At 39.6% G+C, this 144,179-nt stretch overlaps 2 protein-coding genes across 2 annotated transcripts; one reads left to right on the top strand and one right to left on the bottom strand.

Annotated features, from left to right (window-relative positions):
• Window positions 1-36,951: 36,951 nt before the first annotated feature.
• Window positions 36,952-74,398, bottom strand: GPALPP1 (GPALPP motifs containing 1). The gene is made up of 9 exons (XM_014789975.2): window positions 74,232-74,398; window positions 64,797-64,929; window positions 63,851-63,952; window positions 61,221-61,329; window positions 54,589-54,720; window positions 53,766-53,930; window positions 49,367-49,465; window positions 41,212-41,430; window positions 36,952-40,249 (listed from the first exon to the last, which is right to left on the bottom strand). Exons 1-8 carry the CDS (start codon window positions 74,344-74,346, stop codon window positions 41,212-41,214), a joined length of 1,074 nt encoding a protein of 357 aa, XP_014645461.1. The 5' UTR covers window positions 74,347-74,398; the 3' UTR covers window positions 36,952-40,249.
• A 118-nt stretch (window positions 74,399-74,516) lies between these two features.
• On the top strand, window positions 74,517-119,918 carry NUFIP1 (nuclear FMR1 interacting protein 1). The gene is made up of 10 exons (XM_004433634.3): window positions 74,517-74,952; window positions 77,027-77,109; window positions 78,482-78,580; window positions 79,340-79,402; window positions 80,060-80,136; window positions 92,927-93,019; window positions 100,943-101,136; window positions 110,313-110,429; window positions 117,319-117,551; window positions 119,619-119,918. Exons 1-10 carry the CDS (start codon window positions 74,541-74,543, stop codon window positions 119,733-119,735), a joined length of 1,488 nt encoding a protein of 495 aa, XP_004433691.1. The 5' UTR covers window positions 74,517-74,540; the 3' UTR covers window positions 119,736-119,918.
• The last annotated feature ends 24,261 nt before the right edge of the window (window positions 119,919-144,179 follow it).

Genomic DNA, 144,179 nt, shown 5'->3' with positions numbered 1-144,179 from the left:
ATTGGGCAACTACCCCGGCGCACATATCTAGTTATGATTGTACCAATACCAAAATATATAATTGGGATTGATATTCTAAAAGGATTGACATTAAATTTGGCTGATGGACAATACCAATTTGCTATTAGAGCTTTGTCTTTTCATATTAATGCTGTAATTGTGGGATGTTTGCATCATAAAGTAAAAATTCCACCTGCCACGCAAGTGATCAATCAAAGACAGTATCGCATCCCTGGAGGACAGCAAGAAATATCTGAGACCATAGAAGATTATTTGGCTGTAAAAGTCCTTCACAGAGTAACTACAGCCTAGAGTAATCCTATCTGGCCTGTTAAAAAAGGTGATGGGACATAGAGAATGACTATAGATTACAGAGAACTAAACAAAGTGACTCCGGCTATTCAAGCGGCCGTCCCTGATTTGATTACTCTTATAGAAAAAGTGCAATGTTATCCAGGCACTTGGTATGCAGTCATAGACTTGGCTAATGCCTTTTTCACCATACCTATACCTAAAAGTGTCCAAGAACAGTTTGCTTTCACGTGGCTGGGACAACAATATACCTTTACTAGACTTCCTCAGGGATATGTGCATAGCCCCACTATCTGCCATCGACAGGTTGCTGAGACCTTGGCAAAGGTACCTGCTTCTGATGATGTCCAAATAGTACATTATATAGATAATATTATGATCCAAAAAAAAAAAAAAAAAAGGTACAACAACAGTTAAAAAAAGTAATGGACATACTTGAGGAGGATGGATGGAAAACTAATCCAGCTAAAATTCAGGGCCCGAGTTCAAATGTCAAATTTTTGGGAGTACTTTGAAATAATGAAAAACAAAAAATTTTACCTAAAGCTAGACAAAAGATATTAGATTTTGCAGCACCTCGTAATAAAAAAAAAGCACAAAAATTTATTAGATTATTTAGATTTTAGAGGACACATATTCCACATTTAAGTCGGCTCCTTGCACCTTTATATAAAGTTACCAAAAAAAAATATAAATTTAAATGGGGAATGGAACAAAAAGAAGCTTTTGAAGCAGCCAAGCATGCTATTCAGACTGCTTTAGATCTATGGCCAATTAAACCGGGACCCATTGAGTTACAGGTAAATGTCATTGATCAATATGCCAGCTAAAGTCTATGGCAAAAACAAGGTGCCCGACGTTATCCTCTGGGATTTTGGAGTCGCAAGCTTCCCTGTTCCAGTAAAAGATATAGTCCTTTTGAAAAACAGTTGTTAGCCTGCTACTGGGCTCTAATAGACTCAGAAAGCCTTACCCTGGGACATGAGGTAATTATGCGACCCCAAATACCCATCATACAATAGATTCATAGCACGCCTGTTACTCATAAAATTGGACAAGCACAAAAATTTAATATTATCAAATGAAAATGATATATTCAAGACCGGGCCAAACCTGGCCCAAAGGGGTTATCTCTATTACATAAACAAGTGTCTCAATATAGCAGTGAACCAACTGTGTCACCTAAGACTGATATAACAAAATCTCCTGTTAAATGGGGTGTCTCATATGATCAATTGACTGAAGAACAACAAAACCATACGTGGTTTACAGATGGTTCTGCCAAAATGATATCAAGCTCACAAAAATAGAAAGCAGTTGCCTATAACCCATCCACCCAACAAACAATTGTCACCACCAGAGATAATATAAATAGCCAATATGCTGAACTCTATGCGGTGTATCAGGCACTTCAACAAAAACAGGGGCAACAATGTCATATATATACTGATTCGTGGACAGTGGCACAAGGTTTGGCAACGTGGATGCCACAATGGAAAAAACATGATTAAAAAATTAATGATAAAAAAATATGGAAAAAAAAATTATAGAAAGACATATGATTATGGTGTCAAAATACAATTGTTACTATATTTCATGTTGATGCTCACAGTTCTTTAATTTCTGCAAAACAAAAACATAATTCTCATGCTAATCAGCTGGTGCAGATTCGTGCAACGCACAACCCAGGCTTAGCACAATGGGTCCACAAAAAGAGTGGACACTTGGGAAAACAAGCTTCATACAGGTGGGCACAACAAAGGAAAATCCTTGTCACCCATGATGATATTGCCACTGCAATACAACAATGTCAGTTATGCCAACAGTTAAATAAACGGAGAGTTCCACACCCCTACCAAGGTCATATCCAAAAGAGATTATTTCCCGCCCATACCTGACAAATAGATTTTATTAGACCATTGCCAAATTCTTGTGGATATACCTATGCCTGCACTGCTGTTGATACATATTCTGGTTATTTATTGGCTATACCAGCTAAAGTGGCCACCCAACAGAGTGCCATAAAATTATTAGATACAATTAAGTTATATTATGGGACACCAAGGCAAATTCAGAGTGACAATGGTTCCCACTTTACAAGTAAGTTGATTCAAACTTATACCAAAGAAAATTATATAAAATAGATTTATCATATACCTTATTACCCCCAAGCTGCAGGCCTCATAGAACAAATAAATAGATTGCTTAAACAACAATTAAAAAAACTTAGTCATGGCTCACTAAAGGGGTGGCACAACCATCTAAGTACTGCTCTAAATATATTAAATAACAGGCCACTAGGCCCTAATGAGACTGCTCTGTCAAGGTTGTTACCAGCAAAGATTACAAAAGTGGCAGCCGCCACCCATGAGTTTATGACCTTAACCTATTGGCCCCTGACTCAGTCTGCTAAACCGCCTTTTCGTGCCACGGCCGAAGCGGCTAGATTAGATTTATCTACTGTTCATTCTATTCAATTGCCCCCTAAGAAGCAGTCTATAGTCCCTACTGGGATAGGGGTACAATTTCCCAAAAATACCTTTGGTTTGTTAAAAGGACGCTCTGGACTGGCAACAAAAGGTATTGATGTACTAGGAGGAGTTATTGATCCAGATTATCAAGGAAAAATAAAATTTATATTATATAATGGTAGTGACACAATACTAACTATAGAGTCTGGGGAACGAGTGGGACAATTATTGGTACTTCCCCTCCTGACTCCAAATGTGTCACAAAGACAACCTCCAAGTAAATTAACTAAAAAAAAAAAATGCAAAGATTTGGGTCTACAGATGGATGGAAACCTAAAACAAAAGTGTGGGTGACACCTCCACCCAATGCGGCTCCACGTGCCGCAAAAGTAGTGGCCCAAGGGCCCACTACAACGCTCATAGTAATGTATCCAAAAAATAAACAATTATATCATGTTCCTAAAAATTCTGTTTCTTTGCGTAAATAGATATTCCTGCTATATTTGCTATGCTGTGCTGCACTTCCATGTCTGCTGCAGACCTACATGCCAACTAATGTCTCCATAGGACAACCTTTGACCCTGCACTGCTGGACCAACTGCTCTACACCAGTGGGACCTATAACCTAGACTATAAATGGCCAAAAAATTTGGTCTCAAAAACATCAAGCAATCTCTCGGTACAAGCCTATATCTGACCAGTCACAGAGAACTGGTTATAATTTCTCTATTACCCTGCCTTCTGCTACCCTCTGTGATGGGGGCTGGTCTGGACTTCTACAAGCTGGTTTGTTATGCCTAAGTGTTACCTTATCTAATATTATCTTTGATGCTGTACATAATTTGCAAGATCAAGTTAATAACATTTCATATTCTAAGGGGTTATTTGATTGGCTACCTTGGGGTTTGGGTCCTTTATTGCGAGATAGTTTTATAATTATTATAGTCATTAGATTTTAGATTCTTAGATGTGCCTTATGTACTTGCGTACAAAGTTCATTGTCTGTACATATAGTGTCTTATGGTTAATGAAAACGGCCACGGCCAAATATGTCTTGACATGAGTACAGCCATGTTTGGCCGCTCCATTGACCTACAGCCACCAGCACAAAAAAAAAATACAAGGCTGCTTTCTGCGTGGTGAAAACTGGCCCTTCTCTCACGGAGGGAGTTGCAAGTTGTAACATTTCAAGGCTCTTGGAGCGTCGTAGCACGAGATGGACTGGCCATCTGTGCCGGGCTGGGACGATAACCAAAGAAAACAATGCACGTACGCAACTACTGGGCTGGGACGTTAGCCAGGGGGCTCAGTGCACGTACGCCACTGATAACCATTTGTGCATGGAAACACTAAATGCTTGCTCTGCAAACTCTATAGTTGCTTACTCTAAAAATTACTAATGGTATAAAAACTACTAAAAACTGAGACCGGGTGAGAGTTCCACCTGTAAAAGGGACACCTTGCCCAGGACGTGTGATCCTTGCCCAGCCGCGTCGATTGACAGGGCTCTCCCGGCAGTGGGGCGTAGATGTTGTAAATAACTGATTTAATGTAAAATAATTGATTTAATATAAAATAATTGATTTAATGTGTTCTCTTTTCAGTCAACCTGGTGTTTCTCTTTCCGGTTGATTTGTGTCATTTCTCTTCAGCCGATGTAGGTGTTTTCCCTTTCCAGTCGGGCTGATTTTTTTCCCTCTTAATATTTGACCTATCTAGATCTGTTTACAGACTATCGCCTTTACTATCCTCTATATAATAAAATATACCTTCAGTCCATTTGTTTAGAGTAAAAAGTGTCTTTTACGTCTCCGATCAAATCCCCAAACCTCTGATAACAGTAATTTGTTACACAGCAACAGAAAACTACTACATGCATGAAAAGAGAGCAATAATAATACAAGAAAGCTGTTGTGTCAGACATGCTGTATTGCATGTGGGGCTGCACCTGTGTCCATGTCAGGAGATTATATGCACAGATAATGTGGAAGATTCTGGAGGATGTTTTTGAGAGTCTGCATTGTTGCAGTTAAGAGCTCAGGCTTTGCAGTCTAAGTGACCAGATTTAAATCTTGACTCCACCTCTTATAAGCTGTTAGATGTCCATAAATTACATACCATCTTGGAATGTTCTGAAAAGTAAATGAAATATACACACCTATTAGAATGGCCAAAATCTGGAACGGTGACAACACCAAATGCTGGTGAGGATGTGGAGCAACAGGAACTCTCATTCACTGCTGAGAGCCATTTTGGAAGACAGTTTGATGGTTTCTTGCAAAACTAAATATACTTTTACTCTACGATCTGGCAATTTTACTCCTTGGTATCTACCCAAAGGAGTTGAAAACTTATGTCCACACAAAAACCTGCACATGGATGTTTATAGCAGCTTTATTCATAATTGCTAAAACTTGGAAACAATCAAGATGTCCTTCAGTAGGTGAATGGATAAACAAACTGTGCTACCTCCAGATAATGGAATATTATTCAGCACTAAAAAGAAATGAGCTATCAAGCTGTGCAAAGACATGGAGGAGTCTTAAGTGTGTATTAGTAAGTAGAAGCAGCCAATCTGAAAAGGCTACATACTGTATGATTCCAACTATCTGACATTCTGGAAAAGGCAAAACTGTGGAGACAGACTCTGCATGATTATGATGTGTCAATGTAGGTTCATCTTTGGTAAAAAAATGTAGCTTTCTGGTAAGTGATGTTGATCATGGAGGAGGCTATGCACGTGGGGAAACATAAGGTATATGGGAAATCCCTGTACCTTCCTCTCAATTTTGTTGTAAAACTAAAACTGCTCTAAAAAAATTGTTTAAAAAAAAAAAGGTAAATGAAATAATGCATACAGAAGGCTTAGATAGTGACCACAAAATGAGTATATATACATATATTTTTTAAAGGAGCATTTAAGTTAAATGCTAAATAATTACTGCTTGCTAGAATTTCCCCTGCTATGATCCACAGAACACTCATCTTGAAAGACAATCTATGATATAAGGGTTCTACAATTTAACTTGTTTGAGAAACCTCACATTCATTTCTTCTTTCAAGTACTGTATTCACAGTGTTCCTTAACAAATTATAGGCCCTGAGAAATCCTGCAGTACAGAAACCCATTTAACTTATTTAACTCATTTATTTATCAAATTTATTTGACAGCAGAATACTTCTGTTAGGAAACATATATTATCATCCAGGAGAACAATTTCTGTGGCCCTTACTTGAAGAAACACAGATACAGACAATTCACTCATTCCTCCCACAAACAGGAGCACACACCACATAGCAGGCACCCTGCTGGGCACTCATAGGAAGAGTCAGGACCACCATTTCTTCACTCTTAGACACCAGCTGGGGAGCCAGACAATCGCAAATGATTATCAACCACATTATTAAAACCGTGAAAAGCGCTATGAAGGAGAAGCGTAAGGAACATGAGAGGATATCATTCAGACTGGGAGAGGGTCCAGGAAGGCCATTTTGACAAAGTGACATTTAAGCTGAAGTTTGAAAGATGAGTAGAAGCCAGTAAGGTAAGGAGTGGGGAGAAGCGTTCTAGGAAGGAGGCTAGCCTTCCGGAGTCTGGAAACAGAGTAAATAAGGAATATTGACCATATTTATTAATTTGGGGAGAAAGATCAAGAATTCAGTTTTGGACATGATTACCTTGAGATGCTGTGACATAATAAAAAATGAATTTGGGGGCCGGCCCGGTGGCGCAAGCAGTTAAGTGCGAGCGCTCCACTGCTGTGGCCCGGGGTTCGCCAGTTCAGATCCCTGGCGCGCATCGACACACCACTTGGCAAGCCATGCTGTGGCGGTGTCCCATATAAAGTAGAGGAAGATGGACACGGATATTAGCCCAGGGCTAGTCTTCCTCAGCAAAAAAAGAGGAAGATTGGCAGATGTTAGCACAGGGCTGATCTCCTCACCAAAAAAAAATAAATAAATAAAATAAAATAAATAAAAAATGAATTTGGTCTCTGCTCCGGGTTCCTGGCACAGTTTCTAAAACCCTGGTAACTTCCTGAGTGATAGGGATGAGAGGAGAGTCTTTTGTTATTCATAATAAGCCCCTGTCAACACACCTGAATTTATGCTAATGAGATGACTCTCAGAGGATGGGGGCTGGTTGCCTGAGAAACCAACTAAGACTAGAGGGTTGGAACTTTCAGCCCCCACCACCTCTACAGAGGGGAGAGAGGCTGGAGATTATCCTAATCACCAGTGACCAATGAATCAATCAATCCTGCCTGTGTAATGAAGCCTCCTTAAAAACCCTAAACAACAGGGTTCAGAGAGCTTCCGGGTTGACGAACATTTGAAGATGCTGGGAGGGATGCTGGCACCATGCACACACCCACCCCAAGTCCCCATAACTTGCCCTATGCCTCTCTTCCATTTGGCTGTTCCTGAGTTGTATCCTTTATAATAAACCAGTAAGTTAAATGTTTCCCTGAGTTCTGTGAGCCATTCTAGCAAATTATCAAACCTGAGGAGGAGATCGTGAGAACCCCTGACTTATGGCTAGTTGGTCAGAAGTACAGGTAGCAATCTGGGACTTGTGATGGGCATCTGAAGTGGGGACAGTTTTGTGGGACTGAGCCCTTAACTTGTGGGATCTGATGCTGACTCCAGGTAGATAATGTCAGAATGGAATTGAATTGTTGGATGCCCAGTAGTGTCCGCAGAGAAGTGGAAAATTGCTTGGTGAGGAAAAAAAACCCATGCATTTTTTGTCAGAAGTGTTGTGAGTATAAAAAAAATTTCTTTTCCTTTTAGATGCCCACAAGATATGTAAGGGGAGATGTAGTAGATAATTGGACATGAGCTAGATAATGGATAATGGAGCTCAGAAAATAGATTGAGGCTATACAGTTAAATTATAATTTGCTTATATTTCAATAAAAATTTACTAAAATTATAGTAACTGGAAAAAGATTACTGCTGGGTATATGAGAAATTAATCACCAAATTTTGTCTGTTCTAACTGGGAGAAAAATATCTGTGTGCCTTTAAATTAGTCTTATTTTTCTTAAAAAGAACAAAGCTTATTCTGGTAATTAACCCTCTTAAAGCCCCCAAGAGTCCCAGCTGGCAGCCATAGTAGTTGTTTCAAAGCCAAAGAGGAAAAGTATTTGTGTCAGCTTAAAAATGGAGTAATTAATTTGGGAAAAATATTTTTCCTTTATTTGCTTCTCAACCTGATGGCTTTGTATGATAAAGGGTGGAATGCTAGGAGTAAATATGAGTACTACAAGGGAAAAAATATGTGAGCTGATGTCTGTGTTGTATGAAGAATGCTCAGGTGTTTAGCAGACATGCTGCAAAGATCAAGATAGTGTCTTAAAACATCTAGAGAATTCTCAATGTAAAACTCCTAGAAAATGATGACATCCACACGAAGCTGTGGGCATCTGAACAATACCAATTAAGAATTGGGACACTAAGGTTATTGCAAGAGGATATGCAGGACAAGTTTTCTTGATGAAAAAGCAATGGTGGGAATATTTTTCGTGGGGAAAGGACATGGGAATGTTGGGGGCTAGCTGCATTGGAGATAAGATGGGACTGACTGCCTGGCCCATATCTTTCATCAAGTACTTCACAGTCATCCTTGAGATCTCAGCTCAAATTCAAGGAAGCCTAACCTGATCACCTGCCGTCCACTTCCCCCCATCCAGGTGAGGCCCTTGCCATAGGCTCTCATAGAACCCAGTCTTTCTTTCGCAGCATGTAATACCACTGCAATTAAATCATTCATTGTGTATAGGAGTAGAGAGCTTAGTCCATAGCTCAGGGGGGCCAGAAATATAATTTAATTAATTTATATTTCAAGATCCCGTTCAATCCTGGTGGTAGAAATATAATTTCAGTCAATTTGGGGATTTCAAAGTGTTCTACAGTTCTGAAGGACTAAGTTTCTATAGTCGGAAAGAGGAAGAGGAGGAAAGGAAGGTGTTGAGGGTGACCACTTTCTCTTTAGTGTTATCTGTCCATGAGGCTATCTGTTAAGATACCTAGAGCCCTATCTGGTTTTATTTCCTTAAGCACTTTGCCTACTGGACAACAGCGGCCAGAGAGATCCTTGGAAAAGCTTTTTACCCTGCCACACCTCCTCTCGAGCAATGAACACAGCCTCACTATTTTGATAGGGAGAAAGCGAGGAGAGGAAAGGAAATAGCAAGAGAGAGAAAACACTGGTTAACATTTTTAACATAGTAGGTCAAACATATATTTACTCTGTCTGGGAACGCGTAGTGGAAGTTATGTGGGAGAAATCATTTGCCAGTCTTTACCAGTTCTATAAGTCTTTTTTTTTTTTTTTTTAAAGATTTTATTTATTTATTTTTTCCCCCCAAAGCCCCAGTAGATAGTTGTGTGTCATAGCTGCACATCCTTCTAGTTGCTGTATGTGGGACGCGGCCTCAGCATGGCCGGAGAAGCAGCGCGTCGGTGGGAGCCCGGGATCCGAACCCGGGTCGCCAGCAGTGGAGCGCGCTCACTTAACCACCAAGCCACGGGGCCGGCCCCTAGTTCTATAAGTCTTGTGTGGAAGCTTAAACCTCTTTCAAAAAAAACTAAAGAAAAATAAAGTCTAAAAATACTATCCAAAAGGTGGAAGCAGCCCAAGTGTCCACTGATGAATGGATAAACAAATATGGTCTATACATACAATAAGACAATATTCAGCCTTAAAAAGGAAATCCTGTCATGTGCTACAGCATGGATGAACCTTGAGGACATTATGCTAGGTGAAATAAACCAGTCACAAAAAGACAAATACTGTATGACTCCACTTACTTGAGGCTACCTAGAGTAGTCAAATTCATAGATACAGAAAGCAGAATGGTGGTTGCCAGGGGCTGGAGGGGAGGGGGAATGGGGTGTTGCTGATTAATGGGTACAGAGTTTCAGTTTTGCAAGGTGAAAAGAGTTATAGAGATGTATGTTGTTGATGGTTACACAACAATGTGTATGTACTTAATGCCACTGAACTTTACACACAAAAGTGGTTAAATCTGGGGACCAGCCCGTTGGTTAAGTTCGCACACTCTGCTTCAGCAGCCTGGGGTTTTCGGGTTCGGATCCTGGGCACCGACCTATGCACCGCTTGTCAAGCCATGCTGTGGCAGGAATCCCACATATAAAGTAGAGGAAGATGGGCATGGATGTTAGCCCAGGGCCAATCTTCCTCAGCAAAAAGAGGAGGATTGGCAACAGATGTTAGCTCAGGGCTAATCTTCCTCAAAAAAAAAAAAAAGGTTAAATCTGCGTTCATTGAGTATAGGCGGCTTTAATAAGAGACACAATACAGTGGCTTAAACAAGTTGTATTTTTTTTTTTTTTTTTGGTGAGGAAGATTCCCCCTGAGCTAACATCTGTTGGAAATCTTCCTCTTTTTTTGCTTGAGGAAGATTAGCCCTGGGCTAAAATCTGTGCCAATCTTCCTCTATTTTGTATGTGGGATGCCTCTACAGCACGGCTGGTGAGTGGAGTAGGTCTGCGCCAGGGATTCAAACCCGCAAACCCCGGGCTGCTGAAGGGGAGTGTGTGGAACTTTAACCACTCCGCCACAGAGCTGCCCCTGTTATGTGTTTTTTATCACAATAAAAAAAATTATCCAAACACATTTATAATTAGTTGTTTAATATCTTCCCCTTCAGCTAGAAGAGAAGCTGTGAGAATGGGATCTGGTCTATCTCATTCACTGCTATAAGCCCACCATCTCTGATAGTGCCTACCACATAGCAGTAACTACATAAATATTTGTCAAGTGAATAGATAATCCTGGGACTGGGATTTGGGGGCAGAGTATGCCTCAGGAAAGCAGTATACCATATAATGAATTACCTAGGAAACATTGGCAGGGGATCGCATAATTTGCTACTGATAATATTCAGTTGCCATAGCACTTGGTTGTTTGTGAACATACATCTTGATTAAATATAGAAAGAGGAAAAATAGGTGTCCCGTTACACACTTGTAGTCACATTCTTAATCAGTTGGTCCCCTCCAGAAGAAGATTTCTTCCCACTGAGCCTTTTAAAAGAACGATGAATTTTATTTAATAATATTTATTGTGTTTTCGAGATTAGCACAAATAACTTACATTTTAGCTTATTAGATTAGATTTAAAATAAATATGTCAGCCTTTTGTTGTAGAAAGTTAAAGAGAGAGAGGATGAAACAGGGAAGTAGGGAAAGAGGAGAATTGTAGGGAGTGAAGGGGAAAGAAAGGATGGCTCTAGGGAAGCAAGCAATTGCAATTGAAGATAACATTTATTAAAATTAAAAATTCATGTGCCTTTTCACCCAGCAAGCCCACACCTGGGAATCTGTCCCACAGAGATAAAACCACTAGTTCATAAAAACACACGTCCATGGATGCTATTGAAGCATTATTGTTGTGACAAAAAGCTGGAAACAAAGCGCAGGGCTGAACAATTTATGGCATACCAACCCCAGGAATTATTATTGAGCCATTAAAAAGACTTAATTAAGTCTAAACCAGTTGACTTGGAGAGATTTCCATGAGGTATTGTTGAATGAGAAAAGAAAGATGCAGAAAAGTGTATATAATATGATCTCACTTTTGCAAAGCAAAAAAATGACAAAAAATCCTCCAAATCTCTATATGCAATTTTGTGAAGATGGAGAAAAATAAGGGCGAAGGCAGACTTGGTTGGTGATCTGGCTTCTGTGTGTGTTGGCGTGGGAATGGCTAGTGTTGGAGGGGAGGAAGGAGAAGAGGAAAGGAAGGAGGAAACCAAGTAGAAAAGAAAAAGAAAAAGCATTGCACCAAAATAGTAAAAGCACATGATTTGCATTTATGTAAAATTATATGTGATATAGAAAAAATTAAGTTAAAAATTATGCAGAAAAAGTTAACTACTTCCTTCCCCAGGTCAAGGGGCTGCTCTTTAGCTGTGATTCCATCATCTCTGAAACATTCATGTTAATGGCAGAGGGATGAGACAGCCTTGAGTGATAGTGACCGCTAGGAGAGATCAAGTCTCTTGATCATGGCTGGTTTTCCTCTCCTAACTGGGATGGGGAAGGGCCTGCTGCCTGGCATGTGGGGAGCCAAATTACTTATTTATAATAATAGAAATTAAGATGGTCCTGAGGACCTTACAAGAGGCTTCCAGAGGTAGAAACGTATGAAAATTGAGGGAGAAGAAAAAGTATGGAAAAAATTCTTTGAGGGCATCATTTTTTATTCACTCTAGGATCTAACATAGATCCAGAAAGTAAGAACCACCTTCATCAAAATGGTCTACTACATGATCTGTGATATATGATGTAAGGTGTGCAATAGACAAGAGGTGGATGGTGTGCAAATACATCATGTTGTGGTGGTTCAAGACTTGGAATCCGGGATCAAGTGGCCCTGGGTTCAAATTTGCATTTACTGGATATAGGCTGCTTTAATAAGAGATACAATACAGTGGCTTAAACAAGAAAATAGTTTAATTCTTTCCCAAGTAATAATCCTGATCGTTAGTTGAGGGCTAGTCTGGTGGCTCTATGGTGATGGGAGCTCTTTTCATCCTGCTGTTCTATCATCCCTTCATCCCTGAAAGGGTGAAGACCATTCGTCAATGTATTTGCTTTCCAGGCTTTTAGAGGGAGAAAAAGGCAAGGGAGGGTGTGCTCCTTTACTTCTAAGGGCTACACTCAGAGGTTGAACCATCCCGTTGGTCATACTCCAGTCATGTGGCCACACCTAGCTGCAAAAGAGGCTGGAAAATGTGGTCTCTGGCTGGTGTGAGCCCAGCTAAAACTTCCATTACTAAAGAAGACAGGGAGCTAGACATTAATCCCCAAATCACACAACTATATCCTTATAAACTGTGAGAAAACCTATGAAGGAATGGTAGAATGAACTCTGAAAGCATAAAAAGGAGCCCTGATCTACTCCAGGGGGTCAGGGAATTGAATTTTTTCCTGAAGAAATGATTTTGAGCAGGGATCTAAAGGAGTTAACTGGATGAAGCCAGGAAGAGGGTTCTAGGAGGAGGGAATAGCACGCACACAGGCCCCAAAATGGGAGGGACAAGGCATGTTTGAGGAATTGAAAAGAAGTTTAATTTAAACAAATACTTAAATCAGTTCTCTTCCCTAGGTAATGAGGCTGGCTAGTGAAACACATTCTAATGTGCGTACCAGCTCTAAAAGACAGCATTTATTTTCTGTCCTTGGAAATATCCCACTGTGGTTTGTCTGACAGCCCAGAGAACGCTGACATTGGCTTGGGAAGGCCTAATTATTCCTCATCTAGGACCTGGGTAAATGAGTAAAGTCTTTGTGTGTGTTGCCTTAGAAGAATTTGGCAAAGTTGTGTTATTACGATTTGTGTTATGTGTTTGTGTTATTTATGATTTTAAGTCACGTTAGGAAATAGTCCCATAATTTTCTATAATATATTGAAATGCAGTAGCTTTGAGAATCATTTGCCTTTTTGCATTAAAGAAACAAATTGGCAGTTGGGTAATGGATCTGCCTTGCCACGTGGGAGGTGAGAGCAACGGCAACTGTTGACTCAGAGACCCATTTCCATACACTGCACATGAAAATCACTTTCATGACTGTGTAGTTTCACCTCCTATTAAAGCCCCGTTAAGTGTGAGTCATTGTAAACTTGAGGTCTTAGAATTTGAGAGAACCCAATATAAAAAAATCGTGAAATCTTTCCGCACTGCTTGCTCTCCTTCTTATTGCAACTGGGTAATTGTTTTTTAAATATTAATATGCTTCTCTCTTTCGCTTTCCCAGGCCATAACCTTCACCTAAGTTGGCTCTAGGCATACATCTGATTTGGAGGAGATGAAAATCTGTTAAGGGAAGAAAGCAGAGAGAAAGACTGGGTTATTTCTGATTTGGGGCATTCAAAACCAGGATTAGGGAGCTAGGCTATTGTCTTGAATATAGATTTTGTACTTTAGCAACATAGCCAGGAACCAGGTCCTGGTATAGTGTAGAAAAGCATAGTTTTAGTTGTAGTATAGAAAAGATACTCCTAAGGAGGGTTGCCAGATAAAATACAGGATGCCCAGTTACATTTGAATTTCAGATAAACAGTGAATACTTTTTTTTTTTTTTTGTGAGGAAGATCAGCCCTAGCTAACATCCAATGCCAATCCTCCTCTTTTTTGCTGAGGAAGATTGGCCCTGGGCTAACATCTGTGCCCATCTTCCTCTACTTTATATGGGACGCTGCCACAGCATGGCTTGCCAAGCCGTGCGTTGGTGCGCGCCCGGGATCCGAACCTGTGAACCCCGGGCCGCCACAGTGGAGCACGTGCACTTAACTGCTGTGCCACCAGGCCGGCCCCAGCAGTGAATACTTTTTTAGTATAAGTGTGTTCCAAATATCGCATGAGACATATACTAAAAAATTATTCGCTATTTATCTGAAATTCAAATGTAACTAGGCATCTTGTGTTTTTATTTACTAAACCTGGCAGTCCCACCCCTAAGGTCTAGGACAGCTGGGCAAGTAGTACTATATAGTATACTACTGTGTAATAGGAGAATAAGATGTGAAGGAAATACAGAGCGTGCTAGTCATACTGGCCATCCAAACTTTGAAGCCCTTTTCTCTATTTGAACAGAGCTTGCACCCACAGAGAATCAGAAAGTACCAGATACTTGCTTCCCAACCACCCTTGAATATAAATGAGGGCACATGCCACTCAGATACATCTGCCCCAACTTTGACTGGTAAGCTAGTATTTGGAAGAAGCAGGTGCAGCACAGCGCCTATTCTGGTGATGGGTGATGACAGTGACCTTGGCAGCATCCAGTGTCCGGTATTGTTGTCAGCGGAGGAACCTGTGGGGTCCAGCGCCCATAGCAACAGCAGTGTTTCTAGGCCTCATCGTGGGCATTGTGCCTGGCTGCAGAGTGTCGGTGCCTGGTTCTGGCCCTCCCAGGGACCCTGCAAGCTACCCAATGTCCTTCTGATGAGTTCCTTTGCTCCTTCACTCCATCCGAGTCAGTTCTGTTCCTTGCACCTAAAAACTAGGAGGGGTAAATGAAATAAAAGCCTTCTCAGGTGTGAGGAATTGTGGAGAGAGGAATCAGAGGAGTGAGAGACATGAGAACAGAGGGCAGAAATGTGCCTGAGGAGATGGAAGATGGATGACTTGGGGAGACAGAGGCCTCCTTAGAGGATGCTCCTGTGCTAGTGTGTGCTCATAGAGCCATTCCGGGAGTTTGCAGCCAGTTCTGATTGCCTGATGGGGTTCGTAAGCACTGGTGTCCATTTGGATTGCACAGTGCTTGTGCTGTACTGGCTTTTAAATATTTTCATTGTATTTTTTATTTTTTAAAATTGTGGTAAAACACATATAACATAAAATTTATCATCTTAATCATTTTAAGTGTACAGTTCAGTAGTATTAAGTATATTCACTTTGTGTAAAACAGATCTCCAGCACTTATAAATCTTGCAAATCTGAAACTCTATACCCACTAAGCCACTGATAACCACCATTTTCCCTTTTGTCTCTGCGAATTTAATTATTCTAGATACCTCATATTTACTGTATTTGTCCTTTTGCATCTGGCTTATTTCACTCAGCATAATACCCTCAAGGTTCATCCATGTTGTAGCACGTGGCAGGATTTCCTTCCGTTTTAAGGCTGAATAATATTCCATTGTATGTGTATACCACATTTTGTTTATTCATTCATCCCTCAATGGACACTTGGGTTGCTTTCACCTCTTGGCTACTGTGAATAGTGCCACTATGAACATAGGAGTGCAGATATCTCTTCGAGGGCTTTTAAATATTTTGAATCACTCTTAGGTGCAACCGTTTCATCTTGGTTAGGCAGAGGGAGTCTCTGTGGTTTAGCTGTCCAAAGCCTCCCTCGACTCAGTGTGGCACAGATAAAATCTCGAGTTTAGCTGAGGAGATTGATAGGGTGGAGAAGAAGTAGTTCTACAGCAAAGACCTGTGCAGGGAAGAGCACCCAAGCCAGGGTTGATCGGGTGTTGCAGAGGGACCCCAGAACTGTGAGGGGCCAGGGCAACAGTGAGAGCTGATAGACCAGGGAGGGCCACTGGGGTGGGTCAAGCTGATTTAGATCAGAATGGGCATGGACTTTCAGCCTCAGATGCCAGCACCCCAGGGGAAAGAGATACTGTGCCAGCTTCTTGAAGTCTCCAACTCTTCCCAGCCATCCTGAGGTGGTAAAAACCATAGTGCTCAACGCTCCTTTGGGAAGAGAAGCAGAGGGCAAGGTGAGCTATCTGAGAGGTGCAATGTTACCTACGTGGATTGTCAAGTTATTGTATTAGATATTTAGTTACTTCTGTTCCTGGCAAAGTTGTGGGCAGGGCAGAGAGGAAGTCTAGATGAGTGAGAGAGGAAATCAAAAAATTATTTTTCCTTCGCCTATTTGAGAAATGATTTGAGTTAACTTTTTGTGACCCTACTATATTTCTCCACTTCTCAACCAACATCATGTGCTCCCATCACATGAGACTGCTCATCACTCCCCCGTACCACGCATGCATTGTAACCAGGGGCCCTCGGGAACCAGTTCAACTGACCCCATCCTATCAACGGAGTAATCAAGAGTGGTTTTTCAGGAACTGAGACATGACTCCTTGTCCACTTCAGGCCTGTTCAGACCACCAACCCATCAACTGGGCCTGTGCAAATGCCCGATAAGGGACCTTTTTGAAGTCAAAAGGCTGAAAATTCCACCTTCAGATCATACCAGCACCACCATTTTATGAACATTTGTCCTACGAAGAGCCATGAAGCTTGACCACGCTTGTGCAGATCATCACTTACCTCATTTCTCTTTACCTCCAATCATCTATCTCCACACTTCAGACAGCCTTGCCCTTCATCCCGTAAATTTTGCCCTAAGCCCTGGATCGGGAAGACAGATCTAAGAGCATGTGCTTTCTGTCTCCTTGCAGACTGATCTAGCAATAAAGCTCTTTTCTTTTCCTAAAAGCTGATGCCGTAATAATTGTTTTTTTAAATGCGCATCAGGTAAGAGAACCCCAATTTTGTGCAGTAACAACATCACAGTCAGGCCCTGGAATACCCTATTGAGTTCCGGGCAAGTAGCTCAGCTGGTGCTGTGTGTCCTGGAGAAAAATCAATGGTTTCCAAGGTGCCTCAGCTTCAAACTCTATGTGCTTCTGTTCATTCTGTTCCCTCGCTGTGTTACTCTCCCTTCTCCACTTGAAAGAACTCATTAGACTGTTAAGAGCCAGACCAAATGCCACAGCTGGGAAGTTCATTGAGACCTGTGCTCCAGTCTGTGTTCCCTCCCTACGCAGAATTAATCACAGCACTTTCCCCCTGTGTTTTGCATTTGATGGTTGTCTGTCTGCCTTGCTGGGCATGAGCACACCGAGGGCACGGAGCACAGGGTTTCATTGTTGTATCCCAGCTCCTGCACAGAACCTGGCCAAGAGCTGGGTCCTAACAAAGGTTAGCTGAACAAATTGAATGAGTGCCCTCCCTTGTCTCCCCCTACATAACCGCCCCAGTCTCAAGTCTAAATTGCCTTGAATTATATTTATCTTTGATCTAAACACTGGTAAGTGTTCACTCCTATCCATTCATTACAGCATTTAGTGAATTTGCTTGCATATAATAGGGACTCATTTGGTGGTTGATTTGACCAGATGTCTCGGTTTAATGCCTTCATTCATAGAATGTCAGAGTTTGAAGAGACCTTAAAAGTCATCTAGTGCAACCTCTCACCTGGCGTGTGAATCGATGAAGTCTGTATGCCAATGGGATTATGTCATAAATGTGGGTATTTATACTATTACCTCCCTCTGACTCTCCGCTGCTACACGGTCAACTCTCCTTGTTCAGTTATCAACAGCATTTGGTGTGCGCTTTCTGATGTTAATAGTGGAAAGTGTTAGCTGTCAAGTAAATTTCTCTGCCATCCTCTAGATAACAACATTAATATCCAATATTTAATAAACGTCTGTTATTGTGAAGACATTTTGCTGGGCACTGGAGGGACAGAAATACCAGAACAAAAAATAAATAGTATTTGCCTTTAAGGAAGTAAGTCTAGGAAGGGAGATAGACCAGTCAAACAATTATAGTACAATAAGATAACTGTTGGATAGGAATATGCAGAAAGCACTGGGGAAGCCAGGCCTGCGAGGAGATGGAGGAGATGGGCCGTGGCAAAGAGGAATCGGAGAATATGGATGAGGAGTTTTCCTGATGGACAAACTGGGGAAGCAGTTCCGGAAAGAAGGGAAGGAATGTGCCATGCAAGGAAGTGTGAGCAGAATGCTTGGGGTCACTACATCTGGTCCAGGATTGTAGCCACAGAGCTAGAAAGGCAGTGGTTATGTCACCGATTAACTGCCCCAAGTAACTTAAAGGGGGTTTCAAAAGCACTTAATAGTTTCTCAGAGTTGTTTTTTAGTTATGTTAAGAGATGCAATCACCAACCGCCCTGAACTCATCTGAACCCCACCCCAAGAGCAATGTCTGTGCAGACGAGCTGAGAAGTGCCCAAGAGTTATCTCTGCTTCATTTTATTTTATTTTTTTTGTGAGGAAGATCGGCCCTGAGCTAACATCTGTCAATCTCCTCTTTTTTTGCTGAGGAAGACTGGCTCTGGGCTAACATCCATGCCCATCTTCCTCCACTTTATATGGGACGCCTACCACAGCATGGCCTAACAAGCGGTGCGTCGGTGCACGCCCGGGATCTGAACCGGTGAACCCGGGGCCGCCTCGGCGAAGTGCACGCACTTAACCGCTTGCACCACCGGGCCGGCCCCTGGCTTCATTTTAATGTTAAGATCTCCACCCCAGGAGGAGCTTGGGCCTTATTACATAACATGCGTTGTATGTGGAAGCATGTTTTCAAACTGCTCCTGCGTGAGCAAATACCCACCTCTGCACATGATGACAAACCTTCCCTTTTGAATATTCATTCCTTACCAAAAATAAAAGGCACTTGTTTTCCCTTGCTCAGGGGCCACGGCTTTGGAAGTGATTCCCCGTGGTCTCTTTATCTGCTGCAACTAAATTTTACTTCGTGTGACAACTACTTTTGGTGAAGACTTTGATTTAAACTCATCAAGAAGCAAACCCACTTTGGTTCAGTAACATTTAGCGAGGCAGAGAGGCAACTGATGAGGCTGCAGAGAGAGGCAGGAGTCAGGTCTTGAACTCTTGTTATGCAAAGGAATTAGTTTTCATTATGTTGGCCAATTGAGGATCTTTGGGGAATTTTGAGCAATGGATTGATATGGATAATAGAAAGACCTTGCTGGTATCATTATGGTTGGAGTTTGAGGCTTAAGGTAGAGGGAGACTGGTAAGGAAGTGATCTTAATACAGACAGTCTCTGACTTAACGATGGTTCGACTTAGGATTTTTCCACTTTACAATGGTGCAAAAGCTATACACATTCAGTAGAAACTGTACTTCAAATTTTGAATTTTGATCTTTTCCAGGGCTAGTGATATGTGGTATGATACTCTCTCGTGATGTTGGGCAGCGGCAGTGGGCCGCAGCTCCCAGTCAACCATGTGATCACGAGGGTAAACTGTTGATCTGCTTACAACCATTCTGCACCCATGTAATCATTCTATTTTTCACTTACAGTACAGTGTTCAATGAATTACATAAGATATTCAACACTTGATTATAAAATAAGCTTTGTATTAATGATTTTGCCCAACTGTAGGCTAATGTAAGTGTTCTGGGCACGTCTAAAGTAGGCTAGGCTAAGCTATGATGTTCAGGAGGTTAGATGTATTAAATGCATTTTTGACTTATGATATTTTCAATTTACAATGGGTTTATTGAGATGTAACCCCATCGTAAGTCAAGGAAGATCTGTATTTTAGGAGAGAAAGGATGAAAGCCTGGACTAAGGCAGTGGTGGGGGATGGAATGAGGAAAAGAGAGAAGAGATATTTCAGATGTACGTGTAAGAGGTCCTGGTTCTATGGGTAAGAGGGAAGGACTGGAGGATGACTTCCAGTTTGAAGACTTGGGCTCCTGAGTGAATGGCAGTGATGAGCTGAGGATGAGGAGCCCACGGACTCTCCAGGTCAAGATGGTTTTTTTTTTTTTTTTAATAATTTTATTTATTTATTTTTCCCCCCAAAGCCCCAGTAGATAGTTGTATGTCATAGCTGCACATACTTCTAGTTGCTGTATGTGGGACGCGGCCTCAGCATGGCCGGAGAAGTGGTGCGTCGGTGTGCGCCCAGGATCCGAACCGGGGCTGCCAATAGCGGAGCGTGAGCACTTAACCACTAAGCCACGGGGCCGGCCCCAAGATGGTTAATAGTCATTTTTATCTACTGCTCTGAAGCTCAGAAGAAAGTTTTGGCTAAAGATACAGATACAACACTGACAGTCCCCAGAGAGAGGAGACACAGGTTAAGGATCTCCAGAGATGCCCAAATGTAAGGAATAGGCAGAGAGGGAGGAACCGGCAAAGGAGACAGACCAGAAAAAGCCAGAGAGTGGAAGAACAGGAGAAGGTTATGCCAAGGTGAAAGTTTTAAAGGGGAGAAAGTGATCAATAGAGTTAAATGCTGCAGAGAGGAGCAGGATCGGGATTTTAAAAGGACCATTTAGTATAGAACTTTGAGAGGCTACTGGGAGTGCAATTACAGTAAAGTGGTGAGTCAGGAAGCCTAAAGACAAAGGTAGAGAACTTTCTAGGAGGTTGGCTATAAAAAGGAGAGAAAGGATGGCAAGCAAAGAGGGTCACTTTTTTTTTTTTTTAAATAAGATAGGACAGACTTGGGCCTACTGACATGCTGAGAGGAAGGTGCCAAATGAGAGGAAGGATTGAGAATCAGGAAAAAAGGGGATAATTGAGGAGCAAGGAACTTGAAGTGGGGGTGGGGTGGGGGATTGAAGGAAGGCTGATCATTTCCTCTGAAATGTCCAGGAAGGCCGTTGGGATGGGTGCTGATGAAGATGTTGGTTAGTAGTGGTGAGCGAACAGGTTTAACAGGAGACATTTGAGGAAGTCCATGCCCCTGGACTCTGTATTCGCAGTGAGCTAGGAAATATAATCATTTGAGAGAGGGTGACTATTGCCCAGTGCTGAGAGGGCAGACTCCAGGGGCGCTGTTGGAGTTCACATTCTCTTCCTGCCATTCACTAGCTTATGACCTTGAGAAATTTACCCAACCGCCATGTGCTTCAGTTTCCTCATCTGTATAATGGAGATGATAATAATCCTCAATGGATTGCTGTAAGAATTAAATGAATTAAAATATGTGAAGTGCTTTGAACAGTGCCTGATGTATAATAAGTACCATATAACAACTGTTATTATTATCATTGTCTCCACTATCATTAATTATCTGCTGAGCCAAAAGGTTTCTGCTACATGGTTGAAGGTTGCAAAGATTTGGACCAGCTGTTGAGTAAAACAGGAGAAGAGACTAAGATGAAAGATTAATGAATGATACTGGGGGATACAGATACAACCAGAGGTAAAACTTTGAAGCAGTGTAAATCTTCACAGCCATGTGAAGCTATCACTGAATCACCTAAAGAGGTAGGTTTTATTTCCCTTTTCCGGATGAGAAAACCTGAGGTTGAGAGAGGGCCGAGGATCGCACACTGCTAAGAGGCAGACACAAGTGATTTGACTCCGGCCATCTGCCTTCAACCACAGTCCTGTACAAAACATACCACAGAGCAGGTCACCAACCAGACTGTCACCAGGCTTTTGAAGCTGTGATTGCAGCGGTGATGATGGGGTTATAATGCGCACAGGGAAAGAACAAGGAAATGGGATAAACAGAATGATCTGACTTTGTGAAGCAATTCTTCTATGACATTGGCTAGTGAAAGTTTCCTTCAAAATGAAAAATGGCTGCTAGTTCACATCTCACTTACTGGAAACAAAGCCAGATTCTGATGGATTCTGGTAAAGAAGATTTTTGATAAAGGGACCCTTTATTCAGGGACTTGTCTCAGCATTAAAATTGATGGGACAGATAACGTATATTATCTAGGTTACATTCATGGTGGGATCCAGCACGGTGCCCGACACACCACGGTGATTAGCACGTGTATGCTGAATGAATGACTGATTAAGTGACAGCTCTGGAGGTGTGGTAAGGTGTGGTAAGGGAGAAAGATTTGGGGATCCTTTAGAAATCAGTCTAACAGAGGAAGTCTTATCAAAAGGCTTTCTCGCTAACATTTTAAAGTATTAGCAATACCCAGAAATTACCTAAATGTCTGTAAAACCGTCATCTAAACAATCAAAATCCCTCAACCGTATTAACTGTCCTAACAGCCATAGCCCTACCAGCTTCTAGACAGTAATGGCCCAGCTGGTTTAGGTGGGTCTCCATGGTTACAGGCATGCTCTAGTTTCCATGGTTACATTTCCCAGTCCCTCACAGGAGTTAGATATATATATTCGAAATTTCAAAGGATTTTCTTCTCTCTCACCAGCCTAACAAAAATCTAGGGTCCGAAGGTCTGGGATGAAAGTCTCAGTGACATCTTGGGAAGAAAAGGGGGAAATAGTAACTATTTACGGCAGTTGTAATCTATCATTGAATGAGGCAGAGAGGATTCAATGGGGGAGATATTGTGGCAGTGGAATGAAATCCCTATGTTATGAGCCTGAGTATTTTGCTTCATTAGCAGAGGAAGAAACCTGGGGTGAGGGAACAATATGCTATTGATTGGATATGGCTCCCAGGGCAGGGGTGGGATGTTGTCCAGAGGTGGAGGGGAATTCGGCTGTGTTAGAGCCCCTTTAAAGTGATCATTCCTCTTTGCCATAACAGCGCTGTAGCCTCCTTGCATTAATTTCCCCCACAGTCCTCATTTCGAATCATCCCTCTTGGCCCATTTTGGCTCAATCAGGCATCTGTTACAAGGCACCAGCCCAGGTCAAGACACTTGGTTGGATCTGGCTTTTCTTGGCAGAGGAAACCCATGTGGAATTCTAGTGCCTCCTTGTGGTATCTCTAACATTTCCAGCTCTACCTCACCCTCGGAAAAAAAAACACGAATTTTTAATGGCTAGTATTTAAGAAGCAAAAATGGTCTTTCTCCATGGACTAATGTATCCATCCATCCATTCCTCCTTCCCTCCCACAAACTTTACTGGGTATCTATTATATTTCAGCTAGACCCTAGAAATAATACTAATAAAAAAGATTGGCTATTGCCTTCACAGAGTTCACAATCTGGGTCTGGGGAGGGGACAAAACAAGTGAACAGCTCCTGATAGTACAAAGAGCTCATGGGAGAGTGACAGAGGGGAAGCTGTGTAAGCTATCAAACTAGAAGACATTTTTGAGGTGGGTGTTCAAAGATCCTGTCCTTTAAGGTTGTAAGATGAAATAATGACAATATTTCATCAAACAGGGGATTCTGTCATCAAAATAAAGTCAAGTATAAAATGTAGTAACACCTATCTTTACCTGGGTCCATATGCTTGCTACCTTCAAAGCAGTACTGCAGGGCCGGCCCCGTGGCTTGGTGGTTGAGTGCGCGCGCTCTGCTGCTGGCAGCCTGGGTTCGGATCCCGGGCGCGCACCGGCACACTGCTTCTCTGGCCATGCTGAAGCCGCGTCCCACATACAGCAACTAGGGGGATGTGCAGCTATGACATGCAACTATCTACTGGGGCTTTGGGGGAAAAATAAATAAATAAAAATTAAATAAAGCAGTACTGCAGTCAGAAGACAGCGCTGGTGGGAACACCTGGGAAGAAGCTGTCGATTTTAGACTAAATGCAGCACAGCACCGTTGGCTGACAGTTATGGGCACCCAGAGCAGAGATGACAGGCACCTCCTAGAAGGACCAGGCTGTTCACTGGGCAGATGATGGGGTGTGTGTGTGAGCAGAGTGGCACAAATAGAGGCTAGGAGGAAGGCACGGACACATCCCCCTCCCTACCAGCAGGGAGGGCTTTGTGAGCTAACCAGAAGAGACGGCACTTTAATCTGAAGGCTAGGGAGTCATTGAAAGTTCTTAAGTAGGATAGTGATATAATCAAATGTGTATATTACAAAGGTCATTTTTATGGCATTGTATTCACACATCCACAAGTTCAAGAATGACTCCCGGGCTCTGGATTGGGTGACCTCATTGATGTTGGTGCCCATTCACAGAAAGAGGGATATACAAGGAGAGGCTGGAACAGGACAGCTACACCTACTGGTTTCTTGTGTGTTCTCCCACAAGTATTCCTTGCTTCGACGAGCACATTTCGATTTAAAGCAAATAATGAATTCTATTTTGGTCATGTATTTGAAGTGCCGGCAGGGATTTGGACTTAATGAAAGCAGGCTGCCTAGAGATTTAGCTTTCAGGGTCATGGGTATCTAGAGGAAAAGCAAAGTCACAGAAGAATGAGCAGAATGAGAAGAGAAGACAACTTTGATGAACATCTGTATTTAAGTGATGGGTAGACAAACAGACACCCATGAATGCGTGTAGTGGACCTGTGGTTCCATACCACTCCTTCTTCTAGAACTGCCCCCATACCATGTTTATCGCAAAAAGTGCCAAGTTATTTTGAATTGACACCCTCAACCCCATCCAGCCTGGTGGGCCCCTAACACAAACGAGAACAAAAATGCCCCTTCCATTCCAGGGACGGTTCGTTGATCCAGGGCTGGGCAGCTGACCCAGGCCAAGCCCGAGTCCTCCCAAGGGGTTATTATTATTTTTTTAGGAGACGAAATATTTTTAAATTTTAATACACAGCTGTAGCATTCATGTGCCCTGGCCTGGGGACAGAGGGGGGTGTACTTAGTTTGCCCGGTCCACAAGGAGCGGGTAAATAGCTGAGTCACCTTTCATTCCCAGCAGAGACCTCAGAAGGCCCAGATCCTGAGCTCCAAACATCAGGATCCAGATATCAGGGCTCATTCTGCTCCAAAGAAGCTCAAACAACCGACTCCCAGGAAGGCAAGCCTTCTGTCCTGTGTATTCTGCCCTCTCTTAAGACACGAAGCCCTCTGTCTGGCTAGGTGGGCAGGTCTGTTGGTGAAGCCCAGGAGAACGTGATCTTCCTTCCATATGTAACAGCTATACCAGGTCTCTGATACCCCATTTTGGAGCAGCCCTGAGGTCACCCCAGAAACTGAGGTCAGTTTCTGGAGGTGTTTCTGATGCATGGGGGGCAGCTGGGGATACAGCTCTAAGCCCTCTGGGAGGGTGGAATTGGGAAGCTTATCATGGAGGAGGTGCTGCCTGAGATCCTCATCTGCCAGCAGCCAAGTTTTCTGCAGCATGTTCCCAAGGCCGCCTCTGCTTCATCTGAGGTCTTTGGGGCCTGGGAGATGAGCCAGTGACATGAGCCACAGCCACAGCATAGAGCACAGAGCACCAGCATGGATGGAATGCACCACTAACTAAGCCCTGGAGAAGAGCTGAAGGAGGGCCAGGTTGTCCTCTCTGGGAATTTTCATGCCAAAATGAAAAAAGAGCCAATCTTCTTGGTGTGGCCGAAGCTGCAAGATGTCAAGTTCAAGGCTGTTAATGGCCATGCTCTCTACGACGTGGAGAAGATCAGCCTGCGGGGACTGTGACTGATGACACAGAAACTTAGAGGGAAGCAAGTTAGAACAGAAAGAGTCTTGAGGGCTTGAGACCCTGATTCCAGTGGCTCCTGAAGCCCAGAGGGATCCTTGCCATTCCTGAACTCTGTGTTCACGTCTTCCTTCCAGCTTCTGAATGACTCAGGGTTTCTCCAACAAAAATCCTCTAGTTTGAATTGGGTTTCTGCCCCCTTGCTAACAAGAGTACTGACTAGTAAAAACTTAGACCAAGCATACCGGTCATACCAAGACAAAGCTAGAGAGTGGGGTTACAGAAGCAAAAGGGTAAGAGTTTCAAGAAGGGAATGATCACTCCAAAAATGTTGCATACCAGTTGAAAAAGACTTTTAGATTTAGCCTCAAAAAGGTCACTGAAAACCTTAATGACAACACTTTTAATGGACTGATTAGGGATGCCAAATTGAAGCAGGTTTGTTTTTATGTTAACATTATGAAAGTTTTATGAGAGTATAGGGCTCATCCACTAAGGATATACTGGTTTCTTTTTTAAAATTATGAATTAAAATTACAAAATTGAAAAGGTACAAAAAAGTATGTAGTGAGGGCCGGCCCTGTGGCTTGGTGGTTAAGTGCGCGCGCTGCAATGCTGGCGGCCCGGGTTCGGATCCCGGGTGCACATTGAGGCGCCACTTCTCCCTCCATCCTGGGGCCGAGTCCCACATGCCGCAACTAGAAGGATGTGCAGCTATGACATACAACTATCTGCTGGGGCTTTGGGGGGAAAAAATAAAATAAATAAAATCTTTAAAAAAAAAAAAAAAAGTATGTAGTGAAAAATAGTATCTCCTTTTAGTACCCCAGTTATTCAGTTTTCCTCCCTAGAGGCCCAGAGGCAATCACTCTCATGGGTTTCTCGATTACATTTACAAAGATATTCTAAGTAACACACACACACACACTCTCTCTTTTTCCTTCCTCCCTCCCTCCCTCCCTGTTTTTTCTTTTGGGTACTTCAGTATTTTCACTTGATATGTCTTGGAGATGGTTCCATATCAGGATATATAGAACTGACATTCTTCTAGACAGCACTGTTGTGTTTCACAGAATGGAGGCAACAATTTTTTTTTTTATAACCAGTCCGCTACTGAGGGGCATTAACCTCTTGCGATTACAAAAAATGTTCAACCAAAAATGACAGGTCATTTTACACTTGTGTGAGTGTATTTGCAGGATAAACTCCTAGCACTGGAATTACAATTGTGTTGTGTGTAATTTTTACGGATATGGACAAATTGCCCTCCAAAGAGGCCACGTCACTTTATAATCCTATCAGCAATGTATGAGAGAATTCATTTCCCACCACTCTTGGTGTTTTAACACTTTTTTTTTTTTTAACTTCTGTTAATCTATTAGGTGAAAAGTGGTTTCTCATTGTAGTTTTAATTTGCATTTCTTTTCTATGGGTAAGGTTGAGTTTTCTTTTCATATACTTAAGAACCAGTTCGTTTCTGTGAATCCTGTGTTTATGTCTTTGCCCACTTATCTATCGCCTTACTGATTTTCTTCTCGTTGAATTTTTCTTATTGACTTTTATCAGCTATTCAAATGCTAAGGAAATCAGGGTTTTGTCTGTGACGTGAGTTGCAGATATTCATTTCTCTTTTGACCGTGCTTTCTATGTGGAATTTTTCCTTAAAATAGTTGGATTTATTGAGTTTTATTTTATTTATTTATTTATTTTTAGGGACATCGTAGTTTTTTTTTTTTTTTTTTTTTTTTATTTATTTTTCCCCCAAAGCCCCAGTAGATAGTTGTATGTCATAGCTGCACATCCTTCTAGTTGCTGTATGTGGGACGCAGCCTCAGCATGGCCGGACAAGCGGTGCGTTGGTGTGCGCCTGGGATCTGAACCCGGGCCGCCAGCAGCGGAGCGTGCGCACTTAACCACTAAGCCACGGAGCGGGCCCCTTGAGCTTTATTTTAGTTGTTATGTTATCCTTAGGCAGTCCTTGCCCATTCTGAGATTATAAAAATAAATTCACCCACATTTTCTTCCATTTTTATGATTTAATTTTTTACATTTAAAAATATTTAATCTGGGGCAGGCCTGGTGGTGTAGTGGTTAAGTTTGCATGCTTGCTTTGGAGGCCTGGGGTTTGCAGGTTCGGATCCTGGGGGCACACCTATGCACCGCTCATCAAGCCATGCTGAGGAAGTGTCCCACATATAAAGTAGAGGAAGATGGGCACAGATGTTAGCCCAGGGCCAGTCTTCCTCAGCAAAAAGAGGAGGATTGGCAACAGATGTTAGCTCAGGGCTAATCTTCCTCACCAAAAAAAAAAAAAAATCTATCTGGAATTAATTTTAATCTACAGTGTGAGACAGACATCCAACCTATTCTTCCCCCACATGTCTACCCAGTAGTCTCAACACCATTTATTGAATAATCTATACACCCCTCGCTACCACTGATTTGAAATGCCTTCTTTATATTGTGTCTGTTTCAGATGAGCTTTAATTCCATTCCTGACCTTATCCTTGAAGGAAGGTTCATTGGTTCACTGTTATTGTTGTTTCATTTTTAAATATAGGGGAGACTTGAGCATGTTTGTATGTGGAGGAAGAAGAGCAAGTGGCGAAGGAGACGTGTGGAGGAGGCATAGGTGGGGCTGTGAAGGGAAACTGGTTGGGACAATTCATGGCAGAACCAAGGAGCTGAGGAGTGTGCCAGCCTCCAGCAAGGGGCTATGTGCTCTGGAGTTTTCAGGCAGGTTTTTTGCATAATGTGAGGTAGCTTCCCTTCTGGCTCAGGTAGCTCTCCCTCCCAGTTTGTCAGTCCCTCTTGGCCTCTCTTCTTCCCCACCCCGTCTGGAATTTGTGTTAATCCCTTGTGTTCCCTTGTGGGCATTCTACTTCTCTTAACACCCCAACCTGGGTCAAGGCTACAACTCATCTTGCCTTCTGCTCATCTCTGTTTAGGTCCCTCTCAGTATTTATTCCAAACCTTCCAGCCTCTGACCCCTGGCCCCCAGCAAATGACCTGTCTCATTTGGGCGGCATGCAGGTTCTCAACTGGAGTCCATGGTTGGGATTCAGAAGGTTGGGAAACTGAAATTATACGTAAAAATTCGAGTAATGTGCATTTTTGAGAGGTGAAACATCCATAGTTTTCATCAGATTCTCAACACCCCAAAAGGTCAAAAAACCTGTACCTCAGCAAACTGAGTATGCCGGGTATAATCTCCCTTAACCTTTTGACCTTTACCTAAAAATGTGCCTACACCCATAACCAGGCTCATTTGCTTTTTTTTTTTTTTTTAAAGATTTTATTTATTCAGTTTTTTCCCCCCAAAGCCCCAGTAGATAGTTGTACGTCATAGGTTCACATCCTTCTAGTTGCTGTACGTGGGACTCGGCCTCGCGTTGGACGGAGAAGTGGTGCCTCGGGGTGCTCCCGGGATCCGAACCCGGGCCGCCAGCATCAGAGCGCGCGCACTTAACCGCTAAGCCACGGAGCCGGCCCGCTCATTTGCTTTTTATCTCCTTTTGAAGGACGTGGGATTCCTCTTGCTGTTTATTCAAGGCCAAACCCCTATACATCATCCTTCAGCTCCAGCCTTTCAGCTAGATTATTTTCTCTTAGTTACCCCACCTCTGCCCTCTACCGCTCCTTCCTATCAAATTGGTCTCCCTCACTCCTAAACATACACATAACAACAGCAACCCCAACACCTGAAGCCCTTTCGCTGCCCTCTCTCTGTTTTGTTCTCAGCTCACCCCTCAGCGGGGCCTGGTGCCTCTCCTCCGGGATCTCATAACGTCCTGTGCCTTCTCTGTCCTGTGCTTGCCGCACCGCGTTATTATAGCCGTTTCTGTGTATCTGTCTCTCCCATCAGGCTGTGAAGTCAAGGACCACATCTTATTTGTTTTTGTATCCCTAGACCAGTGTCTCTCACACTGCGGGAGCTCGAGAAGTATTTGTAGACAGGAATTAATCAATTGAGCTGTTCTTCCCTAGACCTCCTTCTTCTCTATTATGTCTTTTCTTGGTACAGAAACTAGAACAGGAAACAGTTCTCTAGGTAAATACGCCATAGGCTTGTCTAAATGTAGCACAACTTTTTCTTCTTGTATTTCTTTTCTCTCTTGTAGTACCCAATACTCTACCAGCTTTTTTTGGCTACAGCTACACACTGAGTTGGTATAATGACTCCTGAACCCCTTTCTGCTTTATAACTGAGAACTCAAAGCTCATACTCTAATAAGTATAATTTGTATTATTAACGCCTAGATTAATGTCATTACTGCCCACACTGAAGCTCAATTGCTTGCGAGGCAGTGCAAACAAAGCTCATTTATGAAGGAATAGTCAGCTATGTAAGAAAAAAACACCTTTTATTCTCTCAGAATGATACAAGGAGCACTATGGAAAAGATTTGATTGCTAATTTTAAACAACTATTTATTAAAGAACTACCTCCATTTGATAACACTTTAAAAAAATCCATTTCTAACTACTCCACGTCAGCCTTTTTTTAATTGATTCTAGTGTTTTTGTTTTTTCCCCCACATTTATGCCTGCCTGGAATAGATTCCTTTCTTTTGGTGACAATACCTCCAGATTCCTTTAGGGAACCATTATGGCACAGAGACTAGACATCTGCAGAGCACCTGACGAATCTAGTGGCCTACCAGTGCCCTCAGTCAATGATGACGCTTAACTAGAAGTTGCTAACACTAAGCCCTGTCTTGGGCTTGAAGAAGCGAAGGCAAATTTGGTTCCTGTCTTGTTATATTAGTTTCCTAGGGCTGCTGCAAAAAACTACCACAAACTTGGTAGCTTAAAACAACAGAATTTCTCTCTCATGGTTGTGGAGGCCGGAAGTCTGAACTCAAGGTGTCAGCAAGGCCACGCTGCCTCTGAAGGCTCTAGGGGAGAATCCTTCCTTGCCTCTTCTAGCTTCTGGTGGCTTGTAGAGTTCCTTGGCTTGTGGCAGCATCACTCCAATCTCTGCCACCTTCTTCACATGCCTTTCTTCCCGGTGTGTCTTTGCATCTCAAATTTCCCTTTCCTTTCTCGTATAATATAAGGACACCAGTCATTGGATGTAAGGCCCACCCTAAATCCAGGATGGTCTCATCTTGAGATCATTAAATTCTGAGGTTCTGGGTGGACATGTCTTTGGGGGCACTGTCCAGCCCACTACACTTGCCTCTGGCACTCCTCCAGCCCCAGATCTCTAGGTGCTCAGGAAATGAATCTGAGAATCTCCCATTCCCCTTCCTGCTTCCACCTAGTTATGTGATTTGGTGATTGGTGGCCCTGACTTTGCCTAACCTCTCTTGAGGGCTGGTTCAGAGATTGGACACCTTCTATCCAAGACACATGATTAATTGGCAATGTCAGGAAAGCTTCCTTGCTATTGATTGGGTTGAAGCTGGCAATTCTTCATATTTTTTTATTTCCCTTTCTTCTTTTGTCTTGTCTTGTTTGTAAACGGAGAGGCTAAATAAATCATCTTGGATTGTATTGTGATTTATAAATTGCAGCAGAGTGGGGTGAATAAACTGTGACAGCCTCATTTCTCATCTACTTTGTGATAAAAGTACTTCTCGATGTCAGAGGATTTGATGGAAGCAAATAAGTAGGTGACAAGCAGTACTGTCTTATTCGCAGAACCCACCCTAAGTTATCTCTAAAGCACGTCAGTGTGTGCATGCTCCCTCCCTATACCCCTCCACACAAAGACTCATAACGATGAGAACTGGACTAGAAGATACCTGATGAAAAGAGGATTCACATGGCCAGACACTCACGTTGGTAACCCGGGGTGAACTAACAGGTAGGTGGGCGATATCCCATTTTGGTAAACAAAATACTGGCATTCTCATTGGAAAATTGGTGGGAATAAAAAATGAGATGGAGGCTAGAGCAAGCATTGGATGCCTTTGTAGCATGTGTTCCCTTGTTGCCAATTATAGCACTTTCACTTTCTTTTAGAGAACTACCATCCCAAGCTCTCAGTCCATGGGTTTAGACAGGATTTAACTTACTCTTTGGCTCCATAGGCGGGAACGTGAACCAGCCTGGGCTATCGGGTGTTGTGTCTCCTGACCATATGATTGATTCAGTGGTGAACAAGTGACCAGTTGCTGGGACCAATCAGCATCAGTCCTTGGGCATTGGCTGGAACTAGTGGGAAAGAAGCTTTCTTTTCATTGGGTTGCTAAGCTGGTAGGATGTTGCTCTAGAGGTGCTGTTATTTATGTTTGTCACCACCTGGGAAGGCCACCAAACGAAGTCCACACAAAGGAAAGCAGGTTAAGGGGATGAGGACAGAATCCTGATGACATAATTTGGACATCCAGATCCAGTTGTACCTGAAACCAGGGCTACCTTCTGGACTTTTTATTACATAAGTGAATGTATTCTCTTTTTTTGCTTAAGCCAGTTTGAGTTATGTTTCTTTTTTTTTTTTTTTAATATAAGTTTTCAATGCTGCTTTAAATTGAGTAATCTAAGGGTCTGGAATGATGGAAGTTAATAGTTTATTTTTATTTATTTATTTATTTTTGAGGAAGATTGGCCCTGCGCTAACATCTGTTGCCAATCTTCCTCTTCTTTCCTTTTTCTCCCCAAAGCCCCAGTACATAGTTGTGTCTCATAGCTGTAGAGCTGTAGCTCTTCTATATGGGATGCCACCTCAGCATGGCTTGATGAGCAGTGAGTAGGTCTGCGCCCAGGATCCGAACTGGCTAACTCCAGGCCGCCAAAGCAGAACGTGTGAACTTAACAGCTACCCCACCGGGCGGGGCCCTGAGTTAGGTTTCTATCACTTGTTGACAAGAGTGCCAATAAATATGGGAATTTTTCTGAAGTCATAAGAAATGAGTGGGTCTGTCTATAAAAATTGTTTGAATGGACCTATTATCCAGGGGTCTGCAATAATAACAACCATCATTTATTGCTGGATTTTGTGCTAATTTCTTAAATGTGTCATCTCATGTAATCCTCATAACACCCTGTAAAGTGTTATTGCCACCATTTCAAGAGAAATTACAGCTGAGATCGGTTAAGAAACGTTCTCAAGTTTACACAGCTAATGGCAGGGCCAGGATTTGATTCCAGGCTGCTGTCTCCAAAGTTTATGCTCTTAACTAGCACAGCATAACTCCCTTATGGTAGTCAGGGCTCTTAGTTGCAAACAAAATAATGTATCTGGCCAGTGTAAGCAGGCCCGGAAGCTATGTAACCAGAGATATGTCCAACCGCTCTGCAGTGCTTCTCTAGTGAAGCACCAGTATCACCATCACTCCAAACCATGGCATGGGTCTCCAACATGGCGCGTCACACCAGTGATGCTTGGGACTGGGTACCAGAAGTGCCACCTCCACTGCTATTGAAGATCCACCACCTCCACCACCACGCCCACCAGATGATTCTGGGAATGCCTGTTTCTTCACTTTTCTCCCTTTGGAATCCCAGTCCCACATGGTGCATCTGATTGGCAGAGCCCAGGCCACATACCTGTGCTCTAGCAGCAAGGGAGGCTGGGAAATGAGTTCTGCCTTCTATCCTTTGAATCAAGAGGCTCAGTGGCCACAGCATGACAGCAATCTGACTTTGATTCTAGAAATATGAATATGCCATGTTTGGACCAGATCAAGTTTGGGTCTTGTACTTTGGAGTGCATCAGCAGTACCTGGGTAGCTTGCCAAAAATAGATGCCTGGCCCAACCTCAAACCTACAGATAGAATCAAAATCTCTGATAATAAGGCCAGGGCATCTGTATTTTTAATAAGTTCCCAGAGGATTCTGATGAATACAAAAGTTTGGAAAACATTGACTTAGAGGTTTTTGTTGACTAAATTGGTCCACACCATGTTTGTTCAATTATCGTCCCTCATCCCTCTAAACCTAGGTATTACTCAGTTCTGGTAAATGCCCAACAAAAGATGCAGTCCTGGGTGTTGATACGTGCTCACTGGAAAGAACATAAATGTGATTTTTAAAAAGCTCTTTATGATTAGCAGATAAATGGAAAGACTCTGAATCCCATCTTTTCATGTTATTTTCTTAGAAGCATCACAGTATAATGGGTCAACTAACATCTTATAAATTGGTAGGTGAGTTCTAACCTTGTCTTTATTGATAAACTGGTTTGATTGGCAAACATTTTCAACTGTAAGAATCTGTTTTCAAATATGACAATTTTATTAACCAGTATACAAGGCTGTTGGGAAAAAAAGACTAATATAAAAGACCATAAAGTATCCAGTGAAAATGAAGACAAGAATAGCCACAATTTCGAGATTTATTTTCTGGTCAATATCAAATTAATTATGACTGTACCTGTTATAAAAAGTAGCAACCTTAGGTTAATAAATTGCTTTCTTTAAGTGTGTAGTGTGGATGAGGTATTATAGTAGTATGTATTCTTTTTTTTTTGTCAGGAAGATCGGCCCTGAGCTAACATCTGCCAATCCTCCTCTTTTTGCTGAGGAAGACTGGCCCTGAGCTAACATCCATGCCCATCTTCCTCCACTTTATATGGGACTCCGCCACAGCATGGCTTGACAAGTGGTGCATTGGTGCGTGCCCGGGATCCAAACCAGTGAACCCCGGGCTGCTGCAGCGGAGTGCACGCACTTAACCGCTTGTGCCACCGGACCGTCCCCCAGTACTATGTATTCTTAGGTGAGCAAAACGTGTTGCTTTCAGCCATTACCCCAAAAGATAAAAATTACCGTAAGTTATTTACATAGGCAACTCCATTTCTTATTTTGTGCCTGAGGATAAAAGGAGCAAGTCTATTTTCATCTCAGAGCACTGATTGAAGAGAAAACATTAGGACTGAATATCTTACCATATGGCCTGTTTGGCCAACATTACCCCATCCTAAGGAAACCAAATGGAAGCTCTATAAAGGGCTGGACAGTGGAAAGGTGGTCATCAGAGAGACTTGAAAATGAGCTTTGAAATGTTTGTCAATATTCTAGTATAGGTCCTTGAAATCTTTCAGTCTTAAAACAATCATGTACCTTTGCTTTTTGACATTCTTTTATCTGTTACCTCTTATTAGCAAATGCAGAAACCGACACCTAAAAGTAAACTCACTAGCTTTTGAAGTTCTTTAGTTAAAATAATACCTTAGCTGCCAAAGACCTCAGAGTACTTCAGTAACATCAACTGATTAATTCTCCCAAGGAAAACAGTCACAAGGCAGAGACCACCCTTGGAGCTCATCTTCAGCATCCCATTGCACCTCCTCACCCTTTTAATGTTCTGCACTTGCAGGGTGTTCAGTGACCTCAGGGGGCCCCAGACTGCCAAGGACAAGGATCTTGTAACCTAACCATTCCTCCCAGGGACTTTTCCATTTTAAAAAGCGCCTAAGAGAAGGCAGAGTCTAATGAAACTGAATTTCCATTGACAGTAGAATCTTGAGCCCTGTAGCAGCTGGCTGGTAAAAATGTTTGAAGAATGAAAACCTTCCGGCATCAATTCACTTGATAGAAATGATAATCCACTCTTCATAATGCAAATATTATTGGTACTGGTGATTGTAGCTATGCAACATAAAATGATCATGTATTTGAGAATATTTAATACAGCAAAGTGGAACATAAGACAAAGGAGAGGGGACTGTTTATAGGAACATATATAATAAGTGCAGTGATTCTCAAACTGGAGTTGACAAAGAACGACAGGGTATCATTGTGAAAGATGGAGATTTCCCAAGTCTAACCTCAAAGATTCCCACCCCACTCAACAGAGCCCGGTTTGGGAACATGCATTTAAACAAGCTCCCCAGGTGACTCTGATGGAGGAGGTTCAATTACAAATTAAGAAACGGATCTACTGTATTCTCCAGGCCCTAAATGAAAAGGTTTTGCCATGTCCTAGAATTCTAAAGATTAATTGATGTCAACCAATAGACTGGTATCAGTTGAATTCATCTGGTGCTATTCAGCTCTTAAAAAGAATTTATATAATCCTCAATAATTAGGCCGAAGGGGAAGAAGTGAACAATAATTTATAAAAAATTCTGAAAAAAAGAAAAACAAAACAAAACCCAAAACAGCTCTACTTAAATTATTGCAGTTTTGGTGATAAACTATAAGCAGAAATTCAATGTACTAATATTCTGATAACTGATGACTATTATTAGTGGGTTACATACAGGTTTTCAGAGCAACGGCCTAAGGCATAAATTCAGATATGTTTGGGGAATTCTGGAAAGCCAGTAGGGTAGACCTTTGATATTAGGCCCAATCCAGCCAACTCCTATGTGATGTTTATGACTTGGCAAAGAAGTACTCTCCTCTGGGAGGCTCCTTCCACCTTCTAGAACTGGGTTAAAATGCCCTCATATGGGCTTCTGAGTGTCAGTAGCAAGGATCAACCCTGAGCATTTCTCACTCCACACTGCCCATACTGGTGCGGTTCTTTAAACAGCACACAACTAATGCTTTAGGACCTTGGCATATGTGGTCAGTCATTTTCCACTCTGCCAGCTTCTTTTTTATTTTTTAGGTTTCAGCTGAAATGACATCTCTTCAGAGAGAGTTTCCTTATCACCTTACTTAAATAGGATTTCCATCCTCAACTACCTGTTATAGGCTCTCACTACTCTGTTTTCTTTATAGCACCTATTATAATTTGCAATTACTTGATCTTTTTTCCCCCAGTTTTATTGAGAAATAATTGACATACATCACTGTATAAGTTTAAGGAGTACAGCCTGATGGTCTGACTTACATATATTGTGAAATGATTACCACAACAGGTTCAGCTAACATCCAACTTCTCAGATAGATACAACAAAAAGAAAGAAAAGAAAAAAGGAAAATCTTCTCCTTGTGATGAGAACTCTTAGGATTTACTCTCTTTCACAATTTTCCTATGTATCATACAGCAGTGTGAGCTATAGTCATCATGTTGTACATTTACTTGATCTTTTTTACGGAGATCTTTTTCTGCTTTCCCACTAGAATATATGGACATATGATCCCATATGTCCAGATTCCAATCATTTAATGCTTAGCTTTTGTATTGCAAAGTATCTCCTTTAGTCCCTTTCCCAGTTAAGGAAGAGGGAAACCCCCAGTCCTGTCTCCCTAGTAGTTGAGTTTCTAACTCTGACCCTATATAATAAAAAATTAGGACTTAAAAAAAGAGGCTATCCCCGGCCCCCCCCGAATTATAATAGAATATATGCTTTCTGAAAGAATTTGGGAAGTAGAGAAAGCAAAAAAAAAAAAAAAAAAGCTCATAATCAACCAATCCAGAAAAAACCCACCAACTGTTACATAACCCTATGATATGTAGAACAGTGGAACCTTGGTTATGTCCCAGGGCCAGCCCTTCTTGTGCCATGGTACTCTTAAGAGCATTTCCAACTTGACTGCTTGCATTTCTAAATAAGTTGTTAATATTTGCAGTTATACTGGGATAATGAAAATCTGGGAAGCAAGTTGGGGTAAGACCTTTTTTTTTCACAATAACCCAATGATCTGGTTGGTCAGAATAAATCTTTACAGGATATTCTCTTTACCAATATTGCCTGCTTCAGATAAGCTAATAATATTTAAAAAAAAACAAAAGGAAAACACCGCAACTTTTCAGATATAGACAAAACTTTATTTATACATAAAAAAATTACACTTCAGGAATTCTTCTTTTCTAAAAACATCTTTTAGTTGTAAATTTCAAAACGAAAAGATTGAAAGGGGCAGTGGATAGCTTTTTAATTTTGTACATAATATAAACACAGTTAATGTTTCAAGCTGCAAAAAACATACCTCTCCTATAATAGGAAATGCGTGACCTTTGTACCTGCAGACTTAAATCACAAGATGGGATCAAAAGCCAAAGTTAAATCAATACCCTGAAACAGAAGACTTGGTGGTGATGTTCATGGGTCCTATCTCTAACCACTTCCCTCTGTGGTAATTCTTCCTCACAGGTATATAACTCAACAGAGAATTTTTTTCCTAACAATACCCATGATTACCATGGAAAAACAAAAGGAGAAGTGATAAGGGCTCTCGTAAATAGTCTAAAAATTACCTCCCATGATCCCCCTTCTCTGAGTAATAATATTAACATTATCCACCTTATAATAGAAACAAAAAGTGCCATAATGTTTTGGGATCAAATAATTTATGTAATAGCCATTAATCTATTCTGGAGCATGTAAGCCTCACTACCACATAAATCTCAACTCACTTCTAAAAAAAATCATTACTTCAAAGAACCATTAAATGTTCAAGCGATAAATTAAATGTCAAGTGGTTGCTACATCCAAATGAGATTAAAAACTCTTAGAAGACTGTGGCTTTTTTTTTTTTTAAGAGCAGGGCTTAATTTATAATGTTTTGCCCAATACAAAAGGATTTAATTTACCTGATAAAACAGTCTTATTATGGGTGTAGCCACCATCTCTCACCTGTTGTCTCCCCTCCCAATTCTACTTGCTAACGCCATTTATTTACCAGTAATGTGGTTATTATTTGAAGCATCTAAATCTATCTGAGATAACAATTTAGAGAGTTGACAAAATCATAATTTCAGTACAATGAACTTAAATGTCACCTTCAACAGTTCAAGTAACCTTTGAATTTAGTGTTACTCTTTATTCTTTTTCATTTTTAAGTTTCAGAAGAGGTATCAGTTCTACAAAATTTGGCCAAGAGGTGTAGGAAATTAAAAAATTCTTATTAGAAAACGTCAACAATCCCCATTTTCTGCCAGGTGGATAGGAGACTTGATTTAATCAGGCAGTTTGCAGCTTTGGAAGAGGGGAGGGGATGAAACGAAGAACACCTTTTCATTCTGTGCCAATAGCTACTTTGTTCTTTATTGTCAATGTTGTTATATTGGGTTTAGTCTCTCCATGGGGCAAAAACTCCCCAGTCTGGCCTTCCATTTTGTTAAAACTGTCCTCAGGGGGGCAGGAAAGAGCTTCAGACCTGAGGGGCCAGTAAGGTGGTAACTCATGGAAAGGATTAGGCAGGAGAGGCCTTTCTCCCTTTTGCTAAGGTCATGGACACTTCCAGAGGGAGGGAAGAAATAGTAAATATGTTATACAGAAATATCCCTATGCCTTCGAGATGAGAGCAAAGCGAAAATAAGTATCCAAAGATGACATGTTCACCTTAAAAAATACCAAATTTCCCAAAAATATATGTTAAGAATTTACATAAGGATGAGGAACTAGAAAATATTTCTTCCTTCCATCAGGTGAAAAATTATAACAAAATTAAATGAAAGCAACAGATGCTCTTGTACAAAGTTTTGTGTTCAGAAAATATCACCCACTAAAAATGACATCTTGGGACTAGCCTGGTGGTGCAGCGGTTAAGTGTGCCCGCTCCGCTGTGGGGGCCCAGGGTTCGCAGGTTTGGATCCTGGGTGCGCACCGACGCACCGCTTGTTAAGCCATGCTGTGGCAGTGTCCCATATACAGTAGAGGAAGAGGGGTACAGATGTTAGCCCAGGGCCAATCTTCTTTAAGAAACAAGGGGAGCATTAGCATCGGATGTTAGCTCAGCGCTAGTCCTCCTCACAAACAAAACAAAACGTTTTTAGGCAAACGGTAGCTCTGTTCAATTCTGCTTAGACTAGAAGCGTTTTCAATTTGCTTAGGAGAATAATTCATCTTTTTAATAGCAACACTCCTTGAGTAGGCTACTGTTTACATTGATGTTACGGAAAGTATCGTTGCACTGATATGATTAGAAGGAGAGTCATTTGTACCATAGTTTGACTGGACAGTTTACTCAATTTTTATAAGGCCTAAATGAACTAGGACTCAGAATCTTTTTCCATTAAAACCCCGTGCTTCATCAAAACGAGAATACAGATCTAGCAGAACAATTGGGCTTCATCTGTAAGAAAATATAACCCAGAGAATTTGAATTTAGGCTTTAACTATTTAGAATTTCCTGTGTAACATCTTAAGAGGCAGTGCTTAAAGCATTACAAACTCATCAGACTCCCATTAGCGTGGTGACAATAACAGAGTTCCTACTGACATTCCATTTCTATTCAGGGATTATGAGTTTGACTTTTTTAAAAAAGGCTATTCATGATTGATACAAAAGATCTGTCCTCAATAAATTCGCTAAAATCTGTTAGATATAAATGGGTGAAGTAAGATCATCCCAAAGCAAAGCTTAAAGACTTAGAAAGCTTTGGCTGAGATCACAGAGATGCAGTCTTGGACATGACACTGCTAATGGGTGATGGCATATCTTGTCCCTCAGATTGCCTCCCTTAGAAATACTTAGTAAAGTTGGAAAAATCAAAATAGTTTTTCCTTAGCACATGAGATAACACAGAGCTCCCTCTTTCCGGCTTAAAAACAAACAACCAGAAAACCCAAACAACAAATAAAAAGCCCTGAGTGCCCAAACAAGCAAACTGATAACAAAACAGACAAAACCTCCATACCCTCTAGTTTCAAGTAAATGTGTCTTCACCAGCTACAGTTTAGAGGGAAAACCCAAACGATTTCAAATTCATGGATTTACTGCAAGGACCTGACACACTTACTGCATCCCATGAGGAGGTACAGGTTGCGGGAGAGACTCAGTGGATGGTCCTGACCAGATCTTTGAGGGTACTTGTGAGACACCACAAAAGTTAGGGTGTAGGGGGAATTCTCAAAATAATTATTTGAAGAAAAGACCACACTTCCTCAGAAGCCAAAGACACATAAAATTCTATTCTACATGAGAAACACTGATTTTAGGTTTCCACATGACTTTAAACGACGCATGGAATAAGATAAGTCTATGGTTTTTAAGACTAAAGATATCTCTAATCTTAAGAAACTCGAAACAAAGGAATAAAGGTAGACAGACAGACAAAAGAGCATTCTTCAACTTTTCTTCACTGCACAGGGAAATCCCCCTGAAGTAAGAATAAGAAAATTCAGTAAGTTGGAAAATATTTCTAACTTTAACTGTATTTTTCCCTTAAAGCCACATTTCAATATTGATGTAAGTTTTATATAATTAAAAATCATAAAAATTTTAAGAAGCAACCTCAGCTTTTATGTAATTCCTTAATCACCACTACAAACCCTTGTCAGATTGGGCTACGGATGAATGATGTAATGGTTCTGATAACTTACAGAGAAACTTTCAAAGCAGTAAACATTTTCTAATTGTGATCTTGTTTAACATAAAAAGACTACTAGCAAACCTCTTTTCTTCATTCTTGAATAAAGCATGCATATTTACCCAAGCTCAAACCACACTTTCCTCTGCCATTTTTAATAAACTAAACTTTTATTTTAGCATTATTAATAGCCATGCCCTGTTAGGTTATTACAAGGACAAGGCTGCTTTCCCAGTAAACCACATTTTTTATCCCACAGGCTGAATTTTCAAAAATCAGTTTACTTATAAAAAAGAATTACAGGGGCCAGCCCCGTGGCTTAGCGGTTAAGTGTGTGCCCTCCGCTGCTGGCGGCCAGGGTTCGGATCCCAGGTGCGCACTGACGCACCGCTTCTCCGGCCATACTGAGGCGGCATCCCACATATAGCAACTAGAAGGATGTGCAACTATGACATATAACTATCTACCGGGGCTTTGGGGAGAAAAAAGGGAAAAAAAGGAGTAGGATTGGCAACAGATGTTAGCTCAGGGCTGGTCTTCCTCAGCAAAAAAAAAAAGAGGAGGATTAGCATGGATGTTAGCTCAGGGCTGATCTTCCTCACAAAAAAAAAAAAAGAAAGAATTACAGGTTTATAATCTACTTTATTATAAAAGGAAATAGATTTTTGCATACATTTATTTATAGATAACAGAGTATTTAGAAAAGTTCAAGTTTATCAGTATGAAAATATACCTCACTGAAATATACTTACTTATAAAAACATATTGCCTTTGCCATGTGAAAATCTGGTGTTCAGTTCTCTAGATTTCTTGATCAGGGCTTTTTTCTGAGCTTCATCAAACCGATGAACTTTGAGATCTTTATCACGGTCAAATGGTATTCTTTCTTGGGGCTTATTTTTATCTTCAGCAGCCTTATTCTTTAATTTTTTATGATGAATGTCCATAAGAGATTCTGATCTTTTTGATTCCTGGGGAGAGCAAGAGAGCAGAAATAAAAATCTTAGTTTGTATAGATTATTGACAGAATAGGATCAAGGAACAAAATAATTATGTAGTAATGGTGAACATTAAGGAGGGCTATTTACAAAACCCAATAGGTTTTTCCAAATCCAAGACAGCATCTATGAAGAAAATATGTATCAGAGGCAAATTCAATTCAACCACAATGAAGATACCTACTAACTACATGCCACATGATAAAAAAAGAGCAAGACAGAGGGGAAACAAACGTTTAAATAACCATCATGAAAAGCATTGTGTGATGTGTCAAAATTAGAGTCTGAACCAAGAACATGGGTGAGAAGAGAAGAGCAATTAGGTTCTTGCTCGGGAGCCCAGTGGAAGCTTCACAGACGCGATGGTCTGAAGCAAAAACAAGGGCAAACCAGAAAAACAGCAGCACAGAGGTGATGAAATTCAAGACCTGTACAGGATATGCTGGCATATTCCATATGCTAAGAGAATTTTCACTCCTTTTAGTTTTCTGTTCTTTCTCTTACCGCTCCCATTTTCTTTCTTCTTAGCTGCAACAGGTGTTCACATTTTCAAATATATCTAGTAGGATAAGGTCTGAGCAGACAACTGGTTTCACAAATTAGAGATTCATTATAGACCTTTCAGTATTGACTAAAGTAAAAGACCGAATGGCCCTGGATTGAAGAGCAGGGAGTGGATGCAGGAGTAGATGAAGGCAGTACAGACCAGGAGCCTTCCAAGTGGGGTATATGTATCCTGGGGGGCTACACAGAGTAGATTCCATGGGGTGTGAAGGCAAGGATAATTTCAAGGTTATCTACCCACAATTCTCAACTTCTTCATGAAGCCCTTCTTAAAACTGATTTGTTCAATAATCCACCTGGTGAGGATGTCTCCCCTTTCATTATAGCCCCTTCCCACTTAAAGGAGACGTCTTTCAGAATCTTACTATAGAATATTGTCTAGCAGAGCAAGTCTCCAGGGCATCAAACAAAGAAATCTGAAATACTGGTCTGAATGAAGCTTCCTCTAATTGAGGAACTGTAAACCGAGGAGAGCTTCGTGTCCTTTTGTGGCCTAAACATATTTCTCTTAAGAGTGTACTGTCCTTTAGAAATGGGTGTTTGGGCTCTTGTTAGAATGTTCTGAATGCAGATATTACTGAAGAGTGGAACAATGGAAGAAAGGGCAACTTTTGCTTAACAACCACATCTGTTCCAGGCCTTGCCTCCTGTCAAAGAATATACTGGAGAGCAAAGATGTGAAAAGAGCTCAGTGAAAGCAAAATAACCGGGCACTGGTAAGAAATGGTGACCGTGGCAGCATCTTATTCCACCCAGAAGACAAGCTCATGGTACTTACCTACCTACCTACTTTACAACTCAGAAGTGTCATTGGAATGATCATTAACACAACTATTTTTTTTTTTTAAATAATTTTATTTATTTATTTTTTCCCCCAAAGCCCCAGTAGATAGTTGTATGTCATAGCTGCACATCCTTCTAGTTTCTGTATGTGGGACACAGCCTCAGCATGGCCGGAGAAGCAGTGCGTTGGTGCACGCCCGGGATCCAAACCCAGGCCGCCAGCAGCGGAGCACGAGCACTTAACCACTACCGCTAAGCCATGGGGCCAGCCCATAACACAACTATTTGAATGGAAAAATAAAGTCAGACTTTCTGACAGAAAGTAAGTCTGACTTGGCTGATTTGACAATAAGAAGTGACTTTGTCAATCAGGTTATGTGGTAGTTACTTCCTATAAATTGAATGAGCTCAACCTAGAGCTATAAGGTTTTAGCAGAATGTACAAAAGATGCTGTATTAGTAAACATTTATCTAAATTAGCACTATTTCCATTTTCCCAATCCCTCTTATTTCATAAATTAGTCATTTCATAAATCTTGGTCAAGTCTTTTAGAAATAAATTGATTTGCAAGTCAAGTGCTTTCCAATTCTTTCTTTCTTTCTTTTTTTGTGAGGAAGAGAAGCCCTGAGCTAACATCCGATACCAATCCTCCTCTTTTTGCCGAGGAAGATTGGCCCTGGGCTAACATCTGTGCCCATCTTCCTCTACTTTATATGGGACGTGGCCACAGCATGGCTTGACAAGTGGCGTGTCAGTGTGTGCCCGGGACCCGAACCTGCGAACCCTCGGGCTCCCGAAGTGGAGAGCAGGCACTTAATCGCTTGCACCACCAGGCTGGCTACCCAATTCTTTTTTTTTTTGAGGAAGATTAGCCTTGAGCTAACATCTGGTGCCAATCCTCCTCTTTTTTTTGTGGAAGAAAATGGCCCTGGGCTAACATCCATGCCCATCTTCCTCTACTTTATATGGGACACCGCCACAGCATGGCCTGATAAGTGGTGCGTACATCTGTGCCTGGGAATCTGGACCTACAAACCCGGACCTGCGAAACCAGACCTGCCCAAAACGGAGCACACGAACTTAACCGTAGCGCCACTGGGCTGGCCCCTCCAATTCTCGATTTTTAACAAAATTGGAGGTAAAAAAAATTCAAATATTACTAAGAAAAAATAGGCTATTAATACATATAGCATATGGAGAAATAGTTAAGAACTTAAGTTCCGAATTCAGAAAAATCTGGGTAGCAACGATGGTCCTGCTGTTTTCAACACTGGTGACCTCAGGCAAGTAATTTAAGCCTCAATTTCTCAGCTGTAAAATGGTAGTAATAATAGTAATGATTTCCAAATATTTGGATGAGGAATGAGTTAATGATCTACAGAATACAAAGGATTTAGTACCATATTGGGTACATAAGAGTCACTCAATAAATGTTAAGTGTTAGATTTATTAAGCATTTGCTATATTGTAATTCTCACAATATCTCTGTAAATTAAATGTTGTTATTCCCAGTATACAGATTTGGAAAGAGAGAACGAGAAAATAAATGAATGGGACCAACGTGAAAAAGAAAATCAAAGTTGAAAGACAGCTGACCGTTGAGAGATCATTAATAATAACTTTTGTTAATGGATCACTATGAGGTTTAAGTAAATAACTCAGAAATTGTTTATAGAATTGAATGACATCGCTATAACAAACTGTGTTCCATTCTCATCCACTTCTTTATGTAAAACACGGTTTCTTAACCCTTAACTATAAAACTCTTAACTATAGAAACAAACAAACAAAAGAACAAGTTTGATGCTGATTCCTGTCTTATTCAAGCACTAAGTAAGTAACATTCACCCAAAGACCAGGAACTAACTGGAAAAAAAGTCTTTCACTGAGAAGAAATTAAATTTACATTTTACTTTTTATGTTTAATAATTATTTATAAAAATCTGCAATATATTTACATTGTTTTGATCAAATGAAACTACAACTTAATCAAAAGAAGGAAAAAAAGTATAAGCATTTAAAGACTTAGACACAGGAAATTTAAAAAAATCAATTTATGTGCATATTTTTGTTGTAGTCAAATATAACATCAAATATAATCATCAAAAACTTTCAAGCAGAAAAGTGAATTCCATTAAGATAACATTCTGTGGCAGAAGAGAAATGAAATTATAAATTCAAGGATAAAAAAGAAGGAAACTAAATTTCCAACTGTTCAGGAAGCGCTTCTTTATACATATATTTAATGGATAATAACAGATATTGAATTGCTATGGTACTTAGATTCCATTTGAAACATTTAGTAGAGTAATATAATACGCTATAAATTACATCTTTGGTAACTATGGAGACTTACAATGAAAATTTTTAGATGTTAAGTAAAAAGTTTGTTTTAGGGGATACCAAGCGAAAACACTTGACCACTGGTCTCCATCCCTGACTAGCTGAAAAGAAAGACAAAGTAAGAAATACATAGATTTAGTGAATCAAAATTAACAACTGTGGGGGGCCGACCCCGTGGCGTAGTGGCTAAGTGCATGCGCTCTGCTGCTGGCGGCCCAGGTTTGGATCCCAGGCGCGGTGCCATGCTGTGGCAGTGTCCCATATAAAGTGGAGGAAGATGGGTACAGATGTTAGCCCAGGGCCAGTCTTCCTCAGCAAAAAGAGGAGGATTGGCATGGATGTTAGCTCAGGGCTGATCTTCCTCACACACACACAAAAAAATTAGAAACTGTGGGTCTCAGAAACCCATGCATTTAAAAATCACCCAGGTTATCACACAGGTGACCTATCAGATGTGGACCTCACTGTTAGATCATTCTTTCTGGTAGTTTGGTACTAATGGAGAGAAGAGAGGATGAGAACACAAAGGAGAAGCAGAGTAGGATGAATTTTAGGATGGAGAAATATAATGTAATATTAATATAATTATACATGAATGTATAAATGTAAAAAAGCTATACTATAAAAACTCAATCTTCTAGCACCATTTCTTCCCATTTGTCCTCCCTTTCCCTGCTAATGAGAAAATAATAACTCATTAATGAGATAATAATGATGAAGGTAGATAGGGTATCAGGAGTTGGAAGGGGAAAGCTGGAAGATATAAGAAAGGGCTGGAGAGAACAGAGAACAAAGCATGGAGGAGATGTGAGAAAGAAGGAAGTTGCAGAGGCCTTACTCTACCTAGAGCTACTACTGGGGAAAATGATTTATACTGATGAGCAAAACTGTATAAAAGGTAACAAAAAGCAAGTAAAAATGGAGAAATAAAGATGGCAGGTTTCAATTTACTGATCCCCCTATATTGGCAAATTACACATCAATCAAGTCAGAGGAATACATTAAACCAGTGGACTATTATAATCAATTCAAACCATTCAAGTGCTCAGATTTGTTAAGATAAAAGACACAAACTGTGACTTCAGTTGTTTCAGGTGTTCTGTCTGTCTGGTTTAGCATATTTGCACATTGTGACACACATGAAGTACTTAAACCAGAAAAAAATAATAAAAACACCTGGAAGCAGTGAATTCACTAAAATTCATAGCTGAAAGCCAATTCATGTAGAGATCAATTTTGCTAAATGACCAATTTGCTGATTTACCAAATTTAATCATTTAACAAAAGTGTGTGTGTTTTGCAATGATTTATAAAAGCTAGAGCAATTATTTTGAATGGGATGGTTTTTTTAGCAGCTTTTGAAAATTCAAGGTAAGATTCTAGTTGCTTACTTTTTATTTTGTTTTCATGGTAATATTTTCAAGAGTGTTCGATTTATCAAAACTAAGAGTTATAGAGTGGTTTAGTCTTAAGATTATATTAATATTTTGAAAAGTAAATCTCGTAAGTAACCAAAATTTCAGCATAAGAGTAGAACTCTAGTTTTTTGGATGCATTGTAAAGTAAATTGCAGGGCCGGCCCCATGGCTTAGCGGTTAAGTGCGCGCTCCGCTACTGGCAGCCTGGGTTCGGATCCTGGGCGCGCACCGACACACTGCTTCTCTGGCCATGATGAGGCCGTGTCCCACATACAGCAACTAGGAGGATGTGCAACTATGACATACAACTATCTACTGGGGCTTTGGGGAAAAAAAACAAAAACAGAGGAGAAGGATTGGCAATAGATGTTAGCTCAGAGCCGGTCTTCCTCACCAAAAAGAGGAGGATTAGCATGGATGTTAGCTCAGGGCTGATCTTCCTCACACACACACACACACACACAAAACAGTAAATTGCAGACTTCATTTACATGTACACCTAAGTACTTCAGTATGCATCTCATCAACTAGAATTTAATATTTGTTTACAATTTTTTCTTTCAAGGTAAATTGACATACAGTGAAATGCACAAATCTTAAGTGTACATTCATTGAGTTTTACAGTTCAAACCCTATCAAGATCTGGAACATTTCCAACACCCCGGAAAGCTCCATATGCCCCTTCCTAGTCAATGCCCCCACTTCCACTCCAACAACCACTATTCTGATTTTTTCTACCATAGAGTCATTTTGCTTATTTTAGAGCAAATTCATGTAAATGGAATCATGCAGTATGTACTTGCTTGTGTAAGACATCTTTCACTCTGCATGACTTTGAGATTCATCCACGTTGTCACCTTTATTTGCAATTTGTTCCCTTTTATTGCCAAGCAGTATTTCATTGTATATACAGTTTGGTTTTTCTTTCTCTTAATAACAGACACCTGGGCTGTTCACAGAATTCAGCTATTACAAATAAAGCTTCTCTGAACATTCTTGTATAAGATTTTTAAAGCTATTATGAATGAAGCATGTTCAAGTCCTTATTTATCTGGACATGTTTTCATTTGTCTTAAGTAAATACCCAGGGGTGCATCTGCAGGATCAGTGTAGGTGTATGCTTAGTTTTATAAGAAATGCTCATTAACAAGCCCAGCTTGTTAATTTTCAGCTATTGTTGTTTTCTAATATAACGAATTATGGTTATAAATTTTGACTCTAATTAGAACTACTTTTTGGGCTGGCCCCGTGGCTTAGCAGTTAAGTGCGTGTGCTCCGCTCCGCTACTGGCGGCCCTGGTTCTGATCCTGGGCGTGCACCGATGCACCGCTTCTCCGGCCGTGCTGAGGCCACGTCCCACATACAGCAAGTAGATGTGCAACTATGACACACACCTATCTACTGGGGCTTTGGGGTAAAAAAAAGGAGGAGGATTGGCGATAGATGTTAGCTCAGAGCTGGTCTTCCTCAGCAAAAAGAGGTGGGTTAGCACGGATGTTAGCTCAGGGCTGATCTTCCTCACAAAAAAAAAAAAAAGAAAACTGAAACAAAAAAAAAATCTTTAAAAAAAAACCAGAACTACTTTATATTGCACCCCACATATTTTGATATGTTCTATTTTTGTTATCATTCAGTCTAGGCATTTTCTAACTTCCATTATCATGTCTTCTTTGATGTAAAGTATAAATGTTGCAATTTTCTAACTTCTAATTGTATAGGACTTTTAAGTTATTCTGAATTTTAACTTAAATTTCTTGTGGTCAGAGAATATGGTTTGAATGATAGAGATTCTTTCAATTTTGTTAAGACTTGAGTTTTGAGTTGGTCAGTTTTTATAAATATTCCATGTGGGTTGAGCTTTTGGTTAGTTTCCAAAAATGTTTCGTGTGTGCTTTCCTGTTGTGGTGCTGATCTACATAAGTCCAATTAATCATGCTCACTATATATTTTTTTTGCAAGGAAGATCAGCCCTGAGCTAACATTCATGCCAATCCTCCTCTTTTTGTTGAGGAAGACTGGCCCTGGGCTAACATCTGTGCCCATCTTCCTCCACTTTATATGGGACGCCGACACAGCATGACCTAACAAGTGGTGTGACGGTGTGCGCCCGGGATCCAAACCCGGGCCGCCAGCAGCGGAGCATGTGCACTTAACCACTACGCCACGGGGCCGGCCCTATATTTTTAATATTTACGGAAATTTCAGGAACTAATATCTTGGGTAGAGAAGGTAATTTTCCTGAACACCTTTCAGGGGCTGATGAGTTCAGGGATTTACATTGATTCTTTGAGCTGGAACACTCACCAGTCTTTTTTTACGAGTAAAAGAATATAACAAAATAATGATATGCCAAATGAATACTGACTGTTTAGTTTATAAATTTAGGTTGAATCATATCTTAAAAACATTTTTTCTCCCACATTTAAATCTTTACATCAAACATTCCAAATCTGCTAATTATTTACAAATGGAGGAACTGAGGATCTCTAGGAATTAGTATGGCTCTTGTTTTCTGGTCATGTGCTACTGATCTCTAGGAATTAAATTTCTGATCTATGAGTTCAGTAAAATATGAACTGAAAACATTACATGAAATGCATTAAAAAGCCCTACACAAATGGATTTTATATAAATATATATAATACAACAGAGTTGAGTATTTTTCAGGATATAGGTATAGAAAAAGACTGAAGTAAAGAGGAAGACAAATAAAAGAAAGAGAAATAAGAAAGAGAGAAAAAATAAGAGCATTAAAAGATAGAAGAAAATAAAAGGTTATATATCTTAATCTCTTACTTACATTGTATGAGGATACTTGCTCAGCCAATCTCTTTTCTCTTCCTGACAATACATGTTCTTCATCCTTCTTATTGAATGACTTCCTTGCTTCTTGTGTTTCCTGAGGAACAAACACAGATAACACATTGCTGAACCATGTAATTAAGAGAAAATAAAAAAGAAATGCTATTATTTTACTTAGATTGAGCAATAAGAGACTAAAGTAAGCCAGGCTTGTTGAATCTCTTCCCACTAGAAATATTAATTTACTTGATAAGGGATCAGTTAGTGTACTAATCTACTATTTCCCTGAAAACAAGAAAAAAAATTTTATCCAACCAACAACTAGAGGAAATCACCTGTTTATCAAACTCATTTGTGAGTTTGAAAACAATGATGAAATGTAAGACAGGAAATCAGGCTTTAAGAGAAATCCCAGATTTTCTGTTTTCAAAACTAGTAAGATCACTCTTGAGGGAAAAAAATAAAGAAAAAGAAATAAAAACGTTTACAGTTTAGAAAAGAAGAAATAAAACTATCTTTATTCACAGATGACATGACTGTTTATGTAGAAAACTCCAAAGAATTTACAAAAAAACTCTTGGAACTAATAAGCAAGTATAACGAAGCTGCAGGATACGAGATCAATATACAAAATATACCAGCAATAAACAACTGGAATTTGAACTTATAAAAAAAATACCATTTACAACAGTGCACACACAAAAATGAAGTACTCAGGTAAATTTCCAACAAATTTTAATTAGAAAAAAAATATTCTAGAGAATACAGTCCCAACCAGGAATGAGGAAAGCCCACATAAAAATACTTGAAAATCACTGCTCTCAAAGTATATTTTCATACTGTTGCAATTTTCTCAAGAAAACTAAGGAGGACTTCTACAATTTTTATCTTAATTATGTACTAAGACAACATGGTATTTAATCAAGTACGTTAAAAACAGGAATAGCTCATTTCTCATTTTTCCATAAAAACTTTCTGAGAAAACAGATGCTTTTACTTATAAATATTAAGAGAAAAATGTTATGGTAAGGATGGAGATAAAAACCTAACCATTTAATATTAAGAGTTAGTAGACCCAGTCAAGACTGGGGCCTGAGGACATAACAGATCTTAGTCAACTAATTTATGCATAGCACTTCCATTTCTTTCCAAAGAGCAATCTTAATTCTTTTAGGCCATATTGGCTAAAAGAATGTGAAGGTGAGTGTTGGCTAAAAGAATGTGTTGGCTAAAGTGAATGTGAGAACATTAGCGGTATGGAAGATGTATGCTGAGAAATCAAGTCTAAAAAAGTAAGATGAATGGAGAGAACCTATCAAAAAGAAAATTTGGCGAAGATCTACCATGACAAAAAGTAGTCAGGAACTTTACACAAGATCAACACTAGAAAACGAATAGCTCTGAGCCAGCCCTGATGGCCTAGTGGTTAAAGTTCAGCATGCTCCACTTTGGTGGCCCGGGTTCAGTTCCTGGGTGCAGAACCCGTCTGTCAGTAGCCATGCTGTGGCAGCAGCTCACATAGGCGAACTAGAAGGACTTACAACTAGAATATAGAACTATGTACTGGGCCTTTGGGGAGGAAAAAAAAAAAAGAGCGAGAGAGAGAAAGATTGGCAACAGATGTTAGCTCAGGGCGAATCTTTCTCAGCAAAAAAAGAAAAAAAAAAAGAAAGAAAACGAATAGCTCTATGACACTAGATAGTTTGTGCCACAAATATATGTCTGTGATCCTATATGCTGTAATATAATATCACATAAAATTTAAGGAGTATTAATTATCCCTTTACGAGTCTACTATAAATACTGAACAAAACATTTTCAGCATTGAAAAGAATGACCAGATGTAAAGAACTCAGTCACAGGGCCGAGAATCACTTAAGCTCAAACAGTACTGTCTAGTTTCCATTTATTCCATTTTTCTTATATTTTTCTCTTAAGACTCCCTGCATTTCTGGCTGTAGGCTAGACATCTCTTCACCTACAATGAGGAACAGAAGGACAGAAAAAAGCACAAATAAATGTAGGCACAAATAAGTCCATGGAAACAAGGGAATGAATTGTCTTTCTGGAGATAATCCTAAAGGCTAAATTATAAAAATGCCAAAATATTATTTTTATAAAACACCAGTTAAGAAACAGTAGACAGGCATTCCAACACTAGTCATTCCAGGTGTGTGGCTCACTTCTATACCACATCTTTTGATACCTCTTCTGCCCCATGTGTGTTGGTTCACCTCACCTTTCTATTACAACTTGCAGATTTCCTGTAATCTTCAGGACAAAGGAGAACTTACGATTTTGACACATATTCAGGGTACGGTGCTAAACCGATTCTCCACTAAAATGAAAGCTCCTTAAGGAGCTTTTTCACCTTTCTATTACCTGCAACCAAACACAATGCCTGGCAGAGGAGGTGTTCAATTTACAGTTACAGAATGAAAATAGAAATCCCCATAATTCCAGGCACTGATGAATAAGATTAAACAGAGTTAGGGGAGTGAATTAAGTATGGAACTGTTCAAGTCAGAACTGATAAAGCTACAATCATAAGGTGCCAATTAGTCAAGTGTTTAAGATTTGAATGGATATCTTAAGGGAATTAAGACCTTCAGATGGAGTTGGGCTAGCCCCGTGGCTTAGCGGTTAAGTGCGCGTGCTCCGCTGCTGGCGGCCCGGGTTCGGATCCCGGGCGGGCACCGACGCACCGCTTCTCCGGCCATGATGAGGCCACATCCCACATACAGCAACTAGAAAGCTGTGCAACTATGACATACAACTATCTACTGGGGCTTTGGGGGAAAAAAAAATAAAATAAATAAAAATTAAAAAAAAAAAAAAAAACCAGCTTTAAAAAAAAAAAAAAAAAAGCCCTTCGGATGGAGTAAATTTAAGGAGCAGTATTGGGGAAATTGGCTCAATTCTTAACTTACAATGGAATATTTTGTAATAAACAGAAAGATTCAAGAAAAGAAAATCTAAAAATAATGTATTTTACGCATACTTTTTTGGGCTTTTTTTGTAAATTATTTAAAATATTAATGAAAGTGCTTCTTTTTTTTTAATTGAGAGACAACTGACATAACATTGTATTAGTTACAGGTGTACAACACGATGATTCAATATTTGTATATAGTGCAAAACGATCACCACAATAAGTCCAGTTAACATCCATTATCATTCACAGTTAAAAACATTTTTTTTTTCTGATGATGAGAACTTTCAAGATCCACTAGGTACCTTCAAATATGCAATATGGTATTAACTATAGTCACCATGATGAACATTACATCCCCATGACTTATTCATTTTACAGTTGGAAATTTGTACCTTTTGACCCACTTCACCCATTTCACCCAACTCTCCCCCACCTCAGGCAACCACCAATCTGTTCTCTATATCCACAAGCTTTTTGTTTGTTTGTTTGTTTTTAGATTCCACATATGACATCATATAGTACTGAACACTATTATTAAGGAAAGTGCTTCTTGCACTATCTTTCTTTGACAGTAACACAAAGCTTAGTGCACCTGAGATATGGTCATTTTGAGAGAGTCTCTATGTATCACCTAACTTGCTAGGCTAATCTGTGGTTTTGGTTTTTTTCAAGATATTTTAAAAGATACACTTTCATGGAAATAGTATGATGTTGTATAAAGACCAGAGGATTTGGAATTATAGAAAGGTGTAGAATGGAATTATTGTTCATCACTTACCAGCATTGTAATTCCAGAGAAGCTGACCTCAGAAAGGTTACTTTCTCCCCCTATGAAATGCAGTGTATAAACCCATGTCTTTGGGTTTTCTTGAAATTTAAATGAGACAATTTATTGGGAAATAGTAAGCAAATAGTAAGCAATTGGTGTCACTTTCTTCAGGGGGAAATCCATATTTTCCCTTTGGAATCATAATTTTAAAAATAGTTTTTTGTTAGCGCTGTGGAGTCGATTTCGACTCCTAGAGACCCTGAGACTCCTAGAGACCCTCCTAGCAGAACCCTGCCCTGTCTTTTTGTGCCATCCTCTCACCTTCTGGTGCAATATCAGACAATGCTCTGCTGCTGTTGATAGGGTTTCATGGCCTAGTCTGTCTTAGTCTGGAAGCTCTGAGGAAACCTGTCTACCACAGGTGACCCTGCTGGTATCTGAAATACTGGTGGCATAGCTTTCAGCATCACAGCAACATGCAGCCACAACAGTTTGATGAGCAACAGACAGGTGGTGTGGTTCCCCGACCAGGAAATGAACCCAGGCTGCAGTGGTGACAGTGCTGATTCTTAACCACTAGACAACCAGGGCTGGCTTTTCAAAACAGTACCCTTAAATAATTCTGCCTTACATCTTTTCAAAATAGAGCCAACATGGAGAGAAATACACGAACAAACAAACAAACCCTCTCACCTTAGCTTTCCTTTCCCTGTCAGCTGGAGTATCTGTCCAGACTGATCGATCTCCAGATTTGTCATCAGCTCTTCTTTTAAAAGCTCTGGGCCCAAGACCAAAGTCTTTCATTTCCGGGGGAAGCTCAGTCATCCAAGACTCCCTTGTAATTGGTTTAGATAAATCCTTTAAGAGAAATAAAAAGTTAAAGAAAAAAAAGCAGCTTGGAAAGTGTGGGTGTGGGTGTGTATATAAAATACTGTATAAGTGATGATGTTTCTCAATCGAGGCTTTAAGTTAAATAACAGACTTTAAGAGAAAAGATTTATTAGAAAGGATTAACATTTTTGTCATATGTGTTACGAATACTTTCACCTAATCTATTGTTCTTTTGACTTTATCTTTTACCATACAGAAATTTTTAAATAGGCAAATTTGCCAGTCTTTTCCTTTTATAGTTTCTAGGTTACCTAGCTCCTAAGTTTACATACATATATATATATAAATGTCTATTTTTTTTTTTGTGAGGAAGATCAGCCCTGTGCTAACATCTGCCAAGCCTCCTCTTTTTTTTTTTTTTTTTTGCTGAGGAAGACTGGCCCTGGGCTAACATCCGTGCCCACCTTCCTCTACTTTATATGGGATGCCGCCACAGCATGGCTTGCCAAGCAGTGCATCGGTGCGCGCCTGGGATCCGAACCGTCGAACCCCGGGCCGCTGCAGTGGAGCACACGCACTTCACCGCTTGTGCCACCAGGCCGCCCCCCTAAATGTCTATTTTTAAAATCTAGATTTTTAATCTATTTAAGTCTATTACTCAAAGTAAAGTATATTTAAAACTTACATCATCCCCTTTAGTCAGTTTCTCTTTCATTCGCTGGGCCCTTTTCTCAAACTCTGTTGTTACACTGTAGTTCACTGGTCCTTTTGCAGGCATTGGTCCAACAATGTCCTCATCTTCACTGCTATCTGTTCCCTTTTGAAACAAGACATTACCTTCAAACCAAGAGCAGAACTACAGGTTATAGAAAATGATCCTAAATTACTTAAAATTTAACAGAAACTGATTACTTAGAGACAATAAAACGAAAAAGTAACAACATATTGCTGGCTAATCACTGAGCAATGAGAACTTTTTCTCTGCCTTCCTCAAGTGCACCATGCAGAGATGACAAATCCATGGCATGTGGACTGTCCCACCTCTCCTCCTCTGTCCAAGGCAGACCTCATTAAATTATTTCAGCTCTCTTCCTGATGGACACAGATGTGGCCTCACAATTCTTCTCAACATGATATTCCATGTCATTATTACCAATTGGTCAGAGATGACACAAGTTGAAACCATTTTCATTCCTGGTACAGGCAAAGCTCCTTGGAATAAGATGCACACAAGTAAGACATTCTTGGAAGCTGCATCAGCTTTCCTGATTCAGTATGTCCACTAAAATAGAAATGCTGTGCAATATCTCACGAATGCTGACCTGAATAGTTAATTTGGTTCCCAAAGTACTTCGCTTACTCCAAGATATAACAGGATTGTAATAATTGAATTCAATTTGTTCTTAATAAATCATTTTAATAAAGGGTTTTCAAGTAAGACTCTGTGTTAGATGCTATATACACTAGGGTTGAAAGCAGTCCTTGTCCTCAAGGAGAAGACAGATTAAGATGAACAATAATAACATGTCTGTCCTCCAGCTCTGACAGGCAGCTTCTTCCTCTAATTTTTTCAAACTGCCAGGATCAGGAGTTCACTTGTATTGTTTACATTTTCCCCACTAAGTACTCAACAGTAACTTCTATCTGTGGTTTCTTCTCTGAACCCTTACAGCAATTGCTATTGGTATGAACAATTAGATAATTATATATTGTCTAGTGGCTTACTCTAAATCTCATACACAAACACATACACACACACACATGCTCACTCTCTCTGTCTCTCTCTCAATAATTATGGACTTTCATATACAATGCCTGATTGGATCCTCACAACAAAACTGTGAAATGCCATTATTATTCTTGTTTTCTTTTTGAGGAAACCTAGGTTTAGAGAAGTCTATTTTGAAAGGTTAAACAACTTGTCTGAGGTTATAAAACTAGTATCTAAGACTCATATATCCTACTTATACTACAGCAGCCCCTCTATTATTTTCTTTATTTCAACCATTAATGATTTAACGTGAAGTGTGTATAGCTTATCTCTACAACAGCAAACTCTTTGATTTCAAAGACATCTTATAACCCCTTACAAACATAATACCTGGCAACATACATGGGCAGATATAATAGATATAATGAACTTTCAAAAGTATAAGAGACATGATATCAATATAGTACTGAAGTTTAAGATGATGGGATAAGCTAATGATATTTTTACTTCCATCTAAGAGATGGTTTTATAAAGGTAGAATTTCAGCACGACTTGCACATGTTGGTAGGATGATGCCTGAAATTTTCAGAAATCCTCCCACTTAGGATGTTGGGAGACATAAAATAAATAGGTAGATGGAGGAGCACACAGAAAATCAGGCCCAACACACTAAACTGAAAATGAGAAACTGGAATCATAAACCCAAATCCAACTTAGGTAATAAATGTGTCCTAGGTGAGGTAAATTTTTTTTTTTTTAAAAAGGTGAATTATTTTATCCCAAAATACAACAGAAATTACATCCCTACTGATTTATAGTTTGGGCTGCCCTGCAGAGTTAGACCTAGTTTCAAGGCCTCAATTTGCCATTGTATTAGCCCTGTGACCTCAGGCATAGGAACTTTTCTAGGTCTTGTTTTGTCTTTCAGATGGGGATTATAACAACTCCAACTAATAACTACTCTACTACTATTCATCCTCTTTGGAGTCATGCCCTTCTCAGGAAACTGGGACCTTCTCTAACTCTTGGAGAAGAATGTTGATAATTCTAAGCCAATCACTTTGGCCTCATTCCTCTTGCCCAACTGACCGGCTTAGGTATGGGCATATGATTCAATTTTGGCCAAAGAAACGTGAGCAGAATCTATAGGAAACTTGGAAAAGTCTCCCTCCCTCTAAAAAATGGGCACAGGATAGGGACCATTCCCCTTCTCTGTCTGGACGTTGCCACCTGCACGTGAATCTTAGAACTTTGGCAGGCTTCTTGGTATAATGAAGGGGTCAGCCTAAGAGGAATGAACAAATTGTCAATGACAGAGAAGATGGAAAAAACTGGAGCCCTGGGTGATCTCATTAAGCTGGTGAATTAACAAACCCTGGAATGACCCCACCTCTAGACCTCTTATTACATCTGAAACACATTTTCCTTATTTTGGGAATATAGATTTTATATCACCCAAGAAATTACATAAACACCCCATTTGCTAACTAAGTAGGTTAAGACAAAGTTCCATTTTGAGTTGGATTTTCTGTTTGCAGTTAAAAGTATTCTAGCTGACACACCATCCTCTGGGATTGCTGTTTGAATTAAATTAAGTTTATGCAGTCATGCAAGGATAATTAAGTCATGCAAACATAAGTTTTTGTTGTGCATTATGGTGTCTGGTTTGTGGCAAGTGTTCAATAAATGTTAACCATTAGTATTATGATGTATGTCTTAATTTGGGGGTACATGTTGTGAATGAGAGACTAAGAGAAGCCTCTCTTTGAGAAACGAAAATATGAAATCATGGGGTTGGCCCGGTGGCGCAAGCAGTTAAGTGCGCGCACTCCGCTGCGGCGGTCCGGGGTTCGCCAGTTCAGATCCCTGGCGCGCACCAAGGCGCCGCTTGTCAAGCCATGCTGTGGCGGCATCCCACATAAAGCGGAGAAAGATGGGCACGGATATTAGCCCACGGCCAGTCTTCCTCAGCAAAAAGAGGAGGATTGGCAGATGTTAGCTCATGGCCGATCTTCCTCACACACAAAAAAAAGAAAATATGAAATCAGAAAAAGAAGTGTCTTTTGAAAAAGGTTTAGTAAAAGGGAAATTATAAAGCAAGTAATTCAGAACCAAGAGTACTGTAAACAGGTATACTCTGGTGTCATCCCTCCCCCATCCTTATCCCTCACTTTTTTTTTTTTTTTTTCTTTATTTTTCCCCCAAAGCCCCAGTAGATAGTTGTATGTCATAGCTGCACATCCTTCCAGTTGCTGTATGTGGGACGTGGCCCCAGCATGGCCGGAGAAGCAGTGCGTCGGTGTGTGCCCGGGATCCGAACCCGGGCCGCCAACAGCGGAGCGCACGCACTTAACCGCTAAGCCACGGGGCCGGCCCCTACCCCTCACCTTTTGCTAAGAGAAGCTAGAGAATATAGAATAGATACCATCTAGGGAATTACATAAACTATCCATTTGCTAGCGAGGTGGGTTAGGATAAAGTTCCAAGTGTGAATAAAGCTGCACTATGCTACATCTTTAAAAATTTATTGTGAAAAATGTAGTGTCAAGACAAGTACAATGAACACCCATGTATCCTCACCCCAATTCATCAGTTGCTAACATTTTACCACATTTTTCTTTCCCCACCCCCCTGCTCCTCTCTCTGTGAGGCAGATAGACGGACATATACACACACACACAAAAACACACACACACTTTTTTTAAAATCATTTGAAAGTAGGTAACAGACAGCATGAAAAGGCCCTAGGCTAAAGCAAACTTCCTTTCCACTTTCCAAAAGTTTACAGTGGGTTACACTTCTCTAGTACTCTTTTCGCAGACAGGAAGCTCACAGGAAGCTCAATTCACTCTACTCTGCCTAGGGGAGCCGGAAGCTATGGCTCCTGTCCCCATGCCCAGTCCTCTAGGGTTCATACAACTACTATGGTCCCCTGCTGTGTAAACCTGTGTTTACTGCTCTAACTTTGAATTCTCTCAACATTATTAGCACCAGTGGATTTCCCTTCTTTTCTTTGGAGCTTAGCTATATATTAACTTTGTTGCTATTTTCTTTTTCCCCAGCATTCCTCTGTGTTTGTTGCAGGGAGAGCCTACCCTGACCAGTCAGCTTAGTCTTCCATATGGCTGGAAGTCCTTTCTCTGGTAATTTATTCTTGTATTTAACAATCTTGCTAGAAAGGATTCCTTACACTTAGTGTAAATTCTTACTCTCATGGCATCCATAGTGGAGGTAATAATAATAATAATAGCTATTATAAGTTGAATACCTACTGTTCTGATATAATCCTTACAACAACCCTATAAGATAACACCCAGCATGCTACTGATAATAAAACTCAACTCAGCCAGGATCAAAGCTTGAGTGGCTCTTGTCTACCTCTCTCCCCATTCTCTCCACACTAATCGTACTGGACTTCTTTAACCCTCATTTTCTTTCTCTCCGCACTCTTTTGCCTTCAAATAAACTATCTGTATTCTCTGGAACAATCTTTCCTGCCCTCTCTGCTGAGGTATCTCCAACTCATCAATCTTTCAGTTTAGACATTTTCTTAGAGAAAAAGACTTTTTCTCATTTTTTCATATTAGTTTAGAGTCTCCTTGTCATGGTTCCATTATATTTTGTTTCACCTTTGAATCACTCATGTTAGAAATTATTTGTTTAATAAATGTATTCCCTGCTACACTGTAAGTGTGAAGAGGGCAAGGACTGTGTCTAACTTACTCATTCAATAAATACTTTAGAATGGCCACTGGAGATAAGACAAAAATCTCAGTCTTCAGTGGACTCACATTCTAGTGGGGAGAGGTCAACAATAAACAAAAAGAAGCAGTAAAATAAATGGTGTCTTAGGTGATGATAAATGCTATGGAGAAAATTTAAAGGAGGGAAGGGGACAGGAGTAAAGGGACGAGGAGTTAGCAATCTTAAATTAGGAGGTTAGAATGACCGCACTGAGGTGACATTCCAGCAAAAAACAGAAGGTCTGGGAGGGAGACAAGCCACACAGATATCCAGGGGAAGACCATTTTGGAGAGACTTAGGAGGTATGAAGGCTCTGGGGTAAGAGCCTGCCTGGTGTATTTAAGGAGGTATGGCAAGGAGCCCAGGGCGGTCAGATCAAAATAAGAGAGAAAACCAGGGAACTAATGGAGGCCAAATTGTAGAGAACGCTGTAAGGACTCTGGCTTTTATGCAGAGCGAAGAGTAACAATTTGATAGTTTTGAGCGTGAGTGACATGATCTGACTTCGTTTCATCCGGGCCACTCTAGCTGCTGTGTTGAGAAGAGGTAGCAGAGGAATAAGGGCTAAAGCATGAAGACCCACAAAACAGGTGAGATATGATGCTGACTTGGACCAGGGTGGTAGCACAAGTGGCTGGATTCTGGATGTCTTCTGAAGGTAGGAACAACAGAATTTGTTGACAGATCCATTTCTTTCTTTCTTTTCTTTTTTTTTTTTGGTGAAGATTAGCCCTGAGCTAACATCTGTTACCAATCCTCCCCTTTTTGCTGAGGAAGATTGGCCCCAGGCTAACATGTGTGCCCATCTTCCTCCATTTTTTATATGTGGGACGCCTGCCACAGCATGGCTTGATGAGCGGCACACAGGTCCATGCCCGGGATCCGAACCTGTGAACCCCAGGCTGCTGAAGCAGAACCACTACACCACTGGGCCGGCCCGACAGATCCATTTCTGTGACTAGTGCCTGACACATTGTAGTGCTCTATAAATATTGTTGAAAGAAAGAGAAAATGACTCTGAAGTTCATGATCTTAACCACTGCATTATATGGCCTTTAATAACAACCTCAGTGTAACCGTTGAACACTCAGTGGAGATGCACAGGAGTCTCTTGATCATATGAAATCACATATAGGAAGGCACTGTACAAGAACAGACTAAACAGGTGATTTAAAGCCCAAGGTTTGAGCCTTGGCTTTGATAAGTACAAACTGTGCAATCTTGCGTAAGTTACCCAATTTCTCTGTTTTTTAGCATCTGTTAAGATGCAGATCATATCTCTTTCATAAGGCCATGGAGAAGATAAAATATCTATATACGAGGAAAATGCATTACAAATTATAAAGTACTTTACAAATCTCAGCTACTGTTATGGACTACGCCTCTACTAAGAAAATAGCCTTCATATTTGACCCCAAAATCATTTGATGTATTTTTTCATAAAATCACATATCCACCAGTGCCTTCATTATATACAGGCACCAGAGCTGGATAGGAGAGTTAATTTCAAGGTAAAGATCATTATCAAAAAGTTCCTCAGCTTTCTCTCTTCTAGATCAAATCATGATGATTCCTTAAACTTTTCATCATGCTCTATTTTCTAGCACTTTATTTAAAGCTTCCTTTCAAGGATAAGAAGCATGAAAAGATAACACCTTGTCAACATGTAACTGCCTGGTTATTTTTCTAACAGAATCTCAGGTCTACGATAAGCTTTTGATTTCATCTACCTATGTTACAATCTTAAATTAATCTGAAGATGACTGCATCTTCCACTACATTTGAGTCAAATGATTGTAGCTATTACTACATAAAGTTTTGAGTTTGTTACATCTTATTCTTTAAATGAAAATTTTCCAAACCTCAGAGTTGAAATATGATGATACTTGTTGTCCTGGATCACCTCTGCCTTTGTCACTTTTCTGTGTAGATTTAATAAAACCAGGTGGTAACGCAGGACCTATTATAGGCCTGAAAAATAAAAGGTACCTTTATCATTCTCCCTGACTTTAAAAAGCAGTTTTCAAAATAAAAGCTCACAAAAATAATAAGAAGCCAGAAAATAACAAATGCTGAAATGAGAATTTTATCCAACATATTTTTACTCTATAATCTGGTATTTTTCCACTTAGTATCTTTAAAAAATCTAATTTTTGCATTTTAACTTTCTGCTTGTTAGTCAATGATTAGAGACTAAACCAGTAATTCTCAATCTTTGTGGCAGTGGTGTATACCCACTTCCTAAAAGAACTATGTTAAATAATTATTTTTTTTAAAAAAAGTCCTTATTACGGGCTAAAGTCTGTGAAGATCTTTTTCTATTTTGTGCCTCAGCTTTCAGTTTTTGATACTCACTGTCCATTGAAAAATACCTTAGAGGCATTATAATTATAGTCAGAACTATTTAGGTGTAAATTGAGTTCTAAGACATATACAGCACATGCATATTCCAGATGTTACAATTTATGGTTACATGTGACAAGGTGGTATAAAAATCTAGACAATGACCTCACTAATAATCCAGTAATGATGTGGAAGTGTACAAGAATGAAAATAGTTCATTTGAGACCCATAAAAAAGGGAAAGGTGGTGTGCTAACCACATTTCAACCAGTGCACCTTTCTGTTTCCTCAATCCATTTTCTAGGAGAGCAAAATAACGCCCAAGGACAACAGAAGCTAGTAAGCCACACAGCTGGAGTTTGAACCCTGGTCTACTCAATGAATTTCAAGTTCATTTTTTTTCAAGCTGCTCTGTTGCCACATTTGGAGGGAATTATCATCAGTTCAAAAGGGAGAATTGCCTAAAGTCTGCATCTTAAAAAGAGAAAGCCTTGGTTTGTGTAGGGAAAAAATAAAAGAGAAAAGCTACTTTCTTCTTTCTTTCACAAATTCTTCATCCTTTCTTTCATACCAAGGTTTTTTCCAGAGAGGTCACTGTGCCAGTATTACCAACCAACGTGGCACTGAAGGCCTAAGCTGAATTTTCCAGATTGCACTGTGTCCAATTAGAGCCTCACAGACAGGCTTCCTGGCAGGGGAAACACAATGCCGAGAATCAGAAGGCCTGGGTTCTGCTCCTGGCCATTTAATAACCTCTTGTCTTGGTTCATAAAACCTCTTTGAGCCTAAACAATCTTGCATATGAAAAAGAGGGAAGTTTGGCACTGTTAGAAAGATCAAATTAGCTTTGACTTATAAGCTATAAGGAAGTACTGCATGGGCTTTTTCTGAGTACAGTTTTTAGCAGATCTACAAATGCAATTACAGCTCAATTCTCTGGCCTCAGGGAAATTGTCAGGATAAAATTACTAGTACATAAAATCTTAAAATATGGTAAAGGAATATAACCATGGCATGTTATGGCTGTATACAAAGTTTCTGCCTACAATATATGCTACCACCTATTGATTTCATACCTATATTTTATTCTTGCCAAAATAGAATTCTCAAGAAAGAAACTGCTACACACCTAATAATGTATTTTCTTGAAAGGAATGTTATATCCCAGCGGTCAGCAAATTTTCTATAAAGGACTAGACAGGAAATTTTAGGCTTTGAGGGCCACATTTGGGTCTCTGTTGCATACCCATCTTTGTTTTTTTAATGACCCTTTAAAGATCATTCTTAGCTTGGGGGCCATACAGAAACAGGCAGTAGACTGCCTACCCCTGTTATTTCTAAAAGGACCAAAGTTATATCAAAATTAGGAGCTGACAAATGTGATTATAAACTCTGAAGATAAAATGCCTTTTCTACTTGTTCTTGCATATTGGTATATATAGTGTTATGAATTATAAGCAATTTGGTGTGCAATTTCATACTCAGCTTTTTAAAATTTTATAATTCCGAGAAGAAGACAGGAATCAATATTTACTATATGCTCACTCTGTGCCAGGCACCAATAAGATACACACACATAAGTAATATGTATATAAATAAAAATCTCAATCACTACAACAATTCTGTAAGGTACATGTTGTTATCCCATTTTATAGATGATAAATTTGAGGTTCAGAGACGTTAGTCACATTGTCTAATTTGGCATGTAGGGATTTGTTTCTTCTATCAATAAATACTTAAGAAAACGTCTGAATTAGAAGTCAAATAGCAGGATTCTAGCCCCAGGTCTACCACTTACTATGTGTGCAACCTTATCTGTTTATGAAAAGGGGGGAAAAGGATAATGTTCCTCCCAGTCTACTTTACAAAACCCTTTTGTGAGTATCAAAAAGGAGATGTGGCAGTGTTTTATAAACTATAAAAGTCTCATAAACATACAGATAATTATTTTTATTATAGGAATTTTTCATTATAATTATTTTTATTTAAATAATTACTTAAAATTTTATTTAAATAATTATTTTTATTATATGAATTTTGACTGTTATATAAATAAGTTAAAAAACAATTTCAGACAACTTTTTAATGAATTAACAGACACTAGTTGAAATATTTAGAAAAGACTGGCCTGAAATATTACACATTATCACCTTGGAGGAGACTCATCCTGCTTTTTAAATCCAGGGGGAAGGGCTGGTCCAAAAAACCCTTCATCATCATCGTCGTCATCATCTCGATTTCGCCTCTGTTTTCTGAAAACACAGTAGTGCCCTTTATGCATATATGTCAAAATTTTTTTCACAGAGAAATTTTAATTTTTAAAGGAAGCATTAACTTCAACTAGTTATATAAATACTGAAACAATAAATTAATCTTGCCAACTAAGAAAAAATGGACACCACGGTAGATCTTCTACTAATATTTTCCTGAAATTTATTTGTGGCCTGAAATAGTTAGAGATTGGTTACTTCTTTACAGCAGTAATATATCAATTTTCTATAATTTTCTTTGGTGTTAAAGACTTCACTCAATGAAGTTTCAAATAGTCTATTTGCTAGATAATTTTGAGCAAAAAGTTTATGACTTTGGCTTTTAATCTCATTCTTTAAATGAGTTTTACATTGCTATTTCTGTCTTATAATTTTTAAAAGACATCAAAAAAACTTGCTACCCAATAATAAACAAAGATTTGATGTCTTATTTATATGGACCTGTGCTAAGTAAGGCTAGGTTAGAGGGAAATCGTTCATTTACCTAAAAAAAAACATACACTGCATATATAATTTTTAAAAGAAATCCTACGGTATATTTAGAATACTTAGTTACCTTAATAATACCTTAAGGAAAAATTCTTTATAGAAGAATTTTATTGAAATTCTAGGTATCTCCATAGCTATATACTACTAGAATAAATTTCTTTGTAACAGGTATAGTTCATGAGGAAATGCCACATGAAATGATTTCTTCCAGTAATATATAAATGCAGATATGAAGTCCCCTGACTAGCTATGAAGTCCCCTGACTAGCTATCTGTTCCAGCCAATGAATACTAGGTGTGAAGCTTGGTTTATCACTTAATTTAAGTAAGTGACTGACCTTGCAGTTGGACCAGTGTCGTCTTCTTCAGATTCTTGATTTCCTTCTTCATACAAAGAACTACTGTCCTCATCACTGTCTGATGACTCGGAACTACTGCTTTTATAATTAGGGGGCAGAGCTGGTCCTGCAACTAAAGATTTTGTGTGTAATTTTGTCTTTCCAACACCGGGAAGGCAGAAGTCATTTCCTACACAGTATAACTATGAGATTCACAAAAACTTTAATACCCAAACTTATAAATATAACAATAGCATGATATTTCCCTGACATTTTGCAATTTTTGCATTGGTTGCCATTTTGGCTGCTGCAACTGCCAAAACAGTCTCATGATTTTTTTCCTCACAGACAGCACACGGTAGACAATATTTATATCACAGAGCTAACCAAACAATGAATTTGCCATTCCATAATCTAATATATAAAAAATCAAAATTATCCATTCTGGTTTCTAAGAACAACTACTTAAAAAAATATCTTTACTGGCATCATCATACTTCTCAGTTAGTTTTCTTTTCAAGATGATTTTTCAAGCAGAAACACAATTAGAGTCACTCTAAGTTTTACTGCTTACTAGTAGAGGTACAGAGAAGAGAATAAGGCTGCAGTGGGATGGGGACACTGAGATGAAGAGGGGTAAGGGTCTTCGGGGCCCACTCACCAGAGTGACTTGCTCTCATTTTATGTCTCAGCAAAATTACAAATTATTGCATGATGTCTCTGCATGATGTCATGATGTCACAAAGACACAACTATCTACTGTTGACACTGAGCAGTAACGCCAAAATTCTACTGCCGTAGTTCCCAAGCCTGGAAGTTTATCATAATCGGCAAAATACTTTTTTTTTTTAAATTTCATTTATTTATTTTTCCCTCAAAGCCCCGGTAGATAGTCGTAGGTCACAGCTGCACATCCTTCTAGTTGCTGTATATGGGACGCGGCCTCAGCATGGCCGGAGAAGCAGTGCGCCCAGGATCGAACCCGGGCCGCCAGTTGTGGAGCGCGTGCACTTAACCGCTAAGCCGCGGGGCCGGCCCCAGCAAAATACTTTTTAAAAAGGATTCCTGGGTCCTTTCTGCAGAGATTCTGATTCAGTTGGCCTAGAGGAGGGCCTGGAAATATGATTTTCCAAAGAGCTTCCCAGGGATGCTATTCATTCACTATTAACAATAACAAAAACTTAAAAATAATAAAAGAAAAATAACGTCTTGAGTTCTGACATGCTACGCACTGTTTTAAGAGATTTATATGCATTAACCTATTTAATTCTGACAACAACCGTATTAGGGAAGTATTATTATTTCTATCTCACAGTTGAGGAAACTGAGGCGCAGGAAGAAAGTGACTTGTTCAACTTCACACAACAAAATAGTGGGATGTGAACCCAGCAGTCTGATTTCAGAGCCTATACCCTTAACCACTATATTAGACAACATTCAACAGAGTCAGCATCCATCCATCCAACAAATACTTATTGAATAAATATTTTAGAGAAACAACATAAAAAAGAAACAACATAAAAAAGAAACAAATAAAGAAGGTGACTGTGAATACGTGCGAAGGTAATTTTAAAGACAGAGGTCAGGGAAGCCTTCTCTGAGAAAAAGACATTTGTATGGAGACTTAAATGATGAGATGACAATGCCCACGCAACAACCTGAGGGAAGAAAATTCTAGATGGAGGAATAGCTAGTGCAAAAGTCCGATGGCGAGAACAAGCTTGATGTGCTTGAGGGACAAACATGGCCACAGTAAAGTACGCAAAACGACAAGATGAAGCTGGATAGTGTAAAGGGGCCAGACTGTGTGCTCTGGAGCCAGACTCTCTGGCTCTGAATTCCAGCTCAGCCACTTACTAGCTGTGTGACTGAGATGTTATTTAACCTTCCCGTGTTACACTCTAGATTTGTAAAATGAAGGTAATACGAGTTCCAACCTCATAGGGCTGTTGTGAAGATTACATCAGTTAACACATGCAAAGCACCTAACACAATATCTGGCATACAGTAAGCACTCAATAAATGCTAGTATAGGCTATGGTAAGGGGTTTGGATTTTAAACACAACAGGCAGTCACCAGGACGTTTTAAGTCTGGAGAGACATAATCTCAATTACTTAAAAAAAAAAAAATAACTGTCTGCTTGTGGACCGTAGACAGGGGCATCAAGAGAAGTGGAAATGAGTTAGAAAGCTGATCAAAAACAAGTAGTTTGATTTGCAACATACTTTCAAGGAAGGGAAAGAGGACTTGCTAATGGTTTGGATGTGAGAAGTGAAGGCAAAAAAAGGAACTGAGGATGAGTCTTAGGTTTCTGGTCCCATCGGCTAGCCAGGAGAATGGTAGCGCTCTTCTCCACCATGGGCAAGACTAGAAGGGAAACAGGTTTGGGGGAAGAGTCAAGAGCTTGTTTTTCTCATCTTAACTTTAATTTGCCCATTAAAAATGTCAGTGGGGGTACTATCAGTGGCACTTGGGTATACTAGTATAAAGCTCAGGGGAGAAGTTAAGGCCAGTTTTAGAACCACTGGTCTATTTCTGAAAATTTTTTCCAATCCCCCTGTGGCGTATTACTATAGAACAAGTGCTCGATGTACAACAAACTGACTTAAAAATCCAAAGTTTTTTTTTTTGTGAGGAATATCAGCCCTGAGCTAACATCTGTGCCCACCCTCCTCTATTTTGTATGTGGGATGCCACCACAGCATGGCTTCATGAGTGGTGTGTAGGTCCGCGCCCAGGATCCAAACCCGCGAACCCCGGGATGCCAAAGCAGAGCGTGCGAACTTAATCACTATGCCACCGGCCCGGCCCCTTGATGTATTTTTTAATATTCTTCTATATATCATTAAATAAAGGAAGGAATTTTAGAAAATAAATGCTAAACTTGTAATACAGCATGCCTAGAAAAAAACAATCAAGCAGCAAAAAGATGAAAACATTAAGAATAAAGGGGTAGGATTCATATCTCCAACTGCTGTATAAGACTGAAGAATAGATAATGTCTTAGTATGTAAATGTTCCCCAACTATAAAAGGAGATTATATTTGACTTCTGACCCTGATGAATAATGTCTTTACTGATTTCTAGTTTTTACTGATTTCTAGTTTATCTCTTTATGTACTACTAATTCCTAGAGCAAGCATCTTTTAGAATACAGCAAGAAGGGGAGGACCTCACCTTCCATGAATATCTCTTTCTTCAAAATTCTAAGAGTCACAGCTTTAACATGAAGGCACCTGGGGGATTAACATTTCACCTTCATAGTGACTGGCTCTGCCCATCTCCCTCTTGATTCTAAATATTAAAAAGAGAAGACTTTTTTCTCTTTTGCTTCTTTCTTTTCTTATATGTGGGTGCTATCAATGTTATTTATCAATTTGACACTATTGGCTAATTTTCGATTGGTTTGGATTAAGAAGAGATTTTATTATTCTTTTATATAGTTCAAGCGATTAAAAGGCTAAATGTTCTAAATATGTGCTATCCTTGGTATTATAACTAATAGATAAATCTGTCTTGATTTTTTAAAGAAATAAGTGGGATATAAGTTTAAAAAAGAGAATAGTTAAGCAGATGAAGATAAAACTCATCCAAGAAGAACATATAGCCTTTTTTTTTTTAAATGATCACAGGAAAAATAATGTAAAAAAGTGGCATTCAGAACACAGAATTATTTACTTTCCATTCTGGTTTGTGTCAAAAGAAATAACGAGTACATAATATTACAGAATACTAAGAGATGGTAACATAAAAAAGAAAGAGAAGAATATTGAAAGTATAAGGTAGTATAAGCCACATTACAGACTTTCTAATACAATTAAGGACATGCCTGGCTTCACTTTTTTATAGGTATTCTTCTTCAGAACTACATAAATTGTCTCAAAAAATTAGTTTAGGCACTTGTAATGAACTATTCCATCTCTCTCCTAAAGCGGTGCTGCTACACTATCATTATTAAGGTAGCTCTCCCACTATGATGGTAATTTTTTCAAATAGATTACGAATTCCATGAGAATAGGTGTTATGCCTTCTATTTCATTATTTTTCCCTTGATATCTATCACGCAGAATTATGCAGACAAAAAATATACTCAATATAGTATATAAAATCTCATTACAGATCAGGAATTGATTTTGATGATAGGAAACACTAACTTTGAACCCCAATTAAATGAAATGTTATTCCCCCAACAGCAATTTCATTCTTCTCATTAGTAGACTTATACTACAAAAAATATTGTACTCTATTATGTCTTGAATTTCAACAATAAAAATTGATGGAAATTTGTTTTCTCTCTTATTATATAACATACTTCCATAATAATATTGAATTTGCCTATTAACCCGCAAAATCTAAAATACTTATGACTGGTCCTTTACAGGCAAAGCTTGCTGACCCCGTGACAGGATTAAGTCATGGAAACATAATAAGGAGCACCCAACCCAGTCTTTTGCAGGGGGTATGTAGTCACGTCAGAGAATGTTTCCTAGGAAAAGTGATGTTTGGTCTGGGGCTACAAGACGAGACTGAGCTGGGCAAAGTGGGTGGGGACTCGAGGGAGAGTAGTCCGGGCAGAGAGAAAAGTGTCTGCGAAGAACTGCAAGCCTAAGAGCCTAGCTCATGTAGAAAACGGAAATGTGTTCAGGGTGGCTGGAACCAAGAGAGGACAGAAGGGGGATCAAGGTTAAATGTTGCTGTAAGGTGGCGCAAGGTCAGGACTAATGAGGGCCTTGAATTTAGCAAAAAGGTGCTGAGAGACAACCAGTGGGTGGTCTTCATTTATTCCCACAGTGAAACTGGTGAGAGCAGTCTCCATGAACTGGCAAGAACAGAAGCCAGAATCCAGTGGGTTAGGAAGCCAGAATGTAGTAGGTTAAGGATAAAATGGGGAAGATCCAGAGAGAAAGAAGATTAGCTACAGGGGGATGTGGACTAGAGTCTTCATAAAGATGGGAAAGACTTGAATGTTTTGGTTAAATGCTAAAGGCAAAGAGCCCCAAGGACAAGTCAGGGAAAGGATTCAGAGTAAAAATGGAAGGATTGGCCTTAGAAGAAGGTAGTACACCTCTTCAATTGTCATCAAAGGGAAGACAAAAAAGCTGGGCAGAGATTCAGGAAAGTTTTTATGCATAGTGACAGAATATTAAGGAAGTTTTCTTAAGATGGCATCTACTTCTTCAGTGAAGTAGAGGAAGAGATAGTCTAAGAAAGAAAGAGAAGGTCTTACATTTATTTATTTATTTATTTAGTGTGTGTGTGTGAGGAAGATCAGCCCTGAGCTAACAACCGTGCCCATCTTCCTCCACTTTATATGGGACGCCGCCACAGCATGGCCTGACAAGCGGCACGTTGGTGCGCGCCCGGGATCCGAACCCGCGCCGCCAGCAGCGGAGCGCACACACTTAACCACTATGCCACAGGGCGAGCCCTAAAAAGAGAAGGTTTTAAAAAGCCATGGTTGAAATGGGGAAGAGAGCTGCATGGGGAAACCTCTGAGGATTGCTGGGCAGAGCTGAGGACCCAAATAGGGGGGTGTGATAAAATATGAAGTTCACAGCTTTCTAATACAGTATTTTCTTCTTAACCAAGGTATTCTTAAAATAATTTTTCTTTTTTTTGTTAACTTAGGGCCATTATTCAGAGAATCACATAATGTGTATCTTTAGACAATCACAAATTTGAAGCATTGGGGAGAACACTGTTATTTAGATTTTTTTACTTTGGAAATGAGACTCTGAATTCAAGTTTCTTAAAACTAGATGCACAGGCCAATAAGCACACGAAAAGATGCTCAAAATCACTCATTATTGGGGAAATGTAAACTGAAACCACAGTGAGATACCACTTTGCACCCATTAACATGGCTATTATAAAAAAAGAAAACAGAAAGCAATAAGCGTTGGTGAGGATGTAGAGAAACTGGAACTCTTGCGCATTGCTAGTGGGAATGCAGAATGGCAACCACTGTGGAAAACAGTATGGTGGTTCCTCAAAGAACTAAGCAGAGAATAACCATATGATCCAGTAATTCTACTTCTGGGAATATACCCAAAAGAACTGACAGCAGGGACTCAAATAAGATACCTGTACAGGCCTGTTCATTGCAGCATTACTCACAGTAGCCAAGAGGTGGAAGCAATCCATGTGTTCATCAACAGATGAATGGATAAACAAAATGTGGTCTATATGGTATACACATACATGGAATATTATCCAGCCTTAAAAAGGAAATTGCTACACATGCTACAACGTAGATGAAACATGAAGACATTATGCTAAGTGAAATAAGCCAGACACAAAAAGATAAATATTGTACCATTCCATTTATATGGGGGACCTAGAGTAGTCAAATTCATGGAGACAGAAAGTAGAATGGTGGTTACCAAGGGCTGGGGGAAGGAGAGGATGAGGACTTACTGTTTAACAAGTATAGAGTTTCAGTTTTGCAAGAGGAAGAGAGTTCTGGAGATGGATAGTGGTGATGGTTGCACAACAATGTGAATGTACTTAATGATGAATTACACACTTAAAAATGGTTAAGATGAACACTTATGTTCTTTGATTTGACTGAAAATCTATTATCCAGCATGACAGCAGTGCTTGTTATCTTGTGTTGATCAGAAATTCTGATCAACCATTTTAGACATTTTAAAATTAAAAAATACTAGAAAAACACTAAAAAAAATGGTTAAGATGGTAAATGTCATGTTATGTATATTTTACCAGAATGAGAAAGAAAAAAGTGAGATGCATATATATGGTCACCTGATTTATAAGGAAGGTGACATTGCAGTACGGTGAAGGAAAGGTGATGGGTCAACTGGATAGCCACATGGGAAAAAAAATAAATCTTCACCCCTACCTCACACCATACACAAAAATCAATTCCAGATGGACTGCAAATATAAATGTGAAAGCTGACACAATAATCCTTTTAGAAGAAAATAGAGGAAAACAGCTCTGTAACCTTAGAGCAGGCAAAGATTACTTAAATAGAATACAGAAAGCTCTACCCATTAAAGAAGAAAACTTAAAAATCAGAATATATTAAAATTAAAAACTTCTGTTCATCAAAACCTACTAACGAGAGACTGAAAAGGCAACCCACAGAATTAGAGAAGATATTTGCAACACGCACATCTGAAAAATGCCTTGTATCCAGACTATACACAGAATTCTACAAATGAGTAGGAAAAGGCAGACAACTCAGTGGAAAAATGAGCAAAAGACTTGGACATGACACCCATCCAAATGGCCAAAAAACATATGAAAAGACAGTCAACTTCATTTGATACCCGGGAAATACAAATTAAAACTACCATGAGATACTGCTATAAACCACCAGATTAAAAAGACAGAAAAAACTAAGCATTAGTGAAAACATGGAATGACAAGAATTCTCATACATGCTGGTGGGAGTGTAAATTGGTACTATTTTGGAAACTGGCAGTATCTACTAAAGCTGAACATATTCATATGCAATGATCCAACAATTTCAAAAGAAATGCAACGTGTGTTTACCACAAGACATGTACTAGAATGCACAGCAGCACTTTTTTACCAGCCACAAAAGGGTAAATACTCAAAATATGCATCAATAGTAAAATGGATAAATAAACTGCAGAACATTCACACAATGGACTACTAGATAGCAATGACAATAAACAATCTATAATTATATCAACAACAATTCATCAACATAATGCATCTCACAAAATAACACTACGCCAAAATACAAAGCCAAGTACAAAAGAGTTCATATTGTATTTTTCCATTTACATAAAGCACAAAAGCATGCAAAACTAATCTCTGGGGTTATAAGTTAGGATCGTCATTATCCTTTGGTTGAAAACGGGATAGGGAGGCAAATAGTGACTGGAGGATAACGCAAGGCAAACTTCTATGGTGTGATATAGTGAACTTCAACGATATTGGTACTGATAAACTTCTTAAAAGTCCAGATGGAAGAATAATGAGATAAAAGATTTTTGGCAACTGTTTTAGGATCAGCCATCTAGGAGGTTATGCATGGGATGGAATTATAGTAGGGGGGATTATGTGTTAAAAATGACATGCTATGTGCAAGATCCTGTGCTTGATGAAGAGTTAAAGTCATTCAACAGATGTCTACCAAGGATCTTTTATGTGCCAAGCAGGTTGGGCTATAACTCAGTCAAGGTACAGGGGGATGCACAGGGGTACCCAGTGTTAAGTGCTGAGGGTGGGGTGGGGAAAGAATGATCGCACAAAACAAAAGAGAGTGGACAGAGAAAGGAGTACCTGAAGTAAAGGTGGGTAGAATGATGGAAGCAAATCATAATAGAAGTATCTATTTGGGAGTTGGTGGTTGCTTACCTGCAAATCCTGCCTTGGTTTAAAATCAGGGAATATGGTGAACCCAAAACAACATAGGTAGGAACCCAACTAAAAAACTTAGTTAACCCCACTTCTCTTCAACTTCAGTTGAATGGAACCTTCCTTGCTAAAATAAAAGCCTGACTTTTTATCTGCTATAACAGAGATGAGATCCGGAAAGAAAACTCTGGGTGGAAATATGGCCTCCGGGTAGTCAAAGAATGCAAATTAGATTCAGAAATGGGAGAGTTACTCTTTCAACTTTAGTGTCAGTTCCAGTCTACAAATTAGAACAAACAGTAAAGGAGACAGACAGGCATGGAGGAGTCGGAGAAGCATTTATTTAGCAAATACGAAGCGCCTACTAAGTGTTAAGGCTAGAAGACCATAGTGCAACGATGAAGACGTATATGTCGACAAGTTTTATTCAAAAACTTGAAGGATGGGGTAGCATTTCGTCAGGTGTCAAGAAGCGCAGAGTGAGACCAGAAGGAGCCTAGATAACTGAGGAACCACGCAGAAACTCGGACTGGTTTCAGCACTGGGCTGTGTGTTTCAGATGCAATGACAGGATGAAAGGCTAGGGAGGCAGGTCGCGGGCTAGAGAGTAAAGCATCTTCTGCGAGAGCCAAGGGCATTGTACGTCAGAAGGCAAGATGGCACAGAAGTTAGATGCACCGGTTCTAACTCGGGCTCCACCACTTACTACCTGTGTGATCTATCTGGTCAAGAGCCTGGGCCTCAGTGTCCCGGTTTGTAACACGAAAGTAATAATCTTCACCGTATACAGTTGCTAGGAGGATTAAATGACGGTGTATCGATCGTTTAGCACAGCATCCAGCCCATTAAGCGCTAAATGGGACTACATCATCATTATGATTACCAGGCCCAAGCTCTTTTCTGAAGCCCCACGGCCTCCTTCCCACGGCTACGGTTTGGAAAGGAAGGTCATCTCGGTCGGGGCGCGCCCACTCCACACTCCTCCGGCCTCCCAGGCCTCAGACCTCTCTCACAGAGCACCGCCGGGCCAGAGAAGGGGTGGGCGGGCCTGGCGGTCAGGAGACGCGCCGCCGCTTACCCGGGCTCGGGTCCCGTTCTTCGTCCTCCGTTGTCCCGCGGGCCTTGAAGCCGGGCGGCAGCGCGGGCCCGATCAGATCCCTCGCCATCCGCGGTGGCAGACACCGGTCACGCATACGGGTCCAGCCACGCAGAGTCAAATCTACCCAAAAGGCAGCCCGCGAGCTGCCGCAAATGCTGGAAGTTTTTCCGGCGGCGACTAATGACGTAGCAGCCTGTGGTTGGCTGATCCCTGTAATTCGCGGTAACGGAAGTGACGCCTAAGGCTGGTTCCGCACTTGCACGCTAGGGTTCCTACTTGGCGGGTGGCATGGCAGAGCCGTCTAGTGAATTCGTGACTCCCACGGGGTGGTTTCCAAACCCCGAGCTGACCCCAACGTTGGGGCCTCTGAGCGGAAGTACCCCGCTGCCAAACAACTGGATGGTCTGGGCAATGCTGCCGCCGCCACCACCGCCTTCGTCTTCCACCTCTGCGGCCGGATCAGAGCCTTCGTCGGAGGCGCAGCCCCCCATGGAGGCCCAGGCTCTCCCCGAAGCGCCTCCCCCATTGGACACCCAGATTCTTTCTGGGGCGCAGCCCCCCTTCGACGCCAAGTCCCTCCTTGATTCTCAGCCTCAATTCAACGGCCAGCCTTCCTGGAATTTCCAGGCTTCGACATCGTGGTACTGGAAACAGCCTTGTGGTGTTTTTCCTCAGCATCAGAAGTCCAACAACACTCCGGGTAGGCTGTTACTTCTCTCAAGACCGCTCTTTTACTTTCCTCTTCCCCTTCTCTGTCTCGTTTCTCCCTTTTTCCTCTCGCCACTTCTGATTCTGCCCTGCACTTTCACGGTCTGGTCGTTAATGTCTCACCATTTGTCCAAGAGGAGTGTTTTCTCCGCCTGTTCATTCAGTTTAGCAGTTATGTATTGAATTCCAACTATGTAGCAGGAACTGGGAATATAGCAGTGGATAACATATACAAAAATCCTAATCTTTATGGAGCTGAACATTTGGTGTAGAAAGACAGGCACTAAACAAAATAAAGCAGTGTGTAGTAGCAGGCAGTGAGTGCTGTGGAGAGAAAGAAAGCAAGGAAGAGTGATAGGCAGAGCAGTTTTAAATGTCAGTCTCAGTCTTAAGGAAGGTGATATTTAAGCAAAGCCTTCAGAAAAGTGAGGGATCAGAGCCATTCTGGGGGAATAGGGATACAGGCAGAAGGAATGGCAGTGCAGAGGCCTTAAGGCCTGAGCTATAGATAAGAGTGGAATCCAGTGTGGCTAGAGAAGACGGAGCCTGGGATAGAATTGTAGAAGATTGGAGAAGAGGGCAGACCTGTTAGGGCCTTGTAGACTAGGGGCCCTTGACTTGTACTGTTGTGAGATGAGTAGTGCAGGGGAGTGACATGATTTGATTCATGTTTTAAAAGGATTAATGTGGCTCCCAATGGGAATTGACTGAAAGGGAGACCAGTTAGGAAGCTATCGCAATTATCCAAGTGAAAGATATTGGGGACTTGGACCAGGGTGGAGCTCAGGAGGTGATGAGAAGTAGTCAGATTCTAGATATATTTTGAAGGCAGAGTAGGGCCAACATGATTTGCTGAAGGATTGGATGTGGGGTGTGAGATAAAGAGGAGAGACAAGGATAATTTAAAGTTTTTTGCCAAACAAGTGGAAGGATGTAAATGGAGCGGATTTGGAAAGAAGACCAGGAATGAGTTTGGAATATGTTTGTGTCAAGAAGAGATATTGAATAGGCTGTTAGCTATTGGTTTGTACTTTCAAGGGAGATTTGTGGCTTGATCTGTAAACTTGGGTGTCATCAGTGTATAAATCATATTTAAAGCCGTGAGATTGTTCACTTAAAACCATTCTCCAAGTCTGCGTATGATTCAGTTTACGTTAAATTGCATCTAAATCAGTGTTTACTGTGTGCCAAATGCTGAGAATATGAATGTGCCTAAGATAGTCCTAAGTCAGGTGAGATTGGTTCATAAATAAAATCACAATTCAGTGTGACTGGTGATAGAGGCGTATAAAAGGTGACTTAAGAGAGCTGAGGAAATTGGGAAAAGCTCTTGGAAGAAGTGTCTTGGGAGATGTTTAGAATTTAGGAAGAGACACTTTTTAGGTAGAGGCGAAGAAGTGTTGGTACAAGGTGAGTTCTGAAGATGGCAGAGTGGGTAGAGGGAATGGGGAAGAATAGGGTGAGAAAATAAACTAGGATCTCATTGAAGGACTCTAGGAAGCCATTTGCAGATTTTTGAGCAGAGTTATGATGACTGAAGAGGATTATTTTTGTGGTATCAGTGTGCAGGATTTGTTGGAAGAGAGGACTTAGGGAATGGAAGACAATCAGAGAGGCTGCTACAATAATCTAGGGAAAAGATCAGGGCTTCGGCATGGGGTCATGGCAATAAGAAAGGAAAAGAATTTGAGAGAAAATGTATTTCCCAAGGTTATGTGTTCCTGCTGTAAAATTGATGCTGAAAGAACTGTATTAGAGATTTTACTGTTTACATTTCTAGTGTTTAAAAGAACTACAAGGGATTTCATCAGGTTAGCTTGTCCATTCCTTAACTTAGCTACCTAAAGCATCTATGGACATGTAATCTTACCAGTATGCATTAATTTGAAAAGTATTTATTTGGTAGACTAGCCTGAATCTTTGTTAATTTGTTTGAACTACTATTCTTCCTAGAAAGAGTAGTTTACCGGTGTTTTTACTCAAGTAATTGTGACACCTTATAGCAAATAAAATTTTAGATAATTGTGTAGTTGCAAACATTTATGGATCTCTTTTTGCTTTTTTAGTTAAACATCCTTATTTTCCACGAAAATATGATGCAGAGTTCACTGACTTCAACTTCCCTCCCACTAGAAAACAGAAAAAAAAGGTATTTTTAAAGATGTTTTTGAATGTGATACATTGGTCCCTATGTCACTGTTTCATATCTTGTGTTTCTGTCATAACTGTCTCAGTGTTTTGCATCTGTTGTTGACACAGCAGAACCTTACTATAATAGGATCTTTAAGGATCTTACCTGTAAGTACAAACTTCAAGCAAAATCTTTTTGAGAAATAAATGGAGAAATTGTAGAAAAAGGAAACATTGAATCAATTTCAGTATAGTTTCAGGAGTAAATATAATTGGGAATTATGATTACAGATAAATGTAAATGCTATTAAACCTTGATGAAATAAAAGAAAATATATATTACTAGCAGATTGAGAGGGGAGGGATGGAATAAAAAGTCCTTTTTTTTTTCTTTTTTTTGGTGAGGAAGGTTGGCCATGAGCTAAGGTCCATTGCCAAGCTTCGTCTTTTTGCTGAGGAAGATTGGCCCTGAGCTAACATCTGTGCCATCTTCCTTTATTTTGTATATGGGAGGCCACCACAGCGTGGCTTGATGAGCAGTGTGTAGGTCTGCAACTGGGATCTGAACCTGCGAACCTTGGGCTGCCAAAGCGGAGTATGCGAACTTAACCACTATGCCACTGGGCTGGCCCCTTTTTTTCTTTTTCATAATGAGTAACAACTCTGGGTTATGCTTCAGAAACCAGGTCTTAAAATAGGCTTCCTTTATTCTGATGTAGCTTACAAATCTGGTCTTTCAGATTTTAAGGTGTATAAATAATGTCATTAGTTCAGGATAAGTTGAGTAAGGTCTACAGCATAAAATCAGTATTCTTCATTTTGGCATGAAAACTAGGGAGCTAATATTAACAAAATATTGAGCAAGTGTAATGTATTTATTGACATAATCCCAACGTTAAACAATTGGAGACCATTTCTTATATAGTCTATCATTGTAATAATCTTTTTTGTTTTATGTTTAAGCATAAAAATAGCAGATTGAGAATGAAAAATAACTAATCTTGACCTAAATGATTCTTTTTTCTCCCCCTTCTGTGGTTTTAAAAAAGCATATAATGTAGTTATTTTTCCTAAAAGATAATGCTGTTTTAAACCTGAATATTTTTAGATAATTTTGACATATGCTATACTAAGTCTTATTTAGATTACCAATTTGAAATCTACTCACAGTTTATGTTAGCTCTACTCAGATTTAAAAATTATCATGCCTGGTTTTTCCTAATATATTTGCTAAAAATATCCCTTCGCTAGAAATGTATTCAGAAGTTTCTCCCACATACGAGGTTTATGTGAAAAATCAAAGTATGTATTACCAGAAAGATAGGTATATTTTTATTGTTGATTGAATATTTTTCACCAAAAGCCTAACACCTCTTCATTTTTGTTTGCAGAAAAGAAAGGAACCAGTTTTTCACTATTTTTGTGATACCTGTGATCGTGGCTTTAAAAATCAAGAAAAGTATGATAAGCACATGTCTGAACATACGAAAGTAAGTTTTCTTGGCTTTCCTGAAATTTATTTAGGAAAATGGGTATATATGGTAGAAATTCTGAGCTTTGTTTCCTTAAAACTTTATAGTCTTCATGGAAATGTTGTTTGATAACTTGACAAATTGAGACGGTGACCTTGGAATTTGCAGTTTGAGGGTGGGGAGCCCACTGCTTCAGAAAGAGGTAAGATGACAGCAAAGAGGAAGGGAGGTCTGGCAGCTTGTATGCGTGCGCCTCCTCTGCTTTGTAAGAAGGCTGGGCAACACCTCCATTTGCTCTGTGCACCTTTGTGAATTCTTTCCCCTTTAAGGCTACCTTTGACCATTTAACCACACTGTGAAACTTGCCATGTCCCATCACCCTCTAAGGGGGGTCTGGACCTTATTAAGTACTTTGTAAAAATTTTTAACCAGAACGGTCTTAATTTGGAAAGGTTCTTTTTCAGTTTATAGGAATGCCCCTCAGCTTAGGAATTACGAACATTTTACAACATTGCTGATGTCGTGCATTCACTCAAGTGGAGGAGTAAATGATATGTATTACTTTACTACATACTTTGAGAATGTCATTCCTTTTTAAATGCAGCTCTGTTGTGGAGTGATCTTTGTTTTGCTATTGACATAAGTATATAGTGATAACACCACATAGATGGGATAACTATGTAATATGAGTAGAATATGTTTGTATATGTAGTGGTAGGGTAAATTTAATATGGAAAACATTGCATAATCTTTTTTTTCTTTTTTAAACTCCTACAGTGTCCTGAAGCAGATTGCTCTTTTAGTGCACATGAGAAGATTGTCCAGTTCCATTGGAGAAATGTAAGTTCTTGTGTGGTTTTTTTTTTTTAATACATGTTCTTTTTATTTCATTGATCTGTTATCTTCACAGCTCCTCATTTACATAGCCTAATAATAAGTAACATTCATGGAGTACTTTGTACTTTGTAAGGCATTTTTACATCTATTATTCAATTTTATCCTCACAAAACATTATGTAAAGTAGATAAATATTGGCCTAATTTAACAGGTAAAAAAAAATGATTTGCCCGTGGCCTCAGAACTAACTCTTACACTTGAGTTTCTTGACTCCAAATTCTTTGCTTGTTTTACTACATCATGCTGCTTCAAATGGTTTTGTGTATTCATTATTTCTTTAGTTACCTCCCTCAATTTTGGTTAGTAGGTCATTCATTTGTGTAATGTCAGTTGAGAAATGGGTGACATATTTACTTTGTAACCAAAATTATGTTAGTCCTTTTTTTCTTGTTAGTAGCACTGAGGTAAATACATGAGAAATTCTTTTTTTCCTTTAAAGGAGAAGTTGTAATAAAGATGGATAAAACCTGCTTACTTAGTTTTAATATGGTTTCTGCTAATTTATTGTTGGGTAGAGTCTCTCTTATCCCCCATACTACTTGAGATTTAGTCAAAAGCATACAATATGCTTCCTGATGATCAGCAGGCTTTTTCCCCTAGATGCATGCTCCTGGTATGAAGAAAATCAAGTTAGATACTCCGGAGGAGATTGCAAGATGGAGGGAAGAAAGAAGAAAGTGAGTAAAGAGTTCAGAACTAGTGAAATAACTTTCTTTTCCTGTGACAAGGCTGAGTACTTCAAAGTAATGACCATTCTGGCCCTAATGAATAGTTTAAAAAAGGAAATTTAGTCTTTTATAACATTGCAAATATTCAGCTGAAAACGATTAGTCCTAATTTTGTTTTTCTTCAGAATTGGTATATAATGACATTGAGAATATTGTCACTTGATGTGTGAAAAACATACAGTTTTTGTTAGTGTAGTTTTGATTCATTGAATTCCCTTATAATGTTAGTACTAGGGCATACAACTGTAAACTGTATTATATGAGGCTAGTATTGAATGTAATTTTGGGGAGATCATACTTTACAATGGTTTCTTTTGATTACTTTAAAAAATTTGTTGAATGACTGTAGTATGCTAGGCAAAGGGAGTACAGCGGTGATAAGATAGACACATGCTGTCCATAACTAAAAGACCAGGAATCCTTTCCTGTAGTTAAAATCTAAGAGGGGCCAGCCCTGTGGCGTGAGCGGTTAAGTGCGCGCGCTCCCCTGTGGCGGCCTGGGGTTCGCGGGTTTGGATCCCGGGCATGCACCAACGCACCGCTTGGCCGGCCATGCTGTGGCAGCGTCCCATGTAAAGTGGAGGAAGATGGGCATGGATGTTAGCCCACGGCCAGTTTTCCTCAGCAAAAAGAGGAGGATTGGCAGATGTTAGCTCAGGGCCGATCTTCCTCACACACACACAAAAAAACAAAAAAACGTTTCGGCCGGCCCCGTGGTTTAGCGGTTAAGTGCGTGCCCTCTGCTACTGGCGGCCCGGGTTCGGATCCTGGGCGTGCGCTGACGCCCCGCTTCTCTGGCCATGCTGAGGCCGAGTCCCACATACAGCAACTAGAAGGATGTGCAACTATGACATACAGTTATCTACTGGGGCTTTGGGGAAAGAAGAGGAGGAGGATTGGCAATAGATGTTAGCTCAGAGCTGGTCTTCTTCAGCAAAAAGAGGAGGATTAGCATGGATGTTAGCTCAGAGCTGATCTTCCTCACCAAGAAAAAAAAACAAAACTAAGAAACTTGAGACTTACCATGTGACTTGTGGCTTTATACTTATTAGGGAAGAAAGTTAAGTAGATGTCTAGCTAGGATATACTTATGAGAAAATCCCACTAGGACACTATTTTATTGTTTTCTCAGCAAGGACTAGGATACCTCATACTGAAGCAGAAGACTAGGGCAGAACTCTTAGGGGGGTCAGATGTACTTTTAAGTCAAATACTGTTTTTCTGGAATTATAAAATGAAGAGACCCTCAGATGGGAAGAGTTATCCTTAAAGGTCAAGAAAGATTTAAAACTCTTTTGACCAGCGAGTTAAATTTGTACTTCATTCAACTTAGTTTAAGTTTTCGGTTTAAATCTACTTACATATGTAACGTTGTGCCAGGTGTTATACTTTATGTGAAAAAGTTAAGTTACTGCCCTTTAAAACTTTAGAGGTAAATCTGAGGAAAATCAGCATAAACATAAAGATTTATACTGAGAACAAATAAAATTCAGTAAATGTGTGTATCAACACCAGTTATTAATACTGTGTGCAGAGTTGGATGAGAATGAAGGGACAATCAGAGAAATTTAATTTTTAAGCAAGTGGAGTCCAGCCAGTCAATGTGGACTCAGTGGATTTAATAGAATTTCAAGAGTATCTTTGGCTAACAAATGAAAGAATCTAGGCCACCAGGAGTAGGCTATACTAGAATGCCTTTTTCTCTTTATCTCCTGGCAGAATCTCATTTATCTTGTGAGACCTGTCTTAAATGTCACCTGATTTGTCGCTCTCTTCTTACTCTTCATTTCCTCTGTCTCAGTGCTACCAGAGTGCCAGTCTGTAACAAGATAATGAACTTGTACTAGAATGTAAATCTATACATTACTTCCTTCATTGAGAACGTCTTGCTAAGAAAAAAATGTCAGCTGAACTAAATATTTTGCTTAGTGACATAGTTGAAATCACCTCTGGGGTAAGTGTGTGGATTGGCTGCCAGTCACTGGACCAAACTACCCTAAAGCATTTTTCACTACCTCCTTTATGAATACATAGCTTATTAATACAACCACAATAGCATTTGTTGCATTATAACTGGCCTTAGTCTTAGACACCTTTTTTTTTTTTTTTTGGTGAGGAAGATTGGCCCTGAGCTAACATCTGTTGCCAATCTTCCTCCTTTTGCTTGAGGAAGACTGTTGCTGAGCTAACATCTGTGCCAGTCTTCCTTTATTTTATATGTAGGACACTGCCACAGCGTGGCCTGATGAGCAGTGTGTAGGTCTGCGCCCACGATCCAAACCTGTGATCCGAACCCATGAACCCCAGGCCGCTGAAGCGTAGCATGGGAACTTAACCACTACACCACCAGGTGGCCCTGTCTTAGACATCTTTGATTCTGCTACACTTTGCACAGAGCCTGGAATTTAGTATGTGGAGAATAAATATTTGTTGACTGAATTACTGTTAAATGGTGCAGCGCGGGAGGGCTCAGTCTTGGCATTGATTAGAGAACCTTAGCCAATTGCATGGCCCAGCTTAGAAGTCAGAGGAGTTGGGACCATGAAGTGGTTTGACTTAATGAAGAATTTTCTTTTTTTTTTTTTTTTTTTTTTTTTAAAGATTTTATTTATTTATTTTTCCCCCAAAGCCCCAGTACATAGTTGTCTGTCATAGCTGCACATCCTTCTAGTTGCTGTATGTGGGACGCGGCCTCAGCATGGCTGGAGGAGTGGTGCCTCGGTGCGCACCCGGGATCCGAACCCGGGCCGCCGGCAGCAGAGCGCACACACTTAACCGCTAAGCCACGGGGCCGGCCCTAATGAAGAATTTTCAAGCACTGCATGTGAAGCTCCTCCCCTCTCTAGGTGGCTTCTTTACACATACAATTTTTTCTTCTCATGACTCCACTCCCTAAGTATCTGGGTTTTTTGTTTTCTGTTTGTTTTACTTGTTTGTTTTTATCCATTGGCTGTATCTTTTTCTGTTTTGCACAGAGGAATAGTCAAACAAGAATAGTTAACTCCACTTCCTGTCTGATACTTAGTTTTTGAAGAGCTGATGATGACAGTATTGAAGATTATATCCTGCTAGATGGGATGGAAATGGCCTAACTGCTAAGACTCTGGGTTTTTCCCCTGCTACTTGACCCTGACTGTGATCAGTTGGGAGTTAGTGCAGCTCACTGGTGCCATGGTGATGTTTACTAGTCAGCAATGATTATAAAACAATTAAGGAGTTAACTAAGTAAGCTGTTGAATCTCTCAAGTTTTGAGTTCACTTAAGGTAATAGAGAAGGTCTGAAATGAGTTTCTGATTTGCCAACTTTGGTTCTTTTGTCTCTACTGGTTGCTTAATTAGATCATTATATAAACTTTTGAGAAAATTGGAACCACTACTGTTAAATTATGGTTGCCAACTTCAACGATTCTGTTCTACTATGTCTGTAGCTGCTTCACTCTCCCACAGTCCTCTACTCTTTCCTCCTTCTCAGTATATAAGAGGGTGCACCTCATCTAGAGGAGTGGGATATTCCTTGAGAAAGGGAGGTTGAGCTGAACTCAGAGCTAACTAGGAAAAGGTAAGGGAGACAGGGATTAGTGCCCAGAAAGATTTGCATGTTCAGGGATCTTGAGTATAGGTAAGAGATGATAGAAGCTTTTAAAAAATGGCACTTGCGGGGACAGAGAGAACTAGGTAGTTATAGAACATTTGGGAGATTAAAATGGGCACTATCTGGTGACTGAGCAATTCTGAGGTCGAGGAAGAAAGAGGTTTTGAGGAGCCTTCTAAACTCCCTGTGTGAGGCCCTCTGTGAAGAGGGCGCCTGTTACTGAGATGGGGAGTGCTGGAAGAGGAGCTGGTTAGAGGGATTGATTGTGGACGTTGTTGAGTGTGAGGAGGTTCTGAGACATCTGTTTGAAGATATTGCATAGATATTGGGACTCAGACTGGACTTGGCTGGAGGTATTTTTAAATCATGAAACCATAAATGTAGAAGACATTCCCCACAGAGAGAGGGGAGAGTGAAAAGAGAAGATAGCCTAAGACAGAGTAAAAGCCAACAAGACTGCTGAGTGAGAGCCAGAGAGGTAGAGGAAAACTAAGAATATGACATGTCATGGAAGCCAGTAGAGGGGAGAGTTTCAGGAAGGAAGATGTGGTTAGCACTGCAGACTGCTGTGGAAAGGTCAAATAAAACAAGAACAAACTGTGACTGATTTTGCGACATGTAGGGCCTCCTTAATGCAGAGTCCTGCTGATTGCTCCTTTGCCCTTCTTCTTTGAGTTTCCTGCCCTCTGTCTGCACAGCTCTCTGCAGTTCTGACGCCCTCCCTGGTGACTGTAAACTAGACCGGGTGCACTTGCCTTTGCCACCCTGCCCTTGGCATATTAGATGCTCCAGTGGAAGTGTGTGCTTTGAATTCCATTGACTTTTTAAGACTCACAAATTATAATAAGAGTTCATTCAGCACCTTTTTACCTTAAAATTTTTGGTGTCCTTCACCTCCATGCAGTTTTAGCCACTTATTTTCATGGCCACACTCTGGATCTCATCGTCTGGACTTTCTACCCCAGAAATCTTAAAGTTGGGCATACTCGTCTTTGATCATGACTTCCCTTCCATCCAGCTCTCTCATTGTCACCTCTCCCTGGTCTTGGACTAGTTGAGGCGTCCCATCACTTTAAACTCTTAGCCCTGAGCTAACATCCGTGCCCATCTTCCTCCACTTTATGTGGGACACCGGCACAGCGTGGCCTGACAAGCAGTGCGTAGGTGCGTGCCCGGGATCCGAACCCGGACCGCCAGCAGTGGAGCGCGCGCTCTTAACCGCTACGCCGCGGGGCTGGCCCCAGGCTGTTTTCTTTGTATTGTTCTTTTGTTGTGCAAAATTAGATGTTCAGTATGCATATATTTCTTAGTTATATAGATGACGATGTAGAATAAAATTTAAAAATAAATTTGTTAATCTGATTTTATTTTAGCCAGCTAAAATGCTGTGAAAACAGAGCTCCTTAGAACTGGCTGGCGGGATTCTGTAACGTGGGCTTAACATATCTTTTCTGATTATTCCCACGTTACTTGCTTATAGGAGCTCTTTGTCCCAGGCAGAGTTATTTATCATATCCCAAATAGGTCTTTTGACCTTTCAGCCTCAGTTTTGCTCATGCTACTACTGCTTCCAGAAAATCTTATCTTCTCCATCTTTGAAGTTCTGCTCATTGCTTTAACCCAGCTGAAATCTTGCTGCTTTGGACTATTTTTCCTCATCTGCCTAGAGGAATATCTTGTCTTTCTTTGAGTACGGTATCCCCTCTACCTCTTTTGCATAGATACCCCTTATTATGGTCCTATTGATGAACTTCTTTGCATATGTGTCTTTTTTTTAAAATAAATTACAAGCTTTAGAAATGTAAAAACCATGTTTTTTTGTGGCTGTTTATGTCCCCTGGTGCCATAGGTATACAGGATGCTTATAAATGTTGACATGTATAAATGGGGCTTGAAAATATTTTTATTATAGGTATAATTCTATTTTGGTACATACAAGTAAGTGGAGAAATCTTGCTGAGATTCATATTTTTAATTCACATTTTAAACTATACCTTTTTCATTTTTAAAGAAATTGGGCAGAAATGTGTTGATCTGATTAGTAGCCATGGTGGGAAATCAGTAATATAACTAACAGTACTTAAACTGCTGTGGCTTTGAACATTAAATTCTCACCACACAGGACAGACCAGCACTGAGACAAATCAAATTGGTCTGTATTTGAATGCATTACTTCCTGAAGTAGCTTTCCCTATATGAATGTGAACTATGCCCCCTTGTGGTTTTGTGCAACAAGTGCTTTAAGGGAAAAAATTCCCCTGGCTAGAGGGAATCTTAAGGAATATTAACATTTGAAGATGCAAACTAGCTTAGGTAGCATCTGTTTATATAAAGTCCCTGGTAGAACACCAATTTGATTTTCTAATGTTAGCAAGAAATCTCAGCAACCTTTGAATTTATGTTAATGTACATTATATCTTTGAATAACTTCTTGATGATTGTTTAGCTTGAAAATTAGAGGTAAACATTCAGTATTTGAGGCAAAGATTTTATTATATATGGCCAAGGTCACCAAAAACGGATAGGAGTAGACTCTTGCCTTTAAGACCCTCACTCTTATGTGAGACATAGGATAAATATACATGAGGTGGCTGTGAGACCATAGGCAGCTACAGCATTAATTTTCACCATATGAGGATAATATTGTTTAGTCAAGGGGAACTTGGAGTCTTTGGATGGCAGGACCATCAATTCATTTTGTAAGACTTCTTCTAAGAGATGTTGTGCCCCCCACCCCCCATGTATTTTAAGGTATATTATACATTCAGTGAAATTCAACCTTTTTAGTGCATAGTCCTGAAAAATATATGTAGTTGTGTAATCACCACCACAATCAAGATATAGAACAGTATTCCATCACCCCCAAAAATTCCCTTGCGTCCTTTGTGGTCAGTCTCTTCCCCTACCTCCAGCCCCAGGCAACCGCTGATCTGTTTTCTGTTCTTGTATTTGTGCCTTTGCAGAACATCATCTACATGGAATCATACAGTATGTGGCTTTTGGAGTCTGACTCTTACTTAACACGGTGCATTTGAGATTCACTTATGTTGTTGCTTGTAGCAGTAGTTCGTTCCTTTCTATTGCTATTATCCTGTTCCATTATATGGGTGTACCACAGTTTGTTTATCCATTTCCCAGTTGAAGGACATTTGGGATGTTTCCAGTATTTGGCGATTATGAATAAAGCCTTCATAAACATTGATGTACAGGTTTTTGTTTGGAACATGGGTTTTTATTTGACTTGGGTAAATACCTGGGAATGATATTGGTTGGTCATATGCTAAGCATGTTTAACTTTACAAGAAACTTTAGAAGAAACTCCTACTCCAAACCTTTTAGGAGGCGAGTTTTTAAATCAAGATATGCCTCGTTGGGCATGGAAAGCATTCAGATTAAAGAGGATGGCTAGGATGCAGTAGTGCTTGCATCAGTTAGGATCCTGCTCTGGTAAATGCAACAGCAACTTTACTCCATGGCTTAGCACAGAGGTCTGTTTTTTCCCAAGTAGAATAAAGTCCAGGGCTACTGTTGCTGCTCAACAGTACCATTAGGCACAGGCTCTCTCTTGTTGCTCCTTAGTAGGTGGTTTTCATCTTCATGTCTACTAGGAAGTTCCTGCATATCCAAATATTAAGCCCACATTCTAGGCAGGAAGAGGAGAAAAAGGCAAAAGGCACACATAGCCGAGTTTGCCCCTTTTTGTTAGAAAAATAATAGCTTTGTCCTTAGCCCCAGTCAGGAGACTTCCACGTAGCTGTCATTGGCTAGAAGGGGGTTGCTTGGCCACCTTTAGTGACAACAGAGTCGATGGAAAATTCCTAAACAAAATTGTTAAGGAGGAGAGGAGAACAGGTAGTTAGTAGCATTTGCCTCAGTGCTTGGTTTGAAGCTTGTTGAATTTCAAAACTCTAAGTGATACTTGAAAGCGGTTCTATCCTTCTGAATAAAGGATAGACTTGAGTAAGTGTTTAATATGCTTATTGGTGATTCCTTTCTTGTAGGATAGATGGGGGCGGAGGCGATAGAGTCTAGCTCTAGTTTCTAAATTGTAGGCGGAAGGTATGACTATGACAGTGGACAGAAATGCCTTGGAAGAGGAATGGACAAAATGGAGTGAATGAGTGAGGTTACAGACTTGTGAAATTTAGAGATGCTTAAAGAGAATGAGGAAATTGGGTGAGGATGACAATTTTTAATGAAGTTTATTTGTACCTATGATGTTGCCTTGTTAATAAAGCGTTCTGAAATTATCTTTTGTGCTTGCTGAGTTCACCTAAGCTTCTTCCATATCTTCTTTCTCAAGATCTTGCTCTTTTTCTTTTTGCAGGGGAAGATTTACCCTAAGCTAACATCTGTTGCCGATCTTCCTCCTTTTTTCTTCTCCCTCCCTGCTGCCCCAAAGCCCCAGTGCATAGTTGTGTATAGTTGTAAGTTCATCTGGTTCTTCTGTGTGAGCCACTGTCACAGCCTGGCTCCTGGCAGATGAGTGGTTTGGTTCCGTGCCAGGGAACTGAACTTGAGCCGCTGCAGTGGAAGTGTGCTGGACTTTAACCGCTAGGCCATCATGGCTGGCTCAAGATCTTGCTCTTTAACATATTCATACATTATTTCTATAAGTGTACTCTATTAATAAAACGTATGAGAAACATTTCTTTTGGCACATTTGATAGATTTCTCAAAAATACACTAACATTCTCTCCAAAAGCAGTTTTTTAAAAACCTGTTACGAAAATATATTTACTTTCTAAATTTCTCTCATTCTCATTTTTTTTTTTTTGTAAGGAAGATTAGCCCTGAGCTAACATTCATTGCCCATCCTCCTCTTTTTTGCTGAGGAAGATTGGCCCTGGGCTAACATCCGTGCCGATCTTCCTCTGCTTTGTATGGGACACCGCCACAGCATGGCCTGACAAGCGGTGCGTTGGTCCGCGCCTGGGATCTGGGCCTGCGAACCCCAGACCACCAAAGTGGAACCTGTGAACTTAACCGCTATGCCACCAGGCCGGCCCCCATTCTCAATTTTTTAAAAATGTTATTTGAACTCCTAAAAAGAGTAAACTTCACATTGATATGGCAGAATAGTCTTTATGTCTTGAATTTTATCTTTCTTGTGAGAGCTACATTCTTTCTAAGGAAGCTACTGTATTCTTTGACATGCAGGAAAGATAAAGTCTTTGATAATTGCTATGTTAGAAAACCTTGTAAAAGATTTTCATAGAGTAAGAGTTTTAGAGCTGAAAGAAAACATTAAAGATTTGCGTGGTGTATTGCTCCTAAATCTTTAAAGAAAGTAAATCTTTGCCTTTATTCCTTCATTTTTTTTTCAGATTAGCCAAACTCAGAGGTACCACTGTGTTTAATTAGAAATTTTGCAGCTTTCTACTAATAACCTGCAAAAAAAAAAAGAAACCTGTCAAAAAAAATAATTATTTCTTAATTCCTGACCTGTGAGGTACAAATGATCTGATTTGGCATTAGGGAAAATGAGTGGTAGAGGTTTGTTTCCAAAACCTCGATTTTAGGAACATGGAAACATATTTTATAGTACCTTGGGAGTCCACTAGGTGGAGTAGTTTTGTGATATTTATTGCAATAGTTACTGTGGCTCTGAGGAAATCTTTTGTATTGTGTCCCCAGTTCTTTCAGAATTCCAGCAGAGGGGGTCTGCTCTTAAAGAATGCTACATCTTTTTGAAGTTCAGAAAGACTTTGAAATAAAAATAAAGTAGTGTGCCTTGTGTTGAAGCAGTTGTGGGTTCAGTGCAAGTGAAGAGGGATTGTGTTTTTATGGAGAATAGGCTAAGGGGAAAAGTCAAATAAATGGGTGATGATTTGAACATAAGGAAAGAGTTAGAGAGTATAATGTAACCAGGATGATATGTGCTAAGATCACGGTTGGCACAGTTTTGCTCATTTATTGACTCTAGTGCTTGAGGATTGTCACTGGAGGCTTAAGGCTTTGGCACGGGGAAGGCAACGAGGAGGTAAGAAATGAAAGAGGCAGAAGAGAGAAAGAAAAAGGGCATATGATTCTAGGACCAGTTCTTCTTGGGGTACTGGGGAAAGATGGAAGTACAGGGAGAAAAGTGATTTTTAGCAGATAAAAATAGAGAAACTGGGTCCGGCCCAGTGGCATAGTGGTTAAGTTTGGTGCATTCCGCTTTGGCGGCCCAGGTTCATGGGTTCAGATCCCAGGCACAGATCTACACCACTCATCAAGCCATGTTGTGGCCTTGACCCACATATAAAATAGAGGAAGCTTGGCACACATGTTAGCTCAGGGCCAATCTTCCTCACCAAAGAAAAAAATAGAGAAACCAACTGTGAAAATATCACTTGTCACAGTCTTTATAACTTCATAGCATCCATTCTCTAACAAGAGATCATTGAACTAAGTTTTATCTGTATATAAGTGTGCAATGTCAGACAGTTTGTGGTTTTTTTCTAACAGTCTTCTTTGGATTTGTTACTTCAGGTGTAATTTAGTAACCTGAACTGCGTCCTTTATCAAAGCTCCAGACTTTTCCTTATTCTTCTATCTCAGTATTATGTTGCTGGAGGGGCTTCTTGATTGTCAATGTATGTGTAACTAGGTCTTCGGTTTCTGATTTCCCTTTTTTGGGATAATTTGTTTTCTAGTACCTTGTTTTCCCTAGTTTTTAGTCTCTAGGTTTTGTGTAAATGAGAATGGTATAAATTTTGGAAGAGGATTTTACTAATTTAAGCACTGAAATATAGAATCTTACTGCTTTGGAAGGGATATTGAAAGATCCCTTACCTTTAGGAAACTGATAGTCTGCCAGAAAGAAAGTGAGCTGTTTTAAAAGACTTCCACCAAAGGAGTTTCCACAACATTCTTGATGTCTTGTTTAAGGAGTTCTTTCTTACATCTCACCTAAAACCCACTTGCTATAACAAATGTTTACATTCTTTACCGTTGAGGAGCACCTGCTTGCTTGTGCATGACACACTGTGGTACCAAGTCTTTGTGGTTTAGCATATGGCCCAACATGTTAAGGGTCTGCAGTACTCAAAAGAAAAATGTTGAAGAAACAAGTAGTAAGAATAAGTGCATTTCAGAGATGCGAATGGTGTTGAGTTACATGTGAGTTACATGCCTAGTCACTGTGGGGCCTGTGAAAGTCATCACCTTTTTTCTCATCATTTCTGCCTCTGCATATTCTGTCTTCAGATTGAGAACAGCTGCTACTATCCTCTCTTTAAGATCATTTATTGTCACTTCTCTTCCTTTTATTTTTTTTTTTTTTATTTTTTTAAAGATTTTATTTATTTTTTATTTTTTCCCCCCAAAGCCCCAGTGGGTAGTTGTACGTCGTAGCTGCACATCCTTCTAGTTGCTGTATGTGGGACTCGGCCTCAGGATGAACGGAGAAGTGGTGCCTCGATGCGCACCCGGGATCCGAACCCGGGCCACCAGCATCGCAGCGCGCGCGCTTAACCACCAAGCCACAGGGCCGGCCCACTTCTCTTCCTTTTAAAGGCTGCAAATAGTTCTAGTTCCTTTCATCTTTCTTCAGACGTTTTATTTTTCATCCTGTTAATCATCTTTGAATCTCTTCTGAATCCCTTAGGGGTTTTATTTTTCCTCAACATTCCTTTTCAGTTTAGAAGTACAAAACTGGACACAATGCCCTGAGAGTTTCTGACCACTTTTGAGTATTGTAAGAGGAAGATTTCACACTCATACATGTGCCAGTCCATTTCTTATAACCTTAGATTATGTTTGCTTTCCAAAAGTATAGTCATATGGTGCTGACTGGCTTTCAGATTTTTATCTCCTATGACCTTGATCTTTTCCTCTTATGTTTATTTATAGCTTGTACAATCATCATCTTTTATTTATGGAGTTTATTTTTCTTGGCTGGGTAGATTGCTTTGTACCGTCTCATTGAAATTCATTGCCTTTTTTTCTGATTACTTCACCACTTACTCAATGTCGTTTCCATTCTTATCTTCCAGTGTGGCCATCTCATAGGCTTCATATTGTCTGTGCTGTTCAATTCAGGGATGCAGATGTTAAAAAAAAAAGAAGAGGTTGGAAACAGTGTCCTAGAAACAATGGCAGAACTTGATTTGTTGATGTTTCTCAAAACTTAATCTGATGAGCAGCCAGGCCGAGTGGTAGAGAGCTGTCTGTGTTCTCTCTTTCCATGCCTTTTGTACTCCTAGGATCTGTTCCCCTCATCATCAACGTTGGGTGCCTGCATCTCCACACAACTGTGCCAGGGAACAAAGAAAGCTTTGTCAGAGCAATTCATCTTGCACACTGCTGTCAGATTTAATCTTAATCACTGCGTTGTTCATAACTTTCAACGGCTCCCCATCGCCACTGAATTAAATATAAACTTTCTAGTCTGGCATTCGAAGCACATTTTGACCTCAGATCCCTCTCTGATCTGATTGCTTATAACTGTTTCATACAAAATGAACCACTTGCCGTTCCCTGGATATCACTCACACTTTCTAAAGCCTTTGGTGTTTTGTGTTGTTTGCTCTGCTTAGAACACTCTGAAGCTTTTCCATCTGCTGTCTGTCTATTAACACCGTTTAAGACCAATTTCTTTCATGTTCTTTTCTTTCTGAATTTTTCCAGGTAGATAGGATCTTTCCCTCTCACCCTCCAATCTTTATATTCTTAAGGGTACTTATTATATTTTGTCCTTTGTTATAGCTATTTCTGTGCTTTTCTTATCCTTTCTGGTAGACTATACCTTTTTTGAGATCTGTGTCTCCTTCATCTTGGTAACTTGGATGTACTTAGTATGTATTTGCATAAGTAATTGCATAGACTTACATTTTTTCTTATGGTATTTATGGGTATAGGCCAAATAAATGAATTAGATTGAGCACATTATATGATATATTTGATTTAAATTCTAGTGTAAGCTCCTTAGCAAATCGCAGACTGGTAGCAAAGTTTGTGGACTGGTGGCTGCTCTACAGTTTGAGTAGCATTGTTATAGTTTACTTTTTCTCCCTTAAAAAAGTTCTGGAAGAAATTAAAGGTTTATGGTGATTTATTGTATTAGTCATTAAACAAAAATGGCTAAATGCAGCAACTGCTTGATTGTGTAATTAAAGTTGTACTCTAAAAGCCATTGTGTAATTGACTTTTATTGTCTTCTAGAAACTACCCAACTCTGGCCAATATTGAAAGGAAGAAAAAGTTAAAACTTGAAAAAGAAAAGCGGGGAGAAGTATTGACGACGACACAGTATGGGTAAGTTCGTTAAAATTGCTTATATTCTCAATGCCTATTTTAAACAAGTGTCCTTAAAAATAATAAAAAAGGGCATACACCATAATCTTTTTTTTTTTTTTTGTGAGGAAGATCAGCCCTGAGCTAACATTCGTGCTAATCCTCCTCTTTTTTGCTGAGCAAGATGGGCTCTGAGCTAACATCGATTGCCAATCCACCTACTTTTTCCCCCCGCCCCCAAAGCCCCAGTAGATAGTTGTGTGTCATAGCTGCACATCCTTTTAGTTGGTGTATGTGGGACGCGGCCTCAGCATGGCTGGAGAAGCGGTGCGTCGGTGCATGCCCGGGATCTGAACCTGGGCCACCAGTAGCGGAGCACGCGCACTTAACCGCTAAGCCACGGGGCCGGCCCTCATTTTATTTTTTATTGAAGTATATTTTTAATATAAGTAAAATATATAAATCTTAAATGTACAACTCAATGAATTTATACATATATACCCATACACATACCTACCCACCTATGTAACTCCCACACGGATTAATAATATACAGAACATCTTCACCTCACAAAGCTCTCATAAGCCCTCCCTAGTTCAATGCCTCCCCACAAAGGTAACCTCTTTTCTGATTTCTATCATCATAGATTTATTTTGCCTGTTCTTGGAACCTTGTATAAGTGGAATCATATAGTATGTATTCTTTGGTCTGTGATTTCTATGGTTCAGAATTATTTTGTGAGATTCATCCATATTGTTGTGTGTAGCTGTAAATTGTTCATTCTTATTGCTGTATAAACCTCAATTGTGAGAATATATATCCATTCTACAGTTGGACATTTGGATTGTTTCCAGTTTGGGCTATTATGAATAAAGCTGCTGTGACCATTCTTTACCTGTCTTCTGTGGACACAAGTACTCATTTTCGTTGGTTTTTTATATGTGTGTGTGTGTGTGTGTGTGTGTGTGTGTATACACACTCAGTCATAGGGCATCTATATGTTTATCTTTAATGTTAGTAGATACAGCCAAACAGTTTTCCGAAATGGTTGTATCAGTTTACACACCTACTAATTCTGCATCTAATTGCTCTGTATCCTGATCCATGCTTGGTCATTGGCTGATCACACCTTTTCCTCGTGTCATACCATTTCCCTCATTACTAGTGATCTTGGTCATCTTTTTGTATGCTTATTGGCCATTTTGATACTCTCTTGTGAAGTTCCAGTTCAAATCTTTGACCAGTTTTGGGTTTTTTTTTGTTTTTTTTTTTTTTGGTGAGGAGGATTAGCCCTGAGCTAACATCTGTTGCCAATCCTCCTCTTTTGGCTGAGGAAGATTGGCGCTGGGCTAACATCTGTGCCCATCTTCCTCTACTTTATATGAGGGACACCTGCCACAGTGTGGCTTGATAAGCGGTGCGTAGGTCTGTGCCCGGGATCCGAACCTACATACCCAGGGCCACCAAAGCAGAGTACGCAAACTTAACCACTTCGCCACCAGGCTGGCCCCAGTTTTTAATTGGGTTGCTTTTCTTGATTTGTAGGAGTAATTTACGTAGATACAAATCCTTTTTTGAGTAGTATGTGTATTGCAGATATAGTCTTACAATTTGTGACTTGGCCTTTTTACTCTCTTAGTGGGGTCTTTTTTTTTTATACAACAGTAAGTGTTAATTGCTCTGACATCTGGGGTCAGCTGGGGTTCAGTTAGGTATATCTCCTGGTCTTGACAAGGCTCAGTCACAGCTGGGGGTTGGTTAGCTGATGGCTGATCTAGCCTGGCTGATGGCTAGTTACCATTAGTACCATAGTTACCATTTCTGATACTCTTCATTCTTTAGTGTAGATCCATCTTTCCATCTGATACCATTTTCCTTTTGCCTAAAAGACCTCCTTTAACATTTCTTGTAGTGAGGTCTGCTGGAAATGACTTCTTTCAGCTTTTTGTGTCTGAAAAGGTCTTTATTTTGCCTTCCTTTTTGAAAGATATTTTTGCTGGATATGCAATTCTAGGTTAACAGGATTTTTAAAAAATTTATAGTAAATTTATAGATTTCGATCTTTTTGAAATATCTTCCATGTCTAAATTTTTTGAACATATGGAATATAGTTATAATAACTATTTTAATCTCTTTCTCTGCTAATTCTAATATTTGTGTCAGTTCTGGAATAGTTTTGATTGATTAAATTTTCTCCTTATTACGGGTCATCTTTTCCTGCAGTATTTCATGCCTGCTAGTTTTTTATTGGATACTAGACAGTAGAAACTTTGTTGGTTGCTGGATATTTTTTGTATTCCTATAAATATTCTTAAACTTTTTTCTAGGAACACAGCTAAATTACTTAGAAACAGTTTGATGCTTTTGGGTCTTGCTTTTAAGATTTGCTGGGTAGGACCAGAGCAGTGTTTAGTCTGGAACTAATTACTCACTACTGAGGCAAGACCTTTTGGATATTCTGCCCAATGCTCCATGAATTATGAGGTGAGAACAAGAAATATTTGTGACCCTGTGTGAAGATTAGGCACTGTTACTTCTAATCTTTTTGGATGGTTCTTTCCAGGCCCTTGGGTAGTTTCCATGTATATATATGTGCTGATCAGTCCTTCTCTTATATTCTTCCCTGCAAACTCTAGATATCTTGGTTTCTCTGGAGTCTCAGCTCTGTTTCCTCAATTCAGGAAGTCTGCTGGACTCTGAGTTCTCCCTGGCTGCACTACGGTTTGAAAACTTTTAAGGCAGTAAGCTAGGACGGTTATAGGGCTCACCACTCATTATTTCTCATTTTTGGAGATCACTGTTCTTGTTACCTGATGTCCAGTGTCTTAAAACCTGTTGTTTCTGCATTTTGCCTGATTTCTTGGTGTTTCAGGTAGGAGGATAAATTGAGTCTCTGTCACTTTATTTTGGCCAGAAACAGAAGTCCCTAATGGTATCTTTTTTTTTTTTTTTGGTGAGGAAGATTAGCCCTGAGCTAGTAACCGATGCTAATCCTCCTCTTTTTTTGCTGAGGAAGATTGGCCCTGGGCTAACATCCGTGCCCATCTTCCTCTATTTTATGTGGGATGTCGCCACAGCAGGGCTTGACAAGTGGTGCGTTGGTGCATGCCCTGGATCCGAACCTACGAACCTTGGGCTGCTGAAGCGGAGCGCACGCACTTAACCACTATGCCACCGGGCTGGCCCCCGTAACGGTATCTTTTGATAATAAAATTCTTAATTTTCATGATGTCCAGTTCATGACCAGTGCTGTTTGTGTTCTGCTTAAGAAATCTTTGCCTACCCCAAGGTCATGAAACTATTCTTCTGTATTTTCTTCTAGAAGATTTATTGCTTTACCATTCACATTTATGTCTAGAATTAATTTTTATAGTGTAGGGATTGAGGTCCCCCCCCACCATATGAATTATGGTTGATCCAGCACCAATTGTTATACCGTGCAAACACCAACCAAAAGTAACCTGGTATAATAATATTAATATTAGACAAAATAGATGTCAAATCAAGAAGTATTGCTAGAGACAAATAGGGACATTTTATAATGTTAAAAGGATCAATGCAACAGGAAGACGTAACAATCCTAAATCTGTATACAGCTAGTAAGATAACTTTAAAGTATATAAAGCAAAAATTATTGACTGTCTCAAAGGAGAGCTAGATAAATTCACAAAATTGAAGATTTTTAACACATCTCTCTCTGTGATTATTAGAAGATAATCTGTAAGATTACAGAAGATTTGAATACAACCAACCTAATCTAGAATATTTCTGTACCCAACAACTTTTTGTTTACACAAAGAATACACATTTTGCCAAAAAGATCATATAACAAACATCAACTGATTTCAAAGGATTAAAACAATACAAAAAATAACTTAATTTTGACCAATGTGAAATTAAACTAGAAATCAATAACGAAAAGATAACTAGAGGGGGCCGGCCAAGTTGCATAGCAGTTAAGTTTGCATGCTCCACTTTGGCAGCCCAGGATTCGCAGGTTTGGATCCTGGGTGTGGACTTATACACCACTCATCAAGCCATGCTGTGGTGGCGTCCCACATAGAAAATAGAGGAAGATTGGCACAGGCTCAGGGCCAATCTTCCTCACCAAAAAAAAAAAAAAAAAAGATAACTCGAGAAACCCCAAATGCTTAGAGAAATTAAGCAACACTTTTAAAATATAAATTACTAAAACTGACTGAAGAAATAAAAAATCAGAATAGTTCTATATCTATTAGGAAAACTGAATCCATAATTAAAAACCTTCTTACAAAAACTTCCATATCCAGATAGCTTTACTAGTAAATTCTTCCAAACATTTATAGAACAAATGCCAAGCTTACAAAAACTCTTCTAGCAAATAGAAAACAAGGGAACACTTGCCAGCTTGTTTTAAGTGGCCAGTACAATCGTGATACCAAAACCTGACATTACAAATAAGGGAAAATCTCAAGTGAGTATCTGTTGAGCAGAGAGACAAAAATCCTAAACAAAATGTTAGCAAATCAATCTGGCAATATGAAAAAAGGATATACATCATTACCAAATGGGATTTATTTTAGGAGCAAGGTTAGTTTGGTATTTGCAAATCAAACATTATTCACCCCATTAACAGAATGAAGGATTTAAATGGTATGATTACCTTAATAAATAAGGAGAATTTTTCTGATAAAATTCAACACCCATTCATGGAAAAAACTCTCAGCAAACTAGGAATAAAAGATAATTTCCTTAATCAAATAAAGGATATCTAGGGGGCCGGCCCCATGGTATAGTGGTTAAGTTTGCCTGCTCTGCTTCAGCAGCCTGGGTTCATGGGTTCGGATCCCGGGCGTGGACCTACATCGCTCCTTGGCCATGCTGTGGCAGCGACCCACATAGAAAGTAGAGGAAGATTGGCACAGATGTTAGCTCAGGGCTAATCTTCCTCAAGAAAAAAAAAAAATAAAAAATAATGGATATCTACTAACAGCCTACAGCCACATCATACTTAATAGTGAAATACTGATGATTTTCCCTCTGAGACTGGGAACAAGACAAGGATGTCCACTATTGCCACTTTTATTCAACATTATATTGGAGGTCCTAGACAATGTAGTAAAGCAAGAAAAAAATAGAACATATAAAATTTGAAAAAGAAGAAGTAAAACTGTCAGATTCTGGAGTTGACATGATTTTGTATGTAAAAAATCCAAAAAAATCTACAATTAAAATTAAGTGAATTTAGCAAGGGTGCTGAATACATTAATATGTATTTTAAAAATCAATTGTATTTCTGTATACTAGCAACAATTAGAAAGTGAAAATTTAAAAGATACTATTTACAATAGCATCAAAATATCAAATACCTAGGAATACGTCTTACAAAAGATTTGCAAAACATCTGTACTGAAAACTACAAAACATTGCTCAGAAAAATAAAGGCCTGAATAAATGGAGGGATATATAGTGTTGATGGACTGGAAGACTCAATATGAGTATGTCAGTTCTCCCCAAATTGATTCCAATCAAAATCCCAGCAAGTTCTGTTTTTGTTTTTTGTTTTTGTAGAGTGGTAGAGTGGAGGTAGTACTGATAAGCTTTAAAATTTATATGAAAATGCAAAGGATCTAGAACAGCTAAGAGAGTTAAAGTGATCAAGTTAGTTTGGTATTGGCCAACGATAGACAAATAGAACAGAATAGAGTCCACAACAGATCAACTGATAAACAATCACCTGATTTATGAGAAAAGTCACAGTATGATGCAGTGGGGAAGGACTAGGGTTTTCAGCCTTTCATTTTAAACTTTTCTCCCTGTATGTTTAAAAGTGTACTCTGGGGGCCAGCCCGGTGGCGCAAGCGGTTAACCGTGCGCACTCCGCTGCGGCAGCCCAGGGTTCACCAGTTCGGATCCTGGGCGCGCACTGACGCACCGCTTGGCAAGCCATGCTGTGGCAGCATCCCATATAACATGGAGGAAGATGGGCATGGATGTTAGCCCAGGGCCAGTCTTCCTCAGCAAAAAAAAAAAAAAAGAGGAGGATTGGCAGGTGTTAGTACAGGGCTGATCTGCCTCACACCAAAATTATAAAAATAAAAGTGTACTCTTATAGAATATATAATTTGGTCTTATTTTTTTATTATCTAGGCTGAAAATCTTTATCTTTTAACTAGTGTTTAGTTCATTTACATTTAACGTAATTACTAATACAGTTGGGTTTTAGTCTACTATTGTCCTATTTTTTTTTTTTATTTGTCCTATTGGTTCTTTGTTTCCTTTCTTGCCTTCTTTTGGATTAATTGAATGATCTTTTAATGTTCTATTTTCCCTTCTGTTAGCTTTTTAGTTGTAATTATTCCTTAATCTCTCCATGTGCATCTACATTTTTAGTTACATTATACTTTGTGTAACTATTTTTGTGTTGATTAAATAAATTTTTCCTTTTAAATGATTGTCAAGCAATGATATAACTGCTCCCTCAAAGGTGGGGTGGAGTGCAAATACCAGAGATACCACTTTTTCAGTGAAGTCTTACTGATCTCATCAGTTAGGAATTATCCTAACTCACTACTTATTAATGAATACCTTAAAGATGATCATTCAAAGGCCAGCTGTGGTCAGGTGCTATAGGAGCAGGATACAGGGAAGGCATCTGTAAGTGGGAGCCTAAGGAAAGTGGCATCTGTTCATTATCCTCATGGGAACAGTGGGCCAGAGGCAGAAACTGTATTCGTTTTAACTGTGATGACACTGTTGCGGTATTAGCCTGACATCTGTGGTTGCACATTGGAAATTGGTCCATGGTTTTCTGCAAAATTTGGACTGTATATATGACTTTTTGGATTGAGACTCTGTAAGAATTATGATGACCCTAAAAGTATTAAGAACCTCTAGATTGCAGCGATATTAACAATATGTTGGCTTAGCAAATTATTTAGAAAATGCTATGAGAATAACATTTATTAAAGGCTCAATGTGTTACCTTGTTCCAGATGCAAAGCACTTTATATTAATTCTCTCTATGTCTCTATGATTCCCTTTCTACAGATGAGGAAGTAAACAGACTCAGGGATATTAATATTATCCAAGAGACACAGCTAGTAAGTGGCAAAATTGGGATTTGAACCCAGATTTCTAATTCTATACTCCTAACTGCAGCCACCATTATTAATGAAAAAAATGAATTTTGCCTGATAAATGACAAATTAGGAAAAACATGTGTATCTTTGTGAAAACTCAGCCCCACCAAAGGATACTTTGTATTATTGTCTATTGAGAATGTATGTAATGAACCTTTTTTTAATGACCTTTTTTCTTTCCTGCACATAGTTTGCATTAGAATATGCTCACATAGGTATTTGTTTTCCTTTTAAGAGGAGTAATTGTAGTGGTTGAGAGGGCACTTGATTTGAGCTAGCTGTGAAATTGTGCTCAGTCTGTGATCTTGAAGTCATCCCCCTGTAAAGTGAAGAGAATAGTACCTGTCTGGTCTATTTCAAAGAGTTGTCATGAAGATCATACAACTTAGTGTATTTGTAAATGCTTCAGAAACTTGAAGTTTCCTTAAAAATAAGAAGACAAGAGTTAATACACTTTATAAAGTTTAAGAAACACTTTTATTTTCTGTGCAATAGGAATGCGGGAAAGCTGCCAATTAAATTCCCCTCCTGTGATTGTGTCCAACAGAGCCCAGTTTCAGAGGGGTTAAAACATGAGAGGAAATGTGCATGTTGGACTTGATGAAGTATGGTATATTGTGGCGTGTTATTTTTTTAAAGTTCTGCAATAGAGTTCTCTGTCTTTGGAGGCCATTGAATTTATTTTATTCTAGTCTCTTTAATGTGCTAGGCTACAAGTGATTGATTTGACAGCTAGGTTTCTTTTGCATTCAGTAGTCTTTTTCAAATTTTTCTTGAAAGGTCAGTGCCTTTTATATTAAGAATTACATTTTTCTTACTCCAGCAAGATGAAGGGGATGTCCAGACATTCACAGATGGCAAAGATCAGAAGTCCTGGCAGACATCACAAATGGAAAAATGGCCGTGCTGGACGGAAAGCAGACATTGGATCAGGCAATTCCTTGTGTGATTCGAAGCCTGAAGGTCCACCTGAGGCAAATGCAGACCCTCTGGGCGTTTTGGTAAACACGGATTCTGGTAAGCTAGATAGGAAAACAGCATGTTTAAAAGTGTATAAATGATGCTGAAGTTGATTCTTCACAGCATTGTTTGTGGAGAGTTTAATGGCAAATATGTAAAAAAGTAGAATGATACTTTTGTTTTTATTTTTAATACAAGTGTCTTATCAAAAACCTCATTTGAGGACATCTTTCTTGAATCTTGGGGATGGGTGCATGAGTCAGGCAGGTTATGGAAAAAGATTATATTTATTGGATAATTTCCATAGTATGATGGAACTTGCAAATTTTCTTAAGATTGTTCTGAATGTATTGATGCTGTAGATTCAAATTTGCTCAGTTATGTGAATTTTTTTCCCACCTATAAAATAGTAATTCCAGTGGAAGCCGGTATTAATAATGCTGCTGAGTGTGAACATAATCTCTTTGGGTGAAATATTAATTCATTGTATTTGAGTAATACTGTTCTTCCTCAGAACATAGAATATACTTATATGTATTTATAGTTTATCCTTGAATTCCCTCTAGAACTTATGGGACAAGTTTACTCTTGCTTATAAGTTTAAAAATTAAAGGACCAAAATACTGCTGTCACAAATACCAGTCAGCCTCTGAGGCTCCATTTTCCCTTGTGAAAAATGAAAACGTATATGTAAATATTTCTACCATCTTTCCTTCCAGTAACATTGTGAGGCTTTACCTAATTGCATGTACATCCTCTTCTGCAAAGGAGCATTATTAGTGAGTGGACTGATGTTACATTGGAGGTTTTGTTAGCAGGCTCTGTTCAGCTTGGAAGACAGTAGCTTCTATGATAATCACATGACAAATGATTGAACTATGGATGGCCAGAAACTGGGGGATAACTAATTCACTGACCGAATTAGGATGGAAAAGGATCTTGGCACAAAGGACTGTTGGGCTAAGAATAATAAGATAAAATTTAGTAGGAATAATAATAATAAATTAACACCAACTAACACTTACTGAATAAGGTACTTACTATGCTCTAAATGTTTTATGTATGTTAACTCTATTCCTCATAACAAACCTTTTACCTATGTACCCTTGCTACCTCCATTGTAGAACTGAGGAGCACAAGGTAAGTAATTTACCTTAGTCATGCTGCTAGTTAGTGGTGGAGCCAGAGTTTGTGCTTAGGAGTCTGGCTCCACTTGTACACGATACATCCTCTAAATGTGAAGTCTAAATTTGTCTAAAAAATATCGTATGAGCCTAGGATAGTTGAGATGTGGGAGAGAGTTTAGAAAAGGCATCTTCTTGTCCTTGCTGATAGCAAAGAAGAGACAGATGACATTTTGGGCCAACACTGAGTTTACTCTTGAGCACTGATTTTTTTCCTTCAAAAAATGTTAGAGAGCCCACACCCTTCTTCAGATTTACAGTGTGTGACCTTGATGATAAAATACCATCTGCACCCAAATATAAACTTCGTCATTAGCATACTTGAAACATAAATATGAAGACTGCCATTATAATCAGTAAGTTACTGATTTGAAAATTATGTAGTTCTTCACTTTATGCAGTTTTCTAAATGAACATTTGAAGGATTCAGTCACGTTGAATAGTCTTTGTTGTTTTCGTTTTGTTAACTTTGGTAGAATGGGTAATTGTGTTTTCTCATTTTTAAAGAAATATTGCAGTGTATGTTAATCTGGTGAAATGCCAGTGAAAAGATGTTTATACATCTTGCTTCTAGTTAAGCCTGTATCTAGGTCTTCAAGAGACACTTTAGACATGAGAAATAGTAAATACCTTCATCCTCATGGTAGAAAGTCTTCAGTCAGGTTCCTAGGAGTAGTTGAATGACAGATCTCAAGTAATTTTGTTTTGGTTTAAATGTTGAAACCCTTAACTATACTGAGGATCAGAGAGGGAAACTACCTATATTGAGCATCAAAGATGAGAACATAAGTCTTCAAAATAAATATCTTACAAGTAAACTATAAATTTATAATATTCTTCTTCAAGGAAATCAAAATACCAATGACCAAATTATGGTAGCTTAATTTTACAGGAAAGATTCCATTTAAATTCATGCTATCCTTTACCTGGGATTTCTTCTAGACTTTTACATTTTCCAGATCAATGTTTAGACTGTTGGTTCTTCAACTTTTCACTCCAGGTATAGCTACAGAAAACCATTTTTTCACATGCCTTAAATATTCTCAGCATCTCTACTCTCCAGTAGCTTAGTCTGAGACCTGTTTGGAGGCAGCTTCCTTCACCTGGGGCGGAGCCAGCCAACCTTAGATCTAGTTGTTGTGCTCATTATTCAGGTTGTGGTGACAGGCCAGCATTGTGATAACGCAGCCCTGTTCATGCTCTCACATGGCTATTAACACTTTTCACCACTACGCTTACTTTAAAAATAAAGATCTCCCAATTCCTTACATTTTTTTGCCTTTATTCGTCTCAAAACCTTATCCAGACATCAGCATTCATGTTTTAGACAAGGTAACAGTTCTCGAGGATCTTTATAAACCTCGTATCATGCTTAGAAAATTATTGCCTGAGCTCACCTTCTTTTTGTGATAGTTGGTAGTATGTGAACTCTCATTAATTATGCAGATGCTTTAAACTGGGGATTGACATTTTTTCAAAAGGAAAGCCTGTCATTTGGAGTCTTCCAGCTTATCAGTTTTGAGTATGGCCTGTTGTCACTAGATTTCCATCATGGTGCTGTGTTTTTTATTTCCTTGTATGTTCTGCTAACTAGTTAACTCAAGGTGTTTTGTTTTTTGTTTTAAATCTTTTTTTTGGTATCTCATTTGTTAGGACTATGATTATTTTGTTGCTCTTGTTTAAATATGTATTCAACATGTTTTATGGCTTTCCTGGCCTGTGCTTTTAATGTCTTGTCTGAGCTAGAAAGAAAGGAGCTGATCAGTAATGTGGCACCGAGCATCTCTGACTGCAGTGTCTCGGCATCCGCAAAACAAAAGGATCCAACTTGTTAGTCATTCGTGATAATATGAGTATAGCTATTGTCATAGAACACTGGGACATCAGTCTAACTATGCACTGACACAAGCTAGGTAGCCTTCTGTTATTTGAAAGGTAGCTGTTAGGGCCGGTCCCGTGGCTTAGCGGTTGGGTGCGCGCGCTCCGCTGCTGGCAGCCCGGGTTCAGATTCTGGGCACGCACCGACGCACCGCTTCTCCGGCCATGCTGAGGCCGCGTCCCACATACAGCAACAGAAGGATGTGCAGCTAAGACATACAACTATCTACGGGGGCTTTGGGGGAAAAAATAAATAAAATAAAATTTAAAAGGTAGCTGTTAAAGTAAGAAAATAAGCTGGCCTACACATCAGCTGTCATGAATACCCCTTGTTAAATATCTGTTCTTGAGTGTCGTAAACCGCAAAGCAAAGTTCTTGTTTTTTAGGGTGACTTTTTCAATATATAGCGTTTTCTTTAGGAGACTTAATTTATAAATTTTCTTAGTGCAAGAGCATATAATTGTGTTTTGCTCCCTAAAGGCAATAAGAAATGGGGGGGAGAGCGGGAGGAGAGACAAGTAAAGAAATAAGTTGTAGCAAGAAGCCAGATGGCAAGTTTTTACAATTAGTGTTTAGAGTTGGGCAAGACATTCAAAGGGCAATTTTTTTTTTTGCCATTTTCATTTCAGTAGGGATTTACTGAGGTCCTACATTTTGCTTGCCTAGCACTATAATTCAGAGAAATCTCTCCTTGCCTTCATGAAACTTATAATCTAGTGATAATTTTTTAGATTATTATTTTTTTGGTCCGTGGGAACATGATGAATGAGAGAGAGAGGTGAGATTTACCCAAAGAAAAGTGTCACTCACTAATATTTTAATAGTAAGAGAAATTATTTGAGCTGGTGTTTTATAATCATTTTAAAGTTTGATTTTATCATCTCCATTGCTAATATTTTTATACTGGTATTTTTAGTTTAGAGAGATGTTTTGACTGTTTTTAGTAAAAAGTGAGTGAAGTTTGTTGAGTATTATTTTGTCAGCCAGTACAATGCCTTCAGCATAGTCTTTTCCAGATTGTTGCTAAAAATGCTTATGTTAGATAGAACTGCTAGGTGGATCTGAAGGACTTTTTGAGATGAAAAGTCACTGTGAGGATGTTTTGATAGTGCTGAAAGGATGATACCACGTTTCAAAGCGTTGTTACGAGTGCTGGATCCCCGAAGTGTACCTGAGGGGGAACAAAGTAGGGGAAGAGTTGTTCGGTTGTGTGAACTCCTAACTCTTACCCTTGGGGAGGCAGTCAAGTATAGTGAGCTTTGCAGCATTCCTAGTAATGAGTACACCAAACACCCGGATTGTGGTTTTACCATTCTCCAACTAAAGGAACCTTGGAGAAATGGTTGATTGTAGGGCTGGGACAGGGAAAATACAAGGTGAGCCTAGAGCATCTCATACAGTGCCAGAAAATAAGAAAGTACTCAAAAAACATCAGGATGTGGGCATGTCAGAAGGATATAGGGAACAGCTGGAAAGTGCTCCCAATGGCCAAAGTTGGAACAGTTCGAGCCACAAAATAGATAATAGTAGATTATAACCCAAAGAATAAAATAAGTATCCATGGGCCGGCCCCGTGGCTTAGCGGTTAAGTACGCACACTCCGCTACTGGCGGCCCGGGTTCAGATTCCGGACGCACACCGAGGCATCGCTTCTCCGTCCATGCTAGGCCGCGTCCCACATACAGCAACTAGAAGGACGTGCAACTATAACGTACAACTATCTACTGGGGCTTTGGGGAAAAAAAGAGGAGGATTGGCAATAGATGTTAGCTCAGAGTCGGTCTTCCTCAGCAAAAAGAGGAGGATTAGCATGGATGTTAGCTCAGGGCTGATCTTCCTCACACACACACAAAAAAGTATCCATGAGTCAATACTGATATAAATAAATATGAGGGAGGAGGGTTTCTTACAGAAGAATTCCAATTAATAAATGTAGAAGAAATGAGGGAAATAGAAAGTAACCATTAGAACACAATAATAATTGTTTCAGACAAGATCCACCGAAGAATGGTAAAATTAGTGGCAAAAACTTTAAGGTAAAATAGAGTATTTATATAGTCTCAAAATATCTCCCCCCAAGTATTAATTACTGTGGTGGTTTTAACATATGTCCAAAATTTTTGATATACCATACTCCAAGAAGTGCACTTAGTCTCCCTCCCCTTGAATGTATGCTGGACTTAGCGACTCATTTCAAGAAATAGAATAATGAAAGAGAAAAATAGTAACTTTATAGTGAAGAAACCAGGCAGACCACCAAGTGATCAAGGTTAACATCACCAGTAATAAGTCATGTTGATATCATGTACCCCCTGATATGATGTAATGTAAAATCCATAGCCTCAGTCTAATCATCAGAAAACATCAGTCAGACCCAAGCTGAGGAATATTCTACAATAACTGACCAGTAGTTCAAAAGTATAAAGTTCCTGAAAGACATGGAAATACTGAGAAATTGCTACAGGTTTTCAGAAGACACATATAGGGAGTCATGATGAGTGAATGCAATGTGATATGGTGGATTGGATCCTGGAACAGAAAAAGGACATTAGTGGGAAAACTGATGAAATTACAGTACAGCCTGTAGTTTAGGTAGCAGTATCATACCAGTGTTAATTTGTTAGCTGTGATAAATGTACCATGGTTATGTAAGATGTTAGCATTAGGGGAAGCTAGAGGAAGGACGTGTGGAAATACTCTGTGCTATCTTTGTAACACTTGTGTAAATCTAAAATTGTTTCAAAATATAAAGTTTAAAAAAAAAAGGGAGGCGAGAAAAGGGGCAATATATAGGCCAATTAAAGCCTTGCCCTCCACTTCTTAAATTGAATGGTGAGTAAACACTTTCCTCCAGCGTTTATTTCTCTGTATTTTTCTTTTTCTATTATTTTCTGTTGACCAAAGTAATACAGAAAATGTGAGAAAAAACTGAAAAGCATAAAATAACCTACTTTCTTAACTTACAGAGATAGCCACTGCTCACATTTTGTTGTATATCCTTCCAGTATTTTTCTTATGCACATGTATATGATTATTTAAAATAAAAGTGGAATCATGTTATTAAAAAGAAAAAAGAATGAGCTTTGAATCCGAACAGAACTAGGTTTCTATCGTGGCTCCATCTCTTTCTACCTCTGTCATTCTGTACCAGTTAGCCTTTTTGAAGTTATCTTTACTCATTCATGCAACAGTTTGTTCTTCAAATATTTGTTGACCACTTATGTGCTGTTCTAGGCTCGGAGCATACAGTACCAAACAAAGCCAAACCCCTTCTCTCCTGTAGCTCATGTTCTGGTCAGGGGAATTACAGTAAATAAATATGGGTTGATATAAGCATCATGAAGATGAGTAAAGCTAAGTAAAAGGGTAGAGAATGGTGGTTGGAGAAAGGAGTGTGCTATTTTATGTAATTAGTGAAGGCATCTCTGATAAGGTGACATTAAGAAATCTGAATGAAGTTAGGAACTGATACCTGAGGGGCTAGCTTTCCAAGCAGAGAAAGCAACAAGTACAAACACCTCATGGTGAGAGCATGCTTCATGTGTTCAGGGAACAGCAAGATAGGAGTGGAGTAAGCTGGGAAGAAAGTGGTAGTATTTTAGTTAAGAGAAAAATGAAGGACCAGATCAAGTAGGGCCTTATAGGCCAGGAAAGGACTTGGCAATTTACTCTGAGGTTGAGCAGAGAGGTGACATGATCTTGTTTATGTGGTTAGGTAGAGAATAGACTGTAGGGAGCAGTGGGCAAGGTCATATCAGGGATATCTTTTAGGAGGCTTTTAGAATTGTCCAGGCAAGAAATGTTGACTTGGACTAGGGTTGTAGTAGTGGAAATAATGAGAAGGAGTATGATTCTGGATATATTTCCAAAATAGAGCTGACAGTATTTGTTGATAGATTAGATATGGTATGTGAGAGAAAGAGAAGAGTCAAGGATGATTGCTAGGTGTTGGCCTAACCATTGGGAAGGAAGGGTTTATTGAGATGGAGAGTACTGGAGGGCATGTTTGGAGTAGAAATCAAGTGCTTGTCTTTGGACATGTTAACCTTTGAGATGCCTGTTGAACATCAAAATAGAGATGTTGAATGGGCAATTAGGTTATTCTGGAGTTTAGGGGAAAATTGAAGGCTGTAGGTGTAAGACTTCACCAGCGTCTAGTTAGTATTTTAAGATTTGAGATAAAATGACATCATAAGAGGAGGAGGGAGGAATAAAGAAAAAACGGTTGCTGAGGATTGGAACCAGGGGCACTCAAGAATTTTGGAAGTTAGTCAATGAGGAGAATTCAGTAGGGAGACTGGGAAAGCAGACCCAAGTGAAAAGGTTCTGGAAGCCAAGTGAAAAAAATGTTTTAAAAAGTAAAACATGATTACTATCAAATGTTGTCGCTAAGTTAAAATAAGATGAGAACCAAGAAATGACCTCTAGATTGGCAACACAGAGGAATCAGGTGAACTTGGACAGAAAAGTTTCACTGGTGTGGTGGGCCTGAAAGACCGATTGGAGTAGATTCTGGAATGGGTCAGACAGCTGTAGGAGATTTCAGGCTCACATGATTCTCCTGGTGAATTATATAAATAGTTGTTTGGAGTTTTGCTGTAAAAAGGAACAGAAAAATGGGGCTATAGCTGGAAGAAGACATTTATATTAGCATTATTATCGACCATCGAGACATTTTGGTAGGATGGCTTCATTTTAAGAAGAGGACTTGATACATCTGTAGGAGATATTCTAGCCCGCTAGTTAAGAATTGGGATTTGGAGTCAGATAGCCAGGATTTAAATTTGATCTAACTGTTGTATAGTTTTGTTACCTGAAGGAAAAGTTACTCGGATTCTCTGAATTTTGATTTCATCACCTGTAATTAATAGTGAAAGTGATATCTTATAAGGATTAAGTGAGCTCATGCTTTTAAAGAGCATTATAGTCAACTGTGTTTTACTTTTTGGCACCTCTCTTTGTGTCTTAGAAGGAAATACTAGAATTTGGCCTATCATCATTCAAACAATGAGATAAATAGTCTCCATACTAATACCATTGTATATAGTTTTTTAATCCACTAATAATTTATATATATATATAACTGCATATTTTCTTTTATTAATTCAGGAAAAAAGGTAATAAATTAGCTGAAAACTGACAAGGAGCAGTTTTTGGAGGGTGTGGTGCTGGGTAGTTGGATGGATGGAAGAGAGAGGGTTTAACTTCATCCACCAGAAGGTGGTAGGTCCATGTTCACATAAGAATGTACTCCCATTTCCTACTGGCGTGTTTTGGTTTCCTCTAGGCTGACTCGGTGAACATGAAATGCTGTCTTGAAACATTTCATATTGGTTGTGGGTTGAGTTGGTTCATTACATAGACAAGTTACTTATTGTCTTCATTCTTCAGTCAGGCTTTATTTTTATTGGTTGTTTAGAATAGATTTAATACATTTTTAGAGCTGCCAAAAAGAAATGTAATAGCTGGTGTCCTGGGGCTACAACTAGGCTCGCTGGGCTCTGATCAAACACTTTACCTTTGGCAAGCTCTTCAGTACTTGCTGAATTCTCTTGCTTGGCATGTTTACTTAAATTCTTAGAAGTTCTAAATAGTAAAAACTTTGGGTGGATTCATTTCAGTATAGCTGTTTGACTAAGCCTTTTTCTATAAAATGGTTTAAATATTATTTGTGCCCTCAAAACCTGTCTTAAAAACAAGAAAAAAGGTGGATAGTTTTATATTTATTCCTAAATCTAATTTTCAGAGTCAGTGATCCTAACCCAGTAAAGTTAAATAAATTTATAGCCTTCTTACTACCTTAATAAAATTAATTAATAGCATAAATAAAATAAATTAATTAATAGTGTAGACTGTATAATTAATTTAGAGAAGGCCCAAATTCCATAACCTGTGAAGCGTGGTAAGTAACTGAGCTGTGTATAGCTTCCACTTGCCCCTCTGTTTTCTCTTTGGGGCAAATAGCTTCTTTGACTATGAAGATTTAAACGAAGGGGAAATTTTTCAGGTCTCCTGGATTTCATTTTTTGGGGAAATTAAGGAAATGATCAGAAATTACTTTCTTTTCACTAACACATGAGGGAGTGAGGGGCCTGTCAGCTTTCTTTTTTATGGTGGTAGGTATTTTTGGTATACTGTTTTACTTTTAGTTCTTTCCCTTTCTATTTCAGAGTCTGATAAAGAGGAGAAACCACAAAGGACTGTCATACCCAAAGAAGTGACACCAGCCCTGTGCTCACTAATGAGCAGCTATGGCAGTCTCTCAGGGTCAGAGAGTGAGCCAGAAGGTAAGTCATGGCCTCACTTGGTACAGTTAGGTTTGTTTTGTTTTGTTGCTTTTTGCCTTTGATGTATACTGTGCATCAGTAGCATCCTTGTATGTTTATGTATCTGAGGAGATGTGTCTTACACATTCCTTATTTGATCTTCAAATTGCTCTGTCATTTGATTCAGAAGTAAAGTTAACATGGCGTAAAAGAAAGCTGGAGAAATAGGGAAATGTGTTGCTACTCTGGGAGAAAAAGACAAAAATAATATAATGAAAGAAGAGGAAGGGGAAGAGATACTATCCACTAATGGAATAGAAGAAAATTCTAAAAGATATAACAAAGAAAGTTAATTTCTTCTCTCTACTCCCAAGAAGCGTTCTCTTAACATGTTTAGCACCTTTCGTAGGTGAAGAGAGGTCCTTTATGACAAAGAGGATGATAGAATTCCTTACATGTATATAGGGCATTGCTGTTTATAGAGTGCCTTCACATAAATTATCTCATTTGGAGAACACGGTAACCCTATACTTGTGGTTACATTAGCCTGTGTGTTTTCAAGTTTAGAAGAAATGGAGTCCTTTCAAGAGTCTTTCTAGGACGTCAGTGATGTTCAGGATACATGTCTTACCTTTAAAGATGATGATAAACCAGCTGAACCCCTGGCATTTCTTTTAGGGCCACCTGAAAGAGCTAGGAGGAGGCTGTTTATCTGTTGTGGGGTGGCAGTTCTTAACCCAAGGTTCACATCAATAATCCAGCATATGTTTAGTGAATAAGCCTGTGTCCTACTGTTGAGACTTGGGAATGGGAATTTTATTTAGGCTTTACCAACCATGAGAGAATTCATGTGTATGTATCTGAGGACAAGATGTGTAATCACAGTAGGAGCTGTACTGGAGATAACAATACAGGATCTAAAAGTGAATATGTAGGGCCGGCCCCGTGGCTTAGCGGTTAGGTGCGTGCGCTCTGCTGCTGGCGGCCTGGGTTCGGATCCCAGGCGCGCAGCAGCACACCACTTCTCCGGCCATGCTGAGGCCGCGTCCCACATACAGCGGCTGGAGGGATGTGCAGCTATGACATGCAACTGTCTACTGGGGCTTTGGGGGAAAAATAAATAAAAAAATTATTAAAAGTGAATATGTAGAATGAAGGGAAGATCTGAATGTAATTGGATGAAGATGGCAGCGCTTTTAATGTTAACTAGGCTAGGATAATCAATGTTTGTGCAGTTGGAAGATGTTGAAGAAGGAAGAGTTGAGCTTTAATATGCAAGATAATGTTTAGATCTATCTGTAACATAGGAATTTTTTTTTTCTTTGTTAATGGGCCGTGGTTTACTGTGGTATCTGGTTAAAAGCTACTTGAATTTTGAAATATAAACCTCTTTGGCTTTATCAGAGTATTCCTTAACAGATGGCTTCCTCTTCTTATTTCTTTTTAGTTTTAAGAAAAACAGTATTTATTTCTTTATTCTTGTTTCCAATACACTGATATGAAGATGGAATTATTCGTTAAACACATATTACATTTCACGCTTATCAGTTGTATTTATGACAGATGATAGCAAAGAAAGCTATTTTACCAGATTACATGAATCCCATAAAAACAAGCTGTACTAATGCCTTTTTCTCTCTCTCTTAAGATAAAACATTTAATACTTTTATACTCATGTCTTCATTTTGAGGCTGCCACTGTTTTTAAATTAGAAGGGAGAAAGGAAACCAGAAGGGATCTTTGAGGTCCCACTCCTTCATTTTATAGAACCTTAAGCTTAGAGAGGATAAGTTTGCAAAGCTAGTATGTGGCAGAGCTGATGTAAAGCCTAGGTTTAGGGACTTAAAAGTTTAAAGAAGCCAACTATATTGCCTGCTATTATAGTCTTTCTCTGTGTCGCATTTGCTGTCTTCCTGCGCAGTAGTACATAGCCGTTTCTTTTCTTACAGATAACAGAGGATATTAGCTATTAAAAGATACATTTGATTTTGTATGAATTCATTTTGACTGATTGTCTACAATGCTCTGCCTTAAGGAAAAAGCCCTTGCTTCACATTCCTAAGCCTTAAGAATTATTTTATGTACTTTGAATTCAGCTTTATTAAGCCTTCCAGGTCACTAGCAAATTTCTAGGTTTCAGTGTTAATTCTGGGCTATAAGTTAGGATGTTGACACATAGGGACTTTGGAATAAATAAACCAAGGAAATAAAGCAGGCCTTCTCTGAACCATGAAATAGCGTCTAGAAGCCTACTTATTTAAGTGGATTCTAAACGGAGAGGAGCAGTCTGATTCTTTGTCGCAGATTTTAACAATTGTGTCTTCATAGTTAAGATCTGTCTCAACTTAGGAGTTAACATAAAAATGTATGGAGGATGTTAAACATGAGTAGTGCTTTTCCAGAAAGAGTTTTAAACAAGGAAAAGAAAGACTGAAGCAAAAGAAGAGGCTATGCTTGTTTCTGAGGCTGTCAGAATCATTAAGATATGTATAGGAAAGAAAATTTCAATGACTAGTATTTCTAAATAGATTAGTTTGATATCTCTCCTGGGTTTTGCATGTTAGTTTTTTGCTTTTGTTTTTGTTTTGCCATATTAGAAGTTAAGCACAACTTTACAACTCCCTAAAATTGTTGTGTGTCTTCCACTTGGTTTGGCTGTGACAGGGGACCTCCAACTTGAAAATGCATTCAAAAGCCCACAAACCAAAAAGTGTGATTTAGGTTTGAAAAAACTCAGTGGCTGTATTTTAAATTTATTTGGGTTGATAAATATTACATTAAAATATGATACTAAGCTGGGAAATGTTGTGAACCGAATGGTCCCAGTTCCTCATTCCGTGGCAGAAAATTGACAGTATGTATAAGATCTGATTCATTTGACTTTTGTTGTTTCTGGATTGGGAGATAATACTCGAAGGAGAAGGGAATAATAGAAAGTAGTGCCTTGGTTTTTCTTTTTGTCTTTAATTATTATTCCCATAGTTTGGAACTCTACAAACCACTTTGTGAATTCTTAGCTCCATTCTTTTATGGTTATATTTCTCTTCTTTTGCTCTTTTCCCCATCACTTTGAAGGCACATCAAAGCCACTATCATCATAGCAAATTCTTATATAGTGCTTACTTTGTGTCAGGCCCTATTTTATGTGCTTTACTCATTTAATTATTGCAATAACTTCATGAACTAGGTGCCATTATTTATGTGGAAATTTAGGCAGAGATAAGTAGCTTGCCCCAAGATCAACACAGTTGGTAAGTGATGGAACTAGAACTTGAACCTAACAATTTGGGACCAGAATCTGTGCTTCTAACACAGAGGAGCCCCAACTTACAATGCTTGGACTTAGGATTTTTCCACTTTACGATGGTGTGAAAGCGATATGCATTTAGTAAAAACCATACTTTGAATTTTGATCTTTTCCCGGGCCAGCAATATGTGGTGTGATACTGTCTCGTGATGCTGGGCAGCAGCAGTGAGCCACAGCTCCCAGTCAACCATGTGATCCCAAGGGTAAACAACCGATACGCTTAAAACCATTCTGTACCCATACAACCATTTTGTTTTTCACTTTCAGTACAGTATTCAATAAATTACATGAGCTATTCAACTCTTTATTATGAAATAGGCTTTGTGTTAGATGATTTTGGCCAACTATAGACTAGTGTAAGTGTTCTGGACATGTTTAATGTAGACTGGGCTAAGCTATGATATTTAGTAGGTTAGGTGTTTTAAATGTATTTTTGATGTACGATATTTTCAACTTACAAAGGGTGTATTGGGATGTAACCCCCATTGTAAGTCGAGGAAGATCTGTCCTTCCTTTAAAATTTAATTTCCACATTCAGTCCTATGTAGCACTTGAATGTTGAAGGTTTTGAGGGATATGATTAGACTCCCACACTCTTGTCCAGGCAATTGAACCTAGTCTCCCAACTTCTAGAATAGAACTGTTTATATCACATCAGCCTGTAACTCATGGTAATTGAAAATATAGAATAACCATTTGAAGGGTGAGAGGAGGGGACTCCTTTCTTAAAACTTTTGAATTTTCAACTGATCATATGGTTTTTCTTCTTTCTTATATTAATGTGGTGAAATACACTGATTGATTTTCAAATGTCAAACCAAACTTGTATTCTGGGATAAAATCTTCTTGGTCATGGTATATTACCTTTTTAATACATTGCTGGATTTGATTTGCTAATATTTTAGTAAGGATTTTTGCATCCATGTTCATGAGGAATATTGGCCAGTGTTTTTCTTTTCTTGTAATAGCTTTGTCTGGATTTGGTATCTTTTTTCTCCTCCTCTTTTTTAAGGGTTTGTGTAGGATTGCTACGATTTTTTCTTGTTTGTAGAATTCAGTAGCGAAGCCATCTGTACCTAGCATCTTCTTTTGGGGAAGATTTTAAATTGTGAATTAAATTTCCTTAATAAGTATAGGATTATTCAGAGTTTCTGTTTTTTCTTTAATCTGTTTTGGTAATTTGTGTTTTTTAAAAGAATTTGTCTGTTTCATCTAAGTTGTCGAATTTATTGGCATACAGTTGTTCGTAATATTTTCTTGTGATTTCTGTAGGATATAGTGAAGTCCCCTCTTTGAGTCCTCATATTATTTTTTTTATTTATTTTTTATTTTTTTCCCCCCAAAGCCCCAGTAGATAGTTATATGTCATAGCTGCACACCCTTCTAGTTGCTGTATGTGGGACGCGGCCTCAGCATGGCCGGAGAAGCGGTATGTCGGTGCACACCCGGGATCTGAACCCGGGCCGCCAGCAGCGGAGCGCGCGCACTTAACCGCTAAGCCACAGGGCCGGCCCATGAGTCCTCATATTATTAAATGATATATTTTTTTTCCTGATCAGTCTTGCTAGGTGTTTATTAATTTTATTAATCTTTTCAAGGAACCAACTTCTGGCTTTGTTGATTTTTCTCTATTATTTATTTTCAATTCATTGATTTTCACTCTGTTATTTCTTCCCTTCTCACTCTCTACATCATTATAGTGGAAGCTTAGATCACTGATTTTAGACTTTTCTTCATTTCTTTTTTTTTTTTTTTTTTTTTTTTTTTAAAGATTTTATTTATTTATTTTTCCCCCAAAGCCCCAGTACATAGTTGTCTGTCATAGCTGCACATCCTTCTAGTTGCTGTATGTGGGACGCGGCCTCAGCATGGCTGGAGGAGTGGTGCCTCAGTGCGCACCCGGGATCCGAACCCGGGCCGCCGGCAGCGGAGCGCACGCACTTAACCGCTAAGCCACGGGGCCGGCCCTCTTCATTTCTAATATGAGCATTCAAAGCTGTAAATTTGCCTTCATGCATTGCTTTAGCTGTATCCCACAAATTTGACATGTTATGTTTTCATTTTTATTTATTTCAAAATATTTTCTAATTTCTCTTGTGATGGGTCTTTAACTCATGGGTTATTTAGAAGTATATGTTTAGTTTCCATATATTTAGAGATTTTCTAGATAGTTTTTATTATTGATTTTACTTTAATTCTGTTATGGTCAGAGAATATAGTCTGTTTGCTTTTAGTTTTTTCAGTTTATTGAAACTTGTTTTATAGCCCAGCACAAGGTGAGTGTTCACGTGAACTTGACAAGAATGTGTATTGGGTCAAGTGTTCTTTGTCAGTTTTGAGTTGATTGTTAGTGGTACTCAGGTCTTCTACATCCCTGCTCATTTTCTGTCTAATTGTTCTTCAGTTACTGAGAGCCGAGGGTTTGATTCTCCAACCTTAATAATGGATTTCTCTATTTCTCCTTTAAGTTCAATGAGCTTTTGCTGCATGTGTATTGAAACGCTAATATTAGGTGTTACTGTGTTGTCTTCTTGGTGAATTGACTTTGTTGTCATTATGGACTGTCCCTCTTTATCTCTGGTGATAATCCCTGCTCTGAGATCTCCTTTGTCTGATATAGTTATAGCCATTCTAGCTTTCTTATGATTGATGTATGTGTAGTATCTTCTTCCATCCTTTTACTTTTAACCTGACTTTATATAATAGGCAGTCCTCGCTTTGCACTGTTCCTTGGTAAGTGAGATTTAATCGTAGTTCAAAGTGTGCAAAGCAAGGACTGCCTGCAATTTAAAGTTGGTTTCTTGTGGACATTAAGTAGTTGGTCTTGTTTGTTTGTTTGTTTATTCCTCCAGTTTGACCACCCAGTCTTTCAAGTGGGGTTTTAAACTATTTGCAAATAGCGTAATTATTGATATGCTTTGTTTCTTTTTGTCTCATCTGTTTTTTGTTGTATTTTCTTCCTTTTCCTGCCTTTGGATTAATCCTGTATTTTTAGGGCAGTGCAAATATTGGTTTATTAGTTGTACCTCTTTGTTTTATTTTTTAGGAGTTAATCTAGAGTTTATAGTATGCAACTTTAGCTTATCACAGTATTCTTTCAAATGATATTATACCATTTCACATATAATTTAAGAATTTTGTAGCAGTATACTTACATTTTCCTCTTCCCTTCCTTTGTGCTATTGTAATTATATATTTCCTTTCTACAGATGTTATAAACCCCACATACATTGTTATTAGTTTTGCTTTTAATAGTCATTTATGTTTAAAAATTTTTTCAAACAAGAAAAAATGTCTTTTGTATTTATCCACATATTGACTGTTTCCGGCACTCTTCATTCCTTTGTGTAGATTTAAGTTTCCATCTGGTATTATTTTCTTCATAGGGATCACTCTGTAGTTCTTTGTGGTAATCTTTTCAATTCTTGGCAGTTATAGCTCCCAATTTGAAAAATAATGTAATACATTGTAAATGCTTAGTTTTAATTAATAAGTAGCCAGTATTATGGCTGGAATGGGGGCGTTATTATGGCTTTTTTGGTTATTTTTGGAAGTTTTATCTGTTTGTTGTTTATTTTTATATTTGTTTTTCATCACATTTAGAAGCTCCCATCAAGACTGAGGCAGACATTCTGGCGGAAGACCAGGTTCTTCATAGCAGTACTCCTGAGAGACCAAGTCAAGATGTTAAAGCGACTGTTAGAAATTTCTCAGAAGCCAAGTATGAGAGCCAAAAGAAAAGTTTTAAAAAGACAAACCCTAAGAGAAAAAACGATTATCACAACTATAAAACATTATTTGAACCAAGAACACACCATCCATATCTCCTGGAAATGGTAAATTATTTTTCTTTACGTTCTAATCTTTGTGTCCTTCTTACGTTATGAAGATAGAGCCACTGGGTTTGTGCTTGTGTGTGTGCCTGTTTTTTAAGGTTACCAGAGACGTACATATGCTCCTTGAAGACTCATCTTTGTATCCTAATTCTGAAGCTGCATTTGGCTGATGTTCAGTAAATGTGGAATAATTACAATTTTAAAAACTGCTTAAAATAAAAGAATCTAAGATTAACTGATTAGTAAGGAAATATGTATTGAGGTGTACTGACATTTTTAAAGTTTTCTTTGAAAGGATCGTTAAATACAATGACAAACTGAGGGGAGAAAAAGGTTTTTATGTGTTTATTTTATGCATTGTTGGCTTTATTCTCAGCGTGATTGTGCTCAAAAATCTGTTGTCTTCAAACTACAAAGAGGAAGCAGTGCATCTTTTGATTCTAAGTAATGGACATGAAGCTGTTCAAAGATCCAAGACTTTCATATTTAGGAGTGATAGAAATACTCCAAATTTTTTCGTGGAGTTGTAAAACTGCTGACATTCTGTGAAAAGTCTGTTTGTTTTTGCCTTTTCAGATAAGTGCTTATGCTGTGGCTAAAGTGTTCTGTGGCTACACTCTGTGAGGTGTTACATGTAGACACGGTCACTTCCTATTAAAATTGATCTGAGATATAATCTCTATTTTGTAAATTTCTGTGCTTTTTTTTTTTATCTTTTTTTTTTGAGGAAGATTAGCCCTGAGCTAACATCCAATGCCAATGCCAATCCTCCTCTTTTTGCTGAGAAAGATTGGCCCTGGGCTAACATCCATGCCCATCTCCCTCTACTTTATATGGGATGCTGCCACAGCATGGCTTGACAAGTGGCGTGTCACTACGTGCCCGGGATCCAAACTCTTGAACCCCGGGCCACCGAAATAGAGCGCACTCACTTAACCACTACGCCACCGTGCCAGCTCCTTTATTTATCTTTTTGAGGAATATTAGCTCTGAGCTAACATCTCTTGCCAGGCTAACATCTGTGCCAGTCTTCCTCTATTTTCTATATGGGTTGCTGCCACAGCATGGCTTGATGAGTGGTGTAGGTCCGTGCCCAGGATCCGAACCTGTGAACCTGGGCTGCGGAAGTGGAGCGTGTGGAACTTTAACCACTCAGCCATGGGGCCAGCCCCTGTGCTATTTTTAAATATTTACATTTTTAAAAAATTTACCTTATACCTGGTAAATTAAATCATCTTTCCACTGAAAGTTCCTGTGTGATGTTTCTTTCTTTTTTTTTTTTTTTAAGATTTTATTTATTTATTTTTTTTCCCCCCAAAGCCCCAGTAGATAGTTGTATGTCATAGCTGCACATCCTTCTAGTTGCCGTATGTGGGACGCGGCCTCAGCATGGCCGAAGAAGCGGTGCATTGGTGTGCGCCCGGGATCCGAACCCGGGTCGCCAGCAGTGGAGCACGCTCACTTAACCGCTAAGCCACGGGGCCGGCCCTGTGTGATGTTTCTGAACTACATTAATGACATCATAAAATAAATTGAGTGGTCACTTTATCCTTTTTGGTAAATCCCATATGATTCCTTGGTTATGTACTTAGTCTAAATACCAGGGATTTTTAGCCTTCTTTCAATTAGAATAAGCGTAGTAATGGGACATTATGAAAGTCCAGGAATGTTGGGATTTTTTTTACTGCTAGTTTCATTATTACTATATTTACTGTATTTACTTATCAGTTTCTACACTGTTTATTGATTTGGGTTTGGGAGGATCCTCTTTGATATGATTTTTAGATTAAAGAACCGAAGACTTTTAAACGTATTTTTCCTGTCCCTTGTTAGATACTCCTAGAGAGGACCCCAAGTATGAACATTTGTGCTATTCAAAAAAGCTAGATAGTCCTGGTGTAAGTTAAAAGGAAATGTTCTTACATTATTTTTTAGCAAAATATTTAGTAATTATAATACACATCTTTATTGTTCTGTGTTCTTTATATGGGGAAGGCACACATAGTATTTTAGACTATATTTCTTGGGTATATTTTATTTGCTAACTAATCTATCTATTGTTTTTAGCTTTTAGCTCCGGACATTCGACATGAAAGGAATGTGATTTTGCAATGTGTTCGATACATCATCAAAAAAGACTTTTTTGGACTTAATACTAATTCTGCGAAAACTAAAGATGTATAGGCTTCTGATGTTTCAGCAGTCATAACTGAAGCATGTGAAATAGTGCCATCCTCAAGTTATTGGAGGAAAACCTTTTTTTAAAAACTGGATTAGTAATTAAATTGTAAGCCTCATGGGATATTATGTTGGATTTTCAAGTCTTTCCTTTGAATCTACACAAATAAATCCATAACTGATTTTTAAGACTGTGTCTGCATTGTTGGGATGGTACATAATATTTGCTGGCAGAATTCTATTTTTATTTTTATGTATTGTCATCATGTAAGGAAATTTGCTCTTGGGCCAGTTAAAAATTGAAGATACTAGTTTAATAGTAAAGAAAAAAGCTTTAAAATTTTTAATTCAGCTGAGTAAAGCTGTAGATTAGGGAAAGAAATACAGTCATATTGTTTTTAATGCAGGAGAGGAAGAATCATTCTTTAGCAAGGGGGAGTATTTTAAAAATAAACCAGATCAAATTAATACAATCAGAAGGGCTTGAAATTTAAAATTTCCTTGTTTATTTCAAAAGACATTTTGAAATTCACCTGTTGGCACTACTTGAGTAGCTCAAATATTGAACATTTGAAATAACAATATAGATATGGCCTCTGTGTATGTTTAGATTCAATGAAAGTGCTTCTTTTTGGTATGGTTCAGATTTGGACCTTTTTATTTCCCTGTGAAAAAGTATGTAAAGTGTAGTACTTGATGAGGTTCAACCAATTTCTTATAGCAGAAACAGTAGTTGGTGAAATAATGTTACCTCAGTTTTAAGGTTTAAATAAAATTCATCCTGTGAAGATAGTAATTGAACCCTTTAAAAATGTTTTAAATAAGTAAAAGCTACAGAGATCTTTGTCTTATAATACCAGAGATTTTGATCACATGTTCTAGTCTCTTGTGCTTGCTAGAGCTCTGCTGTTTTGAGATACAGCTAAAAGGGGCAAGGTTTTTAAAAATTTGTCTGTTGTTGTAGTTGAAAAATTAATTTTATCTGACATTGTGACTATTGGAGTCCGTGAATCTTGCCTGCAAGAAGAAAAGCAAGAAAGCTGATAGCAGCCCTCAAGAAAGAGCTGTTCCTCCTATGCATTTGTAAGATCCTATCCAGAATCCTGGAACACCTGGCAGGAAACACTGTGACATCACAGACCTGAGATTAAAATTCATATGTAGCTCAATGTTTCCCAACCTTGTAACCGCCATACAGACCTTTTTATTCTGTTTCATTCTACTCCCTCAGTGAGGCCCATATTTTGGAAAATTATCTGTCCAATACATTAATTAATTCAGTTCTTACAATACTGTTGAGTGCTTACTTATGTGCCACCGCTCTGCGTGGATTAAAGATATAAAAATGAATAAGACCTTGCCTGACTTCAAGGACCTCAGTTTAATTTTTGTTATTCAAAGATGTGACTCCTAACCCAATTCATCTCATCAAGATGAAGTAACCAGTGTTACAGACTGAGTTGATATTCTAAAATATGGCTTAGTCTGCACTTTCATCACTGGTTTGCATGCAAATTTCATAGGCTTTAAATGTGTAGATGAATTCAGACTCTTAGGCTACTTGCACGGCCCAGTGTGTCTCCAGGGATGTTGACAATCACTGCTTTAAGGTGTATTGTGCAAAGTTTTACCTTCAATCTTTCTTGTTTTCTAATGTATTTAAGACTGACAGTGCTCCTCTGAGTACTGCCTTGGCTATGTCGGACAGTCTTTAGCTGTGGTGACTGTTGTTTATTTCTAGTGGGTAATTTCAGATTCAGTTGCCTTTATATTTAACCTAGGAATTACGTAAGTGTGTTTAAAATTTCCAAGCAGATAGAATGTAGGCTGTGTGGTTTCTATCTTATGGAATACATGGTCAATATTTGTAAATATTCTGAGTTTGTGGTGGAGGAGGGGTGCGGTGCTTTGCCTGTTTTTGGATACAAGATTTTTTTGATTTAGCTTGTTAATTGTTCAAACCTTCTATATTCCTATCTTATTGTCCACTTGAATTGATTTCTGAGATGTGAAAGCATTATATGACTCTTGGTGAGTTATGCCTTTTACAACTGTGAAATACTCTTTTTTGTCCTCAATAGTCTCTGCACTGACTTCTATTTTCCTCAATTAATGTAGTCAAGACAGCTTTTTGGGAGTTCATTCTAAGAGTCTCCGGAGAATTTAGTCCATTCGTATTAATTGAAATTGTTGAAATGTTTGGACTATTCCTGCCATCTTACTTTGTATTTTCTACATATTGTGCTTTCTTGTTTTTATTTCAGTATTTTATTGGCTTGAGTGTTATTTTTTTTCTCCTTGTTTTTCCTCCTAATGCTTTGGAAATAATTAAAACTATTGCTATTCCTGTAGTGATTACCCTTTTCTCTAGGTTCAGAGTTAATCAGTAGCCATATCTTCCACCCGTCTCCCAGTTAAGGCAAAAACCTTCACATTCTTTCACTTCCCCACCTGGACCTTTTTCTCCTGGTGTAATCATGTGGGATTTGTTTGAGATTAATCCATATCTTGGTGTGTGTGTGTGTGTGTGTGTGCTAACAGTATGCATAGTTATTAGGCAACTGTAAGTTTTACTGTTTCCTTCTCGCTGCTTTTTCTTTCATCCCAGGGTTGGTTTTTTGGTTTACTGCAGCATATCATCAAGTAATTAAATGTCAAATCCTCCATTTGAATTTTTCAAGGGTGTTAGGTACAAAATCATTTCCCTTCAGAATTTTGAACATGATTGTTTGCTACCCTCCAGTATTGCTGATTAAAAGACACCAATCTGATTCTTTTCATTTATTAGTAAAACCTATTTTTTCCCTCATGAAAAACTTGAGGATTTTCTTTTTATGCTTGGAGTCCTAAAGTTTCACCAGTATGTGCCTAGGTATGTGGGACATTTGTCATTCTTTCTGCTTACCCCACTGTGAAGAATTGTACCATTCTTGGGCTAAGGTCAATCTCAAAAATGATTTCTTTAATTATTTTCATTTCTTCTGTTTCATTTTTCTGGAACTCTTATCAAGTGAATATGGGACCTCCCAACTTGATCCTGTCACTGACTTTTATATTTTTTCTTGGTCTTTTTTGCTCTATTCTGAAAGATTTCTTCAAATGTTATCTTCTAGATTGCTAATTTCCTCTTTAGGTGTGTCCGTTGCACCATTATTTAGCTTTTCTATTTCGTTTTTAAGTTTAGTAATTTGTTTTTAAATATTGAAGATTGCTTTCTTGTTCTAGTTGCTTTTTTCATAGATGTAGTACCTCTGTATTTCTGAGGATACCAATTAGAATTTTCATGTTATTTTCTGTTCCTTGAATTATTTCTGTTGTCCTCATTGATTGTCAATTGTTCAATTTACAAATTATCTTTACTGCTATTTGTTGTCCTTAAAAGATCACTCTTACATGTGAAAGAGAATCACTTGATTAATGTATTGATAGTTGGTGTGGATTTTTCCCACATTTGCTTAAGCCTTCTTTTCCCCAAAAGACGTTTACCTTGACTGCGAAAAGGGGGCTTCTTAACATGGACTTGTTAGAATACACGGCTGGGAAGTGGGCAGAAGATCTAGGCTCTTGTCCCATCCTCACTCCCATCTCTGCCGGAATACAAAGAGCTTTATTCTGAGGATGGAGCTCTTCTGGGCAGAACTACCTCCCACTCCCACCAACCACTTGGTTTTGGAGATGGGCAAGGTTAGGACTTGACTGTCGCAGCTGGAGGCCTCCAGTTTTCTATCTCTTGCTGACTCAACTTGGGGTAGCCATGGAATTGCTTTTACCTTTCCGATTGTTGTCTCCGGGGCTGGTTTGGGCTGAGGCTTTCCTCTGGTTTCTTTTCAGTCTGATCAGCTTTAAGTGGTTCTCAAACCTCAGTGTGCACCAGAATCACCTGGAGGGATTGCTAAAACCCAGATTGCAGGGACCTACCCCCCAAAGGTTATAGTTAAGGAGGGTAGGGATGTGGCCTGATAATTTGCATTTCTAACGAGTTTCTAGGTGATGCTGATGAGGTTTGTTTGGGGGGGCCACATTTTAATAACCACTTTGAGGAACTTAGGAGTTTTTCAAAACCACTGGTATCCTGATTTCACCCTTTATCATGTAAATCTTCCGTTCTTTTTAAAAATATCATTTCAAGGAATTTGGAGCATAAGGAGATGTTGTTGCTGTTGTAATCTAGACTTTTAACTGAATCTCTTTGTTCATTATATTCCTCAGTTTTTTGAGTAAGCATCTTTGTTTAAATTTTTTTATCTTTTTTAAAAAAGCATTTTAATTTGGAAAATTTCAAGCATATGTAAAAACACAGAGAGTAAAGTAATGACACCCCTCTTCCGAACCATCACAACACTGTCAATCTGCGGCCAATCTTGTTTTCATCTACACCTCACCCATTCCTCCCCACCCCACTCCACCTGAGATTATTTTGAAGCAAATGCCCAGGCATCTTTATTTTATTCCTATATATTTCAGTATATAGCTCTAGAAGATAGGACTCTAAAAAGAAAAAAAACACGCTATCGTGAAAAATTCATAATTTCTTAAGGCCATCAACTGTTCAATCAAAATAAGTTTCCATAACTTTTTAAGATAACATAGTCGAGGGCTGGTCCGGTGGTGTAGTGGTTAAGTTCACGCGCTCCACTTCGGCGGCCCGGAGTTCACGGGTTCGGATCCTGGGCGCGGACCAACGCACCGCTTGTCAAGCCATGCTGTGGCAGCATCCCATATAAAGTGGTGGAAGATGGACACGGGATGTTAGCCCAGGGCCAATCTTCCTCAGCAAAAAGAGGAGGATTGGCAACGGATGTTAGCTCAGGGCTAATCTTCCTCACGCACACAAAAAAGATAACATAGTTGAGATCATTCTGTATATTTCATTTTGTGTCTTATTTTGTATATCAAAAGTGTCATATTGGAAAACTATATTTTGGACATATTTAAAAGCTGAACCCATTTATTATATTCACTATGATCACCTTCCTCTTTTCATTAAAAAATAGACATTTAAATTCTGAAATGGATGACGTGTTTTAATTTAAATGTGAAAACGGTGGTGCCAAGTGCTGTGGAGCTCAATGCAGCTGCTAGTGGGCAGCAAGCTCTTGGGAGGGGGGAGAGGAAAGCCCTGTGGACGCCACAGGCCAGGGCAGTTGTTCTTGTGATGATGTGTAATTAGCATTTGAAAGTTGCCCTGCTCACTTCCTTTGTCCAGCAACTACCTGCCTGATACGCAAGGCTGAAATGGACTGAATGGTCACTCTGGGAGAGGAGAAGCCACTTCAACTGTGGTGGAAGCAGGAGCTTTAGAGGGCAGACTTGCTCCAGAATGGTCTCCTGTTACCTTAGCTGGAGGCTTCTTGAGAGTGGCATAGGGAACGGATGATTATTTCCTCCTCGAAATTGAGAGAGGAGAAATACAGTAAATGTGAATAAATGGAGGAATAAAGAAGACAGATATTCAGAATGTATGGAGAAAAGACCCCAAAGTGAAATTCTGTTCTTTATAGCTGGTGCCATAGCCTGTGCCCTGCAGTGCAGTGCATCCTGTGAAACACCAGTGGTGGCTAACGTGTGGAACGCGTTCTGGATCTTCTCATAAAGAGAGTGACAAATGTCTTCTGTTGATCTTCTGGACCCATTTGACTTAAATAAGGCTTTGTACACACCCAGGAAAACCTTCATGTCTTCACTTCAGGACCTTTTGCAGGTTGAGTGAAGGTTTCCACATTCCTGTTTCTGGCAGTCGTCTCTGGTTATTAGCAGGTAATGCCTCCATTTCCTGGGTCACGTATTTGCAGTTTAGTGTCTATATGTTTTTCTGATAATTTTTATGTTTTTATTTAATTCGTTAAGCTAAACTATAGGCTTTATTTGGATTTCACCAGTTTTCCACGAATGTCCTTTTTGATGATTTCATCCAGGATACAACATAGCATTTAGTTGCTACGTCTCTTAGTTACCTCATTTTTAGTTGTTGTTTTTTTTAAATGATGAAAGTAATGTGGTCATTGTAAAAATTCAAAGAATCCAGTAGTATATAAAATAGAAAAGTGAGGTTTGTTGTGTCTTATTCCCTTCTCATCATATTCCCCAGAGGTACCACTGTTAACAGTTTGGTGTGTATTTCCAGACTTTTAAAATACATATATTTATAAGTATCTAAATATGTTCATATGAATTTTGTTTTTAAATAGAAAAATCATCATAGATATTGCTTTGCAAATTTTTTCACTTAACAATGTCATGAATATTTGTACATGTGTATATAAATATATGTGTATGTATGCATTTATGTATATATATGCTTTCACTTTTTAAATAATTTCCCTATGGGGAAATTTGTTTCCAATTTTTCTCTGATGTTAGTGATACTACAGTGAACACTGATGAATTGACAGTGATACACACTCTGTGTGTGTGTGTGTGTGTGTGTGTGTGCACCTGTGAATATTTTTGTAGGAAACAGTCTTGGGATCAAAGGTCAAATGGCCTTTAAAAGACTATATCAAATTACATTCTTATTAAAAATATGTTTAAAAAAGTATCGAAACTTGAAATAAGGAAATGGATTACTGCATGCCCTTTCAATGGCACACTAGAGCAGTGGTTCTCAAAGTGTGGTCCAGGGACGTTTGGGGGGTATCCAAGACCCTTTCATGAGGTTTATGAAATTGAAACTATTTTTATAATTCTGAGACATTATTTACCTTTTTCACTCTCATTTCTTTAATGAATGTACAGTGGAGTTTTCCAAAGGCTACATGATGTGTGATGCTATCATTACTATGACAGCTAATGGGAAATGTGCTTCTGTTCTTGTGTTTTCTAGAATTTCCTAAGGTGGTAGGTTGAAGATATACATATATGAGTTCTTAGAGATTAACTCAGGTTGTTCTTTATACTTTTACTGTACTCTTATTAGCTATCTTTGGTTATCCCTGCTATGGTCTCTATAACCTCTGTAATTATTGTCATCAATAAATTGTTATTTTGAAATCCCAATGATTGGCAAAACTTTAAAATGATGCCACTCAGCTCACTAATATTTTTTGGTATTGGAAAAGAGAGAACTCTTGAAAAATGTTATTTATGTTAATATGTAAATGGATTTATTGATTTAAGTGAATCAATACGTTTAAATTTTGTTTTAACTTCTAATCTGTGAATATTAATAGATATAACCCACATAAACAAAAGCTCTTGGAGATCCTCAATAATTTTTAAGAGTGTGAAGGAAGCCTGAGACCAAAATGTTTGGGAAACCACTGTACCAGAGCATTGTCTAAAAAGCCTACCTAATGGTTAACTGATACTTTTTGTTTGTGATTGATTAGGGCCCAGACTCTGTAAAGCCAGGTGTTAACTTGTACAATATTGATGAGCCACAAATGATTTTTATTTGGTGGAATGACCTGTTATTTTTCTTTAGTTGAAAGGAGGTTACACTTGTTTAGCCTTGTAGGACATTAACCACTGTAGCATCTAACTTTGTAATATTCTGGCATTCTTTTCTGGTATCCTCTTTTGTCATCCTTTGGAGTCCTTTAGTAATAAGTTAAATAAGTTTTTTGACCTGTGCTCACTATGTTATGTTTCCAACTCTTTGAAGATTATTCTATGACAAGTACGTGAGAATTTCTGTCTTACCCATGCTCTTACCAGTGTAAGACAAATCTTACACAAATCTTGTACACAAATCTTTTTACTTGTTTTGCTGATGCATGAAATGTGCCAGTGTGTAACACTTAAAGACTTAAAGTTTAAAAAAAAAGTTTTTTAAACACTTCGCTGGAGTTCAGTTGGGGCTTACCACTCAGATGCCTGAGGAGGATGTGAGACTGTAAGAACTAGGTGGTGCCAGGCTACCCTTTCCATACCCCATGGCACTGGTCGGGGAGGTGTGTCTTTCCTTAGAATACTCCTAGCCCCTGAGCTGGACCTGACAGCAGCCCCCAGTCCAGAGCAGTAGTAGAGTATCCCTGGTGCTGGACCCTGCAAATGCAACATAGGTTATATTTAGATGAACTTGTTGAAGGACAAGAAAATCCAAAACCAGAAAATATAGTCCTTTTATTACTCTGTCAGGTGAAAGAAAATATTTTTTTGCATTTCCCTGACACCAGTGAGGCTAATCGTTTTTCATGGTTTTGTTTTGTTTTGTTTTTTGTTTTGTCATTGTATTCTGTGAATTGCCTGTTCTAATTCTTTCTTTATTTTCCTATTGGTTGCTTCTCTTTTTCTTTTTGATTTGTACAAACATTTTGTTATGGATCTCAATCTTTTGTTAAATATTTCAATCTCTTGCTAGTATTTTAATTTTGAGGCAAGTTTGATCTGTTGCTTTTTCTTTGATGGCTTTGGGGATTTGGGTCATCCCCAAATATATATTTTTTTCTTCTAATACTTTTGTGATATTTTATTTTTGTCTTATTCTATTTTGCTTGTGGTATGAGATAGGGATCTGTTACTTTTTTAAAAAAATTCCCTATTCTGTAGAACTATAGAAGAGAAGCTGAGACTTTTTTTTTCTTTTGCTCTAATCCCTTTATTTTTACAGGTAAAATGGTTTACCTTCTTGATACTGTCTTCTAGGTTTTGTGCTCTGCAGAAAGGTTTCTGTTTTTCTTTTATTTGAGGATGATGATACCATATAATAGGAAGCAATCCATTATGATGATGTAATTTTACAGATAGTGATTTCATTTTAATATCTTTAAGGGCAGACTTATTTAATCAAGGCTACATTTTCTTCCTTCCTATGCTCTTTTCCATTTCCTTAAAATTACTGAAATTGCTTCCTTGTTGTGTTATAGGAGTGGTAGCAGCAGCCACTTCACAAATTCTGATTTTACACAATCAAAGATTGCTGGCCCTAACCTAAACTGTCTGAAGATAACCAATATTTGGGGCCTTTTTTTTTATGTTACAGTGACCACTCATTTTTTTGGTCCCTTCTCCCTGGACTGTGGCCTTCTTCTATCTTGAGGGAAGTAAGTCATATATCATTATCTTGCTTCAGAGCTTCTGAGACATGTAAAATTACCTGTGGTAGACCAGTCAATATTTTTTTGTTTGTTTGTTTTGTAGTTACCCTGAGGTTTGTACAAAAGTTCACATAGATGAGATGGTCCTTTTTCTGCTGATAGCATTTTATCCCCATTAGCCTATACAGGTTCTGTCCTCTTCCTTTTCCTCTTCTATGTTTTTGTTGTCACAAATTATCCTTTTTTGTATTGTGAGTTTGTTACCAAATCGATGTGGTTATATTGATGCTTTCTTTCCCTTTAGCCTTTATGTTATAATTGTTTACTAACCTATTCTGATATAGAGTTGCAATTTTCTGATTCTGTCCATTTATCACTTTGCTCAAGGCTTTGTAAACCTTTGCCTTTTTGTTTCAGGTAGGAAGGCTCCTTTCAACATTTCTTGTAATGCAAGTCTAGTGGCAATGAACTCCCTCAGCTTTTGTTTGTCGGGAAAGCTTGTATTTCTCCTTCATATCTAAAGGATAACTTTGCTGGATAGAGTATTCTTGGCTGATAGTTTTTGTCTTTCAGTATTTTGGATGTATCCTTCCACTCTCCTCTATCCTAGAGAGTTTCTGCTGAGAAATCTGCTGATAGTCTGATGGAGGTTCCTTTGTAAGTTACTTTCTTCTCTTTGGCCACCTTTAATATTCTTTCTTTGTCATTGACTTTTGATAGTTTTTTTTTTGGTTTTTGTTGTTTTTTTTTTGCGAGGAAGATCAGCCCTGAGCTAACATCCATGCCAATTCTCCTCTTTTTGCTGAGGAAGACTGGCCCTGAGCTAACATCCATGCCGATCTTCCTCCACTTTTTTGTGTGGGACACCGCCACAGCATGGCCTAACAAGTGGTGCGTCAGTTCGCGCCCGTGATCCGAACCCGGACCCCCCAGCAGTGGAGCACATGCACTTAACCACTATGCCACGGTGCCGGCCCCTGACAGTTTTAATATAATGTGCCTTGGAGGAAGTCTTTTTGCATTGATGTAATTAGGATTTCTATTGGTTTCATGTATTTGTAAGTCCAATTCCTTTCCCAGGTTTGGGAAGTTCTCAGCTATTATTTCTTTAAATAAGCTCTCTGCTCCTTTCTCCCCCTCTTCTCTTTCTGGGATACCCATTATCCTTGTGTTGCTTTTCCTAAGTGAGTTGAATATTTCTCGTAAAATTCATTCATTTTAAAAAAATCTTAGTCTGTCTTCTCTTCTACCTGAATCATGTCTAGATTTCTGTCTTCAAGCTTGCTAATTCTCTCTTCCAGATGGTCTGCTCTATTGCCAATGATTTCTGTTTTATTTTCATCTCATTAACTGTATTCTTCATCTCTAGAATTTCTGTTTGTTGTTTTTCCGGATTCAATCTCTTTGGTGAAGTATTCCTTCTGTTCATTAATTTTATTCCTGAGCTCATTAAATGTCTTTCTGAGTTTCCTTATAACTCATTGAGTTTCTTCGTAATAGCTGTTTTGAATTCTCTGTCAGTTAAATTGCAATCTTCTGTGACTTCACGTTTGGTTTCTGGAGAGTTGTCATTTTCTTTCTGTGCTACTGTGTTACTGTAGTTCTTCATGGTGCTTGATGAGTTGTTCCTCTGGTGCATTTGTGGTAGTAACTCTTTTATTTGGGTATGGCTTTGTTATTTTGATTCTGAGCTGCTTCTGATTGTATTTGAGAGCCCACACTTTCCACCCTCCGCTGCCTCTGCCAGAGGCGTCATCAGAGCCCTCCTTGTGCTGCTCAAGACTCTGAGGTTGCTGGTGCCTTGCTGCTTGTGATGTCACTGCAGTTGCAGGTGTCACCACCAGGGTCACCAGACCACAAGCACCTCTGCTGCCTCCAGGGTCACCTGGGTCTTGTGTTCCCCCACTGGCTCTCCATGGGCTCGGGTGCTGCTGCCACGTGCACCAACTACGCTACTGCTTCCAGCTTATCTGGGGAGGCTGGCAGCAATGCTGCCAGGGGTGCTGGCTTCATGGGTATCACTGTTGCTGTCAGGGGCCCAGGGTCTTGTATGCAGCTCCCAATGCTGGTAGGGCTGGTGTCAGGGGTGCTGCCACTGGGGCCTAGTAGACTAGTCAATATTATTTGTAGACAAGCTGCATAAATCCCAGGATATGGAAGAATTCTAAGATGTGAAAATATTTTTGCTTGAAAATGAAACCAGGATAATATCTATTCTTTCAGCTCTGGAATTATTTTCTGGTTTTTGTTTTTAGACATAATATTGTCCCAGTTCCTCCCATATTTATTTGTATGTTTGTTTAAAACAATGATGAATCACTATGCTAGAAAATCTATTTCCTTGCAGAAGCAGGAAAAAGAAAAAGTTCTGAATGAGATGCATATTTGTATTACAAGTCTGGGTGCTTTTCTTTTGGATATTTTGAAACTTGGGGATATTTTCAAGAACAGATTTTTAGACCATAACTAAAATAACAAGGTTTGAATTTGGTAAGCACTTACTAGATCTTATACAGTTTTTGGTGGATATGATGACATGAGACTGAGACAAGGAGACATTGATCAAAAAACGTCAAAATAAGAAATCTCTGAAAGACGCTGGTTTTAAAACCAAAGAGGTGAGAAGGTAGAAGGTATCAAATTACGTACTGAGTCTGGCTTGTAAAGCCTGTGGTACTTATTACCCTTGATTTCCTAGCAAGGAAAAATGGCATTTGAAAATTAATTGCTCACCATGTCAGACACTGTATTACTTTGATGTAGACCAGTGGCTCCCAAACCAGGCTGAATATAGCTTCTTACCCTGAGATTCTGATTTTTGTAGATATTGGGATGTAGCCTAGAAATATTTTAACAAGTTCCCCCTGGTGATTAGGATGATCTGACAGGTTTGGGAACCACTGATGTAGACTTGAGTGTGCATTAGAAGCCCCTGCAGGGCATCTTGCTTGTTAAAATACAAATTGCTGGCCTCCACCTCCCAGGTGTCTGAGTCATAGGTCTTTGGTGGGGCCTGAGAATTTGCAATTCTGTTAAGTTCCCAGGAGATGCTGCTGCTGCTGCTGGTCCAGGGAACCAAACTTTGAGTACTACTGTCATAGACAAACCTCAAGACTCCCCAGTCCCTGACTGGTCACAGTTGACAAAGAAACAGCAAACTGAATTCCGTGGCAAGGTCTTCAGTTTCTGTGGCTCAAGCCTTTGCACTTTTTTGTTTTCATGTTCTACTTGGTGATTTTCTTCCTTTGGAATGAGTATTAATTGATGTACCTCTGTCCCTGTGGAAAGTTTTGAGCAGAAAGATGTTTGCTGGCTAGGGCGGCTTGCTAGTGGAATGAAAATAGCTAAGGAGTTGTATAGATCCAGGCTCAAGTCCTCGTTCTTTGACCCTGGTTTTATTGTAATCTTAGGCAGGTTGCCTAATCTCTCTGAGCTCCAGCCATGGAGGTCTAGCCATGGTTCCTTGCAATGCTTCCTCCTGCCAGGAGACCTTTGCTCTTCTCCATGCCTGGGAAGTTCTTCCCTCTTCCCTAATGTCTTGTTATTGCTTGCTTAACTTGGATCTCTGCTCAGTCATCACTTCCTCAGGAAAGCCTTTCCTAACCTCCCCAGGTAGGTCAGGTCCTCGTTTTTTACACATTCAGCAGCATGTACCTGCCCTTGTCAGCACTGCCACAGTTGCAGTTTTATATTTACTTTGTACTAATTTGATTTGTCTCTCTCCACTAGACTGTAAGCTCTGGGACTTACAGTGTAAAAAAATGTATCATTTTGTGTTTCCTATTGTGTTCCAGCCACAAGCACTGTGCCTGCACATAGCAGTTGAATGAACACCAATGAATGGGGCCACATTATATAAAGAGAGCAGCAAGGGCAGGGTATGCATTCCAAAATTGGCTGCTGGTGGGTTTCTAGAAGACACTCGATTATTCTTATAATAAATTCCCTATTTTGTGCAATTGTACTCATTGGTTCGTGTAATTTGCCAGAGCCCTGGCAGTACAACTACTATTTATTGAGTGCTTACTATCTATGTCAGGCACCAGCTATGATCTCACATTTGGCATTGATCTAGGAGGTCAAGAATCTTAGCATACTAATATCTAGTGCATTACTTTTTCCTAAGATTCTGAAAACCAATGTGTATCATAAAGGTATAACCTATAAATAAAAGATGTATTTCCTTAGTTCTATTTTATTTTATTTATTTCATTTCATTTCATTTTTTTGTGAGGAAGATCAGCCCTGAGTTAACATCTATTGCCAATCCTCCTCCTTTTTTTCCCTTTTTCTCCCCAAAGCCCCAGTAGATAGTTGTATGTCATAGTTGCACATCCTTCTAGTTGCTGTATGTGGGACGCTGCCTCAGCATGGCCAGACAAGCGATGCGTCAGTGTGCGCCCAGGATCCAACCCCGGGCTGCCAGTAGTGGAACGCGCGCACTTAACCACTAAGCCATGGGGCTGGCCCCATCCTTAGTTCTATTTTAAGGAAAAACAACAGGAGCAATTTTTGGCTCAAACTAGATCTCTAAGGTGGTCTATGGGATTGGGGCTAAGTGGTACCAAGGAATAGTAAGGTAATTTCCAACTCCCTGCAAATATAACTGCCCTCTCTCTATAGTAAAATCTCCTAAGGGCTAACATCCAGAAAGTGCACTCGCTTTATAGAGACAGGATGGTTTAGTTACTGTCCAGAACAAGACTTGACTAAATGTTTATATATCCAAATCACACCTATGTCAATGAGAAAAGGGATTGATATCCGGTAATCTAGAAAAATCTATATTCAGGGGCTGGCCCCGTGGCTTAGCGGTTAAGTGCTTACGCTCCGCTGCTGGCGGCTGGGGTTCAGATCCCGGGTGTGCACCAACGCACCACTTGTCCGGCCATGCTGAGGTGGTGTCCCACATACAGCAACTAGAAGGATGTACAACGATGACATACAACTATCTACTGGGGCTTTGGGGAGAAAAAGGGAAAAAAAAGAAAAAGAAAAATCTATATTCAGAGAGACACAATGGCACTAAATAAGAAAGTGGGGACCCTGGCCCAAAGACTCAACCATTCTAGGTCCTGTAGACAGATCCCTGGGGTGGACACATAAGCAATTCAATTATCCAGCTAATCATCCTTGCTCTGAGTCTATATTTCCATGCAAGCTTCAGATAAATGTTGGGAGACAGTTCTCCCAGGGTTTCTTGTGTTTCCTTTGTTCTGGACTATCTTTTCAAGGATGTTTGTATAGCAAGCAGCCTTGAAGAGAGAATCTCTCTGGAGCATAGGGCAGGCATGCTTGTAAAAGATTCAGGTTCCCTAAGCTCAGGGTTCCTCTCCTATAACTAAACCCACTGCATGTGAGGGTGTCACCTAACCTTCTTCTCAGTATCATGTGGGAATTGGGGCTTGAGGAACCAGTGCAAATGCTGACACTCTGGCTACTACTATTGCTGTAAGTAGAAAGCCCTTTGTCTCTGATCCAGGAGTTTTGTGTCTTCCAGAGTCCATGAAACTGTGGCAGGCTAATTTGTGGTCATGCTGGCTCAGATGTCTTTTTCCTTATGACAGTGACATGAGGGACTGATTTATTTGCTGACATTGTCAATTCTGATTCTACCAAATTAGGGTCCAGTCCCTGGCCTTGGAGCGTAAATTAATAGAGATAAATAAAGATGACCTGGAAGATAGCAACCAGCACCTGTGTTCTTAAAGAATTGTTGGTATAAAACCAGACTAAAACAGTTCCTTTATTGGACTCGTATCAAGCTTCAGTCAAGAGATAGAAACCACAGCAGGTATTTTAACAGAGAACTTAATATGAAGGATTATTAGCCAGGTGTTAGGGAAGAGAAAAGGCAAAGAGGGGACACCGAGGTATCACAGAGATAAGAATTATAGGAAACAGCCATCACCCCTAGAGCTGGGGGAACAAAAGTAAGAGGCTGGGATTTTTTGAAACTTAGAAGCTTGGAGCAGGGCCCTGCAGACCTGGGACTCAGATGTCTGGGTTGGAGGAGATCCTGCTTGGCTGGTCCTGGTTCCTCAGAAACTTCATGGGGAGACTGTGGAGCTGGTACTGAGACCTCTGACGAGCAGATGCTGGCTCGTGAACGCTGGTGTCTCTGAGCAGAGAGGGGAAGTGGTGATCAGGCTGATTCTGGGAATGTTGGAGGCAATTGCTGCCACTGGAACCAACTGCAGCTGCTGGGATGAAGGAGCATGTGGTTGTGGTCACACGCTTGGGAACTGGAAGCAAACAGCTTTCCAGGCTCCCTCTACTGCCCTCTATGGGCAGAGCCAAACAGGGAGCCAGCTGGCAAAGGGAGTATGGCGATGGAGTCCCAGCCCCAGCATCACAGCGGAGGAGAGGAATAACTAGTTCAGGGTTTTTAAAAGCCTGTTTGACTAGAGGTCAGAAAGTGGGAGGGGGAAATGATATGTTACCTGGGGACAGTTGGGCAATTACCTGAAGAATCTCCAGTATTAACTTGAACTTAATATCTTTTTTAGGTCAGGGAAGGAGCAGCCATGGACAGCTGCCTTGGGAATCCCAGATTATTACTTAAGTAGCATGGGCAATTACCTGGCCTAAGTTGTGGGGGTAAGTTGGATGGAGGCAGGAAGAAACATGTTCATATGAGCCGGGGAGATGGGCCCATTGGCAACTTTATTGGATTGCACACAATTTTATGGGCTTGTCATAGAGCTTGTGCAAATTCCCATGTCTGTCCCACACCCTGATAATGACTGATACCTTTTAAAAGACAGAACACCACAGATGTTTGATTATATCTCACCCATAATTTGTGGTCCACATGACTTCATTGTATATGAGCTGATTTGTAAACTATAAAGCATGAGGCAAATGAGAGTGGTATTTATTATTTGAATCCTTTCTGTCCTTGGCTGAGTTCCAGGGAGGGGATGGGTTCTGTATCCAAGGGAGGATTTCAGAGGAGATAAAGACAACAGAGAGCAGAAGCTCAGAACTTACAAAATTAAGAGTCTTTTGATACTTTTAAGATTTTGTGTTTACAGAGTCAGCCCTGGTGGTCTAGTGGTTAAGTTTGGTGCACTCCACTTCCGCGGCCTGGGTTCAGTTCCTGGGCAGGAACCTACACCACACGTCTGTCAATGGCCACGCTGAGGTGGCAGCTCACACATGAAGAAAGAGAAAGATTGGCAGTGGATGTTAGCTCAGGGCAAATCTTCCTCAGCAAAAAAAAAAAAGATTTGGTGTTTACAAATAATGGCTCTCCTGACTATCCTTTTTGAAGCCAGAATTTAGACCCAGATACATTGGAGAAATATCTCAATACAGAGCACTGGTCCATGCATTGCTGCTGATTTAAAACAGCAGTGACTGACTTTGACCATATAAGTATTTGAAAGTTTTATAATGGACTTTTTTTTCCAAAATCCATTTATTTTAATTAAATAGAATTTATTTACAGTCTGGTACCAGAAGTTGGACAAAAGCTCGTGCCACACCAGGCTTCCATAGTGAATAACAAGGTCTGAGGTATTCCAGGAGTCGACCTGGATCTAGGTAAGAGGCATTGTCATAATGGGATGCTGTTACATCAGCATTTATTACACTTACCCAGTTTATTTTGTAGTTCTGATTGTGAATGTGGAAGGCCTATTTCATTCTAATTATTGCCATGTGACTTTCAGTTTAATAGTTACCATAAGTGAGAATTTAATTAAATCAGCATCTTGATAAAATATGTATATATAATGACTACTCCTCAAACAGAGCTGGGAAACGTTTTTCCAAACGTAGAGGGTGCACACGCTTCTGTGTCTTTACTGTGTTTCTAAATTTAAAAAGAAAGAGGGTCAGGGCCAGCCTGGTGGCATGATGGTCAAGTTCACTCGCTGGGCTTCAGCACCCTGGGGTTTGCAGGTTTGGATCTGGGGTGCAGACTTACTCACGGCTTATCAAGCAGTGCTGTGGCAGCGTCCCATGTATAAAGTTGAGGAAGATGGGCATGGATTTTAGCTAAGGGCCAATCTTCCTCAGCACGAAAGAGGAGGATTGGCAACAGATGTTAGCTCAGGGCTAATCTTCCTTGCAAAAAAAAAGAAAGAGGGTCTAAGGAGAGAAAGGTCCCACGTGAGGTTAAGCTGGTTAACTGAAACTCTTCTAACTGGTTGACTGGAATTGCTCTCACTTTCCGAAGGCATAGCTTGGGTCATTGATTATTAGAACCATTTACTAAACATCTCTCTGGGTGGGGCACTATCCAGACCCTGGACAGCCTTGGGTAATGGATACAATCACTGCGATTTATGTTAATACTCTATGATAAGTACACATGCCTATAAATAAATAAATGACATGGCAACACTGCAGAAAGAGAAGAGGAATGAGCATTCTGGGGAGGCCTGTCATCAGAGACTGCACGGGCATGATTTCAAAGTGGTTTTGAGTATAAAGGAGAGCTCTTGCTCAAACAGGCAAGGGAGGAGGAGTGGTTCAGAAAGAACAAAGGGAAGAATCCTCCTTGCTTAGGTGGGCGGCCCAGTCTGGCAAGCGGAAGGAAGAAGTGAGGCAAAGCTGGGTTGTGTGTTGGCCTGAAGAAGAGCTTTGAAACTGCAGGAGACTGCTAACCCTCTTGGGAATGAGAGAGTGAGTATTCACATGGACAATGGCCAGACCATATATAAACATAGAACTCTGACCTGCAACTTGCAGTAGGCTGCCCAGGAAACCAACCCATGATCTACAATAAACCACCCATGAAGCCAGCCCCCAAAAGTCAGGCTTGTAGGAAGTCAGACTGCTATCTCTAGTAACAATCCAGAAAGCTAAACAGTAACTTCTGTAACAATCAGCCCCAAATGGCCAGGACTTGATTAATAACTGACAGCTTCTCTATTTTGTCTTCACTTCCAACTAAGGACCAGAGAGTCTAAGGGTTAGGGTTAGTGTTAGTCTTCTAAACCCTAACCAATCACACACGATGCCTCGCTTCTAGTTAGCCTGACTCCAGCTTCCCAGTGTCTACATCCTCCAATCAGGACACACCTGCAGCCGTTCCTTTGTTTCGCTATAAAACATTCCCACTCCTCTGCCAAACTCAAGTGACAGTGGCTGACACCCTTGTTATCGCAAGCTCTGAACAAAAAGCCTTTGCTTTTCTCATTTGATTGGTCTTCCTCTATTTCCACAGAAATGATGCTGCTGGCAGTTCTGATTCATCTGCTGCATAGCTTCCCCTTGCATTTCTGTTTCTACTTTAACAAGCATCATTTGTCCTTTACTTGGCATTTTGCCCAGAGAAATAATAGAAAAAGACAGATTAACAGCAATGCTGATGGGTGTCTGCTTTTTGAGGGTCACTAGAAAATGCTTTTGAGTGTCTCCTGTTAGGTAGAGTGGAAAGAAATGGGCTCCGATGGAACAGGCAATGTGAGTGAGTGCTGTTCTGATGGAGTCTGAGTAGCTTTTTACTTTAAAAGATTGCTAAGGGGATAGTCAGCTCCTCTTGGATCAGTGATCAGGAGTTGACTCACCCTGTACTCAGTAGTACATCCTAATCCTCTGCCTAAAAATAATAAGTTTTATTATCCCAAGAGTGGCTCCAAAGGAAGATATTACTACTGTTCGACAGGTTGAGAACTATCTATCAGCTGCTTGGAAGTTAATGTTCTACCGAATGCCCCCTCGAAAATCACATTTGCTTAAAGGTTTGAGGTAATACTTAGTTAGCCTGCTTTCCAATTTGCTGAGTCTCAGACATATACGCCTAATGGTAGAATAAGGAAGATCATAATATACTGACTGTAAGAAGAAGTCCAATTTGTCCCTGAATTTTCTTTTTACAACTCTCATATGCACATTGCTAAAAGTTAGTCTCGGCCTCCAGATGTTTGGGTCAAGCTGCCTTTCTGTTCTCGGGAACAGTAAATTAACTGGTAATACAGATTCTGTGAATAGCAAATGGTCAGTAAACATTACTATCTGATGGATGAGAAATCCTAATATTTACTTTCCTTATGCCCTATCATCACATCAGGCATTCGATACGCTCTGGTTGTGGAGCCAACTATGATTATGGCATGGACAAATAAGTGGGAAGGAAGACTAGGTGTGGAAGCCCAAGCTCCTTGGTTTGCCTGGGAAGCCTCCTCAATTGCCCTAGCCTAACTCTTCAGCATGACCTTCCTCTAGGCATCTCCATTCCAGGCACGCTGGTCTGGGCACTGCCTTCTACCAGCATGTCTTATATGTACCTGCTTCCAAAGTTTGGCTCACGTTACACCCTCACGCCCTATCCTTTTCCCACCACCTACACCTCCTCAAAGCTTCCTGATTTTTAAAAGCCCAGCTCATCTAAAAATCCTACCTCCTTTTTGACATTTCTATGATTGTCCTTACAAGAAGCAATCTTTTAACCTCTTAATTCTCATGGTAGTTATTGTCCATACCACTCAGAGTGCCCTTCAATGCAGTCATCTGTGTAACTGTCTTCATTTGGTCATTTGGCCAACAAATACTCACTGAATGCCCACTAAATTCCAAGTTTTTTTCAAGACAGGGGATACAGCAGTGAACAAAAAAATAGAAATATTTGCATGCTGGTGGGAAAGATAGATAATGAGCAAGAGAAATACATGAAACACATAGTATGTCAAATGTCAGTAAGTGCTAATGAGAAAACGTAAGGCTGGAAAAGGCAGGTTACCGAGATTTTAGATAGGGCGGACAGGGAAGGTCCCACTGAGAAGATAATTTCTAAAGGACCTGAGGGAGGTGAGAGAGCAAGCCATGAAGATGTTCCCTCAGTGTGGAAAGCTCTTTCCTCCCCACACAAGTGCAAAGGCCCTGAGATGGAGTATGTCTAGAAGAGTCAAAGAATGACAAGGAGGATAGTGCGGCTGGAGCCAAGTGCATGGGGGGTAATTAACGGGAGGGGGTGATTGCCATGCATGGCCTTGTAGATCTTAGTTGGGATTTTGACTTCTATTGTGTATGAGATGGGAAGCCATTGGAGGGCTTGAGGAGAGAAATGACATGATCTATTTTGTTTTAAAAGTATCTCTTTAGCTGTAGTGTTGAGAATAGGCTGTGGGGGTGGGGGGCTTGTGGGCAGAAGCAAGATCGAGACTATTTCAGTAATCCAGGTGAGACATGGTGGTGGCTCGGGCCAGAGGAATGGGGAGAAGTGATCAAATTCTGGATCTATTTTCATAATAGGATCAATAGGATTTCCTGAGGGATTGGCTTTAGAACGACAGAGAGAAAATGGAATCAAGTGTGATTCCAGGATTTGTGGCTGGCGCAACTCGGAGAATGGAACTGCCATTAACGGGAATGGGGAAGGCTGCAGAAAGAGCTGGTTGGAGGGAGCAGGGATGGTGGACTCTTAAGAGCTCAGTTTTAAACATGTTAAGCTTGGGATGTTCATTAGTCATCCATGTGCAGATGCCAACTAGATGGACACTTCAGAAGGGCAGAATGTCTTATGCCTCATGAGTCTTTGTGCCTGGTTTGTTGATTGCTTGACTAAATCAATTCATCTACAGTGAACAATAATTCTTAATAGAGGTTAGAGGGAAAAGTTATGAGATTTCCAACCATAGACTGTGAGAGAGGGACAACATTAATTTATTTTTGGATATTCATGATGAAGGTGGCATTTCTGAAAATGGGTAGATGACGAGGAAGAAAGGACCAGGGGTGTTGTCTCTGTGCCAATGTCGGCATCTGTGAAGTCTTAGATCATGAAATGTTTATTTTCATTGGTTTAAGAAGAGCCCATAACACCTTCACTCTCCCCTGAGGATGGCATCAGGCCTCAGAATATATGTCATCAACAATGAACAATGTATGTTCATTGTTGCTGAACGCATTATCATTATTATTATCAATGACCGTCCACCATTTTATGCAGTAAGTATAACAGTAGAGGCAGTTTGATATTAAGAGTTCAGATTCAGAGACAAAATGCTTGGATTTGAATCCTGCTTCTACTATTTATAAGTTGTAAGACTTTTAGCAAATTACTTAACCTTTCTGTGTTTCAGTTTTCTAACCTGTAAAATGGGAATATTAGTACCTATCTCACTGACTCATTGGGAGAATTAAATTGTTAATATATTAAAGTGTTTAGAATTGTCTGGCACATAGTGAATCCTGTATGTGATAGCTATTATTTTTATGTCAAGCACTGTCACTGGGTGCCCTGATGAACACTGAACTTGACATAATCCCTGGCCATGGATCTACAGATGATAATTGAGACAGATTGTCTCACCGACAAAGAAGAAAATGAGTTTAGAAAGCTCAGTCAACTCAGAACTGCTGGTGGGAAGTCCAGAAATAGTTTTAACCTCTCACACAAAGTTCAACTTGATTTCCACCTAGCACTTAAGTGGCAAAGAAAACTAACTGAGGGTCTCAGAGGGGCATAATTTTAATATTTGAGCAACTGCCACATGGAACAGGAAACTACAATGCTGGGCAAGTTTTCTAGATGCCAGGCCATGGAGCACCTGGACTCGCACAAATCTGGAGTGTGTTCCTTCAGAAAAATGAGAAAAGCTTGTCTCTGCCCCAGGGCTGAGCCCAGGAGGAGCAAACAGATAGGGGTGAGCATGAGGATGGTCTGCCAAAGCTCCCCCTGCCTCATGCAATCAGAGCAGATGAAGGGAAGGTATGGGGGAAAAAGAGAGGGTCTGTGAGGTGGGGAAGGATATCAGGAGACAGTGATGTGGTTTCTTGTTCTATGTTGTAGTTACTCAGATATTGAGATTATTATGAGACTCTTAGTTGCTTTGCCGCTTAGGTGCTAGGTGAAAACCAAGACTATTCCTCTGGGACTGACTGATTGATTGATTACTGAATGAATGAATGAATCAAGTAAGCAACCACTCAAACGACTGAGTGTAGCTGATGTGTCAGGAAAGATACCATGCTGTGGAGATATTTTTACCTGGCTGAGGAATAGTTTGTTCTTGTCATTTGCTGATTTAAGGAAAAAAGTAACTTTTATAGAAGGGTTCCCAAAGAAACAAAGATATTTTAGGAGATTGATTCATTCAGTAAATGATAAAGTGTGCCAAGCACTGTGCTAGAAGCTGGGGATGCAACAGACTAAGACCCAGACTCTGCCATCAGGAGCTTACAGTGATGGAGCGGGAAGCAGGGCAATTCACCCAGCCTAATGATTGATGGGGTGGGCCCACAGAACAAGCACCTAACCCAGTTTTGGGAGTTCAAGGGTATGTGCCCTGAGTCATAGGACGAGTAGGAGCTGCTGGATTTGGGGTTGAGGTGAAGGGCAGAGCTGTATAATCTAAACAAGCCCTGAGGAAGCTCTGTCATCCCAGTGGTCTCCTGAGCTCAGATCCAATTTTAGAAACTGAACCTAGTGTTAGGCCATGAAGATTAACTCACCCCAACTGGTCAGCAGGGGCAGGTGCTGTTACCCAAAAGAGCTTTGAGGTTAACTGTGTGCCATGGGCTGGGTCTATCTGGCCAGAGCTCTCCTTGGGAAAGTGGAGTTTAATTGGCACTTATTTTTGACGCCCTTATAAAGGGTGACTCCTGGTCCCACTGAAATGAAGACCAGCCTAACTCCTAAATGACTGGCAGGTAGGGACCTGAATTGCACCCACCGCTTTGACTGATGTAGGTGCCCGGCAAGTACAATATGCTTGGGGCTTTTTTCCAGTATCGAATAGTGGATGAAATGGGAGAGCTGCCTGGTGAGAGCCAGCCTTAGATGCATGGGAACAAGAATAGCTGTTCCTTGTGTCAACAAGGAGGCTTTTTTTGTGCGTGTGCGGAACTAAAGAAATGCAGCTCACTTACTGGTCTGGCTAAACTTCAAAAATTTGTGTTTTTTTCCTCCTCCCAGGAACATTTTGTTCATGCTGGTGGTTAAAAGGGGGCAGCTTTCACACAGAAGTACAGCAGGAAGTATTTAAGTTAGATAAAAGGAAGGACGACTTGGCAGAATGATTGAGTGCAGGACTGAGTTCCCAGGGGGATTATGGAATCTGATTTTTATTCATGGACTTTCCTATTAAATAAATAATAAAGGCGGCAGGGCACAAGCCTACATCACTATTTTTTAAAGACTTCGGCTTTGGGATTCAGAGGAAACGGGAGTGACTTGTGACGAGAAGGACCCGAGGTGGCTTCATGGGGCTGAGCTGGCCTTGGAGTTGGGGTCAGATGTGGAAAGAAGAGTGGGGTGGGCGGTGCAGAGAGAGGCAGAGTAAAGGGACCAGGGTCGAAAGCACGAGGACAAGTGGCACAGAGCAAGTGGGGTGATCTGGAATGTGGTCTCTGAAGAGGGGCATGGGAGGATACTATTAGCCTGTTGTGTTAGGGCTGGATTATGGAAGGCTTGGCCGGGGAATTTAGATTTTACTCAACAGGCAACCAGAAGCTATTTTTTTCAGGTTTTTGAGTAGGAAAGGGAAGTGATGGAAGTTGTGCTTCGGAGATCATGGTCTTTCAGAGATTGAAAGGAATTTACAGTCATGTAGTTCAGTGTTTCTCAAACTCTAGTGGCATTAGAATCATTTGGGAGGGTGTGCTTGTTAAAATTCAGACTCTCAGGCACTGCTCCTAGAAGTTCTCACTTGGAAGTTCAGGGTGGGTGAAGAATCTGCAGTTGAAGCCACTGGCGATCCTGGTACCACTGGTGTAAGACACACACTGGGAGAACACTGCTAGTCTCCTGGGCGACACTGCTCAGGGCGCCCAAGCAGCAAAGCCTCTGGTGAACTCACAGAGAACCACTGAGAAAAGAGTCAGCCCTAAAACACATCTCAGACCCAGACAGCAGGAAGCGGACTTTTGACAGTACCAGTCCAGTAGGAACATTTGGTCCCCCTTTTTCTGGCCCTCCCTGCACTCCAATCCTGGAGAGCCTTGGAGCCTGGAAGGGAAGAAGGCCAAAGAAAGAAATGAGAAGTGGATCATACCTGTCTCTTGGACAGCAGCCCCTGGCCCAGTGTTGCGCGGGTAAATATTTACCCAGCACACAAGCTCTCCAAGGTGAAAAACCCTGCCTTGGAGCATTTGCCTATCTCCCTGGTGTAAATACTCCCAGCATGGCCATCTCAGGCTACCAACGTGATGTTACTGAACGCGGAGTCGGGAAGAGAAGCCCACAATTGGACCTTGTGAGCTGGTAGGAACTCCAACCAGCTCACCACTATTCCTAGCCTGAAATCATGCCCAAGCTGGAGTGGCGGGAGAGGAGAAACATCTAGAATGAAGACCGTTCATTGAATAGTATATTGTCCTGGACAGTGCTTTACTACTTAAAGTGACCATAGGGCTTTCTGTTACTGCTCAAGTTTTCATCCAGTGGCAAAGAAAAACTGAACAAATTTCAGTTGGGGGATACTTAGAGACAAAAGTAACATTACACTTTGGTTATATCCTAAAGATGGTGCCTATTCAATGTATGGATTACACTGGGCACTTTTATCTTTAAAACCGG

Source organism: Ceratotherium simum, chromosome 10 (assembly GCF_057802395.1).
Source record: "Ceratotherium simum simum isolate JZ-2026a chromosome 10, ASM5780239v1, whole genome shotgun sequence".
NCBI lineage: Eukaryota > Metazoa > Chordata > Mammalia > Perissodactyla > Rhinocerotidae > Ceratotherium > Ceratotherium simum.
Note: the sequence above shows the minus strand (reverse complement) of the source record. Positions and strands in the feature narration are given on the sequence as shown.

What these genes read in the sequence shown, in the direction of transcription:
- GPALPP1 (XM_014789975.2), bottom strand. Translation starts at nt 74,346, where the DNA reads ATGCGTGACCGGTGTCTGCCACCGCGGATGGCGAGGGATCTGATCGGG. An exon ending in AGAACGGGACCCGAGCCCGG is followed by an intron (nt 64,930 to 74,231) that starts GTAAGCGGCGGC and finishes CAAAATCTTTAG; the next exon opens with TTGCAGGACCAGCTCTGCCC. An exon ending in CAGGATGAGTCTCCTCCAAG is followed by an intron (nt 61,330 to 63,850) that starts GTGATAATGTGT and finishes TTTATTTTTCAG; the next exon opens with GCCTATAATAGGTCCTGCGT.
- NUFIP1 (XM_004433634.3), top strand. Translation starts at nt 74,541, where the DNA reads ATGGCAGAGCCGTCTAGTGAATTCGTGACTCCCACGGGGTGGTTTCCA. An exon ending in CTAGAAAACAGAAAAAAAAG is followed by an intron (nt 77,110 to 78,481) that starts GTATTTTTAAAG and finishes TTTTGTTTGCAG; the next exon opens with AAAAGAAAGGAACCAGTTTT. An exon ending in TTGACGACGACACAGTATGG is followed by an intron (nt 93,020 to 100,942) that starts GTAAGTTCGTTA and finishes TTCTTACTCCAG; the next exon opens with CAAGATGAAGGGGATGTCCA.